This window comes from Ursus americanus, chromosome 21 (assembly GCF_024610735.1).
Source record: "Ursus americanus isolate L20-20 chromosome 21, mUrsAme1.1.p, whole genome shotgun sequence".
NCBI classification, from domain to species: domain Eukaryota; kingdom Metazoa; phylum Chordata; class Mammalia; order Carnivora; family Ursidae; genus Ursus; species Ursus americanus.
The window spans coordinates 46,645,340-46,778,619 of NC_142147.1; the positions used below are offsets into that span (position 1 = coordinate 46,645,340).

The following is a 133,280-nucleotide window of genomic DNA, read 5'->3' on the forward strand; positions in this document are numbered from 1 at the left end:
TCAGTGGCTGGATAGTAAGGTCTTCACGGCATGGAGTGGATGTACCAACATTTATTCAGTCGCGGTCCTACTGAAGGAATCCCTGGTTCCCTTTCTGCCTCTCCCCACTGTCGGAGTCAGTGGTAAACATCCTGTTGACAGCAGTGTTTGTGTTTCTATATGTCTTTAGGAAATATCTGATTTATTTTAAGAGTTTGGATGACATATGCCTTTAATGCATTGAAAGACAATTCTAAAATGTGTAATGACATGGAATCAGGGCACGTGGGGGGCTCAGATGGTTAAGCGTCTGCCTTGGGCTCAGGTCATGATCCCAGGGTCCTGGGATGGAGCCACGCGTTGGGCTCCCTGCTCAGGGGGGAGCCTGCTTCTGTCTCTCCCTCTGCTGCTCCTCTTGCTTGTGCTCTCTCTCTTGTTCTCTCTCTCTCAAATAAATGAGTAAACAAAAGAAAAAAAAAGAAGGGGAATTGAAAGTTAAAAATGAAAAGACACAGTGAATCGGGGTGGGGGTGAGTGGGGTGGTTCAAGGAGCAGCTTCCCCTGCCTTCCCTGGTATCATGGTGTCACGTTTACCCAGATGAGGCCCCCTGGACATCCCTTCCCCCCACAGACTCCAGGAAGCAGTCAATTAAATTACTTCAGCCCTTGAACATCTATGGGATAGATTTTCAGGAGAAGGGATATGGGTTGAAAGGAACGTTTGCTTTTAATTCACTAATAGGTGATGCCAGCTTGGCCTCAAGTGTTTCTTCTTTAGCCTGACCTTCTCGTGGGGGCACCGGACTATGTCTCTGCAAACAGACCTTGACTTCCCAGCCCTTCCTCTTTGCCTACCATCTTCAGGAAACAGACCTGCCCTGTCCCCCTGACACTTCTCAGCAACATCTTGGGGTTCTGACCACTGCCATGCAGAGCCATATTGAAGCCTGATGAAAAAGGCCCTGTATACATACTTTGGCTTCTTTTTTAATGGTTATTTTTTCCCCCAGAACACTAAAGTAGTTGAAAAAAATATTGAAAAAATATGAGGGGCATATTAAAATATACATCATTTTAAAAGTATTTTATTTATACCAAGAAAGAATTTAACATAATTTTATTTCAGTGTAAGCCAATTAATATTTATTTAACATCATCATCTGGCCAAGAGAAACTGTCAAGCATGAAAATTCTCTTGACCGAAAGCGAGATAAAGGGTGCCTGGGTGACTCAGTTAAGTGTCCAACTCTTGGTTTCAGCTCAGGTCATGACCTCAGGGTCGTGAGATGGGGCCCCGTGTCAGGCTCCATGCTCAGTGCAGAGTCTTCTTGGGATTCTTTCCCTCTTCCTCTCCCTCCTCCTCTGCTCCCTCCCCCCACTCCTGTGCACACATGCATGGGCTCTCTCTCTCTCTCTCAAAAAGAATTCTAAAGCAAAATGTGATAAGCCAAGATGCAGATTTAAAAAAATATATTATTGTTGAGTTTGCTTTCATCAAAGCCGGGGGTACACTTTTTCCCTTTTGCTTCAGGCACCAACATGGCTCAGAATGGTGCTGGCCTTTATTTAAAATTTTGGGATCTACTTCACTGAAATATCATGGATTTTTGCATTAATTTTTATTTTTTAAAAAAGCATTACATTACAATATCATTTGTCTTGATAACTGAGTTTTTTGGCACCCCCTTAAATTGTACACCCAAGACCAGTGTCTCACTTTTTGGCCATAGTCCTGGCCCTGGTTCTAACCAAACTGTGTCACTTAGTGCAGAAAGATCCCTGCCTCATCCCTGTGCCCCTCTCATGACCCTTTCCAAAAGGCCTTCAATGCTCTCCCAGGTAACAGGTGTATAGGTCCTCACTGCAGTCTATCATGAGATCTGGGCCCTGATTGCCTCTCAGACTTCATCTCCTAGACCTCTCTCCTCGGTCACTCTGCTCCAACCACATCAGCCACTGTGATCCTCCCCCAGACACATGAGACTCAGTTCTGCCTTAGGACCTTTGCACATCCATGCCCTCTGTCTGGAATGCTCTTCCCCCTGATGTCCACATGGCTTGTGTCCTTACTTCATTCAGACCTCAGCTCAAATAGAATGTCACTTTCTCAGGCCTTCCTGCACCACTCCATCAAAAACAGAACACTTCCTCCCCCAAGTCACTTGGCTATTTAGTGGCCTAAAACAATGCTTTATTTCCCACAAGTCTGTCCCACAAGTGAGAAATTCTAAGCTCAGCTGGTTCTTCCACTCCCATGTGGTAGCAGCTGGGGTGGTTCTTGTGGCTGTGTTTAGCTGGAAGTCAGTGGGGGCCTGAACGTTCTGGGTGGCTTCTGTCTCTCCATGGGGTCTGTCCAGCTAGGTAGCAGGACTTCTCCTTGGTAGCTCAGATTCTGAGAAAGAGAAAGCGGACTGCCACCTCTTACACCTGAGCTTGGAAGTCCCAGAAAGTCCTTTCAGGAACATATCGTTGATCAGAGCAAGTCACAAGTCCAGCCCAGGTTCAAAGGGAGAGGGCAGAGACTTCCGCTCTTGGTGGGAAGGGTGATGTGTGCCTGCAGAGATGGGAGAAATTGTTGGCGGCCATAGTTGCAGGCAGCCTACCAGCCTTCTCCTTGCTTTCTTGTTTATTGTTTTTCTTCCATGTGATACTACCTTATTTTTTATTATTATCTTTATCTTTCAAAAAATAGAAGCCCCACGAGGGTAGGGGCCAACTGTGTGTCAGCGCCTACAACTATGTCTAGCCAGTGCATATTGGAATGAATGAATGAATGAATGAATGAATGAATGAATGAGTCCTTAGGGACTAACTTCCAGTTTCCTCTGGATTATGGCGAATGGAGACAAGGTGAAGACCACATGAGTGGATGTTCCTAGGGAAGTGCTTCAGGCTTTTGAGGAGACACAGAGTCCTTGGCTGGGTCAGGCATCCCCTTGGCTCTCACACTTGTCTGGGGACTCTATCCCTACTTTACCCCCGTGGGTTGTCACTGTCAGGGGAGAGTTCTGTGTCCCTCACTGGACTCTTGGGAGTCCTATGCTGGGTCCTTGGCGCACAATGAGCATAGGCTGCGGAAACTGCCGCCTGTAGGAAAGGGTTGTCTCTGTCATTGCTGTTCCAGCCTGGCAGACACAGAGTGGACACTTGGGAATCACCTTCATTGATTCGAAGATGCGCTCCCCCTGCCCCCACATTTTAGCAATTCTGAAATCAGTAAGAGTCACAGCTGATGGCAACTTTACAATCACTGTCAGCCGGGCAGCCATTGCGACGTCGCTGTTGCTGCCTGGATGTGGTCATGGATGTGCTCCTGATGGCACAGAGGACGTGGAGGGTGGGAAAGCCGGGAAGTCCACGGCTCAGAGGCAGAAGCGATTCCACAGAGTCAGGCTCTGTGGTTAGGAACAGCTTAGCCAATTTATTTCCCTTGTATTTTCCCAGTTAGATACACACACAAAGTGATAGACGATAAAAAAAAAATCTGTATTTTCTACGTACGTCTACAAAGAGTAAGTGTAAAATAAAAATTTTAAGTGATAAGGAAACGTCGTGTCATACTTGCATTGCCAGCAATTTGTCCCCTTGTTAGGGGGATGGGAATGATGCAGCTGACAACCAGTGGCACCTTTGATCTGATTATACAGGGAACCCGCGGAAAGAATGAATGAATAAAGGTGTTCATCTCATTTGTCTCTGTCTTCCTCTCGAATCCAGTCTCAGCTCCTGGGTTTTATGTCTGTCTGGGGATGACAGGTGGGAGAACAGATTTCTAGTCCCAGTAAATGAGCTACCTCATCTGACGGGTTCTCACAGCACCTGACACATTGTAAACACCCAGTAAGTGGGTGCTCTGCCTCGTGCATGGCCGTGTCAGCCGCCCCCAGCCGCCTGTGAGGTCTGTAAGGGCAGGGATGAGTGCGATTCACACCTCCGGACCAGTGTAGGGACTGGCCTAGGGCCAGGGCTAAGCAAATGTCCGTGGAGTGACCAAGTAACTGAATTACTGGGTGAATGAGAGCTCTCTGTCAACTCAGGGTCTTTGCACGGGCTGGTCCCATGGCCTGGACTGCAACTCCCTAGCAGTGCATCAGGCTCACAGATCTCAGCTCAGGTGCCCTCTCTTCCAGGAAGACCCCCAGGCTGGGTCAGGTGCCCCCTTGGCGTTCCCACAGCCCTCTGGAGTCCTCCATCCCATCCTGGGTTGTCACTGTCTGTGGATGGATGGGACTCCTGCATGGGACAGAGCCCAGGGCTGTTGTGGTCATTGCCGCTCAGGATGGGGCCTGGAGAGGTGCTGAATGTGTGATGAATGAAAAGGGAAGAGAAGGCTTGGCAGACAGGGCAGGGCGCAGCCTCTCCCCGGCGGGTGCCCTCAGGAGCTGGCAGAGGTGCCCCTGGCAGCATGCCAGCCTGCACAGGGTGCCTGGCCGCTGTCTTGGCCCTCAGTCACCCCGGGGTTGGGACCATCTTCCTTCCTTCCGACCTGGAGCCCCCGAGGGCAGAGCCTGGGTCTGAGGCACTTCTGGGGGCGCTGGCTCGTGGCTGACTGGGCAGTGGGGATCAGGAGCGGGGGCCGAATGAACGAGGCTGTGAAGGGGGAGGTGGGCTCCAGGAGCCACGGCCCGCGTGCGTTGTCTTCGTGTAACGGAGTCTCTCCTGGGCTGCAGGTCTGCGTGCCTGAATGTGCGTGGGCTGCTCACCGGCCTGATTTCTGCTTTTCTGTAGTAACCGTATTGGACGGTCTGGGTCTCTACTTTCCCTCTTGGGCCGGGTGTGCATGTCTGTGAATTTAGGGGAGGGGTCCAGGTCTGTGTGTTTGGGATCTGGAAACCGCTGCAAACGTCTTTTAATCTCTTGGCCTTCAGCTCCTTCCCTGCGTCTCTGTCTCCGCCCTTCAGTCCCATCTCTCTAGCTCCGTATCTTCTTCCCCTCCGTAACCCCCTCCGTAACCCCCTCCGTAACCCCCTCCATAACCCCCTCCGTAACCCCCTCCGTAACCCCCTCCGTAAGCTGAGCCTCTGACCAGTCTTTCCCAGGTTCTCTCTAAGGTGGTTTCTCGCCCACTCTGTCTTCCTGCTGGGCTCTCCCTCTGCTCTTTTTTCTTGGGGAGTCTCTTTCCCCACCCCAACTCTCCCTTGTCTTGGGGGGCCTTTGCCTCAGCCTCTCTTCTCACTCACATGGCTGCCTACTTCCGCCTTCCCATCTGTCACAGTGCTGCCACCTTCAGTGGTCGTGAGGCGGCAGAGCAGGCCAAGAGACAGAGGGGACCGACGTGTTACACCAGACCGGGCACTGAGCTGGGATTTGGATGGGAGGCTGGGCAGAGAGGAGGTTAAGGTTCTGGGCAAGGAGAGGCCTGGACACCAGATACCGAAATGGGCTGTGGTGCTGTCGCGTGGGCGCCAGGCCTGGCTGGGCAGAGGCGTGCTGGCAGTGACCTTGTGGGTGGTTTCAGACCTGGCCTCTCCCCCCAGCCAGCCCCCATGCAGCCAAATCAGCACCCTCGGAGCTCGTCGCGGGGGGTAGGTGAGTAGATGGTGGGGGAAGGAAACATGAACGCCTTGTTTGCAAAACAGTCGCCTGGAAGGAGGAGAAATAGAGGGTGGGTGGTGAGCAGGGTCAGGCCCTTGGATGCCAGGCTTCAGAGCTGGGACTATGTCCTGGGGGTGACAGAGACCACAGATGGGTTGTGAACATCTTGGCGTTACAAAGATCTCTCTGGGTCCCTTGTGGGGGGACTGAGGGCCCAGCGGGACTGAGAGGGGGGCCCCAGGAGCAGCTGGGGGATGGGGTCCCTGCCCCACTGTGGGACCCCGCCCCCTGACATCACTGTCACATTATTGTGCTAGGGTGGGCTGACCAATAAGCTGCGGCTTGCTATTATAATGGGTCCTAGCAACGGGTCTGACCTTGGGCTAACAGGAGAGGAGACCCCACCAGCGGGGAAAGTGTGAGGCGAGAGGGAGAGCCTGCAGGGCAGGTGAGTCCCCTGATGGCAGGACTGTCTGGCTGGGCTCTGTGGGTGAAGGGAGGCAGGGGCTTCCAGGACCAACCCTAGCTCCCTCAGCCCTAATCGCACCCCAGGGGCCACTGACCTGCCTGGCCCTGGCTGCTGGAACCTGCCACAGCACCCGCTCTCCTCTCCCTGGACCATATCCTTACACGGCTTAGGGGGACAGGGTGCAGACAGAGTGGGCATAGCAGGGGAGAAATGCCTCCCCCCGGGATGGGGGATCAGACCTGGCAGGAACAATGTAATAAGGACAACTTTCTGTGGGGCGTGGACAGGGACAGCCCAAGGACAAGGAGGGAGGCAAAGACATGTAGCTGAACAGAGAGCTTCAGAGGGATGAGGGAGCCCAGGGACGTGGGTTTGAGTCCTGGCTGGGCCTCCGCGCAGGGACGTCACTCGTGTAGTCCGAGCCTCGGTCCCTCTCTGTCTGATGGGGACAGTGGTCCCTCGTTTGAGCTTAGTTTAGCAACCAGGGCGGGTCTGGGTGTTTAAGGAGAAGGGCTCCCATGGCTGGCATGCCCTCATGCCGGGCTCCTTCCTCCAGCTGAACCCCAGCACGCTGGCCTAGGGAGAGACGGGCAGGCTCACGATCGTCACAGGCCTCCCTTGCCCTGTGGGGCAGCAAGGTTGCCTTCCGCGGTGCACTCAGAGAGGGCAGGGGACGGCCTGAAGTCACACAGCGAGGAATGTGATCAGGATACTAATGCTGGGGCTGCTAACACAGACCACCTGCTGTGGGCCGTGCACTATCTCAAACGCTGCATCTGTATCAACTCACTTAATTCTCAACTATTACCGTAGTTACTGGCCTCATCTTACACATGACGGGAATGAGGCGGAGACTTGCAAGTCGCTCGCCTCGATCACTCCGCGCGTATGTGGGGGAGCCAGGACTTGACCCTGGGTTTGGCTCCAGGGTCTGGGTCCCCTTCATCACCCCTTCCCCCTGCTCCCCACAGCAGCAGCAGCAGCGGGCGCATAGCGTGCTCTGCCTGGGCCCAGGCGCTGGGCTTAAGCCCTTTCCTTGGCAGGCCTGGCTACACCATTTGTGGGGCCCGGTGCAAAATGAAAACACAGGGCCCTGGTTCAAATACTATTAAGAATTTCAGTCGGTGTCAGCAGAGCGTGAAGCCCAGAGCTGAGCCTTCCAAGCCTGGGGCCCTGTGTGGGTGCATGGGTCACAAGCTGCCATCGAACCATTCCCGCTCTTAGGTTACCCTGAAGACTCCTGAGCACCTCAGGAGGCAGGTCAGTCACTATGCCCTTTACACAGAGGAACAGGCTTAGAGAGGTACCGCCCTCTGGCCCAGGTCACACAGCAAGTCAGTGGCAGGGATGGGATGTGAGCCTGGGCCTGTGAGACTCCAAAGCCCCCTAGCTCGTGTCAGATACGTACCTGGGTGTTTTGAGAAGGGGCGGGCCGGAGGGACTTCCCTTTTATCCATAGTGTTTCTCTCTTCCTGCCCCGCGCCAAGGCCCAGGAGAAGTGAACGGCTCCCTTCTACCCCCGCAGACGCTGAGGACCACCCGTCCCGTGACTCTCCCCAGCCCCCGCGCCCTCTGAACCGCTGGTCACCATGGCTACTTCGAAGTTGCCAGCAGTGCCCGGGGAGGAGGAGACCACCATCCTCATGGCCAAGGAAGAGCTGGAGGCCCTGCGCACTGCCTTCGAGTCGGGCGACCTCCCCCAGGCGGCCTCTCGCCTCCGGGAGCTGCTGGCCTCCTCCGAGAGCATCCGCCTGGAGGTGGGTGTCACAGGGGAGTCGGGCGCCGGCAAGTCCTCCCTCATCAACGCCCTCCGTGGCCTGGGGGCCGAGGACCCCGGTGCGGCCCTCACGGGCGTCGTCGAAACCACGATGCAGCCCTCGCCCTACCCGCACCCCCAGTTTCCTGACGTGACCCTGTGGGACCTGCCAGGGGCCGGGTCTCCGGGCTGCCCAGCCGATAAGTACCTGAAGCAGGTGGACTTCGGCCGCTACGACTTCTTCCTGCTGGTCTCCCCCCGCCGCTGCGGGGCCGTGGAGACCCGCCTGGCCTCGGAGATCCTGCGCCAGGGCAAGAAGTTCTATTTCGTGCGCACCAAGGTGGACGAGGACCTGGCAGCCACGCGCACCCAGCGGCCCTCGGGCTTCAGCGAGGCAGCCGTCCTGCAGGAGATCCGCGACCACTGTGCCGAGCGGCTGCGGGTGGCCGGCATGAGCGACCCCCGCATCTTCCTCGTGTCCAACCTGTCGCCGGCCCGCTACGACTTCCCGCTGCTCATGTCCACCTGGGAGCACGACCTGCCCGCCCACCGGCGCCACGCCGGCCTGCTCTCGCTGCCCGATATCTCGCTGGAGGCGCTGCAGAAGAAGAAGGACATGCTGCAGGAGCAGGTGCTCAAGACGGCCCTGGTGTCGGGCGTCATCCAGGCCCTGCCCGTGCCGGGGCTGGCGGCCGCCTACGACGATGCCCTGCTCATCCGCTCGCTGCGCGGCTACCACCGCAGCTTTGGCCTGGATGAAGACTCGCTGGCCAAGCTGGCCGAGCAGGTGGGCAAGCAGGCGGGGGACCTGCGCTCCGTCATCCGGTCCCCGCTGGCCAACGAGGTGTCGCCGGAAACCGTCCTGCGGCTCTACTCGCAGTCATCGGATGGTGCCATGCGGGTGGCCCGCGCCTTTGAGAAGGGCATCCCCGTGTTCGGCACCCTGGTGGCCGGCGGCATCAGCTTTGGCACCGTCTACACCATGCTCCAGGGCTGCCTCAATGAGATGGCCGAGGACGCCCAGCGGGTCCGCATCAAGGCCCTGGAGGAGGACGAGCCGCAGTCTGAGGTCAGCCTGGAGGCGGCCGGTGACAATGGTGTGGAGAAGCGGGGCTCCGGGGAGGGAGGCTGCGAGGAGGCACCGCTCTCGGCCCGCCGGAAGCTCGGCCTCCTGCTCAAGTATATTCTCGACAGCTGGAAGAAGAGAGACCTGTCCGAAGAGAAATGAACGTGCGGCCCCCACCCCTGCCTCACCCACAAACCAAGCCTTACCAGAACCAGCTAAACAAAGCCAGTGTAGTGACAATGTGTGCTGCGTTGCTGAGCGAGCCGAGCCTGCCGTCTTGGCGGGGCGGGGGAGGGCGGGACGGGGAGCGGCGGGTTGGGGGGGCATCTGAGGAGGCCTGTGGGCCCCAGTCCCACACTGAACCGGGATGGGACTTGCTCTGAGTGGGGAGAGCTTCAGGGTATGGATGGCGGGCCAAGGGTGCCTTGGGGGGCTCTCTCTCCCTGGTCCCCTGGTAGCCAAGGGAGACTTGTGGGGCCACAGGACAGCCCGGCCTGGATCCAAGATAGGAGTCAACTGCCAAACTGGGCGGGTAACTTAGTGGAGATTGGGGTTGGTTATGGTACTTATTTTTGCTGCCCTCTCAGGTCCCTTCCTGGCAGCCCAGGGTCCCACAGGCCACCTCTGGAGGGGGGAGGGGCAGCCAATTGGTGCCCAGGATCGGCACAATGGTGCCTAGCAACCGGTTAAACAGGGTGGGGGACGCGGGACCTCCTGGCCAGCCCTGCTGCCAGCGAGCGATGGTCAGTGTGGGGGGCCAGGGAAGGGGAGGCCCGAGGGCTTTGGGCTGGCCTCCGCGTGGAGCCTGGGGTGGCGGGGAGGCCGGTGGGCTCTTTCTCCACACACCAAAGGAGAGAGGGGGCAGAAGGCGAATCCCGCCACCTAGAACACGTCCTTTTGGAGAGCGAGCAGATGTTTGTGCGGGAATGTGCGCGTCTGTGATTGGGAGAAGCATGGGTAAATGTCTGGGATTTTGATGCCGTGGGTCTGAGGTGGTGAGCAGTCTACTGACTGGGCTTTCACCTGCTGTGTCCGCATGTCTCTGTGGGTGCGAGAATGCTGGGGTGGTGCTGAAGGCCATGGAGCCGAGCCAGGGCGATGGGGGTGGGACTCCTGAGAGCTGCATGTGGCTGCAGGTGTCACTGGGCGTGGGCAACACGGGGTGAGGGGATCTGTGTCTGTGAAGCCAAACCCCGGGCACTCCCTCTTGCTCTGTCCTTGGCTCTCTGGTGGGAATGCAGAAGTGAACCTGACCCCCTCCTCGCTCGAGCCTGACCTCACATGCCAAGTCAAGGGTCACGTACATTTAAAAGATTAAAAAACTATCTGATTAGGGTCTTTGGACAGGACAGGGGCTGCCCCCAGGGCTTCTGTGGGCTTGCACAGGGGCTCAGGGAAGGGTTGGATTTAGGTGCAGAGAAAGGTGAGTTTCCAGGAACTCACAAGAAGGCTCTGGAAGCTGTGTACAAGGCCAGTGGTGGAGCAGGGACTGCAGGGAAGGGGAGGCGGCCTCACCCCTAGGTGCTCACAAATACCGCCTATGGATATTCCCAGATCTGGGGGGTGGTTCTAGCCTCATCTGGGGGCCTCAGATGGCCTTGAACCTAGGAAACAGTTCCAGACAAAGAGGGGCTGCTTTCAGCTGGAGGATTAAAGGGGGTGCCAGTCCTCTCTGCCGAAGAGCTCTGTGCTTTGCAACAGGATTCTCTTTTTGGAAGGCCTTCCCATTGGCTCTGTCAGGACTACTTTTGGGTTCACGTGGACCTTTCTGCACCAAAGAGGGTGGGGGATAATGGTAGGGAAATCCCAGACCCCCAGATACGAGGACGGGATGGTCCACTCCAAATGTGTTCTCAAAAACCCAGCCCACATCTCTGTACCTTCGCACCCTCAGACATCATCCAAAACACAGGACCCATGGGCCCCGAGTGGCTAGGATGGAACGGTCAGGCATGAATAGTGACGTTCCCCACACACTGCCTAAGGTTCCGACCAACTGGTCGCCCTGTCCTGTCCTTTCTGCCTGCATCTCTCCCTTTCCCATCCCCCATCTCCACCCCATCAGCCCCTGTTCCAGCACAGGCCTCACCCTCTACACCAGCTCCTGCCCCTGCCCCTTGCCTCGTCTCCCAGGCTCTAGTGTATTCCCCAAAGGCCAAAGGGGGCTCCTTCAACATCCACCACGCACCTCTCCCTTCCCTGCTCAAAACCCTTCCACGGCTACCCACAGAGAAAGCTCAAGCTCCGCCTGATGCTCCAAGCCCTTCCCAAGCTGGCCTCATCAGCAGAAAGACCCTGAGGCTTCCTAAAACAGAGCTGGAGGGCCCTGGGGAGTCATCGCTCCATTTCACAGGTGAGCAACCGAACAGATGGGGGAAATAAAGGCTGCAGAGGGGACATGACCCACCGTGTCACCCAAGTCCCCGGCATGGCTGGGACTCGTTGCGGTCATGCATTCCGTGTCGGCGCTGGTGCCCCAGGCCACCGCACCCATGAGGACTCGGAGGCTCAGAGGCCGGGCGGGGCTTGTGGAGGTGCGCCTCCCGGTTCCCGGAGCAGACGTGGGTACTCGGAAGTCGGCAGCCGTGGCAGCAGTGTCTTCACAAGTGTACCAGGCCCGTCCCGTCGGGTCTCTCTCCCTGGTGCTGGAACTGCAGGGCCCAAACAGGTCCTGCCTGGCCCATGGCAGGTGCTCAGTGGCGCAAGGATGGGGTGGGGAGGTTGTGTGGCAAAAGGATCGGAGGGGGCTGGTCCGTGTCCTGGCTCTGGTGCAGGCTGGAAGACATTTAGTGAGCGACTCGGTTTCCTACTCTGTGCAACGGGGACTCAATGAAATGATGCTTGTGGTTGGAACAGTGGCTGGCCCCGAGTACACAGTGAGCCAACATCGACTGCTAGGAGCCATGATGATGGGCCAGCTCTTCATTACTGCCCTCTATTGCTGATCGCGGAGCCTGGCGCACAGTAGATGCCATACAAAGTTATTTAAGAATTTGAATTCTAGGGGCCCCTGGCTGGCTAGGGCAGTGGAACGTGCGACTCTTGATGTCAGGGTTGTGAGTTCAAGCCCCATGTTGGGTATGGAGGGTACTTAAAACTAACCCCCCCCCCAAAAAAAGAATTTGAATTCTATGATCCTAAGATCCAGTTTCTATTCCCAACAGTCCACGCACTAGCTGGGGGCCTTGGGCAACTGATTTCTCCTCTCACTGCCAATGTGGATAGTAAGGGAATCTCCCTTTCTGGCTGTTAGGAGGATTTTCTGAGATATTCCAGTAGGACAACCTGGCAGCGATGAATAAAAGTGAACCGAACCCAAGCATTTAGCACAGGGCCCAGCACATGGTCGCACTCTCAGTACGGTTGCTGGTGGTGCCTCGAATACTCGGGGCATGCTGAGGAGTGTAGAGAAGAGAGGGCGACTACTCCCCTGCCTGTCCTGTTGAAGGGCATCAATCCTGAAGACGGAGTCCTGGACGTCAGGGAGCCCATGGAGAGCAGAGTCTTTCAGTCAAGCCTCAGCCAGTCCCAGGTCCTGGATCTGTGGAAGGACACCAGCGCTCTGAAGGGAGCCTTCGAGGCGGGGGACCTGCCAGCAGCGGCCCCCAAGCTGCAGGCCACACTGCATTCGCTGGAGAATGCCAGGCTGGACATCGGCATCACCGGCGGCACGGGCTCAGGCAAGTCGACCTTTGTCAATGCCATCAGGGGGCTGGGAGACGAGGACCCCAAATCAGCCTACACGGGCGTGGTGGAAATGACAGTGGAGCCCACGCCATATGCACACCCTAAGTACCCCAACGTCGTCATCTGGGACCTGCCGGGCATTGGCGCGCCCGCCTTCCAGGCTGACAAATACCTCCAGCGGGTGTTGCCGGCCCGTTACGACTTCTTCATCATCATCACCTCGGAGAGCTTCACCGCCCACCATGCCCAGCTGGCCCGCGAGATCCTGCAGCAGGGCAAGCGCTTCTACCTCATCCGCTCCAAGGTGGATGTGGACATTGCCGCCTCCCGCAGCCGGCGCCCCAGCACCTTCTCAGAGGAGCGAGTGCTCGGCCAGATCCGGGATGACTGTTGGCGGCGGCTGGAGGGTGAGGTGCAGGCTCGGGGGTGGGGGTGGGGGTGGGCAGGTGGATTCTGGAGGGATCGCCTGCTCCTTCCCCTTCGTCTTCCAGCCGAGGCCCGCAAGGGGGAAAGGGTCTGTCCAATGTCACACTGTGGGGCTGAACTTGGGATGCTCACAGCTGCCATTCCTTTCCCGGGAGCTGGCGCTTCTCAGTCACAGGTGACAGAGACCAATCACCTGCATTAAGGAAACAGGACATGTGCTGGCTCGTGTATTTGCCAAGTTAGAGCAGTGCAAATGCCACGTGCCCACGGGATGCTGGCACCTGTGGCTGAGGGCAGCTAACATTTATTAAGGGATTACCACAGGCGCCATTTTCACGCGCTCACTTCACCACCACAGCATCCCTAGGAGGGAGGGACAATTATCCCCTTGTTTGATTTGGTAACTTGCCCAAGGCCAAGCGGGTGGTAGGGAGCAAGGCTGGGGTGGGAACTCAGGCAGCCTGCCTCCGGGGCCGACACTCTCCAGCCTCGTGCTGTGCGCTCCTGGCAAGCGCTCGTGCCTCGGCAGCTGTCAGGACACCGCGGTCTGCTCCTGCGCCCAGACCGCGGGGTGCTCTTGTCTCCCGCAGCGGGGGGCCTGAAGGACCCCAAGGTCTTCCTGCTCTCCATGTTTGAGTTGGGCAAGTACGACTTCCACCTGCTGGAGGAGTTGATGGTGAGGGAACTCGAGAGCCACAAGCGGCACGCGCTTCTGCTGGCCATGCCCAACATCTCGAAGCCCATCCTAGAGAAGAAGGCCGCCTCGCTGCGGCAGCACATCTGGCTGGTGGCCGCGGTGGCCTGTGGCGTCAACCCGAGCCCCGTGCCAGGCGTACAGGATGTGGCGTGTGACCTGTACGTGCTCATCAACTCCCTGGAAGGCTACCGCCGCAGCTTCGGCCTGGACCAGGACTCCCTTGTCATGCTGGCGGGGCAGACGGGCCAACCCCTGCACAAGATCCTGGAGGCGGTCCAGGGCCTGAAGACCAAGGTAACCGAGGCACTGGTGGTGGAACTACTGGGCCAGGCCTCCAGGGATGCCTCTGCTTTCACCCAGGAGCTCCTCAACGTGCCCATCCTCGGCACCCTGGCCACCTGCGGCACCTCCTTCGCCACCAGCTACCACATGCTCCGCACGTCTCTGGACGAGGCGGTCAACGATGCCCAGCGAGTGCTGCTTCAGGCCTTCCTCAACAGCTCTGACCACAAGCTCCCAGAGAAACCCAGTCAAGGATCCCAGCCCTGAACCTAGGCCGGCTGGAGGTAGCAGCAAAGGACTAGGATACCGGTTCTATTGTCCCCAGGCTGAGTGGTGTCAGGGGATGGAAAGAAACTCAAGCTCCAACTCTCCCAGACTAAGCCTGCATGCTGTTTGTGCTTTTGAGTCCTGGATCTTATGCCCTCTCTGGCCATTGCCCCCACCTTCTCTGCCCTGAACCCCCACGTCAACCACCAGTCCCCTTGGGATGTAGAGGGAGCGGGCAGGACATAGGACGCGTAAGTTTTGACAAGGTAGGGAGAAACTCCGCTGTCTAGCTAGAGAGGGCACCTTGGAAGGTGTTTGTGTAGGTCAGGGCAGTGGGGAAAGGGTTCAGAAGCATTTCCCTAAGAGGGCTGTGAACGTCACAGCTCAGAAGGGCCTTGAGGACCATCAAGGGAAGTTCTTGCCTAATGTCTTCTCAGTCAGCAAGTGGCAGGGCCAGAGCCTGCCCCGGGTCTCGTGCCTCCCAGACCCTACTCCTGGCCTGAGTGTTTTCTTCACCACCCCCAGGATTCCCCCAAGGACACGGGGACTGTATGGGTATGCCCAAGAGCAGGAGGAAGGCAGGGAGACCAGAGGGGTATGGGGTAGCGGGCAGACAGACTCAGCTGGTGACTGGAACCAACCGTGTCAGTGAGCAGCAGGATTTGAAGGTCAGGACTAAGGAGGGATGGGTGGGATGGCCAGACCAATTTGGAGACATACTTCGGGAAACACCAAGCTAAGATGTAGCATATGTAAACTGAGCAGATGATAGGTCCTATATTGAAGTGTATGGTGTATTTGATTGAGGGTCGGTTCTGGATTTAAAGGTAGAGTCGACTTTTAAACAAGAGTAGATGAGGTCTGTGGGGAAAGGAAGCCACTGTAGTTAACCAACAGTAAGCACTGTGGGTAAGGGTAAGGTAGGAGTATTTGCATAAGGGTAGAAGCTGTTTCAACTCAGTGTTAAGTACTATATTGAACTAGGATGTGTCCTATTTTTTTTTTTTTAAGATTTTATTTATTTGACAGAGAGAGACAGGCAGCGAGAGAGGGGACACAAGCAGGGGGAGTGGGAGAGGGAGAAGCAGGCTTCCAGCAAAGGAGCCTGATGCGGGGCTCGATCCCAGAACGCCGGGATCACGCCCTGAGCCAAAGGCAGACGCTTAACGACTGTGCTACCCAGGCGCCCCGAATATGTCCTATTTTTAAACCATGTACTAAATAAGGCACTGCACTGAACTAGCATTCAAAGGCAGGCACTGTCTTCAACTCAACACTGAGGACACGAGGGTAGGAACTGCATTTAGCCAAAGGAGGGCACTGTATTCTCCTATCAGTAAGAATACCGCTTTCTAGGGGCTTCCTCCTTAGCAGACTGGTCTCCATCTGCTCCCGACAACCCTACGACCTACAGTGGATGTGTCCCCATGGGAAGTTCACTCAGTCTCCAATGGTGGCTGCAGCTAATCTGCCCCCAAAGGCTGGGACCCCAATTTGCCACACTCCCCAGGACAGCATGCCGGGGAGAGGGGAAGAAGAGAAGCACCAGGAACAGGCTTGTATGACTGTTTTTATTCGAACCACCAGATCTGCCCCAACGAAGAGCTCCCCAGACCCTGCTGCACCTTACAGGAAAGGGCTCAGAGTCAGGGAGGAGGGACCTGTTGCTCTTGTCCCTGCAGAGGGAGGTCAAGATGGAACCTGGGATTCTTGGTGACCATTCAGACTACTCCCACTGCCTGTCCCTGCGGGGAACTGAGGATGGGCCGCCCTGTCCCAGGTTGGGGTTGGGATCTCGAAGTTGCCCCCTGAACAATACTCCACTGAGGGTGGGGGGCCTGGCCCTGGACACCTCATGTCTCTGGGCGAGAATGTCACGGTCCCTCATCCATCAGGCCTGCTGCCACTCTCCACCCCACCAGGGGGGTAGGACACGTGTGCTCCCTCACCATCATGGGGACCCAGAAGGGGGTTCTCTGCATGACGCTGCTTCCCTTGGCCTCAGGCCAGCAGGCGGCTGTACTCTGCCAGCGCAGAGGACTTTTTCACACCATCCCAGATCCGGGCAGCGTAGTGGAACCTGCGGGAGGAGGTCAGTAGTCAGTTGCCCTGGCCGCGGTCCACCAGCCTTGCACTGACCCTGGCCAGGTGGGAAAACAGGTCCTGCATACGACCCGTACAACCCGAGACATCGGGACGCAGGTAAGATGGTCCGGACACAGGGAAGACGGCAATGCTGATGGGAATGGCCCGGGTTCTCAGACCTCAGCCAGGGTGAGCCAAGCTGAAGGTGCCTGGTCTGGAACCTAGGCCTCAAGCCCCAGCTCCGAGTCTAAACTTCTTCCCACTCCACTCAGTGTTGGCCTTTGTCGGTTGGGGTTCTATCTCTCTCTCCAGAGTCTTATAATGACCAGTCTAACAGCGCGTGACCCTCGCCTCCCTGGGCTCTGCCGTAGACAGTGAGAGGAACAGCGCTCCTGGCCCCCTTGCCCTGCACCCCCTGAATGGCTATGCTGCTGTGTGTGCTCCGCTTCTGACCACAGCTAACTGCAGACCCAGGGGAGCCATGCCAGAGGCTGCACTGTGTCTCCTGGAAATGAGATGATGCGACCTGGATCTGGCAGACCTGCTGTGGACTCCGGACACAGACAGTCATGTGAAGCTGGGGCTGGGGAGGCTCAGGGCTTGAGTCGGCAGAGAAGGAGGGAAGGTGGAGGGGGACAGTGAGATGTGCCATCCAGTGAGAGCTGGAGAACACAGCTGCTGTGGGGACGTTCCAGTGTCCCCTCCTGAGAGGCCACACTTTCTGCCCTCAGGGCTCAGAATAAACACTCCTCAAGCTTGACTGGGCTCACTGTTCCTACTCCTCACTATCACATGACACCTGGTCACAGGTGTGTGATGGTGCTATGTGACATTTCCTTTCTCTGAGCCTAGACTTCCCTACCAGTAAAACTGGCAAGAAGACTTCAACCCTAACTGGCTACTCAGGGGGACTCAAGATCACATGAAACAGCCTGCTGCCCGGCATGGGAGCGATCATCGACGTTTCAGAGGAGGAAACTGGGATGTGGAGAGATCACTGAGACCTTCCTCTGGCTCACGCTGACCCCTCTGCCAAGAGCTCTTACCAGTTCTTCTCAGTGAGGATTGTGTGTGACAGCTGCGGCCGGGCCATGGACATCACTTGGCTCCGGAGCTTGCTCACCAAGGACTGGAAACTGGGGTGGCCCCGGTACCCAGGGAGCAGGGAGAAGAGGGGGCTGGAACCGGGTCCTGGAACGTTGAGGTGGGGAGGATAAGGGGGACGGCCTGCCAAGAGAGGGCCTTTCCTTTTTTCCGGTCACCCAGCATCCTGGGCTGGAATATCAGTTGTACCGCCCTGTTCAGACCCAGCCCAGTTCTTCCTGTACTTCCACAACTTGGAAACACGCTCCTAAGAAAAGGTACAAATACCTTAGGGACAAGCTGGAGTCTCCCCTCAGACCACCGTGGGTCCCTACCACCCCAGACCAGGGCATCCTGTGTCTCCCTCCAGACCAAGGAAGAACTGATATCCCTATGGACCAGACTCCCTTGAGGAGGAACCATACCTGCTCTTGGTGGGTTCTCACTCTCTGCTTCACTGTCCATGAAGGGCACCAGGAACAAGTTGACCTCAGAGTCCAGGAAGTCAGGTGGGAGCCCAGGGAAGACATTGCACTGTAACATGGACAGAGTACCTGGAGGAGAAAACCCATCAGCCTGCAGGTACTATGCTGAAGGGCAGGGGACGTACATGCACGATCGTCAAGCTAGGGTCAGGAGGCCAGTCCGGACGTCTGGGCCAAGGGACCGGGTCAGGAATCAAGAGGCCGCTGGTCAGCCTGGGGGGGCGGTTCAGGGACCCTCACCCTTGTAACGCAAGTGGGAATGAGCCATGAGCTGATCAATCATCAGGTGCATCTGTCTTAGCTTTCGAGGACAGAAGTCTTCTCGGCGAGCTTTGTTCTGCAGGAAGACTGAGGGGTGGGAAGAGAGATGCAGTCCTGTGAGGCCGCTGGGGCTTGGCTGTGTGGACTTCCCCTCTCGTGCCAAAGATCTGCCGTTACCCCTGGGTTCAGAGCACTCGCAAACAGTTATGTGACAGGTTACTTTGCTGTAGCACCAGGCCCTGTGTTGGGTGATGCTGGGGACCCAGATGTGAGTCAGATGTGGTTTCTGCCCCCAAGGAGTCCCCAGTTTGATGGAAAAGACAGAAGAGGAAGATAGGCACAGGATTAGGAGCAAGACAGGAAGGTACCAGGGGCTTGGTGAGACAGAGGAAGTAGGGAAGTCCCCACCTGAGGTGGCATACATGAAATAGATCTTTGTAGAAGACCGGTGCGTGGATAGGCACAGCAGAGCAAGGACACAGCAGCAAAGGATCAGCCTGTGTGCGGCTGAGGGAGGGTGGGCAGGAGACCTGGGGCCACTCAGGTTACTGCAACACTCCCTCCCTGAGCCTGTGCTGGAGATGCCAGGGTCAGAGAGATGGGCAGATGTGGGTCCCGTTCACAAAAGGCTCTTATTCTGATCAAGGAGCCAGACCCAGGCTCGGGGTTTGTGCCCTTGGTGGCCAGGTGGGACCCTTAAGGAAGGAGCAGCCACTCTGCTCATTCTTCCTCCCAGCTCCCCGCTTCCCCAGTGCTCCTGATTTTTACCCCCCATTCCTCCTCTGCCCACCCCTCCAGCCCCCAGAATGTCTCTCACCCAGGTGGGGGTAGTACTCAGTGCCTTCATCGGAGCCTGAGGAGCTGCTGGACTCATGGCTGGGGGACGGGGTGGAGGGCTTCACCATCTCTGCTGTCTGGAGGAACCTGGGGTTTGGGGTGAGAGGTTGGTGCACTCGCACCCCCATCCCACAGCCTAGGGACAGGGCTCCCTTTGGGGATCTGATAAAAACTACAACCACACTCAGATAAAGGCTGCATCCACACCCTATTTCTCACACAATTTTAGGGAATTCAGAGACCACTCTCTCAGACACCAATCCGTGGACCCATGCCAGATGTACGCATTTTCAAATGAGCTTATGCTATTAAAAAAAAACTTCTACAAAAAAACCCCAACAAAAAATACTTCCATTTTTTGAAGCATTTCTAAGACCACAGCAAAACTGAGTGAAGTACAGGGATTTCCATAGACACCCAGCCCCCACCCCCACATAGCCTCCCCCACTATCGACATTCTGATGGGCCTCGACACATTATCATCACCCGAAGTCCATGGTTTACATTAGGGCTCCCTCTTGGAGTTGTAGATCTATGAGTTTCGACAAAAATGTCATGTAACCACCACACAGTATTATAATGAATGGTTTCGCTGCCCTAAAAATCCTCTGTGCGCCACCTATTCACCCCTCCCTCCCCTCCCAACCCCTGATCTTTTCACTTGGCTCCACAGTTTCGCCTTTTCCAGAATGTCATCTGGTTGGAATCATACAGTAGCCCCTCCAAATTGGCTTCTTTCCCTTAGTAATAGGCACTGACGAATATGTACTGTCTCCATGTCTTTTCATGGTTTGCTGTAACATTCCATTGTCTGGACGAACCACGGTTTGTTAATTTACCTACTGAAAGACACCTTGATTGCTTCCTAGTTTTGACAATTATGAATAAAGCTGCTTTAGTTATTTGAGAGAGAGAACACGCGTGTGAGCATGCAGAAATGGGGAGGGGGGAGAGAGAACTGTAAGCAGACTCCACGCTCAGCACAGAGTCCAATGCAGGGCTCGATCCCACGACCCTGAGACCATGACCCGAGCCAAAATCAAGAGTCGGACGCTCAACCGACTGAGCCACCCAGGAGCCCCGTGAATAAAGCTGCTTTATAAACATCCACGTGCAGGTTTCTGTGTGGACCTAAATGTCGATTGATGCTATTTTAAAATAATTATTTTCCAAATATGTAAATAAAATAAACCCGCTATCTGACGTAGGGGATAACAGGACCGAATAAAAAGCTATGGATATTCTCTTCACACAGACACACGTACAAGTACGTCATCCAGTTTCAAGGGGCTCGCCTGCTAAGAAGCCCACCGCTAGGCCCCAATCAGAATGCACTCTCCAAAGGGCAGTCTGTTTTGTTCATATCTGTGTCCTCAGTGCCCAGAACAGTGAATGGCAGCCATAAACATTCAGTACATTTGTCATGTGAATGAATTCAAATACACAATGGTGGGGGGGGGGGTTCAGAAATAAGACACTCAGATCTGGTCACAATGGCTGGCTCTCCCAGAAAGTCATTTTTACTGTTGGCCAGACCCACAGTTCACCCCCACCCCCAGGGTTACTAAAATAAATGTTAAGCTTCCATTCATCAGTTGCTTACCATGTACCAGGTACTATGCTATGCTGAATACTTTGAATTCTTTAACTCATTTAATCTGTGTAAAACAATCTGCCTGTGAGGAGCTAAGGAGAAAGAAGCCACTTACCTAATAAGAGCTGGGGTTCAAACCCAGGGCGGGCTGCCTCACTTTGGAGACATCAGCTTCCCTTGCCTCAGCTCTCCCCTGCCCATGAGCTCCTGTTCCTTCCTTCTGTCTGGGCCCTGTGCCCCAGGCGGCTGGCCTCCACACAGCTACGCCCTGGGGCCTGAGGCCAAGAGGAATCCTTGTGCCTCAGGTTCTAAGCCAGTTCTCTTAGGGCGAGGGGGCATTTCTAGAACCTCCAGCTGCTTCAGGCAGGACTCCTGCCAGATCCCAACTCCCTCCCTTTCCCTGCCTGCCAGGGTACCAGTGGAATGGTACACACGCTTGGGGGAGATGGCCAAGATGGGCAAGCCAGATCCTGATGATGCTATTCACTCAACCTGTATTATCTACCCTGTGCCCAGCACTGTGTGAGGCCTGGAGCTCCTGGGGCTTACATTCTAATGCAGGAGACAGACCACAGAGAGATCTGCAATGTCCCATCAGGGAGCGACACATGCAAATGAAGGAAAACACAGCAGGGTAAGAAGCGCGGGAGGAAGGGGGGTTGTAGTGGGAAGGGCTGAGGTGGTCCAAAGGACGTGACAGCCTGAGGTTCGCAGGGAGAGTATTTCCGGCTGAGGGATGGAGTGCAGAGGTCCTAAGCTACATGACGGATACCATGAGGTCACCAGGGCTTTAATGGAAGGAGTGAGGGAAAGCGGTGAGAGAAGGTCAGTGAGGTGACTGGGGCTGTACGGTGTAGGACCTTGTAGGCCATGCTTGGGAAGGACTTTGGATTTTATTCTGAGTGATGTTCAAAGTCAGTGGAGAGTTGTAAGCGTGTGTATGTATGCTGGGTGGTGGTGACCCACTCCAACTCACATTTTAAAGGGGTCCCTGTGGCTGCTATGTGGAATGTGAGACCTGGCCAAGCGGCTGAGTCTCTGGTCCCCATCTCTTGCCTGGCTCCCCCTCCCCACCTGCTCCTCACCTGTATAAACTGAGGTCTGTGAACCAGTCCTGGACAACGATCACCACATGGCAGACCGTGAAGAGGAAAGCAGCAATCTGGAGTGACTGAGAGTGGGCAGGAAGGGACGACAGAGTTGAAGGGCCCCTCTGCCCAAACTGGGGTCCCTGTTCCCAGGAATTAGCTGAGGGGGCAGCAGGGCAAGGGTCTCAGAGCCTTTAAGCACCTACTGCGTGCCCAGACTATGCTGGCATTTGCTTTATGGCTATCCCTAAGGTAGGCAAGGTAGGAATGATCACCCCAACTTACACGGGCAGATAACGAGGCTTGAAGGGGGAGGGGGCAGGAAATGACTTTTCTGAGGAGCACAGCCAGAAGTTAAGCCAGACAGGACTCTCAATGCTATTCTTCCCTATAGTTCTTGGGGCACCTGGGGCTCTTCATGAAGCAGAAACTAGGTCAACCCATATCCGACTCCCCATCACAAATCTTGAGGGGAAGGGTGAGACCTCTCCCCCAGGGCTGGCTCGGCCCCCTCACCTGCATCTCAACATAGGTGTGGGGCAGGTTGTACTCTGGAGGCAGCTTGCGGTCATTGTTGATAAGGTGGTCCAAGATGGAGGGGCTCAGGATGGGCTGCAGCAAGGAAGAGAAGGTGTCAGGAAAGGGGCCGGTGGTCAGGACCCTAAGGGTCACAGTCATCTAAGTTCCACACACTGAAGGCAAATACCCCGCCTCTCTCAGGACAAAATGATGTCAGAAACATGGGTAAGTGCTAGTCAGCCATAGGAGGTGACAAAGAATGTTTCAAAGCAAATACGCTTCCCCCAGCTCTTTTACAAATCATCACTGCTCTCAAGTGCCTCATGCTCAAGAGAACTCTCCTAGTGCTAATAAATGTAATATTGACTTGAGTGAGTCACGGCCCTTCAAGAGCCTTTTCTTCTCTTAGTTGTCTCAAATGCTTTCAAAACTTCACTAAGATAATTACTTTGGTCAAAAAACAATGATTAGTGTGAAAATTGGTGAGGATTTTAAAACTGCATCAGTGGGCGTAAAAGAATCAGTGGTGAGCTCATCACCTTTCCTCAAAGGAACATTCCATTTAAAAACTGCAGGAGTTCAATCAGCTTGGCAGTCTTCTCAACTGCTTACTGCAATGAATGGAATTCTTAGGTAAGAGGCTTTCCCAACTGCTCGCTTTCTAAAATTCCCAACGCTGCACGCTCTGTTCTGTCTTAACTCCCGTTTTGCTCCACGCGGGTCTCGGACCCAGCTCACAGCAGTTCAGCTGTTCTCCAGGTCCCGGTGGGCCCTGCACAGGAACTGGCTCACAGATCTCACGCCACCTTTGTAGGTTTTCCACTCTGTGTCATCAATGCCTACGGTGATGAGAACTTTGTTCCATCAACATGCAGTGAGCACCAACTATGGGCCAGACCCTGACCAACAGAGCTGCTCCCGAAGAGCTCCAGGCCGATGGGGAGTGGGGACAGCACCCTTGAAGCAGGCCGTGATAAAGCAGTGCTGCGGCGGAAGGTGCACACGGCACTGGTGGGTGCTCAGAGGAGGGGAAGGCTTCTGGGAGGAGGCAACACCCCAGCAGAGTCTTCTGGGAGAAAGCATTAGCCAAGCAAAAAGGCAAGGGGAGAGAGGGTGTTCTCACGTACTTCATGTCTGGCGCTGTCATTAGGACTTTACTTGTATTCACTCACTGAAGCCTCACAAAACCCTACAAGGTAGGCAATAATATTCTTCCCACTTCAGAAAACTGAAGAATAGGCAGTTTCAGATAAAGGGAAGAGGATGAGGACACCCCGGCAGGGAGAGAGATCATGGCGATGCCTTGTGGTGTGTGCGGTGGAGCCGGAGACTACACCAGAGAGGGGACGCTAGAGTCTGAAGGAGGCAAGCCCCACAAGCCTTGAACACCATGCTAAGGAATGGGGACTCTGCCTGAGGGCAAGGGAGAAGATGAGGAAAACTGCCAGACACATGACAGGTCAGTTCTAACGACAGTGATGGGCCTGAATGCTAACTGCGTGCCAGCTCCTATGGCAAGCACTCTGCCTGGACTGTTCTGCCTGGACTGAATCCCTGCAATGAACCTGTGAGGCTGAGAACAATTATCATCCCCATTTATAGACAAAGAAACTGAGGTCTGGACAGGGGGTGTGCACAAAAACTTGCCTCAAGTCACCCAACTGGTAAGAATTAAAGGCAGAATCTGGACATACACAGACTGACTCCAGGGCCCACACATTTAACCACTCGCTAGAAGATTCTTTAGGCTACTATGTACAGGATGGATGGGAGGGGAGGGAGGCAAAATTGAATGGGCCAAGAAAAGACACAACTTGGCTGAAACCATGTGGAATCCAAGCAGGATTCTAGCTTAAAAACATTCAGGGACAGAGCTGAATGCGGCATGCAGCAGAATGGGGCATGTGGAGGTTGGCACCTGTGTGTCCAGGAAAACAATCCGCTCTTGGGTAATAAAGAAGTCAATGCCACTGGTCTGGTTGCCCCCTCGTTCCTTCATTTCGGCACTCTGGGCCCGGAAAACATATGCCCTGTGGAGAGGAGCAGGTGGGGTGCATTAGACATCTCGTTCTCAGCCTTTGACACCTCCGGAGTATGACCCTGTGAAAGGAGCACGTGAGGCATGGTTCCCTGCCTGCCCACAAAGTCTTCCATCGGTGGCCCCTGCTGTCTGGGGGCCTACGCTTTATTCCACATGACTTTACCCTTACTCCTAAGTAGAGGTGTCAACTCATTTAATGAAGTCAGTAGACTGAGGTGGTCAAGAGTAGGGCCTTTGCTAGACTGCTGGGCTTCAAATCCCAGCTCTGCCTCTTCCTGGCTGTGTGGCTTTGGGCAAGTCCTTAGTCTCTTTCTCCTCTGTTTTTCCTCATCTATAAATGGGGATAACAATAGTCTCAAAACTCTTGGGGTTACTATGAGGCTATTATATGTAAAGCCTTTAGGAACGTGCCTGATCCGCACTGATGCATAACTGTTAGCTATTAATTACCAAGCGAACTTGCCAGAGGCCAGGCACTGGAGATACAGCACTGAGTACTCCCCACCTCCAGAGCGAGAGGCTGTCTGGCTGTAGAACTTGGTTCCCAGTTCTTCCCCTGTGAGGAGAGTCTCCCTCAATTCTACCTGTGCTGGATGGGGAGAAGACAGCAAAGCAGGCAGAGCTGAGCCTTGCCCTAAACCAACTGAGCTCAACTTGGTCCCATTCTGTGGCTCTGAAAAAGAAATTTCCTTTTTCAATCTGTAAAAAAAAAATCTGTAGAACCTAGCTCTCAAAAAAGGTAATCCCCACCTCCCTGAGACGCTTATTCTGCTGTCTGACACACAGCAAGTTCCCCCTGCTTAACAAACACTGTACAGAAGCCCTCCTATGTACCAGATACCAGGATGTGGCAGTGAATAAGGACAGTCTCTGCTTCCATGGGGCTTCTTCTTTTTTTTAAAGATTTTATTTATTTGAGAAAGCACGCATGAGAGAGAGCATGAACCAGAAGGAGGGGCAGAGGGAGAGGAGGAAGCAGACTCCCCACTGAGCAGGGAGCCTGATGTGGGGCTCAATCCCAGGACCCTGGGATCATGACCCAAGCCAAAGGCAGATGCTTAACCAACTGAACCACCCAGGTGCCCCACTTCCATGGGGCTTCTGGTCTACCTTACAAACCAAGAGAAATCAGTAACTTCAAGTGGCAGGAAGAAGAGGTGTGTAGCACTCTGAGTGGGGATAACTCAGCTGGCAGAGCTGGGAAGGGATGCCATAAAAGAGGCGAATGACCACACTGAGAATGAGAGAAGAGTTCATTAAGCAACTTTAATTAAGTTAAAGGGGAGGTGCAGGGGGGATGGAGGATGGAAGCAAAGATTGTCCAAGGCAGAAGGCAGGTGGTGTATATGAGGAATCAAAGACCGATGTGGTGAGAGCAGAGAACAAGTGGGCCTGGGAGCAAGAAGAGGGTACGCAGGCCTTTGTGGGACATGGTAAGGAGCTGGGGCTTTGGCTAATGAGACTGGAGAAGCCCTGAACACATTTAAGTAGAGGAGTGGACTGGATGTGGGTTTTGAAAAGCTCCCCCTTGTGTTATGCCGTGAGGGCTGTAGGGTGGAAAGAGTGGATGACAACTTACACGCCCAACACCTCAGGCCTCCCTTATCCTTTTTTTTTTTTTTTTTAAAGATTTTTTATTTATTTGAGAGAGAGAGAATGTGCGCATGTGCGCACAAGTTGGGGGACGGGCAGAGGGAGAAGCAGACTCCCGCTCAGCTGGGAGCCAGACATGAGGCTCAATCCCGGGACCCTGAGATCACGACCAGAGGTGAAGGCAGACGCTTAACCAACTAAGCCACTCAGGCGCCCCTCCCTTAAGCTCTCTAACCTGATCGACTATGACTTCCCGTCTTGCTCACTCTGCTCCAGCTCCATGGCCTCCACGCTGTGCTGCACACACACCAGGCAAGCTCTTGCCTCAGAGGCCAGCTTTCACCATTCCCTGACTAGAAAGCTCTTCCTCCTCCAAGTCTGCTTTCTCTCAATGTCCCCCTTAGTGAGGCCTCCCCTGACCACTCGATTTAGAAGTGTAATCTAGCACCCATACTGCTTCCCTATAATCCCTTCCTGTGTGGTTATCATCTTCTAACATGTCAAATAACTTATTTACTTTGGTCGCCAGCGACAAAGATTTTGCTAGTTTTGTTTGCTGTTATATCAAAAAGACCAGCTAGGCCAGTAGGATTCTCTCTAGCTGAGGAGTCTGAACTCAGAGCTGGGGGGAAATTTCACTAGTTGGGGGAAGCTGAGATGGAAGGAATGCTTCTGAGAGAAGCTGGAGCTGCTCCCAAGGGGAGCCACGGTGATTAAGTTACAAGTGAGTAAGTTACAAGTTACAGGAGAAGAAACGGCGTGGACCTGGGAGGTAGGGCAACCCCATGGCTCTGGTTCTAGCGGATGTATTTTCTCACAGCAGTGGTTCTTAACCTGTGCTGGGTCTCTATAAGATCTGGTGGAAACTACAGACCCTCTCCCTAGAAAAAAAGCCTGAGTGCAGATATGTGTAAAATTCTGCATTTACTCTTAGGAGGTTCATGGACCCCCTGATGCCCATCCATGGAATGCAAGGTAGTATCACCTGTTTTATAAACAAAACAAAACCAAAACCTATATTTTTTAGATAATCCCAAGTGGCTACTACCCTTTTTTCTTCCCCAGTTTGAGTCTTCCTTCATCGGACTGTGTATATCCCCCCCTCCCTGGTACCTGCCTTTTCCTCTTTCCTTCCCTGCCCTCAGTTTTGGTCCCTAGTTCTTTTTTTTTTTTTTAAGATTTTATTTTTTATTTATTTGAAGAGATAGAGACAGCCAGCGAGAGAGGGAACACAAGCAGGGGGAGTGGGAGAGGAAGAAGCAGGCTCGTAGCGGAGGAGCCTGATGTGGGGCTCGATCCCATAACGCCGGGATCACGCCCTGAGCTGAAGGCAGACGCTTAATGACTGCGCCACCCAGGCGCCCCGGTCCCTAGTTCTTAAGCTCCCTCTTCCCCCAAATCCTCTCCTGTGACTTCATACTTTACTTCACAATGATCTCCATCCTTCCTCAAGAATGCAAGACTGAAGCTGGTCTAGAACCCATGCCCTCCATCCGGGTCTCTTTCCCTGTTCTATTTACCAGGCCTTATCAACCAACATCCTGCGAGAATTTGCTCTGTGTCAGGTTCTTGTTAACGTTTGCCTTCCTGATCTTATCCTTCAAAAGCCCACTTTACAATGAAGTGAGATACTGGGAAGTGAAGTGACCTGCGCAAGGTCAACTAGCTGGTGAGTGGCAGGGCTGAGACTGAGGTCAGCCTAAATTCAAAGCTGGGGCAAGGCAGGAAGGGAGGGAGGGAGAAACAGGATTGGTTACCTTGGAGTCACACAAAGATTTAATCCAGCTCCTAATTATCCTCATCTGACAAAGGCACTGGGGCCACAGGAGGTGAAACATTTTCCCAAAGTCCTTTGGTGACACCACTTGCCACACCCAGGTGCACCCTTTCCTGTCCCAGGTCTCCCCTCCCCTCCCTCCTGGCCTTCCACATCCCTTACCTCTGGTCCTCCTCAGGAGTGTTGGCTGACAACAATGACATGACCATGGACTTGCCTGTCCCCTGGAGGCCTAGGACACCAACCACCAACACGTCAGTCTGATCCAACAGGTACTGTGGGAAGATGAAGGAATGTGACCCTCATAAATGTGTCAGTTGCTGGAGTGGGAGTGAGACTGGGGTGGGGTGGGGCAGAAGCAGAGACTTTCATGGCTGGCCTGCCTGCCCCATCAGATAAGAGGCAAAACTTCGATGGCTTCAATCCCCTGAGTTGGGCAAAGGGGCTGTGTATGAATGTGGTGGCACAAGGAATAACTGCTGTGAGAGCTCCCAAGTACAGAAGAGCCGGGCATGGTCAAGAAGCAAACAGGAAATCAGTGCGGCTGGAACATGGTGGGAAAAAGGGGAACCTGACTTTGCTGAAGATAAGGGGAAAGGCACAGGAATGAAGGACAGGTGGGTGAAGACAGGACTTGTAACTGAGGGCTATTGGAGCAGACTCCTGGAGGGCTTTTGGCTTCTGGCAGGTTGGGAAAACATACGGAAGCATGAAAAAGGGAAGAGAGTGCAGGACGGGAAGGTCAGTCTGTCCCGGCTCCTGTCTGTTGGATAAGAGTCCTGGAAAATCCTGAGACCTTCACCTCTGGCCCACTAGTTAGTTATCTGATGCCTTCCACCACCAGGGGGTGTGAGAGACACTCCTCAAGAAAAACCGAGAAGTCCTCAACTGGTTTAGAATCACCTGGAGTTTAAAAAAAAAAAAAAAGGCAGCAGCAGCAGCAGCAGCAGCAGCTAATCTTGGGCCTAACCCTAGACACATTAAAGCAGAATACCTAGGGCTAGCCCTGTTCAATAAGGCAGATGCTGTCCACATGTGGCCATTTAAACTTAAGTTAATTAAGACTAAATGAAGCTAAAAATTCAGCTCCTTAGAGATACTAACCACATGTGGGGATATGTGGGTAAGTGCCCATGAGCCACAGATAAAGACAGTGGCTACCACACTAGATGGTGCAAATACACCCCCAACACTGCAGAGCGTCCTACTTGAAGAGCAGGCCCGGACACTGGCTTTTGTTTTTGTTTTAAAGCCCCCCAGTTGATATCAGTAAGACAGTGGACACAGGCAGCAGGCCAGGAAAAGATGGGCCTGGCATGTTTTAATGAGTCCAAGCTGTTGAAGAAGGAAAAAGGACACATCTGGGAGAATCTGGGCAGGGATGGGATGGGACGGGTCTAGGGGGGAAAAGCAGCAGAAGAGGAGAAATGAAGCCTGGGAGACTGGAGGGGGGTAGGGCAGGAACGTGAGGTCTGAACTAGAGCAGAGGCCACTGCGATGGATGGGAAACCTCTGGGGAGTAAGATTCAAACCAGTTAACACTGGTACAGCACGGGTTTCACCCAATTAGGAAGGGAACTGGCACAGGGTCCAGGAGACTGCCCTGCTGTGGGATGGCATCTCGGTGGTAGGCGGAGTCCCTCCTTGCCGACCAACAGCAAACTATTTCAGTATTTTAACAACCAGCACAGCTGATCTAGTGGAAGCCACCGCCATTCAGCCCTGGCTAGGTGAGGACTTTGATTCCTTCTCTCTCATCGTCGCAGCTACCTGAAAGCTATCCAGTCTGGTATTGCCAGCCAAGAGGATGGCAGTGGGGAGGTGGGGTGGACGTGGTGAGATGTGGGACCTGGGGGAGCTCAAGCACCGAGACACAACCTCCCCACTCAGTACCTCAATGGCGCTATCACACCAATTCATCTGGTCGTCTACCAACTTGATGCTGTGCTTCATGCGTTCTGGGGGCAGCAGTTTGGCCTGGCCCACGACCGCTGGAGATGAGGAAAGCAGGAGACAGGATGCAGTGAGGCTCCATGCGAGGGGGTCCAGCCCCCAACCAGATCCTGCCCGGCCCCAACTCACGGTCCATGGCTGCCGGGGCAGCAGTGCCCATGCCTCGGTTCTGGATCTGGTACACAGGCTGTGTGGGCCTCTGCCCCTCCTTTTCTCCCTTGGGTGGTGCGGGGGCTGCAGGGGGTGCAGGGGCAGTGCCCTCGGGGGTGGAGGCATTTGCTGCAGCCGCAGGCCCTTTTCCCTCTTCCCGTGGTTTCATGAGGACAATAGGCTTCTCCAAAGGGGCTGGGGCCGGTGGGGCAGCAGGGGCTGCTGGAGGTGGTGGCTGCTTTGACTACGGGAGAGAGAAGGTTCCAGTCAGTGGGAGAGATCCTTGCTCTAACTGCTCCCAGCCTCCCCTTCAGAAGATTCTTCCCTGCTCACCCGCTCTGCTGGAGGTTTTGAGAGGATGATGGGGGTTTTCTGCATGACCGACGAGCTTGTCTCTTCGCTGCCATCCTGTGGTGAGGGAGGGCAGTTACTCAGGAACGGCTCCCCTGGCTCTCCTGGACACTCCCGAAGGCCTTCATGTGCCAGGTACAATTCTAAATGCCTTCATATGTTAACTTTTCAATTGCGCCAACAACCCCGGGAGATATATACTATCATCCTCATTTCACAAATGAAGAAACTGAGGGCCAGGGAGGTTAACTGCCTTGCCCAAGGCCACACAGCCAATAAGCAATGGAGTCAGGATTTGAACCCTGGCAGCCTGGCTCCAGAAATGCATTCAGCTGCCTCTGCCAGAAAAGCAGGGAAGCTAGGGCTCTGGAGCTAGCTCTGGGTTCAACCTTGGCCCTGCCTTTTGTTGGCTGTGTGAACTTGGATAAGGAACCAGCCTCACTTCAGCCTGCTGCCTCATTTGGCCAATAGGGACAGAACTTTCTTCACAGGGCTCCCACAAGGCTGAAAGTGGATGAGCTTGTGACCGGTCCACGTGGCAGGTGCTCACTACCTGACAGCTGCTATCCTGCTCGCTCCTCAGCTCCACTCCTGTGCTTGCCAAGCCAGTGGCCTGAGTCCCACACCTTGCCCTCCTCATGCTTCTTTCGACTCAACCCTGATCTGCTTAATAAGAAGGGGGAGAGATCCGAGTTTGAGTCTTGTTCTTTTCTGGTTTCCTGAGGAACCTCAGGAGAGCCATGAGCCTTCACCGGCTCCGTTTCTTCACCATACATTGGGGATACTGGCCTATGGTGAAGAACAAACAAAAGGGCATGGAAGTGCTCTGGAAAGAACAATTGTGACAGAACTACAGGAGAGGCTGTGCACCTTCAGAAGCCCGGGGAGGAAGGGAGGCTACGTGGGACCAAGGCTGCGAGGGCAGAGACAAGATGGTGGGCAGGAGATGTATTCAGGAGGCAGTGTATGCACAGGTGCCTGACTGGTGTGGGGAGGGGTGTCCAGGATGAGGCCCGATGGGCTGTCATGGATACTGGGAGGAAGGTGCTGAGGTCAGCAGGGGACACGGAGGATGTGGAGTCCAGTGGCCAGTCAGAAGGCTGCCAGGGCTCCATGGTGAAGTCGGAGACAAAGACAAGAGACTTTGGAGCTGCTTATCCAGGGACTGAAGCTGACAGTATAGGAAGTTGGTAACGTTCCCCAGGATACATGTGGAAGGAGGAGAGACCCTTTGTTCTCACCTGTGCTGCACCCAAGGGAAGGAACAAGCAAGAGCTGAGCTCACTGTGAATAAATTATTCTTCATGTTGGCAGTTTTATGGTTCAGAAACTGGTCCCATTGTTACCATCTTCCACCCTGCCAAACCTCTCTCAGAGGTGGAGGAAGAACCCGAGCAGGGGGCAGGTTCTGCTCGTGAGTCACCTAAGCACATGAGGGGAGCAGGGCAGGACCAGCGCCCATGCTGAGGCTCCTGATTCCCAGCCCAGGACGCTGTAGCAGACAGAACAGGCTGTGCTTGGGCTCGGCTGGATCTGGGCTTGAGTTCTGGGCCCAAAGCCTGCTGACTCTGTAACTTTGGGTAAGTCCCTTCTCCGCTGAGACTCATTTTCTTCATTTGTGAAAATCAAATCTATCCTAGGTTCTACTTCACGGGGTAGCTCTAAGGGTTCAGGAAGACCCCCAAGGATGTTAAAGCACTCTGCACAGTGCCAGCGTGCCCCTCAACAGATAGTAACAGCTGCTATCGTTATGGGTCGCCTGGGTGGCTCAGGGGGTTAAGCAACCGACTCCAGATTTCGGCTCACGTCATAATCTCGGGGTCATGAGATCAAGCCTTGCATCAGGCTCCATGCTCAGTGCAGATTCTGCTTCTCCCCCCCGCCCCCCGCCGCTTGCATGCGTGCTCTCTCTCTCTCTCAAATAAATAAATAAAATCTTAAAAAAAAAAAACCAATAACAGCTGCTGTTGTTATCATACGACTCTTTAAAACATGAGCTTAAACTCTCAGCTCAAACTCCAATGTCAATTTCATTTGGTGAGATCCAAAGTCCTTTCCCAGGCCTCTCAGGTCCAATGTGATCTGGCCTGAGTTACGTCTCCCAATATGATCTTCTATCACCTTCCCTTCTTCTTCAGCCTCTGCAGCCACACTGGCTTCCTGGCTACTCCCTGAATACACCACACATAGGGCTCAGGGCCTTCACACTTGCTGTTCTGTCCGTCCCAGAATGCTCTTCACTCACATGTTGTTATGGTGTATTTCCTCACCTCTTCAGGGAGGCCCTCTCTGTCCACTTCATCTGACAGCCCCCTTTGTCACTCCCTGCCCTTACGCCACAAGGCCAGTTTTGTTCACAGAGCCCCAGCATCCGGATTAGTGCCTGGCACATGGCAGGTACTTAAAAAACATTTGTGCAACAAGCAGATATGTGGATGTTGCCCTTGGGCCCACTCACTCACCCGTCTCTCTCTCTCCCACGGGGCAATGTAGTCCCTCTCTCGACCACCAGGCCCAGAGAGGTTCTGAGGACCGCCAGGGCCAGGCTCCTTCCACCGTCGCCGCCTCTCTATCCCATAGAGCCCAGGCTGACTATGGCCAGACTCAGACATGGTTGCCTACAGAGAGAAAGAGGTTGATTTCAGGGTGAAGAGACGCTCTCCAATCTATCTGGCTCACTGTGGACTGTAATAAGGCACTTTGTTTCCAGAGAGCTCTGTGGCTGTGGCAGGGACTGCCAACTGGCTCTCAAGATCTATTCTTCCTTCACTTCTTCCAAAAAATATAAAACCCTCAGTTCTGAACAGGGCACACGGCTGTCGAGAACCCACTTCCCAGCATAATTTGCAGGTAGGTGGCCATGTGACTAAGTTCTTTCCGGCCAACAATATGACACCAGAGGTGTGTTTTGTCAGCTTTCAGAAACTTTCCTTCACAGACACTGGCACACGCCTTTTGCCCTCCTCCTGGCTGGAAGGAATGTGGTGTGCAGGCTGGAGCTCAAGCAGCCAAGTTGGGCTGGAAGGAAGGAGAGAAGACACTTTAGAAAAAGATTCAGGGGTCCCCTATTAACCTTACGTTGTCTACTTCAGGATACAGTAAGGAACAAATACACTTCTATCTCTTACTTACAGCCAAAACTATTCCCAACTATTAATCATTTTGCCCCAACATAAGTATAACTCACAGAGGAAGGGTCACATAAAAATGGGACATCTTCTTTCCCAAAGAGCAGCAAAGCATTTCCTTACAAATTAGTAACATGATGCTCAGTCCGACAACTACTGTTTTGATTACTGAATACTAGCACACGCGGGGCACTCAAGGGCCTATTTTCATCTGGCGTCGCATCTGGCGTCAGTCTGTTTACCTTCCATTTCTGATGGTCTGCCATCCCTCATACACCAAGGTCTCACCAGTAGTTAATCTAAGATGTTATAAAATGTATTGCTACCTATATGATCCACTCCCTACCACTTAACTAGCTTTATAGGTCCCTCTAGGGAGTTTCCCCAGCTGTTTACACTTCATTCTAGGGAAGTGTCTGAGTACTTAACAGTCTGTTTGCAGGACTGTAAGGCCATTTACTATATAGCTCAGAGGTCAAGCTGGCAAACTGTAGCCTACAGACCAAATCAGGGCTGCCTTCTGTTTTTGTAAATAAAGTTTTATTGGAACATAGCCACATCCATCAATTTATAAATTGTCTACAGCTGCCTTCTTGATATGGCAGAATTGAGTAGTTGAGACAGAGACAGTATGGCCTGCAGAATCTCAAACAATTTCCCTCTGGCCCTTTGCAGAAGGTTTGCTGACCCTTGCTTAGCTCTTAAGTGCCTGTGAAATCATTCTATGCATCCCCCGCTCCCACCCAAGCAAACAGTGACTAACGGGTCCCTGTGCGAGATTCTTTCTCCAGAACTGCAGTAAGTGTTTACAGGATGTGGGAGGGGAGTAATTTTGCTAGCCAGACAGGGGCTTGTCTAGCTCCTCATTGCTCCAAGTGACCTCTCCGCAGCCACAAATGGAGCTGCAGACTGCCTTCTGAGACAAGAGGGCAAGGCCTGTTTACACATGCTTCTGGAAAACTATCCACTCAGCACTTAAATGACTGTTTACAGTCTCTGAGGGAGATTCCCCTCAGAAATTGGGACTCCTCCCTCCCTTGCCATTAGGTGTTGGTTTACACCATTCTGGAGACAGCCCCCACCCCCCCAACTCCAGCGCTTAAGTGTCTCTTTTCTGTCCTCAACGGGGATTCCGCCCCAGCGCTCAAGCGTCTGTTTACACACCCAGAGGACCCCCTTCCCACGAAGTAAGTGTCCCTTTGCATGTTATTCTGGGAACTTCCACAGTATCTGCATCTACCTGACAGCTCTATGGGGGAGCACCCCAGAATCTGAGTCCACCTACATGCAATCTGGGGACCCCTGGTGTTTCCAGGCTCCTTTGAGGAGTCTCCCAAAACACCTGAAGCCAGTCTGTTTATATTTACAGGACTCCGACGGTGACCTCGCAGACGTGTGGAATCTAACTAGGCCTTCTTTGGGCAGCTTCCTCAGCACCTGCACATCTCTTCACATGATCCTTGTGGGGACTCCCCCAGAACCTAAGTGTCTACTTGCAAACTCCATATTTATGCCCACCCCCAGAACGTAAGAGTTGATTCACACTATTTTTCAAAGGACTCTCTGACACTTGAACACGTGTATTTACAAGTTTGTATATGGGGCACCCCCTAGAACTTAGGAGTCTATAGATTATTCAGAGGGCATCCCCCATAATTGGGCACCTGCTCACAAGCCTCCTATGGGGAAACCCTACAACTTAAGTTTCTTTTTACACAGTACTTGGAGGGCCTCCGGGGCATATAGGTCCTGTCGACCCTCTGCGTGTTCCCAAAACTTAAGTTTCCCTTTACACGCTACCGTTGGGACCCTGGCAATACTTAGGCCCTCCCAGAACCGAAGTTCCTATTTACACATTTTTTTACCGGTCCCCACCCCACGCCCGCCAACCCGGTATTTTAAGTATTGCTCTTCGCTCCCTACTCAGTTACACACACCCGCCGGGCGTCGGAGCGACCATTTAACGGTCGAAAAGGGGGCGGGGCCCCCCGAAACGTGCCCCCGCGCCCCGCCCCCTGCCGGCGCGCGAACCTCGCGCGGGCTTGCGGGCCCCTTACCTAAGGCGGCTGCTGATTGGCTCTTGGGGCGCAGCGCTACGCGCGCTTTCCGTGACGGGGCTGGTGGGGGGAGGTTCCACCACAAGCCACGGGCCTGCTAATGGCGTCTGGGGGACAAGGAGCGTGGGGGAGACCGAGAGAGCAGGCACCGGTCACTCCGGAACCGGTCTAGGCACTCCGGAAGCGCCAAGGCCGAAAGAGGAAGAGGAGGAGGAGGTGGCGCGGGACCGAGCCGAGAGCAGTACCCGCCGGGTGCTGACCTTGCGCATGCGCCGAGGGCTGGGCGCGCTAGGACAGAGCGTCAGCGCGGGGCTGAGCATGCGTTGATGGAGGTGGTGGGCCTCAGCACGCATGCGGATGACGGAGGGGGAGGAGGGAGAACGCTGCGGTTCCGCCTTAGTGCGCGTGCGCGTCTCTGGGGGCTTCTGTGGGAGTATAACCCAGAGGGAGAGAGGGCGGTTACCGAGACAGCGGGTTCGAGTCGCGACTCCTCAGTGGGGTGGGGCGGCATGGACGAATTTCAGGGTCCTGGGCCGAGTAAGTGCTGAAAACACAGATGAATGAATCAGACCTGGCGTGAGCGCTGGGAGACATCCCGCTCTGTGGAGGGAGACAGATCAAATCACTTAGGGAGAGGGCCCAGGTCCGGTTGGACCTTGAAGCACGGCCAAGAGCACTCCAGGCAGAGGGAAAAGTCTAGACTGTTTTGGGTTCAGAGTTTCCCCAGGCTAGGAGGCGAGGCCGCAAAGATGGGCACCTTAGATCCTGAAGAGCCTCAAGGGGCAGGTTCTCTCCTGAAGGCATGGGAGACGGAGACTGGGGGGACCAGGACCACGTATTAAGTCCCTCGGCGGCCGCAATGCAGGAGGAACCCAGGACTAAGGGTCGAAAATCCAAGACGCCTGTGGCGGAGCCCTGTGCTCGCCTGAGGGGACTATCGGGCGGAGAGCGCGGCCCGCGGAGAGCGCATGCGCAGCGCCTTGTCTAAGGCAGGCAGGCGGTTACCTTTGGGAAGGAAATCTCCTTGGAGCGGAGGGTGATTCATATACATGTATATCCGCGAATGGGGGGAATTTACCATTTTCCATTGGAAATCTTATTTAAAGTGTTTTCTTATTTCTATTTGAACAGGAAATACATATATATTCTGACAATTCAAGCAGCCAATGGGGTACACAATAAAAGTAAGTCTCCTACTCTGGTTCCCATATTCCGTTCCTAAAGCACCGGCTCCCAGTTTCCTTCTGGAACCACTGTTAAAGCATTGGCGTTAAGAGCTTGAGTTCACATAAATGACACATAAATGTGGGTTCACATAAATGGCAGCCGACCTTAGCCAAGTTCCTTGATCCTCTCTGCCCCCGTTTCTAAAAGAAGTTGGCAGCACCTTGTGATGTTACCGGCAGGGTTAAATGGATGAAAGTTCTCAGAACAGTGCCTGGTGCATAGTAGCACTATGTGTTGCCATGTTTTGTGCGTTACAATGGTAATGATAGTGATTGATTCCGAGCTGCCTTCTCCCCTCCAAGCCTCGAATGTTGACATTTTCTCAGTACCTGTGCCAGGTGGACCTGTCTCCAGGCTGCTACAGGCTGGGTGAAAACACCACTCACACAGACCTAAGTTGAGAGCCCTGTTTATGGATTCTCCAAAGGCTGTGGGTGTTACCCAGAGACACACATGACAATCAGGCCCTCTGTATTATGTCTGTCAGTGTCCCTCTTTAGCATCTTTATCTCCGGTCATTATCAGTTTCTCTTAACTAAATTTATCAATCCTTGCTCCCCCTCTATGCCAGTTTCACAATTCTGAGCACCCTCAGTTGGAAACGACTTAAAAAGGAAAAAGAAGGGGACTGACATTGACATTGGGCCCACTGTGTACCAGGCTGTGTTTTATTTACATCACTACAACCTTTTCTCCTCTCCATTTAACAGATGCAGAAAATGAGTCTGAAAGAGGAGGTTCTTAGAGAAGTCCCCTAGCCAGGAAGCAGCGGGGCCTGGATTCACATGCAAGCCTGTCTCACCAAGGAGCGAGCCCACATTTTTTCCCCTGGCGACGGGCAGCCTGCCTAGTGGTGAGTCAGTGGTGCAAACAAACACCCAGAGACCTACCTTTTCTCATATTAGTGACACTGTTGTGTGGATGTACCATGCTTTAACCATTTCCCTGTTGATAAACATTTAGACCGTTTCTGAACTTTAGCTCTCCCATTTGCTGCAGTTAATATCCTTGTACATCTGATTACATGTATATGGTAGTATCAGTGATATCTTGTTTGAAGTAGAATTGCTGGGTCCAGGGTACAAGCTTGGGAATGTTGAGAGCCATTGCCAAATGATCTATTCATTTCTTCGTTCACTTCTCTGTTCATTTTATTCATCTATTGAATGAATTATGGAAGTCTGGTCAGCTCCCAAGCGTGGCTGTAGGCTAGAGATCCTACAGTGAATTGCCTGTCCTCTGGCAACAGATATTCTAGTAGAGCAGATGATGTCAGGTAGAAGATACTTGGAAGGAAGAGTCAGGGTAAGGAAGTTTTGAGTGACAGAAGTCAAAGAGTGACAGGTGGTTGGAGAGGGCTCTCTGAGGAGGTGACATTTGACCAAAGGCCTGAAAAAAGATAAGGAAATGAGCCTCTGAAGATGCTGAAAAACAGTCAGTGGAAAGACCCCTGGGAGAAGCAGGAGTGGAGCTGGCTGTTCAAAGATTGTCAAGGTGCCCAGGTGACTAGAGCAGAGCGAGGGGAAGAGAGGAAGCATTGTTTAGGAATGGAGCTATGGAGAGAGGCCAGGTTACATAGGGTCTTGTAGGCCATGGTAAGGGCTTTGGAAGTTACTTCCCAAGTGTAACAGGAAGCCATTGGAGGGCCATGAGCAAGGACCAGCATGTTGGGATGTATGTTTTATAAAAATTTCTGTAGTGAACACCCCGTATTAACGACAGTGGTTGCTTATGGAGATGAGGGTCATAGACCCGTGGATCAGAGTTGTGGGGACAGCTGTTTAAGACTTCTGCATTAATGAGCCATGTGACTGTTTTTGCACAAAAATGTGAAATCAGCACTGTTTACTGTGGGGAGAATGGCCTGCAGCTGGGCAGGCGTGGACACAGGCGATGAGGAAACCCATGTCCCTGCCTGGTTGGGAGATGATGGTGACTCAGGAAGAGGGTTGTGTGAGAGGAAGCATGAATCAGGGATGACTTAAAAGTTATCCTTAAGGTTCTGGGCTTGACCAACTGGATGAAGAGTGATGCTTTTTTATGAAGATGCATTAAGAGTCATCTTGATGGGAAATTGACAAGCTTTGAACTTACTCTGAGATACTCACTAGATACCAAGTAAGGAGTGACAGTTTTGGGGAGAACCCAGGGTTTGTAGATACACAGTTTTTACTGACTTTATGAAATTTTATTTTATTAAAAAATTTTTTTTTGCATTATGAAATTTTAAGAGCAAACACAAAGGTAATGTGGTATAAAGAATTCTCACATACCTATCACTCAGTATTGATAGTCACCTACGTTTTACTTCTTTTGCTCTATTTTCCCCTCCCACACATAAGCACACTTTTTACTTGGAATTTCTTTACTTTTTTAAAAGCAAATCTCACATGTCCTGTCATTTTATTAGCAGCTATACAAGTGTGCTCCATTTGGATCTTTTAGTCTATAGATGGTACTTAAAGCCCTGGGATTGGCCGAAACCATCCAGGCTGAGTGAGTAGACAGAGCAGAGGCTAGGCCCTGGGGCCTCCCACATCTAGGAATCAGGGGAAGGACCAGCATCCCAGAAGGGGGCTGACAGGGAATAGGAACATCAGCAGAGGGGGTGACCTGGAGCCAAGGGAACAAAGAGTTCCAAAGAGATGGTGATCAGCTGGGGATCAGAGGCCTGGGGAAGTTGTTAGAGGTAGGCGTGGGGTCCACCATGAAGAAAACATGGCTTTTGGGGCAGCTGGGTGGCTCAGTTGGCTAAGTGTCTGCCTTCAACTCAGGTCCTGGCTCCCTACTGGGGCAGGGGGAGTCCGCTTCTCCCTCTCCCTCTGCCCCCCTCCCCTGCTTGTGCTTTCTCTTTCTCGCTCAGTGTCTCTCTCAAATAAGTAAATAAATAAATATTTATAAAAAAAGAAAAAAGTGGCTTTTTCCTTTTTTTAACCCCCCAGTCTAACTGTTAATGGAAACTTCTCAATATCGTAATACAGATTCTGTGAGGAAAGGTTTGTAAGTATTTTTCTTCAACTCTTTTTTGGTGAGATGGAGCTTACATGTGGTAAAGTGCATAAGGGGCACAGACCTTAAGGGTACAGGTCAGTGAATTTTTGTAAATCTATATACTGCTGTAAACTACTAACCAGGTCAGGATAGAGGTCATTTGCAGCACCCCAGAAATTTGTTTGGTGCTGTTTTCCTGTCCATTGCCCCGCCCCACATTGATCTGATTTCGGCATAGACAAGTTGTGGCTGCTCTTGAACTTCATATAAATGAAATCTTACAGCAGGTCTCCTGTGCTTCTCGTCTCTTTTGCTCTTTATGTCTGTGAGAATCTTCCATGTTGTTGTATGAAATGGCGATTGGTTTTGTAAGAACTTACTTTTGAGGATTTCCATGTCCTGGTTATTTTACAATATCTAAAATCTGAATTTGAATTCCAGATGATTTGCAGTTCGGTGAGTACGTAGTGAACTTTAAACATAATGTAGGACCTAAGGTGCTTAAAGTGCTAATGGTGTGTTTTTAAGCTAGGAGAAGTTCCATCATGTCCGTACGCTTTGGAACTGGGTCCTGAAGGAAGTGGGGGGGGGTTGCTGACAGAGAGGTGGAGAGAGGAATCGGACTTGATTCGAAGATGGGCCCATTCACCTTGGTAAAAGAAAGGAAAGCTGTGCCATCTGACCTCCCCTCCCAATTGTAAAAACCACTCTCTCGTGTCTTCTGTGATGGCAGCTATTCCACACAGCATAGAAGCTCAAGATGGGTCTTTGCACTACAGCCTGGTGTTGATGTAAATGGTAGGGCTTCCTTTATGAACCATAATGAAGAACTGGGTAAACTCTGGCGATGTTCTAAGTGGATGGGGCAAGAGGGAGAGGACAGTGGCGGGTGGGTACAACAAGGAATGTTGGGGAAGAGGAGCCCCCTGGCAGGAGCAGCTGTGATACTGTGATTTAAACTAATATATTTGGTGTTCATCTCATTTCTGGCTCATAGCACCTAAAACCATTGGAATTTTCTGTGATGAGAGTGGTCTCTGTGTCTTTTGTGATGTTAATGAGGTGGCTTTTGGAAAGTACCTAGGTAACCTAGGGCTGGGGACTTATTGCCAGGGACCCAACCTTGTGATTAGAGGTTAGAATTTCCGGTCTGACCCTTGGCCTTCAGGGAAGGGAGGGGGAAGGGTTGGAGGTTGAATCAATTGCCATGGCCAATGATTTAATTAATGATGACTGTGTAATGAAGCCTCCATCAAAACCCAAAAGGATAGGGTTTGCGAGAGCTTCCAGGTTGGTGGGCACGTGGACATGTGGGGAGAGTGGTGCTCCTGGAGAGGGCATGGTAGCTCCCACCCTTCCCCATACCTTGCCTGGGTGTCTTTTCCATCTGGCTCTCCCTGAGTTTTATCCTGGTTTATAATAATTACTGATACATAGTATACAGTGAATCCAGTAAGTAAAATGTTTCTCTAAATTCTGTGAGCTGCTCTAGCAAATTAATCCAACCCAAGGGGGCATTCGTTGGAATCTGCAATCTGTAGCCAGTTGGTCAGAAGCACAGGTGTTAACCTGGACTTGCCACTGGCGTCTGAAGGTTAGAGGGGGTGCAGTCTTGTAGGACTGAGCTCTTAACCTGTGGAATCTGACTCTGTCTCCAGGTGGACAGTGTAGAATTAAGTTGACGTGTAGGACACCCAGCCTGTGTGTGAGAATTGCTTGGTGTGGGGGGAAAAACCCACACACTGGAATTGGGTGCAGAATCATTAGCAGCCAGGACGGGGTCGGGGGAGCTGGAGGAGGGGTGGTGCCAGAGCCCGAAGAGCGCCCCCCCCCCCCCCGCTCCCGTGAGACCTGTGTGTGTATTAACGCGATGGAATACTATTCTGCAGTGAAAAAGAGCGAGCAGCCTGGATGGCTCTCATGGCCACTGTGCGGAGCCCAGGAAGCCGGTACACACTAGCATATAGAGTAGGGTTCAGAGTTGGGCAGAAGAGGTCAGGATGGTGGTTACTGGGGATGGAGGAGGGTAAGGAGGGACATGAGAGCTTTTAGGGGGCCGGAAACTTCTAGCTCGGTCTGTGTGGTGGTTGCTCAGGTGAATAAATTCATAAAAATTCATTGAGACTGCATTTAAAATGTGTGTGCTTTACATAAAATGGATCCCAGTAAAAGAAAAAAAAACAAGCTGAGCTAGGAACTAGACATTGACAGAAGGGCGGGTGGGAGCCACAGAAGAGTTTTGAGCCAGGGCCAGACCCAGTCATATCTGAATGTTGGGAGAGTCCTCAGGGTCTGGGGAGGCGGGTGCGTGAGAGAGGCCAGGGTCTGCCACAGCCTCAGTTCCTGATTGGCTCTTTAACCCTGGTAAGCCCCCACCCCACCCCTCTCCGGGCCCTCTTTTCCCCATCCAGTCCTCTCGTGGGAGTGGAGGCAAAGCAAGCAGGGAAGAAGCCCAAAGTACCGTGAGACTGAGCCCCTTGACAACTCTCTGGTTCATGCCTACGGCCTGAGCCCTGGTGCAGGGCCTTCAGGAAGTGCTGATTTTGTGAGGGGAAGTGCAGAAGCTGCTGGAAGGGGGGCCTCAGGACTGATGCCCCACTTTGGGAATAGGTGCAGGTAGGTGGGGGCAGATGCACGATACTTCAGAGCAGAAGATCTCTCATGTGTTCTCTTAGTTTCTTAGTGAATTCAGAGCCCCTTCTAACCAGTTCCTGCCTTGTCTCAGCAGAAGCCACTGTGGTAGAAGGTGAGGAGTTTGGGCCACCCAGGTATTCAGTGTTTTCATTCCGTGATCTTCACTGAGGCCCTGCATATGCCAGCCCTTGACATTGAAGACAGTAGAGAACAAAAATGAAAATATGGTGCAGTCATCTCTGCGCTTCTGAATGGGCCTGCTGGCTAAGGGCTGGGGCTCTGGAGTCAGGCTGCCTGAGTCAGATCCCAGCTCCCCCCCACCTCTGCTGTGACTGTGGGCAGGTTTCTTGATTCTCTCTCTGCCTTGGTTACCTTGTGTGTAGAACGAGGCCACAATACCCACTTCGCCTCCTTTTTGGAGATTTTGTGAGGTCCTTTATATATAAAGGACTTAGCATGGTGCTGGGCTCAAAAAATATTGTGATAGAGGAGCGCCTGGGTGGCTTGGTCGGTTAAGCGTCTGCCTTCGGCTCAGGTCATGATCCCAGGGTCCTGGGATCGAGCCCCATATCGGGCTTCCTGCTCAGTGGGGAGCCTGTTCCTCCTCCTCCTCCCTCTGCTGCTCCCCCTGCTTGTGCTTTCTCTGAGTCAAGTAAAGAAATCTTAAAAAAAAATATGGTGGTAGAGACAGATTCACAGGGCCGTGAGGGCTTCAGAAAGGGCTTCCTAGAGAAGGGGACATCCAAGCTGAGGCCTGAAGGAGTGTGCCGGAGCAGTAGGGTGTGACTAGGAGGACTGAGTCTGGTAGGGGATCTGGCAACACTGCGAGGAGAGCTTCCTGCAGAGGGAGGGTGTTGGAAATGTCATCAGAGATCCCATCTAGTTCCTGTCTCCTTTACGCCCAGGTGGGCCGGCGTCCAGAGGAAGGGCAGTCTGTGGCAGTGGGTGGTGCAAGCCCCAGTTTAGCTCTCAGGGCCGAGGCATGAGGCTATCTGTGGATTTGGAGGGAAATCCAAAGATAGCTCAGCAGAAAAGGATGACTCTCAGCCCGGGCTTCCCCGCAAATCGAAGGAAGCAAGGATGAATCAGCCTCTCAAAGTAGAATGAAGCCACTGTGGGAAGTGAAACCTCAGTTAGAGGTCCAAGGCCACTCTGCCTCTGACTCACCCCAGACAGGGCAGAAGGAGGGCTTAGCCGCAGGGCAGGCTGGGTGTGAATCAGGGGCCTGCAGCCAGATTCCCAGCCTCCAGGCCTGGCACCTCTTGAAACCTCAGTTTCTGTATCTTTACAATGAGGTGGAGCAGGTGGAAAGTGGTCATGCTGATTTACAGAAAGGGAGCACACAGTAGGACCTCCAGAAGTGCCAGCCCCTTCCCCTTTCCTGTCTGAGTCTTACCAGATAATGAAATGAGTATGTGGAGTGGTTTGGGGTTCTTGTTAGTCTCCTGATGGATGAGTAGTCATCTAGGTTCTGGTGAGATGACTCGGGGGAGGGGGGAGGGCAGGAGAAGAAAGAGCAGCTGTGCATTGTGTTTGAAAATCAATAGCAATAATAAAGATGATCAGCTATCTCTCTCGCATGTTTGGTTCTTACTAAATATCCGACCCTCTGTTTCCTTCTTCACAGCAGTTCCATGGGAAGGTGGGCCCATTTTAGAGGTGAGGTAAAGTGTTCAGAGAGGTGAAGCCACTTGCCCAAAGTCACACAGCCAGTAGATGGCAGAGCTAGGCTTTGGACCATGAGCCAAATCCTGGATTTGAAGCCCTTGCTTTTAGGGTGAAGGCTATTGAGGGCATCGTGGCCTACGGAGCTGGGAGGGGACTTAGAGGAGGTGTCTGCTTTATAGATCGGGAAATGGACAGGACAAGGGCCTTCCACTGGACGACCTGCCTGTTGGGAGTGTACATATGTTTAGAAAGAAACACCAGCTTTTCTGGCTTTGTTGAACGTTTATTACAAAGTTGAGAGCAGAGACTGGTGAGCTGTGCCCCCTGCCCACCTCCCCACCAGATATTCTCTGCAGCTCTGGAAAACTGTGTCCTCCTTGCTCTTCCGCCAGGGGGCGCTGCCTCCTGCCACCTCTCAGCCTCAGGCCTGGTTCCTTTAGCTCCGCTATCCAGTGGTAGCTAAGGCACCCCAGGATCCTGGACTCTGGGCCCCCAGTCCCCTCCTCCTCTGGGACCCAGGAGTCTCAGCCCCCAGGCACCTCCACTTCTAACTGAAAGCTGGAGGTCATCCATAGCAGCATAGTAAGGATGTTTTGTCCAGGCTATGTGGGGTAGTAGTGACTATTTTCCCATTTGGGGCAGGGGTTTGGGTGTGTGTGTGTGGCCACAGTCTTTCTCCTTGAGCCAGTGTCTCCTCCAGCAGCAGTCAGTGAGTGAGCCCACCCTAGGGTGGGGCCCCTTTGGTCCTTGCACTTGAGGTGCTTTATTCGTAGGGCTGGGTGAGGAGTAGCAGGGACAATGTCCTCCACCTCAATCCTGGGGAAAGTCGCTTGATTCTTCCTCCATGCATCCTGGGGAGAGAAGCAGAGAGATGGATAGATAGGCCAGAAACCAGAGGGAGAGCAAGAGCAGGGACACTGAGGTGAAGACAGACAGACATCAGTGGACGAAAGAGGAAGAGGGTGGGTGTACCTGCTACCAAGAGACTGGGCATTCGGACAGAGACTGGGAATATGCCCAGGGACAGGCAGACAGACCACGCAAAGAAAGGGAGAGGGTATTGAGGGTCAGCAAAGGGGAGAAGGGCTGTCTCCTTCCTCCCCTGCCACTCCAGTCCCAAACTTAGAGTCCTTTCCTCCAGACAGGCAGAGCAGAAGAGAAAGAACAGCATTGTCTCCAAGGCCATCCCCTCCTCACTTAGCCGTATGGGGTGCTATCCACAGGCACCCTTTCTCCAGGATGTTTTTCTGCCCGAGTCCCAGCTGCCTCACCAGCTACGTGGCCTCCTGGCTTGGTTCTGGAAGCTGTCTCGATCCCAGGGCAGTGCTAAGCAGCTCAGTCAGGGTGTCCAGCTTCCCTGCCAGTGCATCCATCCGCTTCTCCAGGGCCTGATGTGAGCTGCTTAGACCCAACTGCAAGTCACACAGGATCATGTGCATCTGGGCAGAGAGGGGGTCGGAGGTATCAGCAGGCTGAGGTTGACTTTCTCCTTATCCCAGCTGCTTGGCTCAGTGCTTTTCACACATGGTTTAAATCCTCTTAAAAGTGTGGGGAGTGAGAATTCCGTTCCTGGTTTTACAAATCTGGAAACGGGCCTGGAGCAGTTAAATGACGTGCCCAAGGCAGCACCTAGAGTAAGGCCTAGTTCATAGAGCCTAGGTGCTCACTAAGTGTTTGTGGAACTGATGAATGACTTTAAAATGCCCTTTCATTACCTTCTCAAACTAGGATTCACAGCTTCATCCTTGAGGGTGTGTGAGCTTTCTGTGAGAATTCTTGAATTCTCAGTTTGGGGCTAGATAATCTTCCTGCCAATTTGGGCAGATCCAGGCCCCCACCTCCCCACTGAGATCTGCCTTGCAGTGTAGGGGCCTGCATCTGTGACTGTGCTTGCCATGGCATTGGTGCCAAGGGCCACTGTTTGAATTGTCTCGGGCTAATGAGAAAAAGCAAAGGCCTCTTGATAAGCAAAAGGCGCTGTGAGCCAAGTGGACGGGTGTGACATCACCGTCCCCAAGCCCTGGCTCAATCAAGTGGTCCCAGCAGAAGGGCAAGCTGAGTCAGCTTCAGCTGGGCAAGCCTGCCCAGCACGGAGGCCCCTACTGCCCTGGGCCCCTCTTTGCAATAACAGCAGAGATTGACTTTTACCAAAACAATGTGCCCCATCTGTGTCAGTATGATTAATTTGCATTTTACTGGTTTTGCCATTTGTGTTTGAACTTGGTTTGTATATTTGCTTTGGTTTTATTGTTGTCTAAAAGTCATAGTTGGAAGGAATTTTATATCCGTCCACATTAACTCGACAATAAAAATAATGTAAAACAAAACACTGGAGTTCTTTGTGCAATTCCTCCCTCCCTCCCTCCCTCCCTCCCTCCCTTCCTTCCTTCCTTCCTTCCTTCCTTCCTTCCTTCCTTCCTTCCTTCCCTCCTTCCTTCCTTCCTTCCTTCCTTCCTTCCTTCCTTTCTTAAGTTTAAAAGGAATTGGTCCCCGCCATGAGTTGAGGAAATCATCACATCATTCATTCAACCACAAACCTTTGTCGAGTGCGCATGTGTGTGTGTGCCAGACCCCTGCCAGTGTTCGCTATGCTGGGGCCAGATGTCCCTACCAGCTGCCCCGGCCTCCCTTCTCTTTCAGACCTCCTCCCGCAGGGTCCCGGTACCTTGGAGATGTCCACCATGGAGTTCACTTGTTCGCGGAGCTTTCTGTGTTTCAGCCGCACCTGGCGGAACCTGTGGGAAGAAGCAGGAGGTCAGAAGTGACCCCAGCTTGGGGAGGGGAGAAGGGGAGGAGAGACTCACATAGACGCGGTCCAGTGAGGAAGCCTTGCCCGAGCTGAAGCACCCCTGAGCCCACCTCTTAGGTAGAGCCCCAGTTAGCCTGACCCACACACAGAGAGGCTTGGACCCACAGACACAGACGTACAACACAGATCTTCAGAGACGGAGTCACTGTGAGGTCCAGTGGACATCTGTTCCCTGAGCCCACACGTGGGTGTCCTGACCTGGGCACACACTCGCATTCGCTCACGCACACCAGGCAGAAAGGAGGAGATGTGCACAGAGAGGCCCTCACCTGTTGATGGCGGCTAGCAGCCTGCGCTGGTGCCTGCGGGCAGCTCCACGGTCCTTCCTGCGTGTGTGTTTGTAAAACATCCAGGCCTCTTGCAGCACTCGGGCAGCTGATTCCTTCATCTGGGGGTGGGCACAGTGTCAGTGGAGGCAGACCCCTAGGGCTCTGGGAGGAGGAGGGGACGGTGTCTGGACTCCCTGGTCTCAGGGAGGAGGGGGAGGGACTCCTGGGCTGAGGGAGGCGTGTGCTGTGGGTGCCGCATGCCCAGCCTCACCTCTTTGGCGTACTGGATGTCCATCATGAAGTTGTGCACGTGCTTCTCTGCCTTATTAAACTCCAGCTTCCGGGCCACCACGGCCACCAGCAGGGCTGTGCAGCAGACCCCCTGTGGGCACAGCAGACACTATGACAGAGGGCTGTGGGACTCCTGTGCCACAGACTTCCTCCCTGAACCCTCCCAACAGCCACAGAAGGCAGGCAAGACCACCCCTGGTTGACAGATGAGCAGGCCCAGAGAGGGGAACTAGGGTCCCACAGCCCTGAGGGTAGAGCTAGAATCAGAGGCATGTGTCTGAGTCCCACTTGCGTGTGTAGTGTTTATACTACCAGAATGCCCTCTTTCGTTAAAGGTATGATTGGAGAAGGGGAGAAGGGCTGATTCTGGGTGAGAGGCAGAGCTTGGGCTCCTGCAGGAGCCCTTCCTCCCCACTGCTCACACCCAGATGGCCGTCACCAAAGGTGTCCCTCCTCCTCCTTCCACCTCTGGGGCTTCTGCCCAGTTCTGGCCCTGTCCCTTCCCTCCTGGACCATCTCCTGACCCGGACCCCAGGGAGATCTAACAATTATGACCCTGCCCCGTTACCCTAATCTAGGCTCCCACTGCCCCAAACTTCTTACCCTTGCTTTCAGAGCCTTCCAAGGTCTAGGCCTCTCCTCCAGACAACTCAGCCTGGCCTCATTCTCCCTCAGCTGCCCAAGCATCTTGGCCTGAACACTCCCCCCGTTCTCCCAAGGCCTCTGATCCATCAGCTGCTCGGTGGCACCTGCTAGTCTTCCTTGAGTTACGGTGAATTTTCTTCTGAAGTCTTCCCCTTCCCCAAGCTGTGTCTCAGCTCATGAAAACTGAACAGTTTACTAGTTACAAACACTGTCTCCAGGACCGCTTGTGTTCCAAGCCCAGGTCTGAGCACGTTATTCACTTTCTTCCCTGTAAAAGGGGCATGCCCTCACAGTATCACTCTGGATTCCTTAAGTTAACACCCAGGAAGTGTTCAGAGCAGAGGCTGGCACGGAGTATGTACTCGATAAAGTTAGTTATGATTATTCCGTTGTGCCGGGGAACCTCCCTGCCAGGAGTTGGGCTGTGAGGTCAAGCACAGATCGCCTGATCTCTCTAGGTCTGTTTCTCCTGTCAAATGAGGGAGGAGGTTCCAGGCAGCCCTGAGGGTCCCTGGCCCTTGGGGAGTGTTTCCCTGGCTGAATCTCTGCCCCTCTTTCTTGATCCCAAAGACTCACATCTGTGGGAAGGGGATCACACTTCCCTGTCACCCCATCCATCACTAGTGGAAATGTAGCATGTCCTTTCTGGGACAACATCAGGGCTGGGGGCTGGCAGCCTGAGTCCCTGGGGTGGGGGGGAGCCAGATCTCATGGGGAGGTAAAGCCAAGGCCTTGGGTGCTGGGTCCTGGATGAGGATAGGGGCTAGGTCGGGGGAACTGGATGCCTGGGTCTAGGAAGGGAAGGTGGTAGATGTCTGGATTCAGGAGGCTTGACTCTGGGTAGGCTCTGCCTCATCCTTGACATGAGCTGGAGTCGGGGCAGCTGGATGCTTGGGACTGGTTACAAATAACAGCCTTCCCACCCCCACCCCTTGACCCATTTACTGAGTATTTCCTATGTGCTGGGTGCTGAGACCCTTCACGTGGTTTAATTAATCTCAGGAACCCCATGAGGAGTACACTAGTATCAGCATCCCCCTTTTATAGATGAGGAAACTGGGAGATTATAGCTTGATCCCAGCTTGGAAGTGGCAGAAGCAGGATTTGAAGCCAGGCAGCCTGACCCCACAGGCATGCTTTTGATGAAGCCTTAATGGAGGCTGGTGACTGGGTTCCTGGGTCCTGGAGGAGCCTAGAGCTAGGAAAACGGGCCTGTATCCTAGACAGTTGAGAAGGTAGTGGGAGTGAGGGGCAAGATATCTGAGCCTTCATGAGGCTCAGGGCTGGATTCCTGGATTCTGGAAGGCAATGGGGCTGGGAAGTCAGGGGCCTGTGTTCCTGAGGACGGTGAGGCCTAGGGTCTTAGGTTCCAAAGAAAACGAGGACTTAGGAGATGGATTCCTGGATTTTGAAAGGAAATGGGGCTGTGGGGTGTCCAGACACCCAAGTTTCTTGGGGGTGGTGTCCTTGAGTGCGTTTGTTGGCTCCATGATTTCCTTGGGCCCAGGGGATGAGCAGTGGGGGGTAGGGGTGGGGTCCTTGAGGGGTCTGTACTCACCATGACTCCAGTGCAGAGACAGACAATCTTGCCCCACATGGTGCCTGGCACCACATCTCCATAGCCAATGGTCAGGAATGTGATGGGGATCAGCCACAGTGTGTCTGAAAGGTGTCCGGTGGCATTAACGGCCTGCCTGTGGGGAAGGATGGCTTAGTTCTCAAACCCTACCCCAGGGGTTCCTGTGATGTCTAATCTCTCCTTCCTAACGCACCTACAGTCCCCAGGAGCACTCAGAGAAAAAGTCAGTCCGTTCTGGGCTTTGGAGAGCCTGCCTGGCTTCCTCTCTGCTGTGTGAGCTGGGCAGGATAGGCTCAGCCACTCTGGGCTGTGGCATTCGAACCTGGTTCCAGCCAATTCCAAAGCCTGTTTGGTTTTAGCCTGGCTACCAGGACTGCTGGCTCTCAGAGTGCGTGGTTGAGGGGTTGAGAGGGGGCAGAAACCCAGCCCAAAGTCCAGTTGTCACACTCTGGCAGGGATTGCATCCACCCAGAGGGAAGGGGCGCCTTTTTCTCTTCATTTCTTTTTCTTTTTTAAAGATTTTATTACTTTTTTAAAGTAATCTCTACACCCAACATGGGGCTCAAACTCACAACCCCAAGATCAAGAGTCGCACACTCCACCAATTGGGCCAGGCAGGGGTGCCTTTTTCTAATGTCCATAAAGATGCTCTATGGCCCACAGGGGTCCTGTCAAGACTAAAAAGGCAGGACCCTGCCCTCCCTTCCCTCACTTCATAGAAGGGCATTGAGTTCCAGCCATGGAAGGGATGGAAAATCCTGATATGTCTAAACTTGACCCCACAGACCCCTTGCATCAGGGTCAGCAGGGAAAGCTTCATTCGTGAGGCTCCAGACACGTCAGACCCGCTACACTAGTGTCTGGAGGTGGGGACTGAATTTGCACTGTTAAGCCCGACTCCCCTCATCCAGAAGTACATTCAAGTTTGAGGACTTCTGCCTTGGGGTTTAGAAATTTGACCCCCCTGCCCACCCTCGCATTTTTCAGAGGAGAAACATGGTGGGAGGAAAACTGAGATCCTACAAGATGAATGAGTTTAAAATTGTGAAAGACTGGAAATGCCGGGGAGACTTCCAAGATGGTGAAATGTGACACCCATTTTACAGATGTAGAAACAGAGGGTCAGAGAGAAGGATCTAAAGCCAGTTCTTGTCATTCCCCACTTCCCCTCAAGAATCCTTTGCCAGATATACTAAACCAGAGGTTCCCAAACTTGAGCCGGGGTCAGAATCCCCTGTGAAAACAGTTTGCTGGACCCCCAGCTGCCAGAGTTTTGGATTTGGTAGGGCCTGAGAATTTGGATTTGCAGCAAGTTCCCAGGTGATGCTTCCAGTCCTGGAACCACACTTTAAGACCCACTGGCTAAGATTACCATCACTTTCTTTATCTGTAAGAGAGAGAACTTGAGGCCCAGCCTCCGGTCTGTCCAGCAGGCAGCCTGGAATCCTGTAACCATTCCCTGCAGGAAATGCCCTTCCGGAGCAGCCCCAAATCACCACCGTCCCAGGATCATGGGGAGCACCTACAGTGCATCTGTGCTAATTCAGAAGAGGTGTCAACGTCCTCCAGGAGGCAGTTGCAACCTTTGGCCAGGCCCCAGTACCTGGGTTTAGAGAAAGAACAGGTGCCCCGAACCCTGAGGCAGGACGGGGGTGGAAGCGGGAAGGGAAGGGCCTGCTAGGGTCTGTGTGTGTCTTTGGAGACTGGTGGCTGCCAGCGGAGGAAGGGCCAGAGCTGGGCCATTGGTTCCAGCCACCCCAGTGGATGAGTGTGGACAAACAGCTTTCTCCTCTGCTTTGCCCCAAAGGGGCCCAAGCGGTTCCACCTTCCAGGGCAGCTGTGGCTGTGAGCGGCTCCTCCAGGTGCGCTAGGTACCCCCACCGCTCACCCCCAGCACCCTCACCTCTCGGCCACCGACAGCACCCAGGCGGTGGTGAGCCAGAGGCCAAGCGTGAGGCAGAGCAGCAGGCGACCGGGGTGCGTGTTCATGTACAGCTTGGCCACGAACCAGTGGCGGAAGCGGACCTGGTTGAGGGCGCCGATGCTGCGGTACGACGCGTTGAGCAAGACGCCGCTGCGCAGGAGGACGGCGCGGGGCACCAGGTAGAGGCGCAGCAGCATGGCCAGGGACAGCAGTGCCTCCCCCTCATCCAGGAAGCCCGGCCAGGACTGCGTCGCCGCGGGCCGGGACCCCAAGCCCTGGGCGCACGGCGGACCCCGCACCGGCGCTGGGTGCAGCCCGCACACAGCCAGCTCCAGCACGATCTGCGCCGCCTGCCGCCCGGTCAGCGCCACGCGCCAGTCCCGGAGCCCGTTGTCGGTCATGAACAACTGCGGGGAGGGGACAGATGGGGGAGGGGGTCACACGAAGGTCAGGCGGCCGCCGCCTGCCAGAGCCGGGAGATAAGGGGGGCGTGCCCATCGGGGGCCGGGGCGGTTAGGGCGGGCAGGGTTGGGGAAGGTGGAGAGGAGTGGGGCCAGGACCTTGAGGAGGACGTCTCTGCACTTTGTTCCTCACCCCCTCCGCCTCAGTTTCAGCCCACTTCCAGAATATCCTGTGTACTCCACATTGTTCTATATAGTGAAGATACAGGTGCACAGAGCAGAAAGCCCTGCCTTCCTGAAGCTTACAGCCCACATGCACAGAGCCATCTCCTCCTCCTGTTTCTGGGGGTGGGGGTAGTAACTAACTGAAAACCGCATGGCATTGGCAATGACAATAGCGAACGATTACAGGGCACTTTGAATGGGCCAGGCACTGCTCTGTCTATCTCCTTTACGTGTTATGACTCAGGGAATGCTCACAACACAGTGAAATTGAAAGTATTTTTACCCCCATTTTACAGATGCAGAAACTGAGGCCCAGGTCTCTCAGGTGTAGCTGCACAGCTGAGCTACAAATCCAGGCCACTTAACTGTTTGAATGACTGCTATGAACGATGATGTGTACTTTTTACTGAGCAGGCACCGCAGGGGGAATTACTGCACATGATGGGAAACCCCCATTTTATATACGAAGGTTTGGGGGGATGGGGTGAAGGGGGAAGGGGTAAAGGCAACAGGATCTAGGGATGTGGGGGATGGGATGAAGGGAGAGCTCCAGTGGAGAGTTGAGTGTCTGGGTGAGACATGACATGGGAGGGGGGTGATTGGCACAGAGATGGGGAGCTCGGGAGTAGGGAAGGACCTTCAGGCGCATAACGTGGATTTCAGGTTGCTTGGGACTGGAATAGGTGAGGCCTCAGGGATGGAGGACAGAGATCTGGGGGGCTGGGCCTGGAGTGAAGCTGCCTGGGGGTGGGAACTCTCAGCATCCATGGGCATCCACTGGGAGACAGGGCTGCAGGTGGAGCACGGGACTGGATTGCTCCAGGAGGCTCAGTCTGTCTATCTGTGGTTATTCTCATCTCGGTGGGTGAGGGTGTGGACCAATCTCAGGGTGGAGAAACCTCATTACTCAGACCAGGAGGAGGAGAAGGGTGGAAAGTGTGAGCTGACAGGGAGTGGTGGGGGCTGGGGGGAGCAAGGAAGGGGCCCAGGGGTGGGGCCTGCCCTACCTGGACCTCTTTGGCGTGAAAGGCCACGATAAGACAAAGGAGCAAGAAGGTGGAAATGCTGATCATGCATTTAACCAGGAACAGGTAGAGCGCCCACTGTTGGGAGGGACAGAAAAAGGGGTCAGTCCCCTCCACCTTCCTCCCATAATGCTATCCCTTCTCAATTCCCAATTTCCTGGCCTCCTCCACCCATCCCCCTGTCTCTCCCCACCTCAAACCTGGTCCCACCCCGTGCCTCAGTTTTGGGGAACTCTCAAAACGATCATCTAGTCCCTAGGGAGAGTGCCCTCTTCCTTCCCAGCCTGATAGCCAGTGTGTTCCCTCCTCTTCAGCCATTCTCCTATGATCCACACCTGAGGGGAGACCTTGTGACTCACAGCCCTTTTTAATTCCCTCATCCCCTTCCCCACCAAAAACAGTTCCTTGGTTAGGGGGTGGGGAAGTGGGGAGGTCTAGAAACAGACATCTGGCCTCTAGAAAGTCCCCCCTCCCTTCCCTGACCACACAGCTGGTTCAGCCCTAGAAAGCAACCTGCCCTAGAAGGTCCTAACACCTTCCCAATTCCCCAAGCAGCCTAGAATGATCACCCGATACCCAAGGAGTGAGTGACACCCTCCCACCCCCCACCCAATCCAGGGCACTGGGTCCCTGAGACCCCAGCCCCAGCTCTGAGGAAGGTCCCTGAGTCCTTGCCCCTGTGTCTCCTTCCCCTTGCCCTCTCTCCTGGCTCTAAGCCCAGGGCAGATCTGGCCGGAAGCACATGGCCTCCAGAAACCACAGAGAGATTTTTTGCCCTCTCTTTGTGTGGCAATACCTTGGAGAGATCTAGAATTCTGGAAGGAGAGGTTTAGGGGGGACTGGGACTGCTGGATTCCCTAGGAGGAGTGTTGTCAGGGAGAGGGATCCACCTGGGCTCCCATCCTGAGTTTAGCACCTGTTTCTCTGCAGATGTCTGCCAGCTCCCCTGGCCCCGCCAGGGCCCCACCTCTGTGCAGGGGAAGAGGGCCAGTTTCCTGCCCCAGGGGACCTGCCCCCCCACCCCTCCCTGAACAATGGTGCTGTTGTTCATAGCCCTCCCCTACCCCTTCATTCTTCTAAGGCTCCCTGGTTCTCCTGTCTTTCTTTAGTTTGTCCCAAACTCCACTTCACCAGACATACCCTCTGTCCACACTGCACCCACTTCTCTCTACTTGGCTGGTTCCTCTTCCCCCAAATCCCTGACTCGGTCTCTGAAATTTCCCTGTCTCTGGGGATGCTTCTGTTTCCATCTCTATTTATGTCTGAGGGTCTCTGTTTCTGTCAGACTTTCCATCTCTCTGTGTGTATCTCAACTTGGGGAGCTCTTTCTCTGCGGCTGTACTTCTGTCTCTTCCTGCATCGTCTCCATCTCTGTGTGTCTCTGTCTCCAGTCACAGTCTCTCCCCACCCCTCCCCCCCTGCTGCTGCTATCTCCATCTTGTTCCCCTGCACTCCCCCAGTTGGGCACCTGCCTCTCTTCCAGCCCCTCCCCCCGGGGAGCAGGTGTCTGGGTCCCTGCAAAATGAGCTCCTAAGACTGAGAATGAGGTGGGGAGGAGGCATGGATGTTGTTGAGGCACAAGTAGAAAGGGGGCTGAGGAGGACCCTTAGGGTCATGCAGCTCAACCCTCACCCCCAGTTTACAGATGGGGAAACTGAGGCTCAGAAAGCTGCAGCAGCTTCCCCAGAGTCCAGCTGCTGGAGGCAGCATCCTGGCAGATGGCAGAGGGAAGGAAGAAATGAGAGGTGAGAAGGGGGAGAGAGGGAGTGGGGTAGGAAAGACCCCCTGTCCCTTCCCATCTGCCGGGAGCTCACGTCCCCACCTCCCCTGCTGGGCGGGGTGCTGAAGCGTGGGAGCGGCGGGTAGGCCGTGGCCATGCTTCCTGTTGGCATGGGCTTCGGTGGCCCCACCCCCTCTGTGCCCGCTGCCCTGGCCTCGGCTGCCCGGCCAGAGGAAGCTGGCCTGCCCTGACCCTCCATGTGGCTCCTGGTCACTTCGGAACTGCCCTCCTCCGCCGCCCCCAAATACAAGCCTGAGCCTCCTTCCTCCAGGAATGCCCCCCAACCCAGTCCTCACGTCAGTGCCGCCCCCCCCCCCCCAGACAGCCCAATTCCACATCCCTTACCCTAGACAGTTCTCCAAACCCCTCCTTTCCGGTTAAGCAACTCTGTTCTGTCCTTAATCCACTGATTCTGACCCCTGTCCTCCATCTGCCCCATTGCTGCCCAGACGGAGGCTGGAATGTGCCGAGAGCCTGTTCAGACCTGTCCTGGCCCCACCTGTCCTTTTCCTCCCCACTCACACTATCCTCGGTCAGGCCCCCTTCCCCCAAAGACGCTCTAAACCTCCTTCAGACCTAGAAGCCTGGGCTCCCAGCCCCCTCCCCCGGGACCTAGGAGTCCAAGCCACTGTGCACCTACTTCTCCACTATACCCCAGACTAAATAACATGCAGACCCTGGGGAGGCTGGGAATGATGGACGTGGGAGGGGCAGGGGCTTGTTTTCCGTTTCCCACCCCCACCCCAGCTAGGTTTTTTGGTCTCTGCCCTTTGCTGCTGAGGCACTGCGTAAACCTGAGTTTAGATAAGGACCAAGGAGCTGCCGCCTACTTGGAAGAAGTTAGTCTTTCTCCCCACGCTCCCTTCACTGAACCTGGGGCTACCTCTCCCCTGATCTGTCTTGGGAGATTGGAGGATCTGATCAGCCATCCCCTGGCCTCCAGGGGTCCCGGACCTGCAGATGTCCCAATGCAAACCTTCAAAGACTGAAACACCGTGACCCCTGTTCCCTTCCTTTTGCAGAAAGAGCCCTGAGCATTTACCTCCCTTGCGTCCCAGGAGTCCAGACCCTCAGCTCCCTCCTCCTTCAGACCCAGGAGCGCAGACCCCCAGCTCCTCCACCCTCAGATTTAGGGGTTCAGGCCCCCAGGTCCTTCCCCCTCAGACTTAGGACTCCAGGTCCCCAGCCCCTCCTCCCTCACACTTAGGGATCCCGACCTTCCGCTCCCTCCTCCCTCAGACCCAGGAGTCTCAGCCCCCAGCCTCCCATTGCCCAGGATAAGAGCCCCACTCACCGGGCACCCTCCGAACCATAGCATCTCGGCGTGTAGTACCATGAGTCCGATGCCAATTCCCGCCAGCGCTAGTGCCCAGCCAGCCAGCCACTTCTCCTGCTCCAGCAGCCGCTTTCGCCGCTGTAGGGCCCCCAGGCCTGGCACCAGCTCCCCGCCCATGGCCCCTGCGGTCTTGGGGCTCAGCCAGCTTCCTGCCCAGGGTCCCCCACCTCGCAGCACACAAAGGGCAGCCACTGTGGCTTGCAGGTCCTCGGCCTGCTCTGCTCCTCGCTCTGGGGCTCTTGCTTTGAGGCACAGAGAGAGTCTGTGCCCTCTGGGGGTGGTGACGGCTGGGCAGGGCAGGGAGGGGCTGGCGTGGCCCTTGGGCAGAGGGGAGGCTCCCCAACCTCCCTTCTCAGCCTAAGGAGGGACTGGGGTGTGTCTTGGGGCAGAGCAAGGAAGAGGCGTGCATCCACGTGGATAAAGACACATACTGGCACACAATAGATTGTGTCACACACAACGGTCTGCACTTGGTAATACACACCTAAACTCAGCCACACCCAGACACCACAAGACACCGGGTGATAAACCCTCACACACAGCATGGCCGGAGACGGAACCGAACACACATGAGGCACACAACACAACCGACAGTGAGTGACTCACAGCTCCCGATGAGCTCGGCAACCCACAGCCACACCCAGACACCACACAGATGGTGTGACACACGCCGGCACTCAGCACGGCAGGCAGTGCCCCGTGGCGCCCATGACCACCCAAACTGTCCACACACAGGCACAAAAACTGCAATCGAAACTGGTACAACGTCCTTTTGCACAAGCAGCCACCCCCAGACTCTACTGCTACATTAACACAACACATACCAATGGTTCCTCAGACACACAACATGTTACTTAGTGACACCCACGTGCCACACTCAACACAGCTGTGTGGACTGTATGCTAACAGCGTCCCAAACGTGATACAGCTGTGGAGTGGCGCCTGACATGTGCAGACACACAACATTTGGGGACACACACCATGGCAGTCCTCAAGCACCCAGCACACAGCGAAATGCACACGGAGACACATCGTGGCACATGGCAAGTCAAATATATATGCTCGGAGAATGATTCACAGCACATACAGACTCACCATGACATACAACATGCCCCAGCACCCAGAGCCATTCACACGTTTGGTCAGAGCAGTGTGAACGGACACCTGTAGACACCCACAATGCACAGCGACACATACGGAAACCCAAACGGCACAAAGTAAGACAGTCTGATATATTTTGGTGCATCACAGAGGACACGACCTAGAATGGTACCCCAGGGGGCGGGGGGGGGCCACAAGGTACATGGACCCTGATGCCCAAATGCAACATCTTCTCTGACTGATAAGCCACACCTGAACCACGCCCACCATGCCTGGCACACGATATACTCCAACATGCGTGGCCACACAAACAGCATATGCAGAGTAATGCACAAACACAGAATGACACAAAACACACTGCCACAGTATTTCCCAACACAGCCTTTTCTGAACACCACGTATCACATAAATCAGGTGTGACCCACTGACACAGCCAACACCTAGGCCTGCAACAACACCACGCACAACACCCGGGATACCCTCCGGTGTGGTGTAATACACAGCCACACAAACACAACATGCTCTGAGTGTGGGCACTCAGGCTGTGTTCTCGGCAGGCAAAGGAGAGGCCCCCCAAATGGACTCACCCCTGGGCATGACACAGAGGGTCACATCTCTGAACAATAGCTCGCCTTTGCACAAACAATACACATTCAGAGACACAACACACTGTGATGTACAAAACAGCAAATGCAATGCAGGGTGATGCACCGCGACTCCCAGAGTGACACGCAATGTGCAATGTCACCGCGTGCAGCAGCACAGGGGTAACACATGGGTCTGTGTGCCATACGTCGGGACACAGATCCAAACCCAGGGGAGACACCGGCCTGGTAACACAAAACACCTCCCACACTGACCTCCGAGACACAGCCACTCTAGAGGGAGCTCACAGACACAACCCCTCTCCCTCCCATGTCGTATGTCATGCAGGAACATGGACCCGCCAGCCACAGGGAAATGAGACACTCACGCACAGACATGTCTGGCAACACACCAACACAGCCCATGCAGACACACCCAGAGACACCAAACCGCACACACAGACACGCCCAGTGACAAAAACACAACCCGTGCTGGTGCCCCGCCCGCTCCATGGCACACATGTGATTCCCACTCTGGGTGAGACACGGCGGGAGAGTGACGGAGACACACCCGGGCACACCCAGACACCACGCACGTGCCCGCTGGGAGAAAACGCTGCCGCCGGGCACTCCTGAGGCTGCAGCTGGGGGCCCCCCTGCTACCCGCCAGCCTTGTGGCCTGGCACCAGTCTCTCTGCACCTCTCCTCCTCCCTCTTCTGTTCTCGGGCCTTACCTCGGACTCCTCCCTCAGTCTCTCCTGCTCTGGAAGCCTCGGGGTCTGTGCTCTCTTTAGCTCTTTCTCTGTCTTTCCCTGTCTCTCTTCTTCTCTCCCCTGTTTCTTGACCTGTTTCTCTTCCGGCTCTGTCTCTCAGTATCTCTGACTCTCTCCGTCCATGTGTCTCTTTCCATTTCTCTCTCTCTGGCTCTGTGTTTCTCAGCCTCTTTGTGTCTCTGTGTCTCTCTTAGCTTCTCTGTCTCTGTCTCCATCTTTGTGTCCCCCTGTTTTTCTATTTCATCCTCTCTCCCTGTCACCATTCCTCTGTCTCCATCTCTGTGCTCTCTCTCTGTCCCTGCCTCTTGCTGACTCTAGGTCTCTCTGTCTCTGCCTGTGACTCAGTTTCTCTCTCTCCCTGTCCCCCTGCCTCCAGACTTCCCTTTGGGCCTCTCTCTGTCTCTCTGTCTCTGGTTCTGCCTCTCTCTCTGGACCTCTCCATGCTTGTCTCTGCCTCAGTTGCTCTCTTCCATCCACCAGCGCAGCTGGGGGCAGCCTTGCCCTTTCTAGTTCCACCAGCCCCACTCAGGGGCAAGAGGCCAGAGACACAGGCTGTGGCCGCCCGAGTCAGAGGCCTCGGAACGGAGACCTCCAGCCCCAGCCCCTGCACCGCCCGTGCCTCAGTGCGGGGGCCCTAGTGAAAACTGTTGGGGTGGGGGGAACAGAGAGACCCCAGGGGTGCAGCCAGGCAGGGAGAGAGACAGAGTGGGGAGAGAACTTGAAAAAATCAAAGAGGTGGAGAGAAGAGGCGTGGAGGTGAAGGGAAAGCAGACGCCCGGATCAGGACATGGAAGTTAGAGCAGACAGAAGTTTTGTCTCCAAAGAGACCACAACTAAGAGAGAAAAACGGAGCGAAGTCTGGCCATGGGAGAGGCCAGGGTGGGCAGCAATGGGGTCACAGTGGGAAAGGCACTTGCCTCCAAACGGAAGTTCTGGGATGTGGGGGTCAGTCGGTAGGACACACCGCTCCAGAGCCAGCTCCCTCCAGCCCAGGGAGGGGCTGAGCCAGGGGGTGGGGGTGACTCAGGGCCCCAGAGCTTCCTGTGACTCAGCCCTTGGTCCCAACCCTGAAGGGGGGAGTGGAGAGGGAGAGGGGTCTCTGTAAAAGAGAGGGAGGAGGAACACCAGAGGACCTTGCTGCCTAGGTTGCCCCCTCAGAGGAGGGGGTGGGCGGCTGCATGGGACTTTGAGGGGAGGAGGGGACTGGGGGTGTGGACTCCTAGGTCTGAGGGAGGAGGGGCTGGAGACCTGGACTCCTGGGTCTGAGGGAGGAGGGGCTGGGGGCCTGGACCCCTGGGTCTGAGGGAGGAGGGGCTGGGGGCCTGGACCCCTGGGTCTGAGGGAGGAGGGGCTGGGGGCGTGGACCGCTGGGTCTGAGGGAGGAGGGGCTGGGGGCCTGGACCCCTGGGTCTGAGGGAATAGGGGGCTAGGGGTGTGGACTGCTGCGTCTGAGGGAAGAGGGGATTTGGGCCTGGACTCCTGGGTCTGAGGGAGGTGGGGGTTGGGGCCTGGACTCCTGGGTCTGAGGGAGGAGAGGGTATGGGGCTGGACTCTGGTTCTGAGGGAGGAGGGGCTGGGGGTGTGAGGGAGGAAGGGGCTGGATCACATACTCCTGGTCCAGGAAGGCTAGAAGAACTGATTCCAACGTCCCTGGGACTTTTCCTTGGCCTCATCCCAGCTGCCCCACCTTCATCCCAGCCCCATCTCCGGGCCTGGAAAGGACCCAGGTGCCTTGGGGCCCAGCCGGAAGGGGCGAAGGACAAAGGGTTGTTTAACTGGGCAGGGTGGTGGAGGGGAGTGAAGAGGGTGTCTCAGGCGGAAAGGTCACTCGTCGCCCCGGGCTTGTGCAGGGAAAGGCGGGGCTGAGCCCGGAGGAAGACATCCTTCATGAAAGTCAGAGGCTTGTGGAGGCAAATCCACCACGGCTGGTCTCTTTTGATTTAGGCATTTGGAGGTTTCAAGGCATGGATTACTGCCATCTAGTGGTGGCTTTGGGAACTGCAGGCACCTGCTTGTCCAGGCTAGTTTCCCGTCAGCGTATATTGAGCACCTACTGAGTGCCATGTCCTGCTCTAAGTGTTGAGGGTGTAGTAAAAACAAAACAGACAAAATCCCTGCCCTCAAGGAGCTTCCAGGCTAAAGGAAGTTTTGTGGTTCCATCAACTCTCTCACTCTGAGTCTTTGGTTCTCTCTCTCTGTATCTCACTCGCCTTGCTTCTATTTCTATATACTGGTCTTTGTCTTCAAGTGCATGCCTTTTCCTTTTCTCCTTTTTCTTTCTCTCTGTTTTTGTTTACTTTATCCTTTATATATCTCTGTTCCCCACCAATTAAAATTATGTAATTATTATTTTTTATTAAGTTCAATTAGCCAACATGTAAGTACATCATTAAAAATATGTATATTATTTAAAGTCATATATGAATTAAATTATAAGTAGTGTATAATTAAATAATTATATCTCACAGTCTGGGAGTCCACAGACCTTGGTTCATTGACTATTTTTGTGTGGAATATAACACACATACAGCCTGGGTTAGGGATTTACCGGTGTTCATGTCTAGCTCTGCGATCTTAGCTGTGTGTCCTGCAAAATAGGGATGATACCCATGTCACAGGAATGCTTTAGAATTAGATGAATATCCACAGTCCTCAACACAGGACCTAGTATATTTTGTTTTTGTTTTTTTAGAGGGGGGTGGGGCAGAGGAAGAGAGAGAATCTTAAGCAAGCTCCATGCCCAGCGTGGAGGGGACTCCATCTCAGGACCCCGAGATCATGACCTGAGCTGAAATCAAGAGTCGGACGCTTAACTGACTGAGCCGCCCAGGCGCCCCCTGGAGCTGGTGTATTATAAGAACTTGGGGTACGTTTTCTCTAAGGCTGGCTGCCAATAACCCCTCCTGTCTGTGCTGGCATGTGGCTTCAATCTGGCTGGCTTGTGACTTGTTTGTTGCAGAAATGATGCTGGGCCAGCTCAAGGTCCAGTTGTTCAGAGAACTAGAAGCTTCCGCTTTGTTCTCTTAGAACTCTAAGACGACCATGCTGTGAGCAAGCTCATGGAGAGGCCATGCAGAGGAGAATCAAGGCACCCTGGCCCAAAGCCTCAGTCTAGCCCCAGCTGAATGCAGCAGCATGAGTAACCTCTGGAGAGGCGAGCAGAAATGCCCAGTCAACCCTCAGAATCACGAGAAATAATGTACTTTTTGTTTTAAGACACTAGATTTGGGGCACCTGGATGGCTCAGTCAGTTAAGGGTCTGCCTTTGGCTCAGGTCATGATCTCAGGGTCCTGGGATCCAGCCCCACATCGGACTCCCCGCTCAGCGGGAGGTCTGCTTCTCTCTCTGCCCCTCCCTGGCTCGTGCTCTCCCTCTCATTCAAATGAGTAAATAAAATCTTTAAAAAAAAGACACTAGATTTTGTAGTGATTTGTTATACAATGATAATAAATATCATGCTCTTCTGTTCATTTTCGTGTTTGAAGTTTACATAATAAAAACTATATGTATTTATATGAATATGCATATAGTTGGCCCTTGAGAAATGGGGGGTTAGAGGTACAGACACCCCACAGAGTTGAAAACTCCATGTGTAACTTTTGACTCCCCCCAGACTTAACTACTGGCAGCCTACTGTTGACTGGAAGCCTTACTGATAACATAAACAGTTGATTAGCGTGTATTTTGTGCATTTGTGTTATATACTGTATTCTTACAATAAAGTCAGCTAGAGGAAAGAAAATGTGAAGAAAACCATAGGAAGAGAAGATGCATTTATAGTACTGTATTTATTGAAAAAAATCTGTGTATAAGTGAATCTGTACAGGTCAAACCCATGTTGTTCAAGGATCAAGTGTGTATATATAATGGAATAGATAATGGAAATTGGAAATTGTACCTTATAAATTGCAGATAGTATCATTTTGCTTTTCTTTTTATCTCTGGGTCTTTTTTTTTTAAATTTATTCATTCGACACAGAGAGAGAGAGAGAGCCAGCGAGAGAGGGAACACAAGCAGGGGGAGTGGGAGAGGAAGAAGCAGGCTCCCAGTGGAGGAGCCTGACGTGGGGCTCGATCCCGGAACGCCAGGATCACGCCCTGGGCCGAAGGCAGACACTTAACGACTGAACGACCCAGGTGCCCCATTTCTGGGTCTTTCTTGACTCTTTCCTCCTTTTTCAAAAAAGATTTTACTTACCTATTTGAGAGAGAGAGAGAGAGAGAGAGAGAGAGAATGAGTGGGCTGAGGGGCAGAGGGAGAAGCAGGCTCCCCGCTGAGCAGGGACCCTGGTATCATGACCTGAGCTGAAGGCAGACGCTTAACCAACTGAACCGCCCCGGTGCCCCTTTCTTGACTCTTTAAATCCCTGTCTTTCATACTTTCCTCTCTCTTTCTCCTGTAAGTCTATTCCTATCTTGCCAAAACCCTTCCTGCCACTTTCCTCTCCATTTACTTTGCTCTACCACATTGGCCTTCCTGGTGATCCTCAAACCTGCTATGCACTTCTCTGCCTCAAGTTCTTGACACTTGCTTGTCCCTCTGCCTGAGTGCTTTGCCCTCCAATCTCCTCACGAATCATTGTCTTACTTCATCCAGTTCTTTGCTCAAATATAGTCTCTTTCTTGACCACCTCTTTAAAAACGGTCTCCTCCTGCTCCATAAAGAATCCTGTATCCTATTTAATTGCTTTGTCTTCATAGCACTTAGGATTGTCTAAATAATCCTGTTTTCTTATTGTCTAATTGTTTGGGGCAAGGATTTGTCATCCTCAGTGTTCAGAGCAGCGCCTGGCAATAGGAGATGCCGGATGGATATTTGTGAAGGAATGCTCTTATTCAATGGTAGTTTTGGCTGTCCTTTGACTCTACCCTCTTATCCTGTTCCACACTGTCCTGGAGGTGGGAAGGATGTCATTTCTTCATTTCCCCGTCCTTTGTCCCTCCACCCCAATTAGTTGAAGTTGCTGTCTGTGGTTCTGAGACCTAATGCTACAGATCTGTCCTTGGTGCTGATTAGGGCTTCCACTTCCATTACGCTGGAGAGGTCAAACAAATCTTGGGAAAGGAGTGATGTGTGTGTGATCCATCCAGACACTGGAACTTCTGGATCACTGAGAGAAGGCGGACATCTGAGTTCCCGAGGGAGGGAGTGCCTGGGTCACTGTGTGTTCAGTAGGTACCTGTCCTAACTATTTCTGTGCTTATCTATTCAGGTATACATACATTCATGTATATACTCTTTATTTTGGAAAACTTCAAACATACAGAAGTGAAAAGAAGAGTATAATAAACCGCCGTGTACCCACTTAATAACTACCAACTCATGGCTAATTGCATTTCACCTCCACCCACTTCCTCACTTCCTTTCTTATTTTAATGCAAATCCCAGACATGATATCATTTAATTATATGTCGTATTTTGAAATTTGTTTCTTTTCATTGAGGTATGGCTCACACATTGTAAGGTTTGCAAATCTTAAGTGTACAGATTGATGCAGCTCTACCTGTGTATGGACATGTGTGACCAGCACCTGATCAAGCCATAGGGCATCTCCACTGTCACAGCAAGGTCTTTTGTACCCACTCCAACTGACACACCAGGGATGGTCACTATTCTGACCTCTATCGACAAAGATTAAAAAGCCACAATATGGGAGTCCAAAGACCTGGGCTCTGGCCTTAACTTCGCTATTGGAATTCTTTTTTTTTTTTGTATGAAATGTACTGTACGTGCAGAAAGTACATAACATCCAGAGGTCTATTTTGGACAAATAATTATATTGTGAACCCCCATGAAATCACTCTGGACACCCAGAGAGAATATTGCTTCTCCCCAGAATCTTCCTGGGTGCCCCTTTATGACAACATTCCCTTCCCAATTTCCAGAGGAGACCACTATCCCCACTTATAAGAAACTTTACTCCTCCTAACCCACAGCCCTCACACACTGTGCTTTGTTAGTCTCTCCTTCTCCCTCTGACCCTTCAATACTGTGTGGCCCCTGGCCCCCTGACCATGAGTGAGAGATGACCTCCTCTCTCTTCTCCCTGTCTCCAGTCTCACTCCCCCTGGTCTGTCCCTTGCATGGTCTGAGGGAGAGCTTCCCATCACTGGGCTTCCACCATGTCTTTCCCCTGCTCTAAGCCCTTCCATGGATCCCCATTGGCTGTAAGGAAAAGTTCAGGGGACTTTATCTTCACCTGACATTTTAGGCCCTTCAGGGACTCTGCCATCCTCTTCATCCTCATCTTCCTTCCTCACGCTGTATACACAAACCAAGCCTTTGTGAGTACTGTCCTTCCTACCTGGAATGCCTTTCCTCCTACTGCTTTACCAATTCCTATTAGTTATTTAGACGTCTTTTCAGAGATTAATTCCTGTCAACAGCCTTCTCTGGTCTTCCGCTTTGGAGCTCCATTAGGCCCTCATACCTCATGCTTTACCACTTGTGAGCCTCCGGGTTTATCACTGTCTCCTTCCAGACCAGGAAGGCAGGGTTGGATCTGACTCATTACTGGGTCCTTGGCATCATCCAGCTCAGAACAGATTATAAATGTTTGCTGACTCTCCCTCCCTGCAGCTCTGTGTCTTAACTTGCTCCTGCCTTTGTCCTGCTGTCTTCTTGCAATTTAGCAAACATTTCCTGAGGCCTTGGCTTGGGCTGGTCCCTCTGCCTGAATGTTGTTCCCCACTCTGTCCACATGATGACCTTCTACTCATCCTTCAGGACCCAGCAGAGGTTCTGTCCTCTCTGATGCCACCTTGATGCTCCATTGCCTCAACCCTCAATCAGAGGTTTCTTCTTTACCTGTTAGCCCTTCAGGCCCAACCACTCCCCTATCTACCCCCCTGATCTATCTGGGGTCTATGGCCATTTGGGGGCTAGCCTGCATCCCCCATCAGACCAAGAAGTCCTCAAGGGTAGGATTCACCAGGATTGCCCAGCACAGAGGAATGAATAACAAATATTTGTGGACTCTTTCCTGAGATTATTTCTATTTCTGTGTTCTCTGTCATTGAATTGGCTAGTCCCTCTCCCTGGAATGCTGTTCCCTTCTCTGTCCCTATGGCATGCTTTAAGACCTGTTACCAGGTTCTCCTCCCTCTGGCACCAGCTTCATTATATCCCTCTCCAGCTCTGTCTCCTCTTATACATGCATGTCCCTCCACCATAGGCTTGTGGCTGTCTGAGTGTGGATCTGCCTCCCTCACATCAGACTCAGAGCTCCTCCAGGCCTGGGAGTCACCTCCGTGGCCCCCGTGCCCAGTGCGTGGCCAGGAACAGAGGACCACAATGAATGATGGACACCGAGGTGTATAACTCTAGGTTTGGTAAATTAATGCTGTTCCCTTGCCACCTTTCAGCTTCATTTTCAAGACCCGTGTCTGAAGTTGTCATTTGTATGTAAATGGACACTTGGAGGATCAAGGGCTCTCCTTTCTTCTCCCACCTTACATAAATTCCCTCCCTAGGACTGCAGAATGTCTTCTCCTTCACTGTGTTCCACACAATGTTGTTTCTGACCAGGGACCTCTTAATACGGTGAATGAAGTGTGGCAATGGGCTCGTGCCCATGGATTTCACTGGTCTTACCTCATATCTCATCACCTAAAAGAAGCTCACCTGATAAAACAATGGGATGCCTGGGTTATTGTTGCCCTCTGGGAGTTAACACCCTGAAAGGATGGGGCTCCGCCTTCTAGGGTACAGCATAAGCTTTGAGGTGATGACCATTTTATAGTGCTGTCTCCCCACAGGCAGAATGCATGGGTATCAAGGGGTGGCAGGGGGTCCTCTCGCTGTTACACCTACTACCCACTTGGAAATTTTTGCCTCCTGTTCCCATGACTTTGAGTTCTGCTTGTTTGGAGGTCTTTGTTCCCAAGGAAAGAATGCTTCCACTAGAGGACACACCAGTGGTTCCTCTGAATTGAAGGTGAGACTGTCACCCAGGCATTTGGGGCTCCTCCTCATGCCACTGAACCAATAGGCATGTCTGGAACCCCAGGCATTCTCTGGAACTCTTCTTAGAGATTTCATGTCCAAAAGTAAAAAAAAAAAAAAAAAAAAAAAAAAAAAAAAAAAAGACAGGACCACTAAGGATTTAGACCTTTCAGGAATGAGTGTTTGGGTCACCTCCCTAGTTAAAAGACACTCTCCAGCTGAGGGCAAAGGAAACTTGGAATGAGTAATGAAAGAAGGAAAGCATACATATCAACTATGGCCTTGTGACCAGTTGCAGAAATGCAAACTGTAGATATGCATATTTTCTTCTTCACTTATTTTTTCCCCTCCATCCCTCCCTCTCTTCCTTTCTTCCTTTTTTATCTTTCCATCTGTCTATCATCTATCTACTAACTTCTTTTAATCTTGCCTCTTCTTTCCCTTTATTATTTCATATAAGGATTCATAGTGGTGGTGGTCCTGACATTCATAAATGAAAATTTTGTCAATCGCATCCATGCTACTTCTGCCTTTTCCTTCTCATCAAGACCAGGTATTTCTTAGGCCCTGCAATTAGGAAATAGCAATAATTAGTTGTTGGGTGAGTAGTAAAAAAGGGTTAGATGACCAAAGATCAAGAAGACAAAGAGATGTGTGTGAAGGGATAGGCAAAATGAATGATGTGCAAATTTAAGTCCATTCAGTCAGAATGCAGATAGTAACAATACTAAATATCATTTGGATATTTCACACAATAGAGACAAGAGAGATCACATTTCCTGGATTTATTCGCTCAGTCACTCCTTTTCATTTAACACGTTACCTAACATGCAAGGGTTCATGTCATGATATGGTTAACTGAAGTCTTCTTTATCCCTTTGCTCATTAGTTGTAACCAAATGAATAACTTTAAGAAAGGGGGTATGTTTTATTTCTCTCCACCCCCCATTTGCCATTTCTGCACCAAGAAAGCATTTAAAAATGTTTTCAACCTTTTATGGAAAATAATAAACATATAGAAAGGACACAAATCTCAGCAAAGAGCAGGGTGAGTGGATTCTTGGATCAAGAAACACAAGACCAGATCCCAGAAATCCCCTTGTCCCCTCTTTCAGCCACTGAGTTTCCTGACTTCTTTTTTTTATTTTTATTTTTTTATTTTTATTTTTTTTAAGATTTTATTTATTTATTTGACAGAGATAGAGACAGCCAGTGAGAGAGGGAACACAAGTAGGGGGAGTGGGAGAGGAAGAAGCAGGCTCATAGCGGAGGAGCCTGATGTGGGGCTCGATCCAAGAACGCCGGGATCACGCCCTGAGCCGAAGGCAGACGCTTAACCGCTGTGCCACCCAGGCGCCCCTGACTTCTTTTTTTTAAAAAAGATTTTAATTAATTAATTAAATTAGAGAGAGAGAGTGAGCATGCACACATGTGAATGGGGGGAAGGGCAGAGGGAGAGGGAGAGAATCTCATGCAGACTCCACACTGAGCACGGAGCCTGACCCGGGGCTTGATTCCAGGACCCTGAGATCATGACCTGAGCCGAAGACAGACCCTTAACTGACTGAGCCACCCAGGTGCCCCAGACCCAGGGATCTTATTAAAATGTACGCAAGAGGACACACTGTATGACTCCATTTATATGCCGTACGATATTAGGCAAAATTGATGTACGATAGAAGTCAGAATAATGACTCCCTCCTGGTGGGAAGTGCCTGTGAAAGGCTATGTGGGAGGCTTTGTGGACAGGGACCAGAAATGTTCTATATCTTGATCTAGTGGAGGTTACTCAGGTGTATACATATGGAAAAATGGCACGTTGTGCATTTTACTGTATGTGTTTCATGTTTCAATGAAAAAGTTATATGTAATTACATATACATATAATTATATACATATATTATAACATGTACACACTATGTAAGATATAATAATATACTATACATATATTATTATATGATATATATTTATGTGAAACATGGCAGCTCCCTGCTATAATTCTCCAATGGATTCTCTTATCAGTATGGGATCAGCCAGAAAAACAGAACTAGCTGGAGATATATATTAAGATACGAGATTTATGGCAAGGCTTACGTGATTGTGTGGGCTGGCCAGGTGAGTTGAAAATCCATAGGGCAGGCTGTATGGAGAGGCAGGCTGGAACTCTCCAGCATGGGCTAAAGGTGCTGTCCGCAGGCAGATTTCTTTTTCAGGCAAGCCTCAGTCTGCTTTTAAGGTGTTTTCAGCTGACTGACCCAGGCCCACCCAGATGATCTTGGATAATCTCCCTTGTTCGTAGTCACCTGACCATGAACTATAATATCTACATCTACAAAATACCTTCGTACTTACACTGAGATTAGTGTTTGAGTGGCTGAGATCGTAGCCTAGCCAAGTGGACACATCAGACTGACCATCCCAGCTTCAAACCACATTTGCAGTAAAATCCAAAGTCTGCTTCCCACACTAGAAAGGTCAGTTTTCTTGGGGCACCTGGGTGGCTCAGTTGGTTAAGTGTCTGCCTTTCAGCTTGGGTCATGATTATGGGGTCCTGGGATCGAGCCCCACATCAGGCTCCCTGCTCAGCGGGGAGTGTGCTTCTCCCTCTCCCTCTGCAGCTCCCCCTGCTTGTGTTCTCTCTGTCAAATAAATAAATGAATAAATCAGTCAGTCAGTCAGTTTCTTGAAGGTTGGGACTTTTGCCTGTTTCGTTTACTGCTGAATGCCTAGAAACTAGGACAGTGCTTGGATACGGTAGGTGTTGAGTAAATGTGATGAATGAATGGATATTGACATTCAGCTTCTCCTTCTATGTCAAGACGTGTAGACATTTAGAATGCTTCTCCCCTTGACCTCACAGGAAGGTAGGAGTGTCTCTGAGCTGACTTCCTCTTCATTAAGGAACTTAGAAGATGTGGGGATCCATCCCTGTCCTGCCACTTACTCTGAAAATCACTGCCTCTCACCGTGTCTTGGGCAACTTGTCTGCCAAATGGGGATGCAACTCCCTTTCTTGTGTGCCTCTCTGGGTCATTGGGAGGACCAAGTGGGGGACAGGATGTGTAAGGACCTTGTAAAGCACGTGGACAAGAGGTCACGCTGCGGGATTCCATGTTTATGTACACATCTACCCGCCCCGTGTTCCTTCCTACCTCTGGATCTGTGTCCAGGCTGTCTCCTCCGCTTGGAATGCCCTTCCTCCTGCTTCTCTTTGCCAAAGACCTCTTTACCCGTTAGGAGTTTGCGTAAGATTCACTTCTTCCAGGATGTCTCCCCCAGTCTCCACAGGTTGGAGAATTTTTCCTGGTTCAGCTTCGCCTCAAGTGCTTTTCTGTCCAATTCATCAACACCTGTGTGTTTGTGAGGTCGAGTTGCCTAGCGGTTGATGGCGCCGGGAGTAGCACTCCTGGCTCTCCATTCACTAGATACACGAGCTCGAGCACATGCCTTCACCTCTCATTTGCTCATGGGCATTGTGATAATAGCCCGACTCACGCTGGGTGGCCCTTGCGTCCCAGGTAGTCCGTGTTCATCTCATTAAATTCTGAACACAAGCACTGTGAAGTAGGGCTTGTCATTAGTATAGGTTTTATTTTCACCTGTGCCTTATAGGTGAGGAAACAGGTGCAGAGAGGTTGAGTAACTAGCCACGGGCTAGATGGTAGAGCTGGGATTTGGACCCATGCAGGCTGGCTCCAGAGTCTGGGCTCCTAGCTCCTAGGATATGCTGCCTCTTGAACCTCTCATGATGATACGAATAAAGACATTATTGTAGTTCCATGCTGGCTCCAGAGGGAGGAAACCGGGTCGTGGGGTGCCAGGGCTTCACTGGTGTTCAGTAATAGCCGTTGTCAGGATTGCTCTTCATGTGGGCCAGGATGGGGCTGTTTCTCCCCACCCTGGGATAATGGGGACCGTTCCCAATTTCTCCCAGGCCTGCTGATCAGGTGTGGGCAGGGCAGGGAAAGGGAAGTTGGGGGGGTGGCAGAGAGAGACAGGAGTGCAACTCTTGTGTGATATCATTTCCCAGTAAACCACATTACAAAGGCTGAAGTTTCTAGAAGTGGGTGCATGTCTGCCCCCAGCATCCTGCTCATGAAGAGGCTGGAGGGGCTAAGCGAGGGGCGTGAGGGGTCCTCCCAGAGTACCCAGCAGCAGGGGGACCATGAGGAGCAGGGCCTTGAGGAGGGGCGCCTGGGCAGGGGCTGGGGCCGAGGCAGTGGTGAAGGGCTGGGCCACGGAGTCCCTGTTGCAGAGGTGCCCGTCACAGCAGGAGCCCTGCAGGTCGATGTTTGTCCAGGGGCTGGAGGTGCCCTTGATGATGCAGGAGGGCCGGTGGCAGGTTCGGATATACACAGGGACTGAGAAGTTGCCTGGGGGGGGGGGTGCAGTGAGGAGGGTGTCAGAACTGAGGGAGGCAGCTGCGCCTGAACCTCCACCTCAGAGGCCAGGGCCACGACTGGGTCCTCAGACTTACTGCCAGTCCCTCTCCTCAGACTAGAGCCCTGCCTCCTCCCTCAGAGCAGGGGCATGGCTTCCTCCTTCAGACCAGGACATGGCTCTGCCTCCTGTCTCAGACCAGGGCCATGCTTCTTCCTCAAAGGAGAGCCATGGCTCTTCCCTCCGGCCACGCCGACTCCTTCAGACCAGGGCCATGTCTCCCCGTCAGGCCTGCCCTGCCTTCACACCCTTTGGGCAGGCTCTGCCCCGCTCCCAGCCCCTCACCGACGGTCATTTGGCCGTTGCCCTGGAAGCAGACGCTTTGGTCGTGGTGACACTGGACCTGTCGAGACTTCTCCGGGGTGCAGTCCTCTGGCTGGATCCCCAAGCAGGCGTAGCACTTCAAGCCGCTGAGAGTCGGCGGGTTGGGCGCTAGCAAGAGAGCGTAGACGCACACTCAGGTAATGGTTGCGCGGTACGGTCGTGTGAGCTGCGCACTGCATCGGGCGCCCGCCTAGCCTGACTGACCCGAAGGCCCCAATCCTAGCGCGAGGGAGGAGGCGCCCAAGTGGAGGCCACGCCCCTTCTTTGCCAAGGCCCGGGGTGGGGGGGAACCCTGCCAGCCCACCCCGTGCCCCGCCCCGCCCTCCGGCTCACCGGGGCTCAGATTGGGGATCGAGTAGTGGGTCATGAGGTCGGAGTTGCACAAGTCAGTCGCGCAGCCGCGCACCACCGAGTAGTCTGGCGGCAGCGCGTGGTCGTCGGACAGCATCCGGCCCGTAGGCGGGCCTGTCCAGCAGCCCTTCTGGACCAAGGTCACTGAGGCGCGGTACCCTGGGGGCAGGAGGGGACCGGGGCCTGGTGCGCTGCCTCGTTCCAGCCTGCTTCCTCCTCTCCTTCTTACCTCCCCGCTTGGCCTCCCTAGTCTCCAACCTCTCCCTCCCCCTCTGCTCTTTTCCGGCACTCACCTCGCCTCTCCCTCCTACCCGTCCCTCTCCCCCTCTCCCTGCAAGCTCCTCTTCCCCTACTTCCCCTACTCCTCCTCCCCTCACCAGCTTCTTCCCACCTCCTCCTCCTCCGCTCTTCCCCTCCCTCCTCCGCCCGACAGCACGCCCCTCATCCTCCCTGGTCTTTCTCCCTCCCCTCCTTGCGCCTCCCTCCCTCTACCTCCGCTCTCTGTCCTTAGCTCTGCCTATCTCATCACCCCAATCCCCCTAACCCCTTGGCTCTTCTCCTCTGCTCCCTCCCTCCTAATCTCTCATCCCTGTCTCTGCCCCCACCCCTTTTGTCTTCTGCTCCCGCTTCTCCTTTTCCTGCTATTTCCTGTCCCTCACCAGTGTCCAGGGACAAGACAGCCTCAGAGCATCCCTGGGGACAGGAGACATTGTGTAATTTCATGCCGCTGAGGTCAAAGGGCCCGAAGTAGATGTGTTGAAAGTTGTAGCATTGCCGGGCCTGGGCGTCTGAGGAGAGAAGCAGGGTGGATGGGGTGAGAGGAGCTGTGTGTGTGGGGAGGGTGGAGTGGGGAGGGGTGGGGATGAGCCTGTTCCAGGAACTCCCCCAGAGCCCCCCCTAGCAAATGACAGTCTCACCAGCCAGGCTGCTCTGCTCTGAGGGGAACCAGGCCTTGCTGCCTAGAGAGAGCTAGGTTCCGCTGCTGGAGTTGGTCACAGCAGTGTCTACCTCCTGGCAAAGTAATGGCCTCTGTGCACCTGCCAGTCCAGTTTCCCTCCCCCAGCTGTTCAGGATCTCCACCCTCTTCCAGGAAGCCCTCTAAGATTAAATAAAAGAGGAAGTGATTCACTCTTGCTCCGCCTGTCCCTCTCCCAACCAAACCCAGGATGTCCAGTAGCACTAAAAGGCCGTGGGTAGAAAACAGACTCCAGCACAGGCAATGGGATGTGCAATCTTGTACTACAAATGTACACACACAGCCAGCCCCAGCGGCACACACACAAAACAGTTAAAACACTGACATAAACACAAAATAACAAAATTGACACAGGCTCATGCAAATCTCACACACATGCACAGAGCAACCGGAGCATCCCCGCAGAGTTCTGTATTCACACGTGAAATAAGTCCCACCCGGACCCTCCAATGGAAACTCCCCCACCCAAGACACAGGCAAGATCATACCAACAGACAGAAAAACGTGTGGATACAGAAACAAAAACAACACGCAGAGAGACCCAGGGACAGAGGAAGTCAGACCCAGAGAGAGACAAATATGGCCTCAAGAATCTTAGACACAAATAAAATGAGAGACCACAATTATGCCAAGTTAGAGATACGAAAAAAAGAGACCCACAAAAACATACAATTTTGAACCATAGACAGATCCAAGACACAGGGAGACATGGGGGCACAGATACACAGAGAGACAGACACACTTCAGTCCCCAAACACATGTGCCCAGGGATGAAACCAGACCTGATGATCACAGGATGCACAAACACAAAGAGAGACACAGATATGCAAAATCACACACACATCTCTTTTACAGAGGAAGTGAAATGTGGAGAAAGACCCAGAAGCATTTGTTCAAACACTTGTTCACGTATGAAATCTGGTACAGACAAACACACACATGCACAGAGACCCACCGGGCACCCACATGTGGACACACACAGCAATCAGACTCAGGCTTAGTTTCCTCTCCCCGCTTGCCCCTGTCTTTGGAGACACTTTGGTCCTGATAGGAGTATGTCTCTATCTTTTCCCAAACTGGGGGAAGGGGTTGCCTGAGAATGAGGCCAAAGTTCCCTGCCAGTTCTGGAAAGAGCCCCCAGGGTTCCCTGGAAGTACCCTTGAACAAGGGCGTGGGCAGGATGAGAGGCTGCATTGGGGTAAGAGAGACGCCAGAGATGACTGATGGGAGAACAGAGAAGACACATGAGAAGGACACAGTCTCCAAGTGGCTCCTCCACCAAGACCCAGGATCCAGGTCCCCCCAGTCCTTCCTCCCTCAGACCCAGGAGCCTAGGCCTCCCCAGTTCTTCCTCCCTTAGACCCAGGAGTCCACCTCCCCCCTCCCCCCAGCACTGGGCTCAGAAGTCTGGGTACCTGTCAGGCAGAACACAGCCCCAAAGAGGCAGAGCAGGATGGTTCTGGGGACTCCCATTGCCAGCTTGTGGAGCTGAGCTGAGACACTGAGGACAGCTCCTCCTGCTCTGATTTCTGTCTGGCTGGTTCTCCCTGCTGAGCCCCAGGCATCCCGGCTCTCCAGCCTGCTCAGGATTCCTCCACCCCCGCCCTTCCTGGTCTCCTCCTAGGTAATCATGATGGGGCCATGATGAGTCCTTGGTGCCCAGGAGGGAGAGAGATTGGGGTCTGGATTTCTGGGTATGAGAGAAGGGGGAGCTAGAGGCCTATAACCCTTAATTTGGGAGGTTTATTATTTGCAGTCTCTCTTTCTACCCCGTTCCCCACACTGTGTTCTAGTCTGAGGTTGGTACACATGGTCTCTTGATTTCGCTTCTCTTTCTCTACTGGAACGCACATTATGCATAAACACCACACACACACACATCCGCCAATGCTGGGGCTATGTCTCCAGACCCAGAGACACAAACATCACCTCCTCCTAGAAGCCTCTTCTGATCCTGATCTCCCCCGCTCATCCACCCACTCTCAGCCTCAGGCACCTCCCTGTCTCCCAGCCATGGTCACCCTGGGTTGGACTGCTGTCTGTCTCCCCTATCAGGCTGAGAACTCCCCAGAGGCCTCAGGGATGTTTGCAATGTTGAATGAATGAATGAACCAATGAATGTACAGAGAAGCAGAGAGAGAAAGACAGACAGACAGATGGAGAGGCAGTTACACATGGGATACAGAAAGTCTCATGCAGTGTGGGCAGGTGTAAATGTAGACACCCAGACAAACCCAGACATGAAGACGGACACCCTGATGAACAGGACATGCCCCTAATAAATGTTTATTAGATTAGTAAATGAATGAATAAAAAAGCATTGGAGAAGATGGAAACACAGGCAGACAAGCAGAGGGACACAGTATCCCCCGAGGACACAGACAGATGCGTGTGAACACTCAGACACAAGGCAGTGGGGACATGCAGACCGATGCCCCTGCAGGCTGCGGGACCTGGGGCAGAGACCCCGTCAGCACCTCCTGACCTGCCTGACTTCTGCCCCTTGGTGGAGCTGTCGTCTGCGCTCACGCCCCTACTGTGCTGTGCAGGGTGGGCACCAGGCATGTGCAGACCTAGGGTCACAGACCCACAGATGGATGGGACAGAGTTGGCATAATGACAGTGACCAGGATGGCCTTAATAGTCCCCTGAACTTGACTAAATTTTACACAGCTTTCTTCCTGACTACAGGCCCCTGACCTCCCTTTCCTCAGGGCACGTGTTTTAGAAAACTCGGGGATTCATGTTCTTCCTCTGTCTCTTTGAAATGTAGGCAAATCTTCTCCCAGCCTCTTAGCAGTTTTGCAACCCTGGGATGTCTTTCTCAGGGACCTGGGAGCCATCCCTTTGAAAAGTCAGCATGGAGGAAGATAGCACCCCCCCCCCCCAATCTCCCAGGCTCTGTGGGAGGGTAGGAACTGAACTTGAATAAGGGACGATTAGCAAACACAGATGACCTTATCACAGAGAAAAACACTTGCAAACTCAGAAATAACTCAGGGTGCTGGACACATTCCATGGACCAGCCCCTCTTCTATCATCAGCCAGCTCTGTTCCACTAGCCCATTTGGGGTTTAAAAACCTTCCCCTATTTTGTTTTGGTGGAGTTGAGCTCAGTGTCTGTCCTCTACCGTCTTAGGTGGTTTTTTGTTTGTTTGTTTGTTTGTTTGTTTTTAAGTAGCACCACACCCAGCACAGAGCCCAGTGTGGGGCTTGAACTCACGATCTTGAGATCAAGACTTGAGCCAAGATCAAGAGTCAGAGGCTTAACCAACTGAGCCATACAGGCACCCCTGCCATTGTCTTGAATAAAGTCTCCAGTGCCTGTTTAACTTTGGTGGAATGTTTTCTGTGACAGCAGACACCCAGGCACTGTGGACAGTCACCAGATTCTGAACTCTCATAGACATGGTCACCCTCTTGCCAAATCACTGCCCCTCCAATCAGGCATCACTTCCCCAAACCTGTTTTGCATCCACATTATTCTTCCTGCTGCTCCTGTTCCTGCCCCGGCTCTGTGTTGGGTACTGGCCACACAGGAGCAGGGTGGAGCTAAGGGCCGCTGGAGAGCAGAGACTGGCCAAGGGAGGAGGCTGGGTTTTCTGAAGCCCCTGTGGAAGGTAGAGGCTTTGGAGGTGCTCACAGTGGTTTACAGTTTCAGAGACTGAGGCTTGAAGAATTGTCCGACCAGCCGGTTTAGTGTGTGAGTGTTTGCATGTGTATGAGAGAGTGTGTGTAAGTGACTGCGTGAGTGTGTGGCTGTGTGTTTGTGATTTTGATTCTGGTCACCTTTCGGTACCTTTGGAGGCTGTGAGCTATTAGGTGGGAAGCTCTCCATTGCAGGAGGTAATCAAGTGGAGGCCAGGTGATCTAGGTCTAGGGATTTGGGCAGGGCTCTTATATCCATAGGGGGCTATACAACATGAACTCTGAGCTCCCTGTGAACCCAGGGATTCTTTTTTTTTTTTCAGTAATTAAACTTTAGTAACCAAATAATTAATTATTTAAGAGATTGGGGGGAAATTGAGGATGTTTGGTGGTAGACATTAAGGTGCTATTTTTTTTAAAGCTTGCAGCAATTTCTTTTTCTTTTTTTTTAATGTAAGATTTTATTTGTTTATTTGTGTGTGTGTGTGTGTGAGAGAGAGAGAGAGAACAGAAGCAGCAGCAGGCAGAGGGAGAAACAGGCTCCCTGCCGAGCAAGGAGCCTAATGTGGGACTCGATCCCAGGACCCTGAGATCATGACCTGAGCTGAAGGCAGATGCTTAACCGACTGAGCCACCCAGGTGTCCCTAAGGTGCTATTTTAAAAACTTTTTACTGTTAGAAATTTTCACACACGCACAAACCTACAGAGAACAGCATGCTTGCCACCAAGACTCAACAATTTTTAACATATCACTATCTCGTGTTACCCTTTCTTCATTTGCTGCTTGTAAGGGCATTGAATTGGATTCCTGCATTATTTTGCTCAAGATATTAATTTCACTTAAAACACCATTTAAGAGTAGGTGATTTTCAAAGTGCACCTTTGGCTTATCTTTATGAATGTCATGAGCAGTTTCTAAAAGCGTGTCACTTGCTACCTCAAATCGAATTCCTAATGCTGTGATGCCACCAAATCAGTTTTCTCTTTGCATACTGAATAGTTTCAAATTTATTTTCAATAAATGTATTTTCGTAGAACTACCCTACGGTCCAACAATTGTGCTACTAGGTATTTACCCAAAGGATGCAAAAATACAGACTCAAAGGGATACACACACTCTGATGTTTATAGCAGCATTATTAACAATGGCCAAACTATAGAAAGAGCCTAAGTATGACTGATGAATGGGTAAAGAAGATCCGGTATATATACACAACGGAATATTATTCAGCCGTCAAAAAGAATGAAATCTTGCCATTTGCAATGACATGGATGGAGCTAGGGTGTATTATGCTCAGTGAAATAAGTCAGTCAGAGAAAGACAAGTACCACATGATCTCACTCATATGTGGAAAACAGATGAGGGGCACCTGGTGGCTCAGTCGTTAAGCGTCTGCCTTCGGCCCAGGGCCTGATCCCAGGGTCCTGGGATCGAGCCCTGCATCGGGCTCCCTGCTCTGCTGGGAGCCTGCTTCTTCCTCTCCCACTCCCTCTGCTTGTGTTCCCTCTCTTGCTGGCTGTCTCTCTCTCTGTCAAATAAATAAAATCTTAAAAAAAAAAAAAAAAAGAAAACAGATGAACATAGGGGGAGGGGGAAAAGAGAAAGGAGAGAGGGATACAAACCATAAGAGACTCTTAACGATAGAGAACAAACCAATATTGCACTGTATCTTAACTTACAAAATTTAAATAAAAAATAAATGTATTTTCAGTATACTTCACATTTATTAGAAGTTGAAAAGTAGTTGCAGAGTGCTTGAATGATATTTAAAAATTCAGCAGTATAGGGGTGCGTGGCTGGCTCAGTTGGTAGAGCATGCAACTCTTGATCTCAGTGTTGTAAGTTCAAGCCCCACGTTGCCTGTAGAGATTACTTTCAAAATAAAATCTTTTAAAAAATTTAGTAGTATAGAAGAAATTTTTGCTGCATTATTCATTGTCCAGTTGGATTTGTTCCTCCGAGGAGAAAGAAGGAGGAAAGTCTGGAGGTGGTACCTAGAGTCTCCGCCCTAGCCCCAACCTACTAGCAGAGCCTCTGTCTGGATGTCTTCAACTCCCTGGTGTCTGAGTGTCTGTAGGTTCTGTTGAATGCCTTAGAACGTTTTCAAGGATCTTCTATTGTTTTCCATAAGCTTCCATGCACCTTTCCATTTTCATGCATATATGCAAATACCTGGCCTTTCAAATGATTTTCCCCCCAGATTTGGTTTGTGTAAGCAGTTTCATAAATGTGCTATCATCTTTCTCCCCGAAGTGGACAAAATTCCCCAACATGTTTACATATAGGAATAGGTGCAGTCCTGAACTCTGCCCATCTAGCAATAATTATTAACTGATTCATTAACTACGAGCAGGCTTTGTAGCCGAAATAATTGAGAAATACTTAGTATTACTTATTCAAAATGATTCCATTGATCAAATGTGCTATGATTGTAATGATTATTTAAATGTCATCCCCTAGATAATGTGTAACACCACATGTGACCTATCTTTTTTTTTTTTTAAAGATTTATTTATGTGTTTGAGAATGAGAGAGAGAGAGAGAGAGAATGTGGCCCAGGTGCCCTTACACATTCTCTCTTTCAAGTGTATTTTTCCCATCTCCAGAGAAACAAAGGTTAATTACAGGATCCTTTGAGATGAAATAAAGTCACCCAAATCTGATAATATATTCCCCAGTTGGAAGAACTGGTGTGAAGTGATATTTGTGTCTACCACTATGTCTTTCAAAAGTTAAAATTTCTTGGGGTGCCTGGGTGGCTCAGTCCGTTAAGCTTATGTCAGGTCTTGATCTCAGGTTCCTGAGTTCAAGCCCTTTGTTGGGGTCCACGTGGAGTGTGGAGCCTACTTTAAAAAAAAAAGTTAAAATTTCTTATTTAACGTGAGTAATTTTTGGGCAACTCTCTCAGGTCCCCTCTCTTTTTGGGACCTTTGTACTATCACTCAATAAACTTTTCTTTGCTGCCCATCAAAAATAAATAAATAAAGTGAATAATTTTTAAGAGTTTAAGCGTTGAATATTCAAACACTGACATTTTAAGAACTTAAATGTAGGAGTCTGATATCTGAATTAGATGGATTGGCAAAAAGTGTATTAATGAGGGATGCCTGGGTAGCTTGGTCAGTTAAGCAAAGCATCTGCCTTCGGTTCAGGTCATGATCCCGGGGTCCTGGGATCGAGTCCCATGTCGGGCTCCTTGCTCGGCAGGGAGTCTGCTTCTCCCTCTGTTTGCTGCTCCCCCTGCTTGTGCTCTGTCTCTCTCAAATAAATAAATAAAATATTTTTTAAAAAGCATATTAATGAAAGGATTCTTCATTTTCCCTCTCCCACTCATTTCTCGAAATTTTTCCTTCACAGTTTACATGGAGGTAGAAGGTAAATTTATGTCAATCATTAATGATTCTGGATTCAGCTACATTCTGCTGAAATAACCATTGCTACCTGCTACCCTATTTTTTGCAAAAATTTATTCAATTATCCAAGTAGTTTTGTTAGCTATTAAAGCAATGAGCTTTCCATTTTCCAATCCTGATTATTTTTCCTTCTTGATAGATGTCAAAGAGGGTTAACATTTTACCCTAGAATCTTAACATCTTAAAATAATATGTAGATGACAAGTGATTAAACTTTAATAATAATTTCTATACTGATGAAATTGTTAAAGCTTATAATAAACAACTGCTATAATAATATAATTAATAGGCTGTTGAGTAATATTCTTCAACTTCCACCTACGTGGAAATTTCCACCCACATTCTTTGTGGATTACTATGGGTAATTGAGTATTAATTATTATATAGTGATTCATGCCAAATGAAAGGATGTGTGGACTTAAATTTAGAACTCAATAATTCTAGTCTGGTACAGTAAATAATTAGAAAATATGAACTGCAATATGAAATATTAAATGTAGCCACAGCACAGACACCAAGAATGATTTTTTTTTCTTATTAAACTTTTGTTTTAATGAGTCTCAAAATTCTGTGACAGATTTTTGGTCAAGTTGTTTCCACTTAAAAGTACTGATCTTGGGGCGCCTGCGTGGCTCAGTTGGTTAAGAGTCTGCCTTTGGCTCAGATCAGGATCTCGGAGTCCCAGGATCAAGTCCCACATTGGGCTCCCTGCTCAGCAGGGAGTCTGCTTCTCCATCTCCCTCTGCTGCTCTCACCCTCTCTCTCTGTGTCAAATAAATAAAATCTTAAAAAAAAAAAAAAGATACTGATCCTAGGGGTGCTTGGATGGCTCAGTCGGTTGAGCATCAGACCCTTGGTTTCAGCTCAGGTGGTGATCTCAGGGTCATGAGATTGAGCTCTGGGTTGGGCTCTGCCCTCAGCAAGGAGAGTCTCCCTCTCCCTCTCCCCCTCCCACTTGTGTTCTCTCTCTCTCAAATAAAAAAATAAAATCTTTAAAAAAATAAAAATTCCTTCATAAAAAAAGTACTGATTTAAAAAACTAATAACTTAAGGGGTGCCTCTGACTCTTTATTTCCACTGGGGTGGTGATCTCAGGGTTGTGAGATTGAGCTCCTAAACGGGCTCTACGCTCAGAGGGGAATCTGCTCCTCCCCTTTTCCCTCTCTCTCGGTCCCTCCCCCTTCTCTAAAATAAATAAATAAATCTTTAAAAAACCCTAATGACTTAAAACTGTCATACACACAAAAAATCAAATGGCCCGCAAAACATTCTCCTTTCCTTCTGAAGGTTTTACGATGCATTGTTATCATTAACCAGTCTTCTACTATTAAACTTAAATGGCCAACTGACACAAACAGTCCTGAGACCGTTCTTCTACCACTGATTAAGACGGGGGTGGCAGGTATTGGGGATAATATTCATTTAGCCTTCTGAGCTTTCTGGGCAGACTCGATGACCTTACCGGCGCCAGCTGCCTTCTTGGCCACTGCTTTGATGACACCCGCAGAACAGTCTACCTCATGTCATGAACAGCAAAACGGCCCAGAGAAGGATAGTCAGAGAAGCTCTCAACAAGCACAGGCTTGCCAGGAACCGTGTCAGCGATGGCAGCATCACCAGATTTCAAGAACTTGGGACCATTTTCCAGCTTTTTCCCAGAACGACGATCAGTCTTCTTCTTCAACTCAACAAATTTGCGAGCAATGTGAACTGTGTGACAATCCAGCACAGGTGCATATCCAGCACTGATGGGCCTGGATGGTTCAGGATAATCACCTGAGCTGTGAAGCCAGCTGCTTCCGTTGGCGGGTCATTTTTGCTGCCACCAGCCACAAGGCCACTACGAACATCTTTGACAGATATGTTACTGACATTGAAGCCCACATTGTTCCCAGAAAGAGCCTCACTCAAAGCTTCATGGTGCATTTTAATGCACTTGACTTCATTTGTAACAGTGACTGAAGCAAAGGTGACCACAATGTTGGGTTTAAGAACACTGGTCTGCATTTGGCCCACAGGGACAGTACCAATACCACCAATTTTGTAGATGTCCTGGAGGGGCAGATAAAAGGGCTTGTCAGTTGGAGGAGTTGAGGCAGAATGCAATCCAGAGCTTCGAGCAGCATGGTTTCAATGGCATTGCCATCTTTATGGGTGACTTTCCATCCCTTGAGCCACTTAGCACTTGGCTCCAGCACATTGTCACCATTCCAATCAGAATTTGGCACAAATGCTACTGTGTTGAGGTTGTAGCCAATTTTCTTAATATAGGTGCTGACTTCCTTAATGATTTCCTTGTATCTCTTCTGGCTGTGGGGTGGCTCAGTGGAATCCATTTTGTTAACACCGCCTATTAGTAGATTCAAACCCAGCGTGTAAGCCAGAACGGCATACTCATGGGTCTGGCCATTCTTGGAAACACCTGCTTCAAATTCACCATTACCAGCAGCAACAATCAGGACAGCACAGTCAGCCTGAGATATATCTGTAATCATGTTTTGGATAAAGTCTCATTGTCCTGGGGCATCAGTGATGATCACACATTACTTTCTGGTCTGGAATTTCCACAGGGAGATACCAGTGGTTCGCATTCACATTCAGCTTTCAGTTTATCCAAGACGTAGGCATACTTGAAGGAGCCCTTTCCCATCCCAGCAGCCTCCTTTTCAAAATTTTCAATAGTTCTTTTGTTGATCCTACCACATTTGTAGATCAGATGACCAGTAGTGATAGACTTGCTCGAATCCAGGTGTCCAATGACACTGATGTTGATAAGAGTCTTTTCCTTTCCCATTTCAGTTTAAATTTAGTGGTGGTTTTCATGACACCTGTGTTCTGGGGGCAAACCCATTGTGGAAGAAAGGGGATTTTTTTTATTTTAAAGATGCCATGCACATCAAGTGAAAAGCAAATCCTTGTTCAGAAGCACAGGCTATTTTAGATAATATGAGATCCATAAGGTCTTCCCATTTTCTTTCTCTTTTGTGAGTATTTTAAAAAATTTGTTTTAATTTATTTTTGTTCTTTTTTTGAGGTATAATTGACATACATTATATTAGTTGCAGGTGTAAAACATAATGATGCAATATTTGTATATGTTGCAAAATGATCACCATAATAAATTCAGATTACATGTGTCCTTAGATTTCCAAACTGATTTCTCTGTAAGTGGAAGAGGAATGGTAGCTACCAACCACGTTAGACCAAGACACTTTGCTGCCATCTGCTGGAACATGATTGCAATAAATTATAAATAATTTACTTTGCAGTTGGCAAAAGAATAACACAATACACAAATATTTACAAAAATTTTCAAAATAATAAAGATGTCTGTGACATGAATGGCACCTCCCTAGGTATAGTGCTCTTGTGCAGTGTCCAACATGAACAACTGTATATGGTGACTGTGGAAAGCCACACACAGATGTGGCAGGTGTGGGAGGAGGATTGTTTCATAACAAAGTGGAAGACAATCAGAAACATCTAGGAAGAGATCCACAGCCAGGAGTAGCAGGACTTGGGGATTAGATAAGAGCAAATTTTAGGACCATCTAAAGGGGTGTTTGAGGTCAGGGGTAGGCAATCAAAGTGGGAGGAATTGTTGGAAGGTGAGCAGGTGTGGGACAAGAGACCAGGCTCTACCCTGCATTTACTGTGTGTCCTTAAGAGAAACTTTCCTCTTCCCTGAGTTCTTTTGCTCCCTTCAGCTGGGGGGAAGGGCAGGAGTTGCTGCACTCTGGGAGCCCTGCCTTCTTTGATCTTCCAGGTTTCTGAGAACTAAAGAGACGGGGGTCTCCAGGAATAGGTTCTCATTGTAGGAGATATGGCTGAACTTCAGAGAGGACTTGGCCATGTTCTGGCCACACCGGTGTATACACCCACCCACAGTCTGCCCTGGTGTGGGGAGGGACCAGAAGATCTCAGGTACATGCCAGCAAGAACACTCAGAAGTGTCTCCCCAGGCCCCTGGATTCCTCCATTTCTATCCACAGCCTTCTGAATGTACAAATATCCCTCTGTATTCCAAACTTCTCTGCCTTTTCCAAGGATCTCCATTGCCTGCCCTTTTTCTGTGCTTCCACCTCTCTCCCATCATAGAGTCCCTCACTCTCCCTACGTCCCCTATCTCTTTCTCTTTGCTTTCCTCCAGATTCCAACTCTCTCCAAGCTGACCTCCCAGTTCCCCTCTTCCCTTGCCTCTCGTTTCCTGGCCCTTCTTTCCTGAGTCCATTCCACTGCCCCCTGCTGAGGTTGCCAGATAAAATATAGGATGCAAATTTAAGTTTGAATTTCTGGTAAACAGCAGGTAATTTTTAGTAGAAGTATGTCCCAAATATTTTATGGTATGTACTTACACTAATTATCTGAATTTCAAGTTTTACCAGGCATCCTGTATTTTTTTTTAAGATTTTGGTTTTTTTTAAGTAATCTCTACCCCCAACGTGGGACTCAAACTTACAATCCCAAGATTAAGAGTCGCACGCTCTACCAACTGAGCCAGCCAGGTAGCCCAGTGTCCTGTATTTTTATGTGCTCTATCTGGCCAGTCTACTCTCACCTCTGCCCGACTTCCCTGGCCATGTTCACTCTACCCTGGCTGGTCTCCTTGGAGACCCTGCAGCTCTTAGGCAGGCAGTCCAGTGCTCCCCCACCCCCCCAACTCTGTCCAGCTTAGCTCCTCACCAACTACTCTGGGCCTCCTCAAAACCCAGCAATGAAAGAGTTTTCACCAGACAGTGCAGGGGACCTACAGGACATTGCACAACTCTGTAGCCAGTATTGGTTCTGTTTGGTTGCTACCAGGACATATTCATTGTTATATGGTTTATTCCATCGATACACTTGTTTATCCTTAGGTCTTTACCATACTGGCTTTATTAGTGTAACTTTAGAATAAATCTCGAAATAAAGTGGTGTTAAGTCCTCCTCCTTTTTCTTCAAGATTGTCAGGGCTACTCTAAGCCTTTCTGTATAAATTTTAGAATTATCCTGTCGACTTATATTTTAAAAAGCAGGCTGGGATTATTATTGGATTGTATTGAATCTATAGATTCATTTGGGGGAGAATTGACAGGCTAACAATACAGAGTCTTCCAATCCATGAAAGGATATATTTCTTCATTTATTTATGCCTTCAATTTTTCAATTTTTTAACATTTACTGTAGGCCTTGCATATCTTCCATTATATTTATTTTTAGATAATTTAGTTTTAATGTTTTTTAATTGAATTATAATTGACATACAATATTATATTGATTTTAGGTGTACAAGATAGTGATTCAATATTTTTATATATTATGAAATGTTCACCACAGTAAGTTTAGTTACCTTCTGTCACCGAAGTTATTATAATATTATTGATTATATTCTCAGTACTGTACATTACATTCCTTTGACTTATTTTATAACTGGAAGTTTGTACACAATTCTTAATCTCTTTCATCTATTTCTCTCCCCCCCCACCCTATGGCAACCACCAGTTTGTTCTCTGTATCTACAAATTTTTTTCTGTTTTGTTCGTTTTGTTTTTGGATTCTACATATAAGTGAAATCATATGGTATTTGTCATTTTCTGTCTGACTTATTTCACATAGCATACTACCCTGCAGGTCCATCATGTTGTCGCAAATAGCAAGATTTCTCTTTTTTTCACAGTTGAGTAATATTCCATTCCATATACCACATCTTCTTTAGCCATTTATCCATCGATGGACACTTAAATGCTTCCATATCTTGGCTATTGTAAATAATGCTGCAATTAACTTGGGGGTACATATATCTTTCCAACTTAGTGTTTTTGTTTTCTTTGGATAAATACCCAGAAGTGGAATTGTTGGATTGTGTGGTAATTCTTTTTTCTGTAATTGTATGGTAATTCTGGTTTTTTAAATTTTTTGAGGAAACTTCACACTGTTTTTCATAGTGGCGGCACAAATTTACATTAATTTAATATTACTACCAATAGTGCATGAGAGTTCCCTTTTCTCCACATCCTTACCAACACTTGCTATTTATTGCTTGTCTTTTTGATACTAGCCATTCTGACAGGTGTGATGTGGTATCTTATTGTGGATTTGATTTGCATTCCCCTGATGATGAGTGATGTTGACGATCTTTTGATGTGTGGGTTGGCCATCTGGATGTCTTCTCTGGAACAATGTCTATTCAGGTCCTCCACCCATTTTTTATCAGGTTGTTTGTTTTTTGCATTGAGTTGTATGAGTTCTTTGTATATTTTGAATATCAACTCCTTCTTGGATATATCATTTCCAAGTATCTTTTCCCATTTAGTAGGTTGGTTTTTCATTTTGTTGATGGTTTCCTTCACTGTGCAAAAGCTTTTTAGTTTGATATAGTCCCATTTGTTTATTTTTGCTTTTGTTGCCCTTACATGAAGAAACATCCAGAAAATATTGCTTAGACTGATGTCAAAGAGCTTACTGTGTGTTTTCTTCTAGGAGTTTTATGGTTACAGGTCTTACATATAAGTTACATCTTTGAGTTTATTTTAGTATATGGTGTAAGAAAGTGGTCTAGTTTCATTCTTTTAGATGTAACAGTCCAGTTTTCCCAATGCCATTTGTTGAAGAGACCATTCCCCTGAACCCCTTGCACTGTATGTTCTTGCCTCATTTGTCATAGATTAATTGACCATTTAAGTGTGGATTTATTTCTGGGGTCTCTATTCTGATCCATCGATCTATGGCTTGTTTTTGTGCCAGTACCGCACTGTTTTGATTACTATAACTTTGTAGTATAGTTTGAAATCAGGGAGTGGGATATCTCCACCTTTGTTCTTTCTCAAGATTTCTTTGGCTATTCAGGGTCTTTTGTGGTTCCATACAAATTTTAGGATTATTTGTTCTAGTTCTGTGAAGAATGCCATTAGTATTTCAATAGGAATTGCATTGAATCTATAGGTTGCTTTGAATAGTATGGACATTTTTAACAATATCAGTTCTTCTAATCTATGAACATGGTATATCTTTTCATTTATTTGTGTTGTTTTCAATTTCTTTCATCAATGTCTTATAGTTTTCAAAGTACGGGTCTTCCATCTCCTTGGTTAAATTTATTCCTAGGCATTTATTTTTTGATACAATTGTAAATGGGATTATTTTCTTAATTTCTCTTTTTGATAGTTCATTATTAGTGTATAGAAATGCAGCATATTTCTACATATTAATTTTGTATCTCACAACTTTACTGAATTTATTAGTCCTAATGTTTTCTTTTGTAGAGTCTTTTGCGTTTTCTCTATATATTATCATGTCATCCGGAAATAGTCACAGTTTTACTTCTTCATTCCAATTTAGATGACTTTTGTGTCTTTTGCTTGCCTAATTGCTGTAGTTAGGACTTCAGTACTATGTTGAATAAAACTGGTGAGAGTGGGCATCCTTGTCTTGTTCCTGATCTTAGAGTAAAAGCTTTCAGCTCTTCACTATTGAGTATAATGTTAGTTGTGGGTTTGTCATATATGGCCTTTATTCTGTTGAGGTACATTCATTCTATATCCACTTTTTTGAGAATTTTTGTTATAATTGATGTTGAATTTTGTCACATGCTTTTCCTGTATCTATCTATTGAGATGTTCATATGATTTTTATCTTTCATTTTGTTAACATGGTGTATCAGATCAATTAATTTGCAGATGTTAAACCATTCTTTCATCCCTGGAATAAATCCCACTTGGCCATGGTGTATGATCCTTTTAATACATTGTTGAATTCAGGTTGCTAATATTTTTTTTTAAAGATTTTATTTATTTGACAGAGAGACAGCCAGTGAGAGAGAGACAAGCAGGGGGAGTGGGAGAGGAAGAAGCAGGCTCATAGCAGAGGAGCCTGATGTGGGGCTCGATCCCATAACGCTGGGATCACGCCCTGAGCCGAAGGCAGACGCTTAACCGCTGTGCCACCCAGGCGCCCCCAGGTTGCTAATATTTTGTTGAGAATTTTTACATCTATGTTCATCAAGGATATTGGTCTTTTTTTTGGATAGTGTCTTTGTTTTTGGTATCAGGGTAATGCTGGCTTTGTAAAATGAGTTTGGAAGTATTTCATCTTCAATTTTTTGGAATAATTTGAGAAGGATAGGTATTAACTTTTCTTTAGATGTTTGGTAGAATTCACCTGTGAAGTCATCTGGACCTGGACTTTTGTTTGTTGGGATTTTTTTTTAAAATTACTGATTCATTTTCACTACTGGTAATGGGTCTTTTCATATTTTCTTTTTTTTTTTAAAATATTATTTATTTATTTGAGAGAGAGAGACAGAAATAGTGACAGAGCTAGCAAGAGAGAGCACAAGCGGGGAGAAGAGGGAGAAGCAGGCTCCCCACTGAGCAGGAAGCCCAATGTGGGACTCAATACCAGGACCCTGGGTTCATGACCTGAGCTGAAGGCAGATGCCTAACTGACTGAGCCACCCAGGTGCCCCTGGTCTATTCATATTTTCTATTTCTTCATGATTCTTCAGACTGTATGCTTCTAGGAATTTATCCATTTTTTTCTAGGTTGTCTAACTTGTTGGCATATAATTGTTCATAGCATTTTCTTATGACCCTTTGTATTTCTGTAGTATTGGTTGTAATTTTTCCTCTTTCATTTCTGATTTTATTTATTTGGGCTTTCTTTTTTTCCTGATGAATCTATGATTGGTTTGTTCATTTCGTTTATCTTTTCAAGAACTAGCTCTTAGTTTCTTGATCTTTTCTTTTTCACTTATTTCCACTCTGATCTTTATTATTTCCTTCCTTCTCTTAACTCTAGGCTTTGTTTTTTTCTTTTTTACCTAGTCCTTTAGGCGTAGGGTTAGATTCCTTTTTTGAGATTTTTCTTGTTTCTTGAGGTAGGTTTGTATTACTATGAACTTCCCTCTTAGAACTACTTTTGCTTCATCACAAAGATTTTGAAACATTTTTTTCTGTTTTCACTTGTCTCAGCAAATTTTTAAATTTCCTCTTTGAGGGGTTCCTGGGTGGCTCAGTTGATTAAGCATCTGCCTTCAGCTCAGGTCATGATTTCAGGATCCTGGGATTGAGTCTCACATCAGACTCTCTGCTCAGCAGGGAGTCTGCTTCTACCTCTCACTCTTCCTCTGAACTCTCCCTCTCTCTCGCTCTCTCTCTCAAATAGAGAGAGAGAGCGAGAGAGAGTGAGAGAACATGAGCAGGGGGAAAGGGTAGTAGGAGGGGGAGAAGCAGACCCCTCACTTGAGCAGGGAGCCCACTGTGGGACTTGATCCCAGGACTCTGGAATCATGATCTGAGCCAAAGGCCAACGCTTAAACAACTGAGCCACCCAGGCAGCCCATAAATAAAATCTTTAAAAATTTCCTGTTTGATTTCTTTGTTGATACATTGGTTGTCTAATAGCATGTTGTTTAGTCTCCATGTGTTTGGGTTTTTTCCAGTCTTTTTCCTTGAATTTGACTTCTCGTTTCATACCGTTGTGGTCAAGTGCACCTGGCTGGCTCAGTCAGTAGAATATGCAACTCTTGATCTCAGGGTTGTGAGTTTGACCCCCACAATGGGCATGGAGCCTACTTAAGAAAATAAAATAAATTCATACCATTGTGGTCAGAAAAGATGTTTGACATGATTTCCATTTTCTTAAATTTATTGAGACTTGTTTTGTGCCCTGACATGATCTATCCTGGAGAATGTTCCATGTGGACTTGAAAAGAATGTGTATTCTTCTGTTTTGGGATGAAATGTTATGTATGTATCTATGAAGTCTATCTAGTTTAATGTGTTGTTTAAGGCCAATGTTTCCTTGTTGATTTTCTATCTGGATGATCTATGCATTGATGTAAGTGGGGGTATTAAATTCCTCTACTAATATTATATTGTTGTCTATTTCTTCATTTATTCCTGTTAACATTTACTTTACATATTTACGTGCTCCTATATTGGATGCATAAATATTTATAAATCCTTTTGTTAGATTGACCCCTTTATCATCAAGTAATGCTCTTCTTTGTCTTTTGTTAGTCTCTGTTTAAGTCATTTTGTCTGATGTAAGTATTGCTACCCTAGCTTTCTTTTCATTTTCGTTGGCATGGTATATCTTTTTCTATCCCTTCACTTTCAGTGTATTGTATCTTTAAGTTTGAAATGAGTCCCTTGAAGGCAGCATTTGGAAGGGTCTTGGTTTTTGTTTTTTTAAATCCACTTGGCTACTCTGTGTTTTTTGATTGGAGAATTTTATCCATTTACACTTAAAATAATTATTGATAGATATATACTTACTGCCATTTTGTTGTTTTTTGGCTGTTTCTGTAGTTTTTCTCGGTTCCTTTCTTCTTTTTCTCTATTTTCTTTTGGTTTGATTGTCTTCTTCAGTGTTATGTTTACATTCCTTTTTCTTTTTCTTTTGCATATTTACTGTTTTTTCTTTGTGGTTACCATGAGGGCCACATATAACATCTTATATGTATATAACAGTCTCTTTTAAGTTGATAGTAACTTAATTTTGAACACATTACGAAGCTTTATATTTTTACTTCACACCCCCAACATTTTGTTTTTGATGACACATTTTACATCTTTTTATGTATTCCTTCACTAATTATTGTATTTTAAATTAATCATGCTATTTTTGTCTTTCACCCTTCATACTTGCTTTGTGATTTATACACTAGTTTTATTATTTATTTCCAGTGAGATTTTTACTTTTATATGTTTTATTATTAATTAGTGCCCTAATATCATGAATCATGATATCATAAAAAAAGGTTATTTTCCTAAATTTTATTGTGAAAAAATTTAAAGGTGCAAAGGTTTTAAAATATTATTAGTTCAATGATTGTTTTTATATCTGCCATCTAGATCAAAATTATTAACATTTGTCATATTTGTTTATCTGTGTTTCTGTATCAGTTAGCTTTTGATGCATAACAAATTATAAACAAAACTTAGTGGCTTAACACAACAAGCATTTTATCTTCTGGTATGGGTCGACTTGATCCATCTCTCTTAGGATCTATCATGTGTCTATGGTCATCTGGTGGATTGGATAGTGGTTGGATGATCTAAGATGGTCTAAACTCAAGACTGTTAGTTGGGTGACTGTCATCTTGGCCTCAGTTCTCCTTCACATGGCCTCTCATCCTCCAGCAGGCTAGACAGGACTTTTTTTCATATGGGATTGGCAAGGATCTAAAGGGCAGCAAGAAAGGGCAACTACCAATAAACAAGTGCTTTTCATGCCTCTGCTCAAGTTATGTTTGCTAACTTGTCCCATTGGCCAGAGCAAGTCACAAGTCTAAATTGTCTGTGTGGAAGGGCAGTAACAAAGGGATAGACGGAGGTGAATACTTTGTGGTTGTTTTTGGTATCTATTTATCTATCTATCTATCTATCTATCTATCTATCTATCTATCTATCTCTGATGAACCATTAAAAGCAAATGGCAGATATCATTTTGCTTCACTCCTAAATAAAAATCCTGGAGTAGGTGAGGGGTCTTTTCCCAATGTGACTCTCCTCTTCTCTCTCTAAGGGCTGTTCCCACCCCCACCCGGCCATTTTTGAAAAGCTAAATTATTTGAATGCACACACACACCACACCATCCATCATAGGACATCTTTGTCCTATCGTGTGCAGCCATGCAAGTGCAACACCACCTTTCACACAGTGAGACACGCTCTTGAGTCTATCACTTGCACAATGCTCACACACAACTCCTACATCAAGTGTTTGCCTCACCAACATGGAAACACACTCTGGCTCTGTCCCACACCTGTCACTCCATCACGCGCAGCCAGGGAGACACCCTGACCCTATTTTGCCCATCCTCCCCCTCGAGTCTGTCACACCATCACCTCCCTAAGCCACTCGTGTTCAACTCCAGCGCCTCTCTCCTCCTACCCCCACTGTCAACCGGGGTCAGAGTTCCTAAAGCCCTCTGTGCTTCAGAGTCAATTTCTTCTCAGTTGTCTTCTCATTCTGAGTTTATTTCTGCTCACACGCTCAACCCAAGAACGACGAGGATGTTCTGGGGGACCTCAGAGACTCACGATCATTCGGGACCGGTGGCCTATGGGAAATGTAGTCCAGTGTCGGAAAAGCTGGAGACTAGGAAACCCAAGGGCCATTGGACGACCCTGCCTCAGGAGTGTCTGGTAGTTGTAGTCGGTCTCCCAGTGCGCAATCGTAGGCTCACGCCAGCCTTGCAGTGTGGAGCACTTCGGGTGGAGTTGTTGGTTACGGGTCCAGTACTGGTGTCGGTAAGGCGGGGTGTTGTCGATGGTGGCCGCTGAGGTGCCCCAGGACTTGGAGCAGCGCTGGGAACAAATATCTCAGAGGGGGGGGGGGGGTGTGTGCGCGCGGGCGCGCGCGCCTGGGTACCTGGGTGCGTCAGAGTATTGAGTAGCGGTAGATGGATGCGGTGGTGTGCAGGAGCTAATTCTTACTGGCAGATTCTCAGAAAATTTGAGACTTGTGTTAAGCACAACCATTATTTTAAAATTATGTAACCATAATTAAATAAATTAAAAAATAAGATAGCAAATAGTCAAATGCATCACTTTCTTATTATTTTATTATCTATGCTCTTGAAATTATGTTTATAGTGTCTGTATGGCAGAAATGCCGTATCATTATGTACTACTGCACATCCCTTTCCAGTTCCACCTTTACTGATACCACTTTGGTAGCTAGAAATTGGCCAGGATGGAACTGTTCACATTGTGGGAATTGACAATCATTGTAAATCATTGTTTTTGTATGCTTGATTTATTGTTTTTGTTGATCGGGGATGGGGGAGTTCTCAAAGTCCGACCTGTTGTTCCTAAATGTCCCTCTGGCGCGCTCTTCTAGTAAAACTGTTGTGCTCACTATGAGAGAGAAATATCCTAATCCCTTTGTTTATCACAGAACATATATTGAAGCGTGCATTCGGAGCTGAGGCAATAAATTGATAACAGAAGCAAATGACATATACCACATGTACACTTATAAAATTTCAAAAACAAACATAGGTAGTATACAATGTTGTTCAGGATATGGGGAAATGAGAAGTCTCATAGGCAGCTGTTGGGAATGACTACAGCCTTTCTACAATTAAGTTGAGTAGTTGCTATCACAACGTCTGAAAGCAAACCTCTAACAACCAAATTTTTAAAAAAAGATTTATTTATTTATTTTAGAGAGAGAGAGAGCATGAGTGGGAGGGGCAGAGGGAGAGGGAGAGAGAGAATCCCTAGCAGACTCCATGCTGAGCGGGAGGGGGTGTTGGGGCTGGATTCCACCTGTGGAGATCATGACCTGAGCTGAAATCAGGAGTCCCACACTTAACCAACTGCCACCCAGGCATTCCAGCCAGCATTTTTATATATAAGAGTATAACCCACAAAAATTCTGACTTGAAAGAAAAAGATGTGGTTACAGTAATGCTTACTGAAGCCGTGTTTGTAATACTGAAGAACTGAAATCAATCTCAATGTTCATTTTTTGAGGAATTGCTAGTCTGTGCTGACTCATGGAAGGTATTTGTGGCTTAAAGATAAAAATATAGGTAAGTTAACTTTGATAATACATAACATAACCAAGGAGTTATTAAAATGATAGTGTAGAATTACCCTGCCCAATTTGGAAGGATATGTATAAGATATTAAGAATTGGAAAATATTGGTTACATGAGAGTATGCAAAGTGTGACTATAATTTTTGAACAAAAAATACACAAGGATAGATATTGAAGTTTTAAGTATTTTAAAGGTTATTTTACAAAACTGAACTCTGGCTGATTTTAGCACATCAACAATCTCTCAACTCCGTTTCCTCACCATTAAATGGAATAATAATTTCTACCATGCAGATTTTTTAATAGAATAGTGATCAAGCCCTTAGACACTGAAACACAACCATCTCAGGTCAAACCCTTGTCTTACCATTTTAATGCTGGGGGACCACGGGCAAGTTTTTAAAAAATACGTGTATGCTTCATTTATTCTTACTGGTATAATCCTGGAAAATATTGCCACAGACAGGTTTTTTGTTTTTGCTTTTGGCTTAACTTTTACATAATTCATGTGAATCACATGTCAATGGATCTGGCATGTGGTAAGCACTCATGTAATTTTCTTAGAGCAGCCATGTCAGCGCCCACCCCCACCAAACCCCTGGGGTTGCTGGATCAAAACTACAATACTGCGGGGCGCCTGGGTGGCACAGCGGTTAGGCGTCTGCCTTCGGCTCAGGGCGTGATCCCAGCATTCTGGGATCGAGCCCCACATCAGGCTCCTCCGCTATGAGCCTGCTTCTTCCTCTCCCACTCCCCCTGCTTGTGTTCCCTCTCTCGCTGGCTGTCTCTATCTCTGTCAAATAAATAAATAAAATCTTAAAAAAAAACTACAATACTGTTTGTCATCACTTGTCATCAAGGAAATGCAAATCAAAACCACCTGTCAGAATGGCTAAAATTAGCAGCACAGGAAACAGGTGTTGGCAAGGATGTGGAGAAAGGGGAACCCTCTTGCACTGTTGGTGGGAATGCAAACTGGAGCAGCCACTATGGAAAATAGTATGGAGGTTCCTCAAAAAGTTCAAAATAGATCTACCCTATGATCTAGCAATCACACTGAGTTTTTACCCAAAGAATACAAGACCACTAATTCAAAGGGATACACACACCTCGATGTTTATAGCAGCATTATTTACAATATCCGGGTATGGAAGCAGCCCAAGTGTCCATCGATTGCTGAATGAGATGTGGTATATATATATAATGGAATATTACTCGGCCATAAAAGAATGAAATCTTGCCATTTGCAATGACACGGATAGAGCTAGAGGGTATAATACTAAGTGAAATAAGTCAGAGAAAGACAAATACCATATGATTTGACTCACGTGTGGAATTTAAGAAATAAAACAAGCGAAGGGAAAAACAGGGAGAGAGGCAAACCAAGAAACAGACTCTTAACTATAGAGTACAGACTGATATGTTACCAGAGAGAAGGTGGGGGGATGGGTTAATAGCTGATGGGGATTAAGGAGTACACTTGTGATGAGCACTGGGTGTTGTATGGAAGTGTTGAATTACTATATTGTGCACTGGAAACTAACATAATACTGTATGTTCACTGACTGGAATTAAATAAAAAACTTAAATACTGTGATTCTCTCACCAAAGAAGGAGATGGCTGTTGGTGGGACACCACCAGTGACTGCCAGACTAGGAAAAATCTCCTTCATATGCAAAGAACAGAGAATGACATCTCAGACTGCAGGAGCTTAGCAATTATGCCAACCACCTAAACTATCTGAAGGAACTCTTAGGAGAGGGGATGCAGCCAAAAGACATTAAAATCAGAACTTAGCTTTCAGGGGAGGGGAGAAGAGGTGAACAACGAGCAGTGATACTCCTGCACCTCTGACCTTTCAGTTCCTTTCAAAGCATCCAAGCACTCTCCCCTCTCGAGGCCTTTGTAATGCCAGGAATTCTCTTCTCCCTGTGTCCGAGGCACTCATTCTCATCTTTTGAACTGTAGCTTAATCACTAATTTCTCTTACTGGCCTTCCTTACACCTGTATTTAAGTCATGATCACCCACCAGTGGTTCTCAAAGAACCCTCTTCTTTTTGTTCTTGTCACTTCTTACCACGTGGGAAATTTTACGTTTTTTATATTCCAATTATTCTGTGTGTCCTCTGGTCAAATAAAATGTCCATTAGAGCAAGAATGTTGACTCTTTGATTATTCATCGCTAGCAGGCATCAAAAAACTATGACCCAGGCCAAATCTGGTCCACCCCCTGTTTTGCACAGCTAATGAGTTTAGGATAGTGGCTATTACATTTTTAAATGACTGAAAAAAGAAAGATGAACAATATTTGTGGACAGTTGAAAGTTATAAGATTCAAATTTTACTGTCCATAAATAAAGTTTTATTGGAATATTGCTACTCTGGATTGCTTACATTTTGTCTATGGCTGCTGTCCCACTGCAGTGGCAGAGTTGAATAGTTGCGGCAGAGACCCTGTCTAAAATTCTTACTATCTGGCCCTTTATAGGAGAAATGTGCCAACTCCTGCTCTATACTAAGTACTGAGAAAAATGAGTGGCCGATAACGGAATCTATTGGTCCAAATTCAGTGTGTCACTTAGACATCAGGCATTTACCCCAAGAGCTGGACCTTAACAAGCAATCACTTTCTTCAGTAGTGGGAAAATAAGAGGCCCCCATAGGCTAACAGGCAAAGGGAATCCATGGCTGGTGAAAAGTCAAGTTTGCCTTGGTTGGTCAGGCAATGAATCTAGCCTAGCACAACTGGAGGGATGTGGTGAGTAGATTGTAGAGTCAGATGATGAGACACTAGTAGGTGAAAATGTCAGTATGGGGACATGGGAGTTTGTCACTAATCCTGTACCTCACAGGTTCTGCATTCAAGCCATCCAAGTCCCCTCTGCACCATCCTCAAGACATGTTTGTTTCCTCATATCACAGGAAAGTTTCTTTACAAGGTACCTTGGTCTCTCTGGACTTTTCTCACCCAAGTATTGCTCATGTTATTTATTTATCTTTTTACTGGGGCCAACAGTTCCTCAGGGATATTATTGATTCCCCTTGCAGACACTGTCATTGCTACCAGTAATATTATAATTGCTGCACTGGTGGGAAATGAGATCATGGTGTCTGTAACCTATAACTTGGGGTCATGTGCTTTCTCACACTCTCAGCCACATACCCTGGCGGTGACAGGCTCCCCATCCAGATATGAGAGATCTGCTTGGTGAGTTTTTTTTCTTTTTTCTCCTTTTAGAAAATGTGAGAAAAAGTGACTTTCAGTGTTAGAGCTTTATCTTGGAATCCTAATATGCTTCTTACCTGGGGAGGTTAGAGTGCTATATTAACTCTGAAGATTATAGAGAAATGTGTAGACCCTCAGGAGGCCACTACTATGTCCTATGTTTGTACTGCATTTAGAGTTATCCTCTTTCCCTTCCTTTCCTTTTTGTTCTAGGCTTCCTGAGGATTCCTGTCCATCCTTTCTTACTATTAGACTTGCCAGAATGATCCTTCTTTCCCTTCCAACCTTTTAAATGCTTTATTTAAAATTGGGGACCACAGAACCTCCATTGTAGGAATATTATGAGGAATAAATAAAATAACATATATGTCTGGCTTTAAGCATGGACGTAGAAACCGTGGGTTCATTTTTTCTTGTTTTCTCGGTGGCCAACATTGGCTTCAGAAGAACATTCATAGAGAGCCATCCCTTTGGGTGGTGTGAGGAGAAGGCATAAACCATATTCTTCTCAGGTTCTTCTTAAACCCCAGGAAGGGAATGTTAATTGTTGACTCTAAGTCTCTTAAGGAGTGAGATATTCCTGAATTTATTTACCAGAATCAATAATGGTCATAAAACCATCCATTGACCACATCATGAGTGCTGAGCCAGAGTCATAAATTGGCCATGACATTAAGACAGGAAATCCTGAGTTTGGTCTCTAATTCAGGATAATTCCCTCCCACATGCTCAGGTCTGACTCTACCCTGTCCTTGGTGTGACAGAGGAAATGAACACAAGAAAATGTGCCATACAAGGGCAGGGCCCAACAAAGAGACCATTGAATATAGAGCTATTTTCAACATTAGTTGTTGGTACCTGCAGGAACCATGTGAAGGTTGCCACCTTGCTTCTCCCCACCTGGCTAAAGGTCAATGCCTAAAGAAGGGAAAACCTTCCTTAACTTGGGGCTGCCTTTTCTGCCTATCTGACTTCCTGCTATTTCCTCTTTAATGACTGGCTCACTTCTCCTTTCTGGCCCTTATGTATAGTGCTCTTTTTTGACAAAGGAAGCCTGGATTCTAAATATTTGGATGTCCATGTTCTTATTCCGTATTAGTTCTCATTATCTCATAGCTAGTCTTCTTTCTCCACACTAGACTTGTTTCTAATAACTTTGCTCATTCATCCTAACACATTGGAATCTAGGGGCTTATCACAGAGTCTGCTTTGGTGTTCATGACTCTGCAGTCCTCAAAGGCAGATTGAAGTGGCTTCAACATGGCTGGTGTACCCATACCCCAGTGTCTGAGTGTTGGCTGCTAAAGCCTCACACCTGCACCCCTCTCAGAATCACCCTTAGATTCAGTGCAACCTCCCCTACAATGTTACCTGAATGGGCAGTGGCCAATGATGACTGAAATGGAGTCTGTAACCACAGCCTGTTGCCTCAGTGAGACACTAACTATGCTGCAGGGCCAGGGCTCCCTGTGGGATTGGGCCAAGACCATATCCTTGCTTAGCATCTTTCCCTTGCCCTACCTGCCTCCCTCACTCCTCTCTCCTGAGAGTTGTCTCTCACTAGAACACTATGGAAGCTTCCCCATCTCAGGCTCTGCTCCAGGGAACTGGACCTAAAACACTAATAGTTTTATTTAATAATGGACATGAAGCTCAGTAGAAAAGATGTAAGACCTCAAATCTGAGCAGCCAAGATCTGATATTCCTGTCATCAAAGACACCTCTGAATTAGAGCATTGGGTCCCTTCAGCGTCATATGCTTTGGGCTGGACGCAGGAAGTGGAGGCTTTCCTAGCATGCCGTTATTCCAAAACCCTTGGAAATTCACCACTGAGAATGACACCAGGTTTGCCTGTCTGCCTGCCACCTTCTCTCTCACCCTCCCTTCCTTCCCTATTGGTTTCTCTTCTCTTCTCTTCCCTTCTCTTCTCTTCTCTTCTCTTCTCTTCTCTTCTCTTCTCTTCTCTTCTCTGTCCTTTCTCTTTCTCCTCTTCTCTTTCCTTTTCCCTTTCCTTCCTTCCTCCGTCTTTCTTTCTTTCTTTCTTTCTTTCTTTCTTTCTTTCTTTCTTTCTCTCTCTCTCTCTTCTTTCTTTCTTTCTTTCTCTCTCTCTCTTTCCTTCCTTCCTTCCTTCCTTCCTTCCTTCCTTCCTTCCTTCCTTCTTTTCTTTTTGCTATAACTGTAGTGAGAATGGAATTTTAAGGTGATGTTGCTAATGTGTGATTCCCCTCTCCCTTCAAACACTTCAGCTCCCTCATCAGAATCACAAATGGTACATACTGTACACACCCACAAAGAAAGGTGAGGTGTTTCCTGACTTCTGAGATTCTGGGGCAAGCATTTATAGACAAGATACTTGTTTACTTCTTTCTTTTTTGAGAAGACTTTGTGGTTAGAAGTAACATAGGAGTTGAGAGTAGGCGATTTGGAGATACCATGCTTGGATCCCAAGGCTCCTACATTACTGTGGGGTGATTTTAGGTGATTTTATTAAATTTTTCTGATTTGAAAATGGGCGATGATAGTAACATCTCTGTTTTTTAAAGAGAAGGTAATAGGTTAACATACAGAAAGTACTATACTTAGAACAGTGCTTCTCTCCCTTGATTCTATATATGTGTCACAAATGGAAGAGCCGGTGATACCTCCCCCAGCCCTTGACTCCCAAAGTTTATGCTTAGAATGAAAAAATCATTTGTTTTCCAAGCCAGGACTATTTAGCATAAAATGGGGCTTTTTTATAGTAATTTTTTATTATGTTATATTAGTCACCATACAGTATGTCCTTAGTTTTTGATGTAATGTTCCATGGTTCATTATTTGCGTATAACACCCAGTGCATTAATAAAACTCTGCAGGGTACATTTTTGCCTTTCTCATTCAATATTTCCATGTCTCTTGTTCAGTGAGAATGCTGTCTCCTAACATCAACACATTGATTCCTTTGCTCAGTGCAGTAAAACATTTATTTTTTATTTAATTAAATTTTTTAGTGCAGTAAAACATTTTTTTATTTAATAATATATTTTTTAATTATATTATGTTAGTCAGCATACAGTACATCCCTAGTTTTTGATGTAAAGTTCCATGATTCATTACTTTTAAACATTTTTAAAAAGATTTTATTTATTTATTTGAGAGATAGAGTGGAGGGACGAGCAGAGGGAGAAGGATAAGCAGACTGCACAGAGCACAGAGTCCAATGTGGGGCTTGATCTCACAACCCTGAGGTCATGACCTGAGCCAAATCAAGAGTCAGACGCTTGACTGACCCAGCCACCCAGGTGCCCCTGGTGCAGTAAAACATTTAAAATAGTTTTTGAATTGCTTCATCCATACTACCACAGATAACAAAACACTAAAAAGAGTTCAGGATTTGTTTGCAGTTAGTTTGCATTTCTCTACCTTTTACCTTGCCCAGGACTGAGGGAATGTATTCAAATATTATATTCAGAGTTTTTGTTTGTTATAATCCTTTTTCATTGTGATTATGGCAGTCACTGAAAGCCTACTGGATTCATTTGTTTCAGTTTTAGTTTTTTATCCCTTCCCATCCTTGGTGATTTTATAAAATTTTATTTTTTGGAAAATGTAGAACATTAACATGGTCTAAAAACTCAAAACTATATACAATTTTATTTCCAGAGAAATGTCCTTCCCTCCCTTAACTCTTTTAGCCTGTGAGTGTGTTTTTCTTTTTTTTTTTTTTTTTTTTTTTTTTTTTTTTTTTTAAAGATTTTTTATTTATTTATTCGACAGAGATAGAGACAGCCAGCGAGAGAGGGAACACAAGCAGGGGGAGTGGGAGAGGAAGAAGCAGGCTCATAGAGGAGGAGCCTGACGTGGGGCTCGAACCCGGAACGCCGGGATCACGCCCTGAGCCGAAGGCAGACGCTTTAACCGCTGTGCCACCCAGGCGCCCCTGAGTGTGTTTTTCTATCCCTGACTGCTTATCTCTTTCTTATGGAAAAGTCACAACAAGGCTCTGGTTGGTGCCCTTGTTGAGTCTACGGAGAAGAGAGGCAAAGAGCTGTAGGTCAGAAAGCCCCAGGTGCCGCAAGACCACTACAGATCACCCTATTTGCTCACATTCTGTTACCAAACTCCAAGTTGGGCAGCCCAGTGCTTGAAAGGCCAATACTCAAGAGACAGTTTTGATTGGAAAGGAATTTGAGCTTTATTCAGGAGGCCAGCCACCTGGGGAGAAGGTGGGCTCTTGTCCAAAAGCCAACTCTAAGGTTTCTGCCTGGCCCAAGGGTTTTTAAAGGAGTTTAGGGTAGTTAATTGTAAAAGGAGTGCAGTAGTCTGTAACATTTCTTTCTTTCTTTTTTTTTAAGATTTTATTTTAAAGTAATCTCTATACCCAGTGTGGGGCTCGAACTCACAACCCTGATATCAAGAGTCACATACTTTACCAACTGAGCCAGACAGGCGCCCCTGTAACATTTCGTGATTATGTGCAGACACGATGGTGCCAGCTACAAATACTATCTCAGTGCTCAGGGCTTATATGAGGGGGTCCGGTTCCTGTTTCGTGATGTGCAGGAGTACTCTGTTCTTTCTGCAAAGGAGGGCAAGGTCCATGGATACACAAAGGGAGGTCGGTAAAATCCTTTGTGTGACCTAAAAAAAGATAAACATTTTACTAAAAAAAATTGCTAGGCTAATCAGAAAGCCAAAGTGTCTTCAAACAGACTTGCTGGCCTCTGCAGCCTGGGAAAGTTTTGGTCCTTCTTTCCTCAAGGCCAGTGGTCTGTCTGCTATGGATCGGATCGGATCGGATCGAGGGACTTAGGTTAGCAAGTAAGGAGTGTGTTAACTTTTAGCCAGTTAACCCTTAAGACCAGCTGGAGTGCTGTTACAACTCCTCTAGAAAACTTCCCTGGTCAGGGACTCTACTTTAAACGCTAAAGAAGGAGCAGAACTTGGTGGGGGAGATTTCTTCCATAATCTGCCATTCTGGGTTTGATGGAGAAAGAGGGAAGGAGTGAGCATCTGGGGAGAGGTGGTAATCCTGTATCTGCTGTCATCATTATCTTAATTCAACAAGGCTTTTAATCTTTCTGGATAACCCCATCCAATGTCATGCCACCTGGGATATGGTTGTCTAGTGCTATGGCTATGGACCAATAAATATACTCTAACTACAGTGTAAGGGAGCAGCGAGTGCAGAACATCAAAGCTCTCCAAAATTATTTTCTTTCCTCTGCATCCATCAACAAACGTTTCTTAAAGTTGTACACATAATATTCTCTTAGGATATTTAAAGCCTATCTGTATCCACTGTAATATTCCGTTACCTTTATAAAATTGTTAGTTTTTTCCCTTTTGTTTTGATAATATTTACCAATGTTAGACTTGTTTATATATCTTCTATATTATTGTCAATTGTAGTTATTTTAATTTCTATTTCATTAATTTATTATATTATCTTCAATGATATCCTCCTTCTACTATCTTCAGTAAAATTTAGCAAACTGCGTAGGTTAATTTTAAAATGTTTTTTTCAGTTTAAAATTATTCCATAAAATCTGTTAAATCAGGCAGGCTGATGATGTTATTCAAATCCTCTAGATTTTATCTATTTTTGTCAACCGAGTGGCATTCTCAGATAGAAATCTGTTAAACTCCATCTTGTGTCCTTATATTTCCTAAAGCTTTTTAGGTATAAAGAGACAACTGTTAATTCAAAATCCTACAGGGTTGAGCCATTAACATGAATAGATAAAGGTGGTTTCATGAAGGCTATTATGAAATAGAGGGTGCCTGCCTCAGTCAATGAAGTTGACGTTACCTAGCTCCAGCAACCATTTAACATGGGAGAACACTGGCCAGGACCATAGCATTTTCTAGTTTTTTTTTTAAACGTTTTTTAATTATATTATGTTAGTCACCATACAGTACATCCCCGGTTTCTGATGTAAAGTTCGATGATTCATTAGTTGTGTATAACACCCAGTGCACCATGCAATACGTGCCCTCCCTACTACCCATTACCAGTCTATCCCATTCCCCCACGCCCCCTTCTGAGGCCCCCAGTTTGTTTCTCATAGTCCATAGTCTCTCATGCTTCATTCCACCTTCTGATCATCCCCCCTTTCTTTATCCCTTTCTTCCCCTACCGATCTTCCCAGTTCTTATGTTCCATAGACGAGAAAAATCATATGATAATTGTCTTTCCCTGCTTGACTTATTTCACTTAGCATTATCTCCTCCAGTGCCGTCCATGTTGCAGCAAATGTTGAGAACTCGTTCTTTCTGATAGCTGAGTAATATTCCATTGTATATATGGACCACACCTTCTTAATCCATTCATCTGTTGAAGGGCATCTCGGTTCCTTCCACGATTTGGCTATTGTGGACAATGCTGCTATGAACATTGGGGTGCAGATGGCCCTTCTCTTCACTATGTCTGTATCTTTGGGGTAAATACCCAGTAGTGCAATGGCTGGGTCATAGGGTAGCTCAATTTTTAACTTTTTAAGGGACCTCCACACTGTTTTCCAGAGTGTCTGTACCAACTTGCATTCCCACCAACAATGTAGGAGGGATCCCCTTTCTCCACATCCTCTCAAGCAATTGTGGTTTCTTGCCTTGTCAATTTTTGCCATTCTAACTGGCGTAAGGTGGTATCTTAGTGTGGTTTTGATTTGAATTTCCCTGATGGCTAGTGATTTTGGACATTTTTTCATGTGTCTGTTAGCCATTTGTATGTCATCGTTGGAAAAGTGTCTGTTCATATCTTCTGCCCATTTTATGATTTATTTGTTTCTTGCGTATTGAGTTTGAGAGGTTCTTTGTAGATCTTGGATACAAGTCTTTTATCTGTAGCATCCTTTGCAAATATATTCTCCCATTCCGTGGGCTGCCTCTTAGTTTTTTTGACTGTTTCTTGGCTGTGCAGAAGCTTTTTATCTTGATGAAGTCCCATAAATTCATTTTATCTTTTGTTTCTCTTGCCTTTGGAGATGTGTCATGAAAAAGGTTGCTTTGGCCGATGTCGTATAGGTTGCTGCCTATGTTCTCCTCTAGGATTTTGATGGATTCCTGTCTCACATCGAGGTCTTTCATCCATTTGGAGTTTATTTTTGTGTATGGTGTGAGAGATTGGTCAAGTTTCATTCTTTTGCATGTAGCTGTCCAATTTTCCCAGCACCATTTATTGAAGAGACTGTCTTTTTTCCACCGGATGTTTTTTCCTGCTTCATCAAAGATTAGTTGCCCAAAGAGCCGAGGGTCCATTTCTGGGTTCTCTATTCTGTTCCATTAGTCTGTGTGTCTGTTTTTGTGCCAGTATCATGCTGTCTTTGTGATCACAGCTTTGTAGTACAGCTCGAAATCCGGCATTGTGATGCCCCCAGCTTTATTTTTCCTTTTCAACAGTTCCTTGGAGATTCGGGGCCTTTTCTGGTTCCATACAAATTTAAGGACTATTTGTTCCAGTTCTTTGAAAAATGTCCTCGGTATTTTGATCAGGATAGCATTGAAAGTGTAGATTGCTCTGGGTAGCATGGATATTTTAACTATGTTAATTCTTCCGATCCATGAGTATAGAATATTTTTCCATCTTTTTGTGTCTTCCTCAATGTCTTTCAAGAGTGATTTATAGTTTCTAGAATATAGATCCTTTATGTCTCTGGTTACGTTAATTCCAAGGTAACGTATGGTTTTTGGTGCTATTGTAAATGGGATGGATTCCCTAATTTCTCTTTCTTGAGTCTCATTATTCGTGTATAGAAATGCAACTGATTTCTGAGCATTGATTTTTGTATCCTGCCACATTACTGAATTGCTCTATAACTTCTAATAGTTTGGGAGTGGATTCTTTTGGGTTTTCCATATAGAGTATCATGTCATCTGCGAAGAGAGACATTTTGACTTCTTCTTTGCCGATTTGGATACCTTTTATCCCTTTTTGTTGTCTGATTGCTGTTGCAAGGACTTCTAGTACTATGTTGAATAATAGTGGCGAGAGTGGGCATCCTTGTCGTGTTCCTGATCTTAAGGGAAAGGCTTCCACCTTTTCCCCATTGAGAATAATATTTGCTGTAGGCTTTTCATAGATGGCTTTTATGAGATTGAGAAATGTACCCTCTATTCCTACACTCTGAAGGGTTTTAATCAGGAAAGGATGCTGTATTTTGTCAAATGCTTTTTCTGCAATCAATTGAGAGGATCATATGGTTCCTGAGTCTTTTCTTGTTGATATGATGTATCACACTGATCGATTTGCAAATGTTGAGCCACACTTGCATCCCAGGTATGAATCCCACTTGGTCATGATGGATAATCCTTTTAATGTACTGTTGGATTCTATTAGCCAGGATCTTGTTGAGGATTTTGGTGTCCATATTCATTAAGGAAATCAGTCTGTAATTCTCCTTTTTGATGGGGTCTTTGCCTGGTTTGGGGATCAAGGTAATATTGGCCTCATAGAATGAGTTTGGTAGCTTTCCTTCTGTTTCTATTTTTGAAATAGCTTTAGGAGAATAGGTATTATTTCTTCTTTGAATGTTTGGTAGAATTCCCCAGGAAAACTGTCCGGGCCTGGAGTTTTGTTTTTTGGAAGGTTGTTTATCACTGACTCAATCTCTTCATAATTAATTGGCCTGTTTAAAAAATCAATTTCTTCCTGTTTCAGTCTTGGTAGTTTATAGGTTTCCAGGAAGGCCTCCATCTCTTCCAGGTTGCTTAATTTATTGGCATATAGCTGTTGATAAAAGTTTCCAATAATCCTTCCAATTTCATTGGTGTTGGTCGTGACCTCTCCTTTTTCATTCATAATTTTATTAATTTGGGTCCTTTCTCTATTCTTTTGGATAAGTCTTGCCAGTGGTCTGTCAATTTTATTGATTCTCTCAAAGAACCAGCTTCTAGTCCTGTTGATCTGCTCTACTGTACTTCTGGTTTCTAATTCATTGATTTCTGCTCTAATCTAGGTCAACTGCTTCCTCGTGAGTGGATTAGGCCTGTCCCTCTGTTGCTGTTCCAGCTTCTTGAGGTGAGAATATAAAAACTGCATTTTAGATTTTTCTATTCTTTTGAGTGAGTCTTGGATGGCTATGTATTTCCCCCTTAGGACTGCCTTTGCAGTATCCCATTGGTTTTGGACCGTTGTGTTTTCATTCTCATTGGTCTCCCTAAATTGTTTAATTTGATTTTTGATTTCCTGGTTTATCGAGTCATTCCTGAGCAGGATGGTTCTTAGTCTCCAAGTGTTTGAGTTTCTTCCAAATTTTTCCTTGTGGTTGAGTTCCAATTTCAGAGTGTTGTGGTCTGAGAATATGCAGGGAATAATTTCAGTCTTTTGGTATCGGTTGAGACCTGTTTTGTGTCCCAGAACATGGTCTATTCTTGACAATGTTCCATGGGCATTAGAATAGAATGAGTATTCTTTGGTTCTGGGGTGTAGTGTTCAATATATATCTATGAGGTCCAACTCATCGAGTATGGCATTCAAAGCTCTTGTTTCTATGTTGGTTTTCTGCTCCCGTGCTCTGTCTATTGCTGATAGTGGAGTGTTGAGGTCCCCTACTATTAACATATTTTTATCTATATGTCTCTTTATTCTGGTTAAGAGTTGGCTTGTGTATCTTGCTGCTCCCCTGGTGGGGGCATAGATATTTATAATTGTCATATCCACTTGTTGGATACATCCTTTAAGAATAATATAGTGCCCTTCTGTGTCCCTAACTATAGTCTTTAGTTTAAAATCCAATCTGTCTGATATGAGAATTGCTACCCCAGCTTTCTTTTGAGGTCCATTGGCATGCAAGATGGTATTCCATCCCTTTACTTTCAGTCTGAATGTATCTTTAGGTTCAAAATGAGTGTCTTGTAGACAGCAAATGGATGGGTCATGTCTTACTATCCAATCTGCAACCCTGTGGTGTTTCATGGGAGCATTTAGGCCATTTACATTGAGACTGATTATTGAGAGAGATGATTTTAATGATGCCATGTTGCCAGTAAAGTCTTCGTTTCTATACATTGTGACTTTCTGTTCTGTGTCACTCTTGGGGCCTTTTTACTTTTATAGAACCCCCCGCAATATCTCCTGTAGTGCTGGTTTCGTGGTTACGAAATTGGTCAATGACTGGCGATTCTGGAAGGTCTTTATCTCTCCATCAATTCTGAATGACAGCCTTGCTGGATAAAGGATCCTTGGCTGCATGTTTTTCTCTGAAAGAGCTTTAAAAATGCCCCCCAACCCTTTCTCTCATTCCAGGTCTGTGTAGACAGGTCTGACATAATTCTGATACCTTTGCCTTGGTACATGAGAAATTTCTTTGCCTTGGCCGCTTTCAATACTGTATCCTTGGATCTAATATTTGCGAAATGCACTATGATGTGACGTGGTGTAGGTTTGTCGTGGTTAGCTTGGGAGGGGTCTTTTCTGCCTCTTGGACACGAATGTTTGTTTCCCTTGCTATATTAGGGAAGTTTTCAGCTACAATTTGTTCAAATATCTCTTCTAGACCTCTGTTTTTCTCCACCCCCTCGGGAATGCCGATGATTCTGACATTGGAACATTTCATTGAGTCAGTAATCTCCTGTAACCTACATTCCTGTGCGTGGATTTTTTTGAGCCCAGATTCTATTTTAGTTTTCTCTTCTACTAACCCATCCTCCAATTCGTTGATACGTTCTTCTGCCTCATTGACCCTGGCTGTCAGAGCCTCTAGTTTTGACTGCATTTGGCTCATAGAATTTTTAATTTCTGCCAGATTCGCTGTCATTTCGGCCCTTAGAGATTCTATATTCTCATTAACATTTTCGTTAATACTTTTTTCAAGTCTGCACATCATCTTGACCATTGTTACTCTGAATTCCATTTCTGATAATTTGGTTATATCCATATCCATTAGTTCTGTGGCAGAGGCCAAAGACTCATTGTCTTTTCTTTGCTGGGGAGATTTCTCCTTCTCGTCATTCTGATGAGGAGAGGTTGTGGGGTTGTCCAGAGCCCAAATTATTGACCGGGACCCTTGTTTTATAGGGATCTTAGGGACGTGGGCTTCTTGATTTTTCAGCCTGCCTTCTGGGGGAGGGGCCTGACACACGGATACTCAGGCAACCCTGTTTGGTTAGAGTCTCTGTGTCCCCTGCGAGGGGGGATGGGGATGGGCACACTGTGAGCCGGTATTTCCAGGCTTTTGTTCTCTGGCAGCTTTCCCTGGCGGTTTGCTGTGCCTCTTCTGAGAGTCAGAGCAGCAGTGGCCGAATCTCAGCCTCTGTCTCAGAACAGAGGTATCGCGGACCGTCTCCACTGACGTTCTGGCCACTTTAACTCAGTTTCTGTTGGTGCTGCTCAACCCTGCAGCGTCCTGGGATGTGCGCCCCACACCCGGTGTCCCAGCCTCACTTCCGGGGCCGGTGCGTCTCTGTCCTTTGTGTTTCTAATACCGCCAGCCGCCAGCCGCCCCCATGCGCTCCGATGCTCCGGCCCTCAGTCTGGTGGCGCGCGTTCCAGTCTCATGGTCTCAGTCTGCTCTCTCGTGGGTGCCGGTCCACGAGTCCGCCCGCTCCCCCGTGCAGGTGGCTACCGCTTCCAGGCGCCCGAACGCGGCGGGTCCCTCCCCCTTCCGTTTATCTTCCGATATCTGTGCGTGGTTTCACGGCTCCCCGCTTCGTACCTCAATACTCAGCGCTGGAGATGTTCGTTTGTAGAGATCCAGATATATCTTCCTGCGTCTCAGGCTGATTCCGTGGATGTTCAGGCTGGTCTGGTACCTATCCAGCTCGACTCAGGGGACCGGCTGAAAAAGGGGTCCCCTACTCCTCCGCCGTCTTAACTCCTCCCCACATTTTCTAGTTTTTAAAGAGAAACAAAAGCTCCAGATTGTTTAAAAGTTGGCATATAATCTAAAATATTTATTTATTTATTTATGATGAATCAGTAGAGAACAGTTTGTTTATTATTTATTTATTTCTATTTAAATTCAATAGCCAATGTATAGTACATCATTAGTTTTTGATGCAGTGTTTAATGATTCATTAGTTGCATATAACACCCAGTGCTTATCACATCACAAGCCCTCCTTAATGCCCATCACCCACTTACCCATTCCCCTACCCACTCCCTTTACAATATTTAAACTACAGAGTGGGAAATGGAAGTGAAATATTGGGGCCATTTTTGCCACTGTGTAGCCTATTTTTAGAAAAATATCATTCATAAATATGCATCCGCATATCTTAAATCAAATGCTAGCAAATTATATATACTTGGAAGAGAACCAGTTTATGCTTTCAGAGTAATTTGAATCAATATTTGTATATCCAATAATATGAAGTAAGATTTTGCAAATATGAGTAAAGGTGAAATTTGTTAATATTGAATTTGCCACACTAAGGAAAGTAACACATACTCTTTCTCTCTAGATTATCCGGCTTTGAAGCTCCTTCTGGACATTGACATTATGGCTTCTTATGAGTTGTTAATGGGGATTCTCCTCTTCCAGACTGTAGTTGGGCTCCTAGATAATTTCTTATGCTTTGTTTTTATATATTGACTTTGTTCACTAAACATACTCAGAGACCTACAGATCTAATTCTGAACCAATTGGCCTCAGCCAACATTCTAGTCCTTATCTTTAGGGGAATCCCTCAGACACTGGCAGCTTTTTGTTTGGACTATTTCCTGGAAAAAGCTGTGTGCAAGATTACGTTTTATACTCATAGGGTGGCCCGAGGGGTTTCTCTCTGCACCACCTGCCTTTTGAGTGGCTTCCAGGCTATCACTATTAGTCCTAATAATTCCAGGGGGGCAGAACTCAAACTGAAAGCTCCTAGATTTGTTCAGCCCTCCTGTTGCCTCTGTTGGATTCTTCATCTCCTGATAAATATTGTTGTGCCAGTGAAAATGACTCAACCAGGGAATACTATAAATATTACAAAAATCAATTTTGGACTGTGTACTACAGAAAGGTCTGATTCATCCATAAGCTCACTCTATGCATTCCTCTTTACCTTCCTTGATATTTTGTGTTTGGGACCAATGGCTTGGGCTGGTGGCTCCATAGTGCTCTTCCTGCAAAGACATAAGCAGAGAGTCCAATACCTTCACACCAGTCTCTCTCCCAGAGTTTCCCCAGAGACCACGGCCACTCACACTGTCCTGCTTCTGGTGAGCTCATTTGTTTCTTTTTATTTTTTATCCTCCATCTTATCACTCTGTATGACTTGCTTTGTCACCCAAAGCCTGCGACTCTTGAACGTCAGTGCATTCCTGGCTGCTTGTTTTCCAGCTTTCAGCCCCTCTCTCTTCATCAGCCATGCATTCAAATCTTAAGAATCTACTTTGTCAGTTGTAAAACAAAAATCTCCAAATAGTCTCTTTACAAACAGCTACCATTCAGTCAACAAATTTTTAAGTACAAAATATTCAACAACTGTGGGTCTAACTGTAGACTCATTTAAAATTTATCTTGGTTGTTTTTCAATGTGAGATTTCAGTCCTGTGATTTAATTTTCTAAATGCATTAATTTTCTCATTGAATATTGCCTTCCAATGCAACAAAATACGTTTTCTCCTTTGCAAAAACTGCATGATCCAAGAAAAAGGGGCTCACTTATAGTAACACTTGCGGTTACCCTAATGAGATGGCAGGGTCTATATAATAATCCCAATGGAAGGCCCACCTGATACTCTTCATGTCCTACCATGCATGATTTGAATGTACTTTTAAAGGCCTCATCCTTTGGGGCACCTGGGTGGCTCAGTCAGTTAAGTGTCCGACTCTTGACTTTAGCTCAGGTCATGATCTCAGGGTTGTGAGACTGAGCCCCATGTTGAGCCTGGTGTTGGGCTCTGCACTGAGTGTGGAGCCTGCTTGAGATTTTCGCTCACCCTCTCCCTCTGCCCCTCACTCTGCTCTCTCTCTCTCTCAAAATAAATTATTAATTAAAAAATAAAGGCCTAATCCTTTAATATGGATCAGCCAAAGACCAGCAGGCACTTGAAGAAACATTCTACCTTGAAAGAAAAACACAAAGACAAATGGATGGGGGTGGAGGAAGGATAGTAACATGGAAAAAACAAAGCATATTAAAGAAGTAGAATAAAGTTCTATAATTTGTAATAATATTGTTGATGAGCTATGAAACTATTGCATGCATAGGCAAGGATAGGATGCTATTAAAATGAATGGTAGAAGACTAAAAGGACCTTTTGGGAATTAGGACCATGACAGAAGAGATAAAGTACTGAGCAGAGTGGTTGGAAGGTAATATGGAGCAACCTCTAGGAAATCGGAAGAAGGGAAAAGAGCTTAGAAACATTAGAAAGATAGCAAAACTTTTCTAGCAGTGACTATCTGAATAATAGATATCCCTAGGAGAAAGAAATATAAACATGGAGAGGAGAATAATATCAAAGAAATTATTCAAGATGGTTTGTCACATCCATTTACAAACTAAAAGGCTCATTTGTTTAATGAGAAATGAATTAAAATATGCCAATATCTAAATTTTAAATATTGGGAGAATAATACTCTCTAGCTCTATCCATGTCATTGCAAATGGCAAGATTCCGTTCTTTTTTATGGCTGAGTAATATTCCATTTTATATATTTCACTCATATGTGGAATTTAAGAAATGAAACGAACATGGTGGGGGGAAAGAAAGAGAGGCAAAGCAAGAAACAGACTCTTAACTATCGAGAACAATCTGATGGTTTGTTTGGAGGGGAGGTGGTGGGGGATGGGTTGAATAGGTGATGGGTATTAAGGAAAGCACTGGTGATGAGCACCAGGTGTTGTATGTAAGTGATAAACCACTAAACTCCACACCTGAAACTAATTTTACACTGTATATTAACTAGAATTTAAACAAAAACTTGGAAAGAGAAAAAAAATATTGGAGGAAAAAAACAGATTCTTAAAGATTCTGGAAAGCAAACAACAGGTCATATCCAAAGGGAGAAAAATCAAAATGGCTCAGATTCCTAAAGAGCAACATTGAAAACTGGAAGGCAATGGAGCAATGCTGCCAACTTTCTGAAATAATGATTTCAAAACTAAAATTGGATGCCTGTCAAACTAAACTCCAGGATGATTTAGAATAGAGAAATTTTCAGGAAGGCAAGTTCTCAAAATGTTCTATTAAAGCTTTTCCAGGAATTACTGAAGGCAAAACTCTGTAAAGTAAGTAAGTGAAAAAGAAGACAATATGGACTCCTGGAAACTGGAGATTCAACCCACCAGAAATGCTAATGAGATCTGTTTAATGTAGAGAGATGCAAACCTCGGTTAACAGCTATACAGCCAGCCTACAGATTACACAAACTCATGGCAGAGGAATGTATTGAAGAAGAAAGTTAAATTGATAGAATTCCTCACATGTTCTGTTGAAAATTTGGGAATGAATAAATAGTTTGTGCATGGAGAAGCCAAGCAGATTAAAATACATTAATTCTAATTTGGGGAAATTTAAAATTGGTATGAGAGTAGAAATATAACATGAAACCTCCTATAGCTGAGCAGTTAACAGTCATAATAGATAAACACTGATTATTTAACCAAAATATATGTGTTTAAACTAGTGTGGAGGGTTTACTTGCTATTCTGTCAAATGCATCTCTAAATGATACACTGGCAAATATAATTGAAGTATATTAGCTATGCCTGACCCCCAGGGTTAGTCCTGTGACCTGGATTAGGGAGCTCCCTGTCTCCGCCTCCACTTCCAGCAGGAAGTCATCATGTGACTAACACATTTTCATCAGATTTCCTCTGATTTATCCAGAGGGATGTGAATGTGTATGTGAAAATGATGTGCAGTGCCAAGAAATGTGGAATTAGGTTCCAGCCTCCAGCTCTTATCTTAATCTATGAGAATGAAACGAAGGGGAAAAGTCACCAATGCATCATGCCAGTCTGAAACTTTTCAAAGTTTTCAGATTGCAGCAGAGCTGCTGAACTATTAAAGAATAATTGACAACACAAGAATTACCTGGAACAAGCATTCCTGAGACAGCTAGAGAAGTTATTCAGTTTTTTACAAGGTTACTTGTGGGGGCAAAGTCTGGCAAAAAAAACCAGTGGAACAAATTCAACAGGAAACAACCATTGATCCTGTGGAAAACTTGAACAAACTAGATGGCAAAGAACTTGCCAAAAGAAAGAGCATCAGGGATGAACTTTCTGAGAAAAATCAGAAGGATGATCCAAATTTTGCTTATGACGTCTAAACTGAGTTCCTGCAGGATGAACAACTGCAGCCTTGTGGCTCAGACACAGAATCAGCTGACAAGTTCTGATATAAAAAACTCAAAAATTTATTGGGCTAGCAGAAAATCTCTGTTTATACAAAAAAATGTATAAACATGGTTCTAGAAAAATCTGTAAGGAACAGTAGATGTATGGGTTGGGTCATGTTTGGATTGACCATGTTACTTTTCAAAACCAGGACATGAGGAGTATTTACTATGTAGATGTATGAAGAATTCAGGGAAAACTGAATACAGGAGTCTGCCTTTACGGAGTTTACAATTTAGGGATGCCTGGTGGCTCAGTCAGTTAGGCGTCTGCCTTTGGCTCAGGTCATGATCCCAAGGTCTTGGGACTGAGTCCCACATTGGGCTCCATGCTCATCAGAGAGCCTGCTTCTCTCTCTGCCTGCCACTCCCCCTGCTTGTGCACTCTCTCTCTCTGACAAATAAACTTAAAAAAATTTTTTTTAAAGCAGTTTACAATCTAATCAGAAGATAAGTAAAAAACTTGTGAATAGCTACTTAACGGTATTAGGCAGAAAAAAGATTACAGCCAAATGCTTGATAAAGGTTAAAGAGGGTCAGAGGCTAGATTACCATAGGGTAGAGTAGTCAGGGAAGATTCTTTCCTTTAGTGGTGAGATGGGACTTTGCCTGGCCCTAGAAATGGTAGTGTTTGGGCAGAAATTTATATAGAGGGGCGCCTGGGTGGCGCAGCGGTTAAGCGTCTGCCTTCGGCTCAGGGCGTGATCCTGGCGTTATCGGATCGAGCCCCACATCAGGCTCCTCTGCTATGAGCCTGCTTCTTCCTCTCCCACTCCCCCTGCTTGTGTTCCCTCTCTCGCTGGCTGTCTCTCTCTCTGTCGAATAAATAAATAAAATCTTAAAAAAAAAAAAAAGAAATTTATATAGAATTCCAGATGACAGTGATGAGGGAACAGAAGGCAAGTTGAGGACAAAGCAGAAACTGACACCCTGCAACCCCCCCCCCCCACCATGGGATGTACGTGACATTCCTCAGTCACTCCTGGCTGCCCTAAAGCTAAGAAAAGGAAAAACAAATAGTTAACTAACAGAGATCACAATCCTGCAAGACCTGAGTCTCCCTCAGTTTACACATGTCCTAGTGATTTACAAGGAAGGAGCTTTCTTATCAATAGCCTAACTTCCAGAGACCCATAATTCAGTTTCCTGGAGCCCTAACGTTACCATCCCCTCCATAAAATCGAGGGAGGCTGAGGCAGAAGGAAATGTAAATAAAATAAAATTTCTTTTAAACCTGAAGCCCATTGACAAGGACTTGTGATAGGAGGAATGTAACGTTCCTCTGGGAGACTCCCAGCTGTCTTCATGTTCGTGCCTCATTAGACGGAGGGACAGCCTTAGCTTGACGATAACCAGGTCTCCAGTATCCTGCGAGTTCTTTAATGTATGAAAGTACTTTCTCAACCTCCCTTTTTCCTTACCTCCCCCAACCCCATCGTATATAATTAGCCACCTCTCACAACCTGGGGCAGCAGCTCTTTCCGCCCACGGGTCCTGTCCCCGTACTTTAACAAACCACCATTTTGCACCAAAGATGCCTCAAGAATTCTTTCTTGGTCGTCGGCTCTGGATTCCACCCCACTGAACCTCACCTGTATTCCACAACCTCATCAACAGAAACCATGAGAAAAAACAGGGGAGGACGGTAGTGGTAGAGATAGGGATTAGAACATTTTATTTGAGGAACAACAAGCAATTTATAGTTTGATAAGATTGGAGGGCGTACGTGGCTCCCAGGGGATTATCCTGTATGCAGTACTTCTTTTTTTTTCCCCTCAAAATTTTCTTGGCTCTTTTATTCTTTCAGGCAAGATTCAGAATCAATTCATCAGATATTCCCTTTAAAAAAATCTTTCTGGAATTTTGAAAAATATTTACATTAAACTTTACAAATAAGTAGGGGGCTTATTAGCATCTTTTCAATATGGAATTTTCCTATCTAGTAATGTTTTTATATAAGATATCCATTTATCGAAGTTTTATATTCCACAGTGATAATAACAATGTTAATTAGCATTTGTTATGTACTATGGACCTGGCACGTAAGTCCTCGACATTTATTGTCTCATAATCCTCAAACTTATGGCATAGATAATATTATCATTTCTGTTATATGAACAAAAAAGAAACACTTAAGCATTTAATATGCATACTATCTTCATATGTATTTAGCTCTGTTTGTTATGTGGTTGGTTTTTTTGTTTGTTTGTTTGTTTGTTTTGTCTGTTTGTTGAGTATTTAACTCTGGAGTAGAGGAGTAGCCCTGCAGAATGCCCCGCAGGGGCAAGTGGATGTCCTTTGATGAACAACAACGGAATTCCGCCCCCTAAGGATCAGGGAACAGATATACGCTAAAGACATTCTGAAACCCTGACGCTCTTCCCATAAATAAAGACGTTTGTTTGTAAAATGGGAAATCTACCCATAATGAATAACAATAGGCATTGCCAGTTTAGGCCTGTTCTTGAGCTTGGATCTACAAAATCTTTGTCGAACCAGGTTATATGTGTACAACTACATCTTTCATCTTATTATACTATTTAATTGGAAGAAATTCTGTTTTCTTCAAGGAAATTAATATTCACTAAATAACACTATAAACTTAAAAAAAAGGAAATATATTAGGTAATATGAAGAATGGTAAAAGATGGGATCAGAGAAATGGACGGGGCAGATCATGAAGGAGATTATAGGCTATGCAGATCATGCTTAAGAGTTTGTCATTTGGGGCGCCCGGGTGGCACAGTGGTTAAGCGTCTGCCTTCGGCTCAGGGCGTGATCCCGGCGTTATGGGATCGAGCCCCACATCAGGCTCTTCCGCTTCGAGCCTGCTTCTTCCTCTCCCACTCCCCCTGCTTGTGTTCCCTCTCTCGCTGGCTGTCTCTCTCTCTCTGTCGAATAAATAAATAAAATATTTAAAAAAAAAGAAAAAAGAGTTTGTCATTTGGCTCTGATTCTGCGAAAGCATTTTTTGAATAGTTACTTCATTATTATACTGTTATACAGCTGACCTATGGAAACTGAGTTTTTATTTTGTAATGATAACCCAATTCTCACTTCCTTCAAACTCAGCCAGCTCTGATTTCCCATCCTAGATGCCCATTCTTGTCATCTGTTATCTACAACAGTTTCTGGAAGCAAATGCAAAGTTCAAATCTGTATTTACTCTACTAATTTAAAGTATAAAGAAATTTAAGAAAATAAACAGAGGCTTACAAAATCTTTGAAAGTACTAGAGGAAAGAGATCTAGACAGAAAGTTCAGGAATGACTCCGACTAAAAGGTGGCCAAACTGGAGATATTATTTCTGCAATGGGTTTCTGTCACAGACAGGAGGATGGGATGTCATGAGGGTACCATTGGAACCGTTATGTTCAAGACCTGACACTATAGCTAAATCTAGGCATCAGAAACCTTTGCCACTGCCACCTCATTTGACTTTTAACATTTAGTAGCTTATAATTGGAAACATAACCATCTGTAAATAAGATCGTTATCTCCACAACTTTGACAGAGCAATCAGCAGGAAAATAACATTTCTGCCTTTTATCTTCCAAACATCAGCAAAGTTTTAAGAGAACTTTAATTTAATTTAGATTTAAAGAAAATTTTTAAGAGAATTAAAAAAACTAATTCAGGTGAATTGACATATATATGTAAATATATGTAAATATATGTAAATATATATGTTAGCATTACAACTTCCTCAGTTTAGGAAGGCACACTAAAAAGAGTGCATTGATCCTGTGGATCAATACACTGTATCCATTAAAATAATCAAGAAAAGCCTAATCTAGGAACTAAAGTATGAATGTTACAAAGTCTGTTAATATAATCCACCGTATCAATTCTGAAAGTAAAAATTCAGATATATATCTCTATAGATTATTTTTTTAATTCCAATATAGTTAACATACAGTGTTATATTAGTTTCATGTGTACAATGGTGTTTCAACAATTCTGTACAACTCAGGGCTCATCATGGTAGGTGTACTCTTAATCCCTTCATCTATTTCATCCATCTCCCCACCAACCTCCCCTCTGGTAACCATCAGTTTGTTTTCTGTTTTTTGCTTTGTCTCTTTTTTCTTTGTTTGTTTTGTTTCTTAAATTCCACATATAAATGAAATCATATAGTATTTGTCTTTCTCTGACTGACTTATTTCACTTAGCCCTTATACTCTTTAGATCCATCCATGTCATCGCAAATGGCAAGATTTCATTCTTTTTTGTAGCTGAGAAGTATCCCATTATATATAAATATAACCTCTTCTTTATCCATTCATCTGTCAATGACCACTTATGCTGCTTCTGTAATTTGGCTATTGTAAATAATCCTCTAATAAACATAGCGGTGCATATATCTTTTTGAATTAGTGTTTTCATAGTCTTTGGGTAAATACCCAGTAGTGGAATTGCTGAATCATATGGCAATTCTATTTTTAACTTTTTGAGGAAACTCCATTCTGTTTTCCACAGCGGTTGCACCAGTCTGCCTTCCCACCGACAGTGTACAAGGGTTCCTTTTTCTCCACATCCTCATCAACACTTGTTGTTTCTTGTATTTTTTATTGTAGCCATTCTGATAGGTGTGAGGTAATAGCTCACTGTGGTTTGCTTTGCACTGCCCTGTTGATGTTGAGCATCACAAGTTAGTGGGCCAGTCTGGGCTGCCTTGGGCTTGAGCTGAGTCAGACCAGGTGTTTGGCAGAGATGCAGTAGCACCGAACTGCCGGGCACTTTCCCTGTGTGGTCCCCTGAGAAGCTTTCATTGGTGGGAGGGGCCTGCAGTCAGACCCGCTATCTGCCCCCAGTCCACTGCTGGGGCTGAAGTCAGACTATTGTGTATGGTTATATTCCCTTCTCTCTGGGGCAGGAGTCACTTTGGAGTGATGCTGCCCCCTGTTGGGGCCGCTTGCACACTACCAGGCTCATGGCACTGCTTTGGATGGCCTCCAACCAAGGGCGTATTGGAGGGGGCACGGTCTTCCAGAGAATGCAGGGGAGGGTGGCACAGTGACAGCAAGGTCTGTGCTAGCCTAAGTGGCTCAGTCGGTTAAACATCCAACTCTTTTTTTATTTTTTTTAAGATTTTTAAAATTTATTTGACAGAGAGAGAGACAGCCAGCGAGAGATAGAACACAAGCAGGGGGAGTGGGAGAGGAAGAAGCAGGCTTCCAGCAGAGGAGCCTGATGTGGGGCTCGATCCCAGAACTCCGGGATCACACCCTGAGCCAAAGGCAGACGCTTAATGACTGAGCCACCCAGGTGCCCCTGAACATCCAACTCTTGATTTTGGCTGAGGTCATGATCTCAGGATTGTGAGATTGAGCCCTGCATCAGGCTCCACGCTCTGTGTGGAGTCTGCTCGAGATTTTTTCTCCCTCTCCCCCTGCCCCCCACCCTGCTCTCGCTTTCTCTCTAAATAAACAAGTAAGTAAGTAAATAAATAAATAAATAAATAAATAAATAAATAAATATTTTTTAAAAGATCAAAATAAATGGTTAAGTAAAAACCCCGGGTATAAAGGAAAACTAACATCTAGGAAATATATTACCTAATATAGCAAGAGTTTATTTAATAAATAGTGTTAATTGAACTGACTAGCACTATGTATGTTTGGGGGTAATTATATACCAATTTTATTCTTTACGTATAGACACATTTAAAATGAATGGAATAATTAAATGACTCAGTGAGTCATGTAAATGTATACTTAAATCTTGATATACGCAGAGAGTTTCTTTTTGGCAGGATGCTCTGCATCACACCCTATTTAGAAGTACAAATTTCTAGGTGCCTGGGTGGCTCAGTCAGTTAAGCATCAGTTAAGCATTTGGCTCAGGTCATGATCCCAGGGTCCTGGGATTGAGTACCGAGTCAGGCTCCCTGCTCCACAGGGAGTCTGCTTCTCTCTCTGCCCCTCCTCCCCCTCATTCTCTCAATCTCTCTCTCAAATAAATAAATAAAACATCTTTTAAAAAATAGAAGTACAAACTTCTGTTTGCCCTATGTGACGCTAACTTGCATCATTTGATTAGAGTGATCCTTGCCAGGTTTCTCCACTTTACTCTTTTTCTCATGTAATTATTAAGTATTTTGGAAGAAGATAATTTGAGACTATGTAAATATCCTACTCTTCATTAAACCTGCATCCTCTGTTTTGGTATTCATTGAGGATTCTTGCCTGAAAAAAATTATTACCACAGTGATTGTCAAATTGTGATTTTTTTTGAAGTTTCTCATCCTTTCTACATTTATTAGTTTGAAATTCTGCTGTAAGAAAAGTGTTACAATTGGTATACTATAATGGTATAATATAAATAAATTATATTTATTTATAGTAACATAGGCTCACGGATTATTATTTTGTTCAGTTCATCTAATCCATTATTATCATTACTACAAATGGTCCCAGGTGAGATTAGTGAGAGCCCCTTCAAGCGGCTTCTCTTGGAGTGTACTCTGTACTCCTTGAACACCTCCTTCTTTACTGACACAAGATGCTCCAGGCTCGTCTTGTGCTCTTCATGGTCACGTCCTGGAAATAGCCATTTCTCTATGGGTAGAAAATGATACTGAGAAACTAAGATCTGGGTGCCTCTGCTCATTACTATAGGTGGGGGTGGGTGGCACTAGTTCAAGAGGTAAGAAATATATGTATATACATATGCACCATATATACATGGTAGAAACCATGAGCTTATACCAAAACCTCCAATTCCAATACATTATAGGGCTTGTTCTAGCTTTCTTCTCTTTCATATTTGTAACTCCCTTCTCATTCCTTGAGAAATCAGGCTCCTACTATCTCCAATATGTTTACTTATTTGGTAAGTTCTCCTCTAAGTGCCTAACCTTTTCACCTATGCCACTTCTACCTCCCATAACAACACCTGCCTTATCCACTCAGTCACCAACCTGGGCTGCCTTCCCTTCTTCTCCCTATTCAGATGCTGTCTTTACTTTACATGGGCATTGATTCTGCATTGAGCTGGGTCGTCATTGGCCATGTCCCTTCCACCCTCTTCTACCAGATCCAACTAATGGATTTTGGACTGAGAAAGGGAGGACTGACTATTTGACATTAATAATTTACTGTTAATTATGTATGTCTGAGAAAATAGCAATGAAGTTATATTTTTTGAAAAGAATCCTTAACTTTAGGAGATACTGAAATATGTATGAGTGAAATGTGTTGGAGTTTCTTCAAAACAATAAGGGATTGGGAGAAGTGGGTGGGGATAGAGGTAAAACTGAGTTGCTTATAAACATAATTATTGATGCTGGTGGTAGGCACATGAGGGTTCATTATACTTATACAATATACAAAATATATTTTTTAAAAGCCAGTAAACAAATTTCCCTTCTATCATATAGTCCTCAAAATTGTGGTTTTTCTTTTGTTTTTTTCTTCCATTTGAAATATAACATTCTAGCAAATCTATGGGAAAAATACACTTTGGAATATTGTTTTGGGTTTAGTTTTTTTTTTAATTTTTATTATTATTTTTTTATTGATTTTTTATTATATTATGTTAGTCACCATACAGTACATCCCCGGTTTCCGATGTAAAGTTCGATGATTCATTAGTTGCGTATAACACCCAGTGCACCATGCAATATGTGCCCTCCTTACTACCCATCACCGGTCTATCCCATTCCCCCACCCCCCTCCCCTCTGAGGCCCTCAGTTTGTTTCTCGTAGTCCATAGTCTCTCATGTTTCATCCCCCTTCTGATTACCCCCCCCTTTCTTTATCCCTTTCTTCCCCTACCGATCTTCCCAGTTCTTATGTTCCATAGATGAGAGAAATCATATGATAGTTGTCTTTCTCTGCTTGACTTATTTCACCTAGCATTATCTCCTCCAGTGCCGTCCATGTTGTAGCAAATGTTGAGAACTCATTCTTTCTGATAGCTGAGTAATATTCCATTGTATATATGGACCACAACTTCTTAATCCAGTCATCTGTTGAAGGGCATCTCGGCTCCTTCCATGATTTGGCTATTGTGGACGATGCTGCTATGAACATTGGGGTGCATATGGCCCTTCTCTTCACTACGTCTGTATCTTCGGGGAAACACCCAGTAGTGCAATGGCTGGGTCATAGGGTAGCTCAATTTTTAACTTTTTAAGGGACCTCCACACTGTTTTTCAGAGTGGCTGTACCAACTTGCATTCCCACCAACAGTGTAAGAGGGATCCCCTTTCTCCACATCCTCTCCAACAATTGTTGTTTCTTGCCTTGTCTATTTTTGCCATTCTAACTGGCGTAAGGTGGTATCTCGGTGTTGTTTTGATTTGAATTTCCCTGATGGCTAATGATTTTGAACATTTTTTCATGTGTCTGTTAGCCATTTGTATGTCTTCATTGGAAAAGTGTCTAGAAAACTGATATCTTCTGCCCATTTTTTGATTTGTTTATTTGTTTCTTGTGTATTGAGTTTGAGAAGTTCTTTGTAGATCTTGGATACCAGTCTTTTATCTGTAGCATCCTTTGCAAATATATTCTCCCATTCCGTGGGCTGCCTCTTAGTTTTTTTTGACTGTTTCCTTGGCTGTGCAGAAGCTTTTTATCTTGATGAAGTCCCATAGGTTCATTTTATCTTTTGTTTCTCTTGCCTTTGGAGATGTGTCATGAAAAAGGTTGCTTTGGCCGATGTCGTAGAGGTTGCTGCCTATGTTCTCCTCTAGAATTTTGATGGATTCCTGTCTCACATCGAGGTCTTTCATCCATTTGGAGTTTATCTTGTGTATGGTGTGAGAGAGTGGTCAAGTTTCATTCTTTTGCATGTAGCTGTCCAATTTTCCCAGCACCATTTATTGAAGAGACTGTCTTTTTTCCACTGGATGTTTTTTCCTGCTTTATCAAAGATTAGTTGCCCAAAGAGCTGAGGGTCCATTTCTGGGTTCTCTATTCTGTTCCATTGGTCTATGTGTCTGTTTTTGTGCCAGTACCATGCTGTCTTTGTGATCACAGCTTTGTAGTACAGCTCGAAATCCGGCATTGTGATGCCCCCAGCTTTGTTTTTCCTTTTCAACAGTTCCTTGGAGATTCGGGGCCTTTTCTGGTTCCATACAAATTTAAGGACTATTGGTTCCAGTTCTTTGAAAAATGTCCTCGGTATTTTGATCGGGATAGCATTGAAAGTGTAGATTGCTCTGGGTAGCATGGACATTTTAACTATGTTAATTCTTCTGATCCATGAGCATGGAATATTTTTCCATCTTTTTATGTCTTCCTCAATGTCTTCCAAGAGTGATTTATAGTTTCTAGAATATAGGTCCTTTAGGTCTCTGGTTAAGTTAATTCCAAGGTAACGTATGGTTTTTGGTGCTATTGTAAATGGGATGGATTCCCTAATTTCTCTTTCTTCAGTCTCATTATTCGTGTATAGAAATGCAACTGATTTCTGAGCATTGATTTTGTACCCCGCCACATTACTGAATTGCTCTATAACTTCTAATAGTTTGGGAGTGGATTCTTTTGGGTTTTCCATATAGAGTATCATGTCATCTGCGAAGAGAGACATTTTGACTCCTTTTTTGCCGATTTGGATACCTTTTATCCCTTTTTGTTGTCTGATTGCTGTCGCAAGGCCTTCTAGTACTATGTTGAATAATAGTGGCGAGAGTGGGCATCCTTGTTGTGTTCCTGATCTTAAGGGAAAGGCTTCCAGCTTTTCCCCATTGAGAGTAATATTTGCTATAGGCTTTTCATAGATGGCTTTTATGAGATTGAGAAATGTACCCTCTATTCCTACACTCTGAAGGGTTTTAATCAGGAAAGGATGCTGTATTTTGCCAAATGCTTTTTCTGCATCTTTTGAGAGAATCATATGATTTCTGAATTTTTCTCTTTGGATAAAATCTAAGACACTGATAGATTTGCGAATGTTGAACCACCCCTGCATCCCAGGGATGAATCCCACTTTGTCATGATGGATAGTCCTTTTAATATACAGTTGGATTCTATTAGCCAAGATCTTGTTGAGGATTTTGGCGTCCATATTCATTAGGGAAATCGGTCTGTAATTCTCCTTTTTGATGGGGTCTTTGCCTGGTTTGGGGATCAAGGTAATATTGGCCTCATAGAATGAGTTTGGTAGCTTTCCTTCTGTTTCTATTTTTTGAAATAACTTTAGGAGAATAGGTATTATTTCTTCTTTGAATGTTTGGTAGAATTCCCCAGGATAACCGTCCGGGCCTGCAGTTTAGTTTTAGAAAGAATTGAATGGCTCTAAATTTGAGTGTTTACATGCAGGTTCAGGGCAATTCCTTCATTCACCTAAGTCTTTTAAAAAGTTTCTTTCAAAAACAGTATATTTTCTGGGCCCCCTGTTATCTGCAGCTTCCTGGCTTCTGGGGCTTTAGTTCCAATCAATCCAGGGCTTCTCTGTGTTGTAGCTTCTGCTTCCCTTGTAATTCCTGCAGCCTCTTCAATTCCTGTTGCCTTGCCTGCTTGTGGCTCTTACAGTCTCATCACTTCTGCTGCCTCATGGATCTTGTCTGTTCAAGCCTTCTGCTGCTTTGTGGATCTCAAATTCAGGGTTTTTCCTCATGGTTTCTGTTCCTCATGACTCCTGCTACATTGTGGCTCCTGTTGCTTCATGGCTTGTGTCCTTTTGGCCCACTGTTGTCTTGATGCTTCATGGCTCCTGCTGCCTTATGGTCCCACATTCTCATGATATGAGGCCCCCAAAGGCCAAGGGCAAGCAAGGAGGGTAGCAGGGGAAAAAAAGGTAGCAGTAGTACCAGGAGGAGTATAAATACGGCCAGGAAGTTGAGTTACCATTTTGGGAAGCACTAGAGAAGGGAGCAACAGATGCCTGCAGCTGAGGAGGTGACAAGATAAGCCAGGCTCTAGAGCTGCTTTGGATCATGAACGATTTTCAAGTTTCTGTTCTTCTATGAGGCCCTCTATGTAGCTGATTTTGTCCTCCTTATTTCCCTGTGAATGTTTCAATAAAACTCCATCACTCAAAATGAAGAAATAAATAAATTAAATAAAAATAAAACCAATATATTTTAATTTCTTAATAAAATTTCTATTAGTTTCTTATTCTTTCTTTAGGTATTTTATATTGCAACTGTGTGTAACAAATTACCTTTTCCCCCTAATAGTTTGCTGCTGGTAGTAGAAACTTTCAATTTTGTTACTTAATTTCTGACTGCCACTGAATTCTTTTTTTTAAAGATTTTACTTTTTATTTGACAGAGAGAGAGAGCGAGAGTGAGAGAGAGAGAGCAAGTAGGCAGAGTGGCAGGCAGAGGGACAGGGAGAAGCAGACTCCCTGCTGAACAGGGAGCTTGATGTGGGACTCGATCCCAGGACCCTGGGATCATGACCTGAGCTGAGAGCAGACACTTAACCAACTGAACCGCCCAAGCACCCCATGCCACTGAATTCTAAATAATTCTAGTTGTTTTACTTGGCATTCTTGTTTCTTTTTTTAAAAGATTTTATTTATTTATTTATTTGAGAGAGAGAGAGAGAGAGGGACCATGAGAAGGGGGAGGATCAGAGGGAGAAGCAGACTCCCTGCTGAGCAGGAAGCCTGATGCCGGACTCAATCCTGGGACTCCAGGATCATGAACTGAGCTGAAGGCAGTCATTAAACCAACTGAGCCACCCGGGTGATTTTTTTTTTTAAGATTTTATTTATTTATTTGAGACAGAGAGAGAGGGCTTGCACAAGCAGGGGGAGCAGCAGAGGGAGAGGGAGAAGTGGGCTCCCCACTGAGCAGGGAGCCTGATATGAAGCTTGATCCCAGAATGCTGGAATCATGACCTAAGCTGAAGGCAGACACTTAACGAACTGAGCAATCCAGGTGCCCCTGTATACTTGTTTCTTAGAAAAACAAGATTATCAGAGGCATGATAAATATGACTTTTCTTTATAATTACTTATTCCTTGATGAAGAAACATTTAGCACTTTTACTGTGAGTCCTTATATGTGGGAGCTTATTAAACATTCAGGCAGGGTCAGAGTTACATCAGCAAGATGGTGGAATAGTAAGTTCCAGCCCTTGTTCCCCCATAGAAACATTACTTAACAATGCTATTTGGACCAAAATAGCCTAATGAGAGTTCCAGAAAATAGCTACGAAGTTGCAGTACCCCAGGCAAGCACAAAGCTGAGAACAGTTACATTAAAATCTGTAGGAAGAGTAATTTCCCATTACCCATGTCAGCCCCTCCTCCAAGCTTGCACAGATCAGCACCTAAGAGAGAACCCCCTGGCTTACAAATTCTACCTAGAGGAGAAAGGGGAGTGAAGCATGCATTCAAAATTCTGGCTTTGGAGGGCTGCCCAAGGTACTGGTTTCTGTCTTGTCTCACTAAATGTGCTGATGGAATTGGCATAGTTTGGATACTTGTGGACCACTGAGAACAGAGAAAATTGGTGAGAAGCTTGCTGTTGCTGGCACAGCTCAGTGTGATCAGAAAGTGTACAATTTGAGGCTTCTTCCTTGGTAGGGAGTAGAGTGGAACATACGTCCTGTGTTCTGGCTCTTCAGAGGGCTGCCAAGAGACTGGTTTCTGTCCAGCTTCATTCTCAAGCACTTAATAAAACCAGCATAGTTTGAATCCCTGAGGGCTGCTGAGAACAAAGAAGACAGGTGCGGGTCCCCTGAGTCGAGCTGGATAGGTACCAGACCAACCTGAACATCCACAGAATCAGCCTGAGATGCAGGAAGATACATCTGGATCTCTACAGATGAACATCTCCAGCGCTGAGTATTGAGGTATGAAGCGGGAAGCTGTGAAACCGCGCACAGATATCAGAAGATAAATGGAAGGGGGAGGGAGCCGCCGCGTTTGGGCACCGGGAAGTGGTAGCCACCTGCACGGGGGAGCGGGCGGATTCTCCGACCTTCACCTGTGAGAGAGCAGACTGAGACCGTGAGCCGGGGAACGCGCACCACCAGACTTAAACGGAGCTGCGGTGTGCTCACTGGAACCAGACTGAGACCGGGAGCTCCGGGAGCGTGCGGGGGTGGCTGGCGGCTGGCGGTGTTAGAAACACAAATGACAGAGACGCACCAGCCCTGGAAGTGAGGGCTGTGACGCCGGGTGTGGGGCGCACATCCCGGGACGCTGCAGGGTTGAGCAGCACCAACAGAAACAGAGTTAAAGTGGCCAGAAGACCCCAGTGGAGAGCTGTCTGCGATCCCTCAGTTCTGAGACAGAGGCTGAGATTCAGCCACTGCTGCTCTGACTCTCAGAAGAGGCACAGCAAACCGCCAGGGAAAGCCGCCAAAGAACAAAAGCCTGGAAACACCGGCTCACAGTGTGCCCATCCCCATCCCCATCCCCCCTCGCAGGGGACACGGAGACTCTACCCAAACAGGGTTGCCTGAGTATCAGCGCAGCAGGCCCCTCCCCCAGAAGGCAGGCTGAAAAATCAAGAAGCCGACATCCCTAAGATCCCTATAAAACAAGGGCACACGGCCTGGGTCCCGGTCAATAATTTGGGCTCTGGACAACCCCGCAACCTCTCAGAATGACGAGAAGGAGAAATCCCCCCAGCAAAGAAAAGACAATGAGTCTGTGGCCTCTGCCACAGAACTAATGGATATGGATATAACCAAATTATCAGAAATGGAATTCAGAGTAACAATGGTCAAGATGATGTGCAGACTTGAAAAAAGTATTAATGAAAATGTTAATGAGAATATAGAATCTCTAAGGGCGAAATGAGAGCGAATCTGGCAGAAATTAAAGATTCTATGAGCCAAATGCAGTCAAAACTAGAAGCTCTGATGGCCAGGGTCAATGAGGCGGAGGAAGGTATCAGCGAATTGGAGGATGGGGTAGTAGAAGAGAAAGCTAAAATAGAATCTGGACTCAAAAAAAAATCCACGCTCAAGAATGTAGGTTACGGGAGATTACTGACTCAATGAAACGTTCCAATGTCAGAATCATTGGCATCCCTGAGGGGGTGGAGAAAAACAGAGGTCTAGAAGAGATATTTGAACAAATTGTAGCTGAAAACTTCCCTAATCTAGCAAGGGAAACAAAAATTCGTGTCCAAGAGGCAGAGAGGACCCCTCCCAAGCTCAACCACGACAAACCTATGCCACGTCATGTCATAGTGCATTTCGCAAATATTAGATCCAAGGATACAGTATTGAAAGCGGCCAGGGCAAAGAAATTTCTCATGTACCAAGGCAAAGGTATCAGAATCATGTCAGACCTGTCTACACAGACCAGGAATGAGAGAAAGGGTTGGGGGGGGGGCATTTTTAAAGTTCTTTCAGAGAAAAACATGCAGCCAAGGATCCTTTATCCAGCAAGGCTGTCATTCAGAATTGATGGAGAGATAAAGACCTTCCAGAATTGCCAGTCACTGACCAATTTCGTAACCACGAAACCAGCACTACAGGAGATATTGTGGGGGGTTCTATAAAAGTAAAAAGGCCCCAAGAGTGACACAGAACAGAAAGTCACAATGTATAGAAACGAAGACTTTACTGGCAACATGGCATCATTAAAATCATCTCTCTCAATAATCAGTCTCAATGTAAATGGCCTAAATGCTCCCATGAAACACCACAGGGTTGCAGATTGGATAGTAAGACATGACCCATCCATTTGCTGTCTACAAGAGACTCATTTTGAACCTAAAGATACATCCAGACTGAAAGTAAAGGGATGGAATACCATCTTGCATGCCAATGGACCTCAAAAGAAAGCTGGGGTAGCAATTCTCATATCAGACAGATTGGATTTTAAACTAAAGACTATAGTTAGGGACACAGAAGGGCACTATATTATTCTTAAAGGATGTATCCAACAAGTGGATATGACAATTATAAATATCTATGCCCCCACCAGGGGAGCAGCAAGATACACAAGCCAACTCTTAACCAGAATAAAGAGACATATAGATAAAAATATGTTAATAGTAGGGGACCTCAACACTCCACTAACAGAAATAGACAGAGCACCTAAGCAGAAAATCGACAAAGAAACAATGGCTTTGAATGCCATACTCGACGAGTTGGACCTCATAGATATATAGAACACTACACCCCAGAACCAAAGAATACTCATTCTATTCTAATGCCCATGGAACATTGTCAAGAATAGACCATGTTCTGGGTCACAAAACAGGTCTCAACCAATACCAAAAGACTGAAATTATTCCCTGCATATTCTCAGACCACAGTGCTTTGAAATTGGAACTCAACCACAAGGAAAAATTTGGAAGAAACTCAAACACTTGGAGACTAAGAACCATCCTGCTCAGGAATGATTTGAAAAACCAGGAAATCAAAAATCAATTTAAACAATTTAGGGAGACCAATGAGAATGAAAACACAATGGTCCAAAACCAATGGGATACTGCAAAGGCAGTCCTAAGGGGGAAATACATAGCCATCCAAGACTCACTCAAAAGAATAGAAAAATCTAAAATGCAGTTTTTATATTCTCACCTCAAGAAGCTGGAACAGCAACAGAGGGACAGGCCTAATCCACGCACGAGGAAGCAGTTGACCAAGATTAGAGCAGAAATCAATGAATTAGAAACCAGAAGTACAGTAGAGCAGATCAACAGAACTAGAAGCTGGTTCTTTGAGAGAATTAATAAAATTGACAGACCACTGGCAAGACTTACCCAAAAGAATAGAGAAAGGACCCAAATTAATAAAATTATGAATGAAAAAGGAGAGTTCAAAACCAACACCAATGAAATTGGAAGGATTATCGGAAACTTTTATCAACATCTATATGCCAATAAATTAGGCAATCTGGAAGAGATGGAGGCCTTCCTGGAAACCTATAAACTACCAAGACTGAAACAGGAAGAAATTGATTTTTTAAACAGGCCAATTAATTATGAAGAGATTGAGTCAGTGATAAACAACCTTCCAAATAACAAAACTCCAGGCCCAGATGGTTTTCCTGGGGAATTCTACCAAACATTCAAAGAAGAAATAATACCTATTCTCCTAAAGTTATTTCAAAAAATAGAAACAGAAGGAAAGCTACCAAACTCATTCTATGAGGCCAATATTACCTTGATCCCCAAACCAGGCAAAGACCCCATCAAAAAGAATTACAGACCGATTTCCCTAATGAATATGGACGCCAAAATCCTCAACAAGATCCTGGCTAATAGAATCCAACAGTACATTAAAAGGATTATCCATCACGACCAAGTGGGATTCATACCTGGGATGCAAGTGTGGCTCAACATTTGCAAATCGATCCGCGTGATACATCATATCAACAAGAAAAGACTCAGGAACCATATGATCCTCTCAATTGATGCAGAAAAAGCATTTGACAAAATACAGCATCCTTTCCTGATTAAAACCCTTCAGAGTGTAGGAATAGAGGGTACATTTCTCAATCTCATAAAAGCCATCTATGAAAAGCCTACTGCAAATATTATTCTCAATGGGGAAAAGCTGGAAGCCTTTCCCTTAAGATCAGGAACACGACAAGGATGCCCACTCTCGCCACTATTATTCAACATAGTACTAGAAGTCCTTGCGACAGCAATCAGACAACAAAAAGGGATCAAAGGTATCCAAATCGGCAAAGAAGGAGTCAAAATGTCTCTCTTCGCAGATGACATGATACTCTATATGGAAAACCCAAAAGAATCCACTCCCAAACTATTAGAAGTTATAGAGCAATTCAGTAATGTGGCGGGGTACAAAAATCAATGCTCAGAAATCAGTTGCATTTCTATACACGAATAATGAGACTGAAGAAAGAGAAATTAGGGAATCCATCCCATTTACAATAGCACCAAAAACCATACGTTACCTTGGAATTAACTTAACCAGAGACGTAAAGGACCTATATTCTAGAAACTACAAATCACTCTTGAAAGACATTGAGGAAGACATAAAAAGATGGAAAAATATTCCATGCTCATGGATCAGAAGAATTAACATAGTTAAAATGTCCATGCTACCCAGAGCAATCTACACTTTCAATGCTATCCCGATCAAAATACCGAGGACATTTTTCAAAGAACTGGAACCAATAGTCCTTAAATTTGTATGGAACCAGAAAAGGCCCTGAATCTCCAAGGAACTGTTGAAAAGGAAAAACAAAGCTGGGGGCATCACAATGCCGGATTTCGAGCTGTACTACAAAGCTGTGACCACAAAGACAGCATGGTACTGGCACAAAAACAGACACATAGACCAATGGAACAGAATAGAGAACCCAGAAATGGACCCTCAGCTCTTTGGGCAACTAATCTTTGATAAAGCAGGAGAGAACATCTGGTGGAAAAAAGACAGTCTCTTCAATAAATGGTGCTGGGAAAATTGGTCAGCTATATGCAAAAGAATGAAACTTGACCACTCTCTCACACCATACAGAAGATAAACTCCAAATGGATGAAAGTCCTCGATGTGAGACAGGAATCCATCAAAATTCTAGAGGAGAACATAGGCAGCAACCTCTACGACATCGGCCAAAGCAACCTTTTTCATGACACATCTCCAAAGGCAAGAGAAACAAAAGATAAAATGAACCTATGGGACTTCATCAAGATAAAAAGCTTCTGCACAGCCAAGGAAACAGTCAAAAAAACTAAGAGGCAGCCCACGGAATGGGAGAATATATTTGCAAAGGATGCTACAGATAAAAGACTGGTATCCAAGATCTACAAAGAACTTCTCAAACTCAATACACGAGAAACAAATAAACAAATCATAAAATGGGCAGAAGATATGAACAGACACTTTTCCAATGATGACATACAAATGGCTAACAGACACATGAAAAAATGTTCAAAATCATTAGCCATCAGGGAAATGCAAATCAAAACCACACTAAGATACCACGTTACGCCAGTTAGAATGGAAAAAAATGACAAGGCAGGAAACAACAAATGTTGGAGAGGTTGTGGAGAAAGGGGATCCCTCTTACACTGTTGGTGGGAATGCAAGTTGGTACAACCACTTTGGAAAACAGTGTGGGGGTCCCTTAAAAAGTTATAAATTGAGCTACCCTATGACCCAGTCATTGCACTATTGGGTGTTTACCCCAAAGACACAGACATAGTGAAGAGAAGGGCCACATGCACCCCAATGTTCATAGCAGCATTGTCCACAATAACTAAATCATGGATGAGATGCCCTTCAACAGATGAGTGGATTAAGAAGCTGTGGTCCATATATACAATAGAATATCCCTCAACTAACGGAAAGAACGAGTTCTCAACATTTGCTGTGACATGGATGGCACTGGAGGAGATAATGCTAAGTGAAATAAGTCAAGCAGAGAAAGACAATTATCATATGATCTCTCATCTATGGAACATAAGAACTAGGAAGTTCAGTAGGGAAGAAAGGGATAAAGAAAGGGGGGGTAATCAGAAGGGGGAATGAAGCATGAGAGACTATGGACTCTGAGAAACAAACTGAGGCCTTCAGAGGGGAGGGAGGTGGGGGAACGGGATAGACTGGTGATGGGCAGTAAGGAGTGCACGTATTGCATGGTGCACTGGGTGTTATACGCAACTAATGAATCATTGAACTTTACATCAGAAACCAGGGATGTACTGTATGGTGACTAACATAATATATTTAAAAAAACCATTAAAATTAAAAAGAAAAAGAAAAACCCCTCGGGTGGGGGAAGACAGGTGGGGAACAGTTTGCTGCAGTCAGTATGCTTTGGTTTAATCAGGAGGAGCATAACCTGAGGCTTTTCCCTTGTAAGGGAGGGAGAGAAGTGGAGCATGTGTCCAGCTCCATGCAATCCAGAAGGCTGTCTGACAGACTGGTATTTGTCTTACCTTAGGGCACTAATGGGGAGCCAGCATACTTGGGATGCCTCCTGGCCATTGAGAACAAGGGAGAGAGGATAGCTTGCTGCTATAGAACCAGACAACTTGCAGTACAACAAACATATACTAGAGTGTGTAATACACTCCTATAAAAGAAACTGGCAAGCCTCTCTAATTGAGAAATTGCACACATAGTCCCAGAGAAGTTGCACACCTACAAAAAAAGATTTCAGAGGACTCCAGAATCTCTCCCCAGGCTTATTGGCGATGGTCTTCTATATGAAGCCAGTCCATAAAGACTGGAAAAAGTGGTTGTCTTTTGAAATCATAGATCTGAACACAAAGTTATGATACATATAAAGAAATAAGCATGGCTCAAACCCAGGAGCAAAATAAACCTCGAGAAATTGATCCTAAAGGAATGGAAGTATATGACTTACCTAAAAAATAATTCAAAATAACCATCATAAAGACGCTTTACATGCTCAAGAAAATGATGCACAAACAAAATGAGAATATCAACAAAGAGGGGTTATTAAAAAAAAAAAAGAACCAAACAGAAATCTGCAGACTAAAGAATATAATAATTGAACTGAAAAATTCACTAGAGGGATTCAACAGGTGACTTGATCAAGCAGAATAATCAATGAATTCAAAGATAGATCACTTAAAGTTATCCAGTCAGAGGAATAAAAAGAAAAATGAAAAAAAGAGTGAAGAAAGCCTAAGGGACTTATGGAATACCATAAAGTGGACAAATATATGCATTATGGGAGTCCCAGAGAAAAAAGGAAAGAGAAGGGGGCAGAAAACTTATTTATTTATTTTTTATTATAATAATATTTTTTTATTATATGATGTTAGTCACCATACAGTACATCCCTGGTTTTTGATGTAAAGTTCCTTGATTCATTAGTTGCGTATAACACCCAGTGCACCATGCAATACGTGCCCGCCTTACTACCCATCACCAGCTTATCCCATTCCCCCACCCCCTCCCCTCTGAACCCCTGTTTGCAGAAAACTTATTTTAAAAAATAATGGCTAAAAACTTCCCAAGTTGGGGGAAGAAAATGGATGGCAGATTCAAGTAGCCCTGTAGATTTCGAGTAGGATGAATCCAAAGAAGCCCACACTGAGACACATTATAGTTGAGCCTTGAACAATGTGGGGATTGGGAGCACTGATCCCATCTTATCAACATACAGTGAAAAAAAAATCCATGTATAACTTTGACTTTCCTTTAAACTTAATAGCCTACTGTTGACCAAAAGCATTACTGATAACATAAACAGTGGATTAACAGATATGTTGTATGTTATCTATATAATATACTGTATTCTTACAATAAACTAGAGAAAAGAACATGTTATTAAGAAAACCATAAGGAAGACAGGGGTGCCTGGGTGGCTCAGTCAGTTGAGTGTCTGACTCTTGATTTCAGCTCAGGTCATGCTCTTGGGGTGGTGGTTTTGAGCCCTATGTTGGACTCTGCACTCAGTGGGGAGTCTGCTTGGGGTTCTGTCTCTCCCTCTCTCCCTGCTTGTGCATTCTCTCTCTAAAATAAATAAATCTTTTAAAAAAGAAAATTATAAGGAAGACAGAATACATGGACAGTACTGTACTGTATTTATAAAAAAAAAAAATCTATGTATAAGTTGACCTGTACAGTTCAAACCTATGTTGTTCAAGGGTCAACTGTATAATCAAATTGTCAAAACTCAAAGATAAAGAGACAATTTTGAAAGCAGCAAGAGAAAAGCAGCTTGTCATGTATATGGAAAACCCTGTAAGACTCTCAGCAGATGCTTTGCAGACCAGAAGGGAGTGGGATAATATATTCAACATGCTGAAAGAAAAAAATGCCAATCAAGAACTAATATATCTGGCAAAACCATCCTTCGAAAATGAAGGAGAAATAAAGACTTTTCCAGAAAAACAAAAGCTGAGGGACTTCATCAC

General features: G+C 47.6%; 5 protein-coding genes, 1 long non-coding RNA gene and 3 pseudogenes across 12 annotated transcripts; 5 read left to right on the forward strand and 4 right to left on the reverse strand.

The window, feature by feature from the left end:
* Positions 1-7,572: 7,572 nt before the first annotated feature.
* On the forward strand, positions 7,573-8,967 carry IRGC (immunity related GTPase cinema). The gene has a single exon (XM_045786439.1). The coding sequence runs from the start codon at positions 7,573-7,575 to the stop codon at positions 8,965-8,967; it is 1,395 nt and encodes a 464-aa protein (XP_045642395.1).
* Positions 8,968-12,265: 3,298 nt separating this feature from the next.
* LOC148108282 (interferon-inducible GTPase 5-like) lies at positions 12,266-14,164 on the forward strand. The gene is made up of 2 exons (XM_087853382.1): positions 12,266-12,899; positions 13,509-14,164. The coding sequence occupies exons 1-2, from the start codon at positions 12,296-12,298 to the stop codon at positions 14,162-14,164; spliced, it is 1,260 nt and encodes a 419-aa protein (XP_087709508.1). The 5' UTR covers positions 12,266-12,295.
* A 1,557-nt stretch (positions 14,165-15,721) lies between these two features.
* Positions 15,722-35,715, reverse strand: SMG9 (SMG9 nonsense mediated mRNA decay factor). Of its 6 annotated transcripts, XM_087870844.1 has the most exons (15): positions 35,167-35,378; positions 32,911-32,999; positions 32,444-32,598; positions 29,964-30,038; positions 29,610-29,874; positions 29,421-29,518; positions 27,690-27,802; positions 24,035-24,146; positions 22,114-22,209; positions 21,595-21,680; positions 18,896-19,002; positions 18,058-18,165; positions 17,758-17,886; positions 17,296-17,476; positions 15,722-16,244 (listed from the first exon to the last, which is right to left on the reverse strand). In XM_087870844.1, the coding sequence occupies exons 3-15, from the start codon at positions 32,591-32,593 to the stop codon at positions 16,166-16,168; spliced, it is 1,599 nt and encodes a 532-aa protein (XP_087726970.1). In that variant the 5' UTR covers positions 32,594-32,598; positions 32,911-32,999; positions 35,167-35,378; the 3' UTR covers positions 15,722-16,165. The 6 variants fall into 6 exon arrangements, with proteins under 6 accessions (XP_087726970.1, XP_045628288.1, XP_045628362.1 ...); XM_045772332.2 differs by lacking the exons at positions 32,911-32,999; positions 35,167-35,378 and adding an exon at positions 35,630-35,712 and having other exon boundaries at positions 32,444-32,599; XM_045772406.2 differs by lacking the exons at positions 32,911-32,999; positions 35,167-35,378 and adding an exon at positions 35,630-35,704 and having other exon boundaries at positions 17,296-17,440; positions 32,444-32,599.
* On the forward strand, positions 35,593-41,200 carry LOC123776658 (uncharacterized). The gene is made up of 3 exons (XR_006775442.2): positions 35,593-35,703; positions 36,298-36,350; positions 37,104-41,200. It is a non-coding gene; the product is annotated as an uncharacterized LOC123776658 (long non-coding RNA).
* A 2,750-nt stretch (positions 41,201-43,950) lies between these two features.
* On the reverse strand, positions 43,951-59,244 carry KCNN4 (potassium calcium-activated channel subfamily N member 4). The gene is made up of 9 exons (XM_045772134.2): positions 55,929-59,244; positions 52,837-52,932; positions 51,183-51,610; positions 49,259-49,394; positions 47,036-47,146; positions 46,765-46,883; positions 46,352-46,421; positions 44,958-45,125; positions 43,951-44,537 (listed from the first exon to the last, which is right to left on the reverse strand). The coding sequence occupies exons 1-8, from the start codon at positions 56,085-56,087 to the stop codon at positions 44,961-44,963; spliced, it is 1,284 nt and encodes a 427-aa protein (XP_045628090.1). The 5' UTR covers positions 56,088-59,244; the 3' UTR covers positions 43,951-44,537; positions 44,958-44,960.
* A 10,751-nt stretch (positions 59,245-69,995) lies between these two features.
* Positions 69,996-73,938, reverse strand: LYPD5 (LY6/PLAUR domain containing 5). 2 transcript variants are annotated; one of them, XM_087853362.1, is made up of 6 exons: positions 73,860-73,938; positions 72,619-72,629; positions 72,149-72,269; positions 71,472-71,648; positions 71,100-71,246; positions 69,996-70,747 (listed from the first exon to the last, which is right to left on the reverse strand). In XM_087853362.1, exons 1-6 carry the CDS (start codon positions 73,936-73,938, stop codon positions 70,488-70,490), a joined length of 795 nt encoding a protein of 264 aa, XP_087709488.1. In that variant the 3' UTR covers positions 69,996-70,487. The 2 variants fall into 2 exon arrangements, with proteins under 2 accessions (XP_087709488.1, XP_087709487.1); XM_087853361.1 differs by lacking the exon at positions 72,619-72,629 and having other exon boundaries at positions 71,430-71,648; positions 72,149-72,277.
* A 6,830-nt stretch (positions 73,939-80,768) lies between these two features.
* On the reverse strand, positions 80,769-82,322 carry LOC123784877 (elongation factor 1-alpha 1 pseudogene; annotated as a pseudogene).
* A 26,387-nt stretch (positions 82,323-108,709) lies between these two features.
* LOC123784873 (vomeronasal type-1 receptor 1-like) lies at positions 108,710-109,622 on the forward strand (annotated as a pseudogene).
* A 2,388-nt stretch (positions 109,623-112,010) lies between these two features.
* Positions 112,011-112,549, forward strand: LOC123784869 (centrosomal protein of 19 kDa pseudogene; annotated as a pseudogene).
* Positions 112,550-133,280: the final 20,731 nt, after the last annotated feature.

Bases quoted from the DNA above. Each gene is read 5' to 3' on its own strand.
- SMG9 (XM_045772332.2), bottom strand. From the start codon at position 35,677: ATGCCGCCCCACCCCACTGAGGAGTCGCGACTCGAACCCGCTGTCTCG. The intron at 29,519-29,609 runs GTGAGTTGGGGC...CCTCATCTCCAG, and splicing joins TGCCCCGGCAGCCATGGACC to CGGTCGTGGGCCAGGCCAAA. The intron at 27,803-29,420 runs GTACTGAGTGGG...ATCTTCCCACAG, and splicing joins GGTGTGATAGCGCCATTGAG to TACCTGTTGGATCAGACTGA.
- KCNN4 (XM_045772134.2), bottom strand. From the start codon at position 56,087: ATGGGCGGGGAGCTGGTGCCAGGCCTGGGGGCCCTACAGCGGCGAAAG. The intron at 51,611-52,836 runs GTAGGGCAGGCC...CCCTCCCCGCAG, and splicing joins TTCACGCCAAAGAGGTCCAG to TTGTTCATGACCGACAACGG. The intron at 49,395-51,182 runs GTGAGGGTGCTG...CCTTCCCCACAG, and splicing joins GTGCTGTCGGTGGCCGAGAG to GCAGGCCGTTAATGCCACCG.
- LYPD5 (XM_087853361.1), bottom strand. From the start codon at position 73,938: ATGGGAGTCCCCAGAACCATCCTGCTCTGCCTCTTTGGGGCTGTGTTC. The intron at 72,278-73,859 runs GTGCTGGGGGGA...TTCTCTCCTCAG, and splicing joins TACCCAGACTTCTGAGCCCA to ACGCCCAGGCCCGGCAATGC. The intron at 71,649-72,148 runs GTGAGGGACAGG...TCCTGCCCCCAG, and splicing joins TGTCTTGTCCCTGGACACTG to GGTACCGCGCCTCAGTGACC.
- LOC148108282 (XM_087853382.1), top strand. From the start codon at position 12,296: ATGGAGAGCAGAGTCTTTCAGTCAAGCCTCAGCCAGTCCCAGGTCCTG. The intron at 12,900-13,508 runs GTGAGGTGCAGG...TGTCTCCCGCAG, and splicing joins CTGTTGGCGGCGGCTGGAGG to CGGGGGGCCTGAAGGACCCC.
- IRGC (XM_045786439.1), top strand. From the start codon at position 7,573: ATGGCTACTTCGAAGTTGCCAGCAGTGCCCGGGGAGGAGGAGACCACC.